The 132185-nt window shown below is 31.2% G+C and overlaps 8 protein-coding genes and 4 non-coding genes across 12 annotated transcripts; 8 read left to right on the forward strand and 4 right to left on the reverse strand.

Annotated features, from left to right (window-relative positions):
* Positions 1-2808: 2808 nt before the first annotated feature.
* On the reverse strand, positions 2809-4884 carry LOC125820129 (heavy metal-associated isoprenylated plant protein 30-like). Its single transcript, XM_049499551.1, has 3 exons — positions 4833-4884; positions 3751-3826; positions 2809-3131 (listed from the first exon to the last, which is right to left on the reverse strand). The coding sequence occupies exons 1-3, from the start codon at positions 4860-4862 to the stop codon at positions 2809-2811; spliced, it is 429 nt and encodes a 142-aa protein (XP_049355508.1). The 5' UTR covers positions 4863-4884.
* A 4679-nt stretch (positions 4885-9563) lies between these two features.
* LOC125820472 (soluble inorganic pyrophosphatase PPA1) lies at positions 9564-13119 on the reverse strand. The gene is made up of 9 exons (XM_049499910.1): positions 13101-13119; positions 12025-12165; positions 11894-11922; positions 10781-10846; positions 10478-10585; positions 10300-10365; positions 10099-10219; positions 9922-10003; positions 9564-9826 (listed from the first exon to the last, which is right to left on the reverse strand). The coding sequence occupies exons 2-9, from the start codon at positions 12143-12145 to the stop codon at positions 9784-9786; spliced, it is 636 nt and encodes a 211-aa protein (XP_049355867.1). The 5' UTR covers positions 12146-12165; positions 13101-13119; the 3' UTR covers positions 9564-9783.
* Positions 13120-23682: 10563 nt separating this feature from the next.
* LOC125820443 (glucan endo-1,3-beta-glucosidase 11-like) lies at positions 23683-25441 on the forward strand. The gene is made up of 2 exons (XM_049499879.1): positions 23683-24879; positions 24994-25441. Exons 1-2 carry the CDS (start codon positions 23698-23700, stop codon positions 25078-25080), a joined length of 1269 nt encoding a protein of 422 aa, XP_049355836.1. The 5' UTR covers positions 23683-23697; the 3' UTR covers positions 25081-25441.
* Positions 25442-51386: 25945 nt separating this feature from the next.
* On the forward strand, positions 51387-55076 carry LOC125820455 (protein LEAD-SENSITIVE 1-like). Its single transcript, XM_049499893.1, has 2 exons — positions 51387-51571; positions 54298-55076. Exons 1-2 carry the CDS (start codon positions 51478-51480, stop codon positions 55044-55046), a joined length of 843 nt encoding a protein of 280 aa, XP_049355850.1. The 5' UTR covers positions 51387-51477; the 3' UTR covers positions 55047-55076.
* A 989-nt stretch (positions 55077-56065) lies between these two features.
* On the forward strand, positions 56066-62049 carry LOC125820484 (uncharacterized protein C119.09c-like). Its single transcript, XM_049499925.1, has 3 exons — positions 56066-56483; positions 57415-57563; positions 61752-62049. Exons 1-3 carry the CDS (start codon positions 56298-56300, stop codon positions 61888-61890), a joined length of 474 nt encoding a protein of 157 aa, XP_049355882.1. The 5' UTR covers positions 56066-56297; the 3' UTR covers positions 61891-62049.
* Positions 62050-64798: 2749 nt separating this feature from the next.
* LOC125820459 (bidirectional sugar transporter SWEET7) lies at positions 64799-66825 on the forward strand. The gene is made up of 5 exons (XM_049499899.1): positions 64799-64844; positions 64944-64980; positions 65533-65911; positions 66435-66554; positions 66685-66825. Exons 1-5 carry the CDS (start codon positions 64799-64801, stop codon positions 66823-66825), a joined length of 723 nt encoding a protein of 240 aa, XP_049355856.1.
* Positions 66826-76331: 9506 nt separating this feature from the next.
* Positions 76332-76527, forward strand: LOC125820501 (U2 spliceosomal RNA). Its single transcript, XR_007442517.1, has one exon. It is a non-coding gene; the product is annotated as a U2 spliceosomal RNA (small nuclear RNA).
* A 983-nt stretch (positions 76528-77510) lies between these two features.
* On the forward strand, positions 77511-77706 carry LOC125820502 (U2 spliceosomal RNA). The gene has a single exon (XR_007442518.1). It is a non-coding gene; the product is annotated as a U2 spliceosomal RNA (small nuclear RNA).
* Positions 77707-94703: 16997 nt separating this feature from the next.
* LOC125820524 (U2 spliceosomal RNA) lies at positions 94704-94899 on the forward strand. The gene has a single exon (XR_007442536.1). It is a non-coding gene; the product is annotated as a U2 spliceosomal RNA (small nuclear RNA).
* A 2156-nt stretch (positions 94900-97055) lies between these two features.
* Positions 97056-97251, forward strand: LOC125820500 (U2 spliceosomal RNA). The gene has a single exon (XR_007442516.1). It is a non-coding gene; the product is annotated as a U2 spliceosomal RNA (small nuclear RNA).
* Positions 97252-100537: 3286 nt separating this feature from the next.
* On the reverse strand, positions 100538-102859 carry LOC125820481 (2-oxoisovalerate dehydrogenase subunit alpha 2, mitochondrial-like). The gene is made up of 8 exons (XM_049499920.1): positions 102722-102859; positions 102344-102526; positions 101836-101993; positions 101592-101691; positions 101376-101487; positions 101059-101198; positions 100799-100981; positions 100538-100705 (listed from the first exon to the last, which is right to left on the reverse strand). The coding sequence occupies exons 1-8, from the start codon at positions 102854-102856 to the stop codon at positions 100538-100540; spliced, it is 1179 nt and encodes a 392-aa protein (XP_049355877.1). The 5' UTR covers positions 102857-102859.
* Positions 102860-111082: 8223 nt separating this feature from the next.
* On the reverse strand, positions 111083-121585 carry LOC125820448 (2-oxoisovalerate dehydrogenase subunit alpha 1, mitochondrial-like). The gene is made up of 8 exons (XM_049499884.1): positions 121451-121585; positions 120395-120577; positions 112776-112933; positions 112484-112583; positions 112224-112335; positions 111824-111963; positions 111338-111520; positions 111083-111250 (listed from the first exon to the last, which is right to left on the reverse strand). The coding sequence occupies exons 1-8, from the start codon at positions 121583-121585 to the stop codon at positions 111083-111085; spliced, it is 1179 nt and encodes a 392-aa protein (XP_049355841.1).
* Between the last annotated feature and the right edge of the window lie 10600 nt (positions 121586-132185).

Genomic DNA, 132185 nt, shown 5'->3' on the forward strand with positions numbered 1-132185 from the left:
TTAGAGTTATATTTATTTTATTTTTTTGCGGAGAAGGGCCTAAAATTTCCCTCAAGTATTTGAATTGGTACAAAATTACCCTCCATCCAACTATCGGTCCTAAAATGACCCTGACGTCCACCTTTCGGCTCAAAAACACTCTTATGTCTAACGGATCATACTCATTAGGTGGATGGAGGGTAATATTGTACCAAATCTCATAGTTTAAGGGCATTTTAGTCCTTTTTCCGTTAAAATAATTTGAAATTACTTAATATATAAACTCACACGATTGACTTGATTTTGAATTTCATAGTAAATTTAAAATTATAAAAAGGGTAGGGATCTACTCTCTACACTCCTCCCTCCCCGACCAATCACTTCCTATCTCTTTCATTTTTTTCTATTTGGATCTTGTCCATCATTTTTTATTTTTTTTATTTATGACAAACAAGAGAAAGAAAAGGAGGAAAATAACGGTGCATTCATATAGAAATAATTAGTTCAATAAAAGATGAGTTAATTAAGCAAATATATACTAATATTACATTTTTCTTTTATGTGTCCCCAAAATTAATATTAAAAGAATACAAATAATCATTTCTCTTATCCCCACCCTCATCCCATCATGACAATAATACTAATTAAAATAATATAAATATGTGAGTTCATTTCAAGTTTGAGTCCAGGATATCCTAATAAAGAATAAAACATTACAAAAAGGAATAAAAGAGAAAATGAACAAGACATTTGGATAATTGAGAGAAAATTCTATATTAATGAAAATAATAACTTTTTTAGATGGACAATCAGTCGGAGTAAGTGTGGATTTTAGTTGGATCCCCATTTATGAGTTGGGCTACGTTATAATAAATTGAGATCGATTTAAAATAAGCCAATAGGAAGATATCATGAAATTAATTATTTTTTCAATATTATTTTCAAGTGTATCGGGTCAAAATATGAATCATAAGTGGTTTTTATAGAAAAATAGAATATTTAAAATATCATTTTTATTATTTATTTGAGAAGGGTTTAAATTTGGACCAATCACATTAAGCAATATAATAAATAAATATTTAATAATTTTACTTTAAGGGAGCTATTAAAAATAAGGGTAAATATGAGTCAAAAGATTAACATCGAGGATATTTTTGAACCGAAAGGTGGACGTCAGGGGTATTTTAGGGCCGATAGGTGGATGGAGGGTAATTTTGTACTAATTCAAATACTTGAGGGGCATTTTAGACCCTTCTCCGATTCTTTTATTTATTTATAACAAGTAAAAAATTTGATATTTGATATTTTGAAGGCAAATTGATTTTAGAGGTTTCTTTTTTAATTCAATGGTATGCAACAAAGAAAGAAACTTTTTTGATATATGAAGTTAAAAAATTCAAGATGTCTGATTTAGGACAGAGATATTCAAATCATTTTGCTATAACTCATATTGATTTGAGGCTTATGAATTTGCTACTATGATTTGGGGATTCAATTCAAAGCTGACAAGTGTATATTTCGCTATACATATACAAAAGAAAGCAGTTATATGTAATCTGTTTCTGTTTCGGTATACATATACAAAAGATTAATTGTATAATTTGTGCTTGTATAAAGCGAGAAGGAGAGAAAGGCAAAAGAGAATTGGACAGGAGAATATTTGTATTGTATAATATAAGTGTATAGGATGAAGATATATGTATTTGCATGTGTATATACAATTTTCTCTCGTTTTATATAAACAAAAACACAATTTATACATTTATGTTTGTATAAGCGAGAGAGGCGAGCGAGATCTGGGAGAGGGAGAGGGGGGAACAAAAATATATGTATATATACAATTTTCTCTTTCTTTATACAAACACAAACGCATTTTATACATTTGCGTTTGTATAAAAAGTGAGAGAGGCGAGCGAGATTCACCAGGAGAGAGGCGAAATATCAACAGTTTGCTATGGGGTACAATTAAATCAAACTATGTTTATAGCATTTAATTTGAATTAATATAATTTACTATTATATACAATTTTCCCTATTAGTAATAAGACTCCCAACTAAAAAATAAGAAATTATTTTGGCTTGTTATGCTTTTTTAATGCTAAATTTAGTTGAAAGATTTTATGGATAGAAAAACATAAATTGAGTAATTTTATTGATACAAAATAAAGTTTAGTAATTTTACTAAATAAATTTTCAAAGGTGAATGACCTTTTGAAATATTAACTCGAATTTAAATGAACCCTTCTCTCCTTCTAAGTTCCTGACTCATTATGGAAGAGAATTAGTCTATAATAGAGGTAAGCATTCGATTTTGAAAAAGTGGGCACTGAATATTTAATTGAACTAATTTGTTTTGGTTTTTCAATTTTGATTCGGTGTTTTAAAATGATTTGTCGGTGTGAATGAAAAATAAAATAAGAACAAAATTAAAGTATAAGACAATTAATTTTTTTAAACCATGTTAAGTTATTATGTGTCTCACAATTAAATATTTATTGTGCTTAAAAGATTATATTTGTCTAATCAAAAACATGTGCCTCCAATTACTGCTCGAGGAAACAAGGATGAGACCGAACCGAAAACCAAAGAAGCAAAATCAAAAAAATCGAATTAGTTCAATTTTATTTTTTTTTTAATTCTCCATATTTGTGCCCACTCTTTGAAGTTAACAATTATATATATTATATTAGCATTTGGTTAATTAAGTCCTTTTGTACAACATACAAAAAACTTGGATTATACGGAGAAAGCCTAATGTTTCATTATTTTTATTGAAATTGACAACAATAACATCAAGATTATAATTAATTAACATACATGTTTTATACATTACATGATAGAACAAGAATATACATTATCATCATTAAACAAATTGCTAACTTTGTCATCTCCTCTTTGAGTTATAGGCAAAGTACCATACTTATCAGTAGCATTGTAACCATGTCTCCAATAATTGTAACTTTCTTTGTACTCTGTTGTTGTATCTTTGAAGTAATTATTTGATGATGTGAAATATAGTGGTGGATTTGGATATGGCCAAAATTCTGCCCTCTTTCCTGATCTTCTTACTGCTTTTAGCACCTTTTTTCGATCGACGTATCCCATTATGGTCACCTTTTCCATCTCTACATCGATCTCTACTGAATCCACCCCTGTTATTTATACGCTTATTATTATATGTTTAACAAAATTATAGATTTGTAGCGAAATGTTTGATGTATATATTGTGGCGAATTTAATTGTTGTGAACAAAATTTGTGACGGACATGTTATAATTTTGTCACAAATTTGTGAAGGCCAATGAGGCACTCACAAATTTGTTAGGGGTATGTGATAATGTGAATCATTATACTTAGTTCAATTGTAATTAAGAAAATTATAGATTTGTCATGGAATACTTATGATAGAACTTGATACGAGGGAGTTGCTTGGATAGTAAGCATTTTTCACTTTCAATTTTAAGATTGTAAGTTCGAGTCATTAAAAAAGCAAAAAAAATAAAAATGAGAGCTTGACATACTACTATAATGGAATTTTTACTATAGGGGCGGTGGAACTATAATTTCACTTATGAATTTGACAACATTCAATAACTTTAATTAAAATCTTGTGATGATAAGATTTTAAATTCAGTTATTTAAAATCTTGTAGTCTGATATATGTTATATGAAAAGTTAGAATAAAAAAGCTATCAATAAAGCCATAAAGGAAAGAAATATTTTTTTCGATAGATAAATAAATTAAAACCGATGATGCATAATCTTTGCATACCTCTAAGCTTGAGGACAGCGTCTTTGACAACTCTCTCACAACCAGGGCAACACATCCTTACTTTGAGTTCCACCGTCTGTAAAATAAATCACCATTAAATAATTCTCACAATTATTCTTTGCTTACTAAATTAATTGTACTTCATCCATCTCAAATTATTTGTCGTTATTCAACATTTAAGGTTTTAAATTATGATTTCAAATCTACTATTTATTTCAATTAATCTTAGTAAATTATTCGCCATGCACTATAACAAACAAAAGATGAGTAGTTTATTTAGCGCAATTATAAATATGAGTATTTATAATACAAATTAAATATCATTAAAGACTTTAGCAATTTTGAATATAATGACATTAACTCAATTATTGCTAAATATCTTTGGCGGCAATAAAAAATTGTATTACCACTAAACATCTCTTTTGTTATAGTAACATCAAAAATATTAAATTCAGATGATCTGATGCTATAAAACAGCATCCTAGGATAGTCATGTGATCAACATATTCATTTTAGCGTTAGCTAAGTCTAACAACATTAGTGTAAAGAATTTTTCCTAGTATAAATTCACTTAAATAATATTTATAGGTAAGCTTTCTTAAACTTTAAAATAAGATAGGTTATATGAGAAGAAATTACTAGATTCAATTAGTCACTATGAAGATTATCCTAACTAGGCTTTGCATCAAAAGGATGACAGGCTTTCCGGATCGCTATTGGTCTCCATCTATCATTTATACTTTTTAATTTTCTTTCGAAGACTTGGAAATATATTTCAGAATTTAGAAATGTATTAAATACTCGTTATACTTATTCTATCACGGGTTGTGGCCTAACTTCCCTTTGGAAGTTTCGTATGTGTTATTTCTTTTAGCTTACACACCATTTTGGGGTTCTGGGGTGTCTATCATCATGAACTCGACTTTTGGATCGTGACATAACTTGAAACTTTTTCCATTATTTAAAAGATACATCTTTACAATAAAGTTGGCTAGTAAATTCAGATGAAATCATTTCCAAGTTGAACTGATGAAAAGGTGAGAAAAGATTAAAGGAAGAAGAAAGACCAAAGAAAGTGAAACCTGCAAAGAAAGTGGTCGACCCCTAGGCATGTTGTTGTTGTTGTTGTTGTTGATGATGGCTTTGTATAGCAAAGAGATCTAACAGTGCCAAAGAGTTTCTGAATAGGCTTTCCATTTGTAAAGAGGTTGCTTGAGTATATATATATTGACAATGACATATATGACTCATTAAAAAGGGGAGGAGACTTATTGTTGAAGACTTTAGTTAAGTAAATTATATAAAGATATATTTACTTGGGTTTCGGTCTCGGTAATAGAGAAAATTATGTTAAGAGTATTATAACATGCAATCTGAATTTAATCAGGTTTCAATGTGAATATCAGACACTTGATGATAAGCTCAAAGAAAAAAGACAAATAGTTCGTACGGTATGTTTTCTTGGGATTAAGCCCTGAAATGGAGAAAATCTTATTGAAAGTGTGTTCTCTAAAATTGCCCCTGCAACGTATAATACAAATTTAATCAAGTTTTAATATAGATATCACACACCAGATGAGACACCAATAAAAAAGACGACATAGTTAAGTAAATTATATAAAAGTATGTTTTCTCACTTCATAAAAAATTATTGTTAGCGGCAATTAATTAACGACAATAGGTTAATTATTGTTGAATATGCCTTTTTGAGGTAATTACTAGTGATAATTATATTCTAACACTTTCCTAAAATCTATATTAAAGTACATATTTCTTGTTGCTTAAAAGTTATTTTTATTGTAGAATATAATGAGATAGACAGATAATCACACATTTAACATGATATTTACCATAGTCAAGCATAATATGTTGTTTAAGTCTCACCGTCACCACTCTTTAAAAAAAAACAGTTTCACACGTAATAACGTGTTGAAGAAATAATTAATTAAATTAAGAGTATACTTTTGCTACCCAAAGAATTAAGGCATCTCTCCCCTAAGTTCCAATCTCTTGATTAGCACATCAATTAAGCAAGCAAACAATGTGCACTTGTCTCAAAAATGGCAACCCTCTTCACTTTTAGTAATTTTTCAATTGATTAAAAGCATGTGGGTCTTTTTATTTAATATTCTACTTTGTTGAATGAAAAACACTTTTATGTAGGAAGGGAATGGCATCTAAAAACTTGAAGCATGGGCCATGGGGACAAGCCAAATGGCTGCTGACACTGAAAAGTAAAAAAGGAATATCAAGACATAGGAAAATGAGATAGGCTAAAGAAAGTACAAATTAAAGGTCTTTATTTCCTATATATTTTTTGATATTTGGTGTCTGATATATGCATTAGAGTCCTAACTCATTTGGATTAGCATCATGTAGGACTGATTTTTAAAAAACGATTGCTTACAAGATAATGGTATAATACGTAATAAATATGCTTTTTAATTTGGCATCAATCAGTATCTATGTTCTCTAACTTTGAATATACATAAATAAACATTTATACGCATATATAAAATTGAACAAGTAGACACATACATTCGACGTGACATTTTACTTGACAATTCATGTAAGACGTTACGTAGGATACGTATATTTACTTATTCAATTTATAAAAATTTGAAAGTGTCTTCTTGTGCACAACTAGAGTTGGAACACATAAATGTTAATTAAAGCAAGTTAAGTAACATGTTTATGTGTTATATCAAAATAATAATTATACCTAAAGTTTGAATTCAAAATTTTTAATTAAAAATAAAGGAATCGTATTCATCCTACCTGATAAGTACAAAAGTTTTTTGATGCAAAGGAAACAAAATATTCCAAATATCTCCTTTTCATTTTGATCTGATCATCATCTCGTGTAAGCTTTTTATTTATTTATTTTTAATTATATGATACGAAGCATGCACCATTATCAACCAGTAATCCATTATCAAAGGTTTTATTCCTCACCTCTCAATTTTCTCCCTTCGTTTCATCGCATGACACACACACTGTTTTGTCTTTGATTCCTTTTAAAAAGAAAAGGAGTTTCCGCAAATATCTATTATAATAAATGTAATTATGTTCTATAATTGTAGTTTGTATATTTACGAGTTATAGCTACAATTTAAGTTATTTTGTTTGTATAATTCGCGAGTATGATTGTGTAATTGAGCTATTTTTGTACAAACTCGAAATATCGAATTTATACAAACACAAACATCTAAAGTTTAAACAGTTATACAAATTATATTATACAAAAGTTATATAAAATTTCAATAATACAAACGTGCGAATTATATAAACTCGAAACTCAGCCCACGTATTTATCATTGAATGTTAGTCGCTAGTGATAATTAATTAAATCTATAGTTATGATGACTACTTAACTAGTATATGTTTGCTTAACTATGCAATTTTCCCTAAAAAAGAGTTTAAGTTTTGTGCACTGTCAGTATATAAGATTTTCTACACCATATGGTTATTTTAAAGATAAACATGATAACTTAATTAAGTAATTAATAAAATATCTTTTTGAATATAATTATAATTATGATAAAATATAATAAAATAAAATAAAGTCCTCTTTCTTCTCTAACCAAAATTAATTCATAGTTATCTTCTTAATTAATCAAGTTTATTTGCTTTTCTACATCTGATTTTATTTGGTTCTATCTCTTTATCTTCTTGTTCTATTTTTTAGTTTTTGCGTCTTCTTTTGTTGTATTACTCGTTCAATTATTTTCAGTTAAATCACGTTTTCAAGGTTTTTGTGAATTTTCTCAGGGATAATAATTATATTTGTATCTAGATTATATTGTTATCAACCCTTTTGATCTTCAGGATATTTGAGATATCTTAATATTGTAGATCAGAATAATAAATTGCAAATTGCAATTTTTTTTTAATGCTTCTTTTTTTGTTTACGGATCATGACTTTATCAAAATTAAAAAAGAAAAAACAAAGACAATTAAGAAATTAAAAAATTACTTCTGATGAAAAAAAAACAGACGTAGAAAAACAAATAAACTTGATTAATTATGAAGATAACTATGAATTAATTTTGGTTAGAGAAGAAAGATGACTTAACTTTCCTTTACTATATTTTACCGTAATTATAATTATATTCAAAAAAAAAAATATTTATTACTTAATTAAGTTACCATGTTTATCTTAAAAATAACTCGATGGTCTAGAAAATCTTATACACTGACCGTGCACAAAACTTAAACTCATAAAAAAAATGCTAAATTTTGTGATGCTAATCCTTTTAATTTTTAAATTTAATAAATAAAAATTCAATTAAAAAGCTTTGATTCGATCCCAACTAAAATCCAAACTCATATGAATAAAGTAAAATATTAAAAGAACGGAACACTTTATCAAGAAATTTTGAGTCTTACACCATAACATTGTTTCCCTTATTAATAAAGTAAAACTCTTTGAAGGGGTTGATCGGAATTGTAAAAACTCTGTTATTTTTTAGGTAGTATCTCGAAGTTTAGTGACATATGAGTTGGAAAAAAATAGTGAAGTGATAATTATGTGATTATATTTGAAAATTTTCTGCTTTTTTGGAACGTATACATGAGGATATGCATATGTAGACATATTTTTCTATTTAGTAGATTGTTTAGACATATTCAATCCTAATAAATATATTTTCAAGATGATCTCATGTGTATAATATTATCATCTCACAACTTGAATTTTGTAAAATTGTTGTCACAAATAAAGTAGGCATTTGGCCATGCGATACCATATCGTGATATGGTATCGTGAGATAGAATCAGCGTTTGGACTTGCGATTTTACGTTGATTCCATCTCATGATTCCATATCATGAGATGTGATACCGTATTCTCTAAAAACCATGATATGGAATTATATGGGAATTCCATATCATGATTGAGATATTTTAATACAAAAATTGATCCACGAGTTTATATTTTGTTAAAACAACCCACATTTATATCTACTAACCATTTATTTCATATGTAAATAAAATTTATAATCACATCATTACTTTATAAAAATTATTATTTTCACTGACATAAAATTATTATTCTCACTAACATATAGTCACTTAAACTCACACCGACATTCATCTATGTGCAATGTGATTGAACGGACTTTTGGAGCTTGGAAAAATAGATTTAGAATACTGAAACAAGGCATGAACCATTATGATATTGATACACAAGTGAAAATTGTCATAACTTGTGCAGTGTTACATAATTATTTGCGAGAATACCAAAGTACTGATGAAATATTTATGGTCTATAAGCATGAAGATATATAGTTGCGGATGATATTGACCAACAAATGACTCAAAGTAACAATGTTGGTTCGTTTTCTCGGTCACATGATCGAGAAATGCAAGTTCAACGTGAAAAAATTATCCGTATTATGTGGGAGGATTATATTAAATACTAGTACACTACAATTTATGTTCAATTTTTTTTTATTAAACTAAAGTTAGATGAAACAATTACTTGAGTGGAAAACAAATAGTTTTATAATAATTTATTATGCGATTTTATAAAAATTTTGTTTATTTGATAAGATTGAATAAATAATTGGGACTATTTTAATAGTTTTACAACTTATGAGATTTTTATGTTTATGAGAAAATATACAACACAAATTCTATATCGCATGTCCAAACAAAACTTCAATTTCTTCTCATGATTCCATATCGCATGGCCAAATGGGCCCTAAATGATACGATTATAATTTACATGTTCAACTTTCAGATTAACAAGTATATTTTTGAAGCTTTTGATTACTACTAGTATATAGTGATTGAAAATACAGAAAAGAACAAGTAGCAATAGTGAATGTCAACATAATTAAAACAGTACAAATTTAGAGCAGCAAGGGATAAACCCTTGCTAAGTCATAACATCATACAACACAAAAATTCAACAAAGAGAAAATAGCAGTACAAAAAAAAACAATATGATGGCAAATCATTAAGATAACTTGTTACAGTCTTCATTTCCCATTGTACCTATAGATACTCTGTTTATATGTGTCCCATTGTACCTACTTCCTCAAGCTGTGTAATATGTATTCAGCATACAGATCCCTGCAGAAACGTAACGACCATGCAACGGATAAGTTACTATTATATTACATGAGAATGTGTATGGACAATAAGAAGAATCAAAAGTTATATCATACATGGAGTACTGAATGGCATTGACAGCAGAACTTGGAGGCAGGAAATCGTCAACAGCAACGTCTTTGTTTTCATTCTTCTTGTCTGAAGACGAGTTAAGAAATTCCTCATATGAAACTTTCTATAGATTCATTATCTAAGGGAGTTGTTATAATTAATAGATAAATTTAGGAGGATACAGTCTTCAAAAAAGCGGCGAATTTCAGCCAGGCGGTGAGGGGGGAGCTGCTTTATATCAGTGTAGTGGCGATATTCTGGATCATCAGCACACACTGCTATGATCTTGTCATCTTTCTCTCCCTGAATCGATGAAGAAAAACGTTGTTGTTGAAAGTAACGTTTACAAAGAGGAAGTTATTGTTTGGGATAAAAATAGGAACCTGATCAATCATAGGCATCAGACCTATCGCCCTAGCTCGAAGGAAACAACCTGGAAGGACAGGTTCCTGTTGAAAAAGTTAAAAGCCGATTACTGTTACAATCAGTCCTATTTGGAATAGTCACTAATGCAAATAGAACAATCGCAGTTTCGCCTGTCTTATACATTCATTTACCTACCTGCATGAGGACTAATACATCCATTGGGTCATTATCTTCACAGAGTGTTCGGGGAATGAAGCCATAGTTTTGAGGGTAAACCACTGAAGAGTATAGGATGCGATCAACCTGGTCATACATGGAAAAGGCGTAAACTGAAGGGTGATTCGCAATGCTGCTATAAAAATAAAAATAAAAACTATTCGACCAAAGCCAAGGTTAGCAAGTAATAGTACCCTCACTCTAAGATTAAGCATAGAGCGAAATACTCATCTCCTCGGAGCATCACTTAAAATTACCTTAATTTAGATCATTGTATCATACCTTAATAAGACCGGTTTTCTTGTCCAGCTCATATTTGACTTTGCTTCCTTTTGAAATCTCAATGACCTGCATGAACGCATTGTGGCGATCACAATAACACCAACTTAGTGTTTCCACACAAACAGATAATATAGTAATAAACCCTTTCTCATTTTTGTAAATCTATTTACATGAATGACTTAATGGTCCCAATAAATCAAAATTCCCCACAATCAAGATAAATGAAGAAAAGGACTAAAGAAGCTCTCGACTGTCATTTTTATCCGGATGGCAAAGATATGGAAACATATATGCAGCTTATGTGTAGGAGATGGTAGGATAATTGCATATAATGATCTTTTAGTTCTTTATAGTTTTTCCTCTAATACCAATAGCATGTCCCGTTGGAACGGTAATAGCTAGTGTCTCAACTATAGAAGACTATTTATTTATTGTGAAAATTTTCAAGATTGGCTCTCCTGATTTGAGATATGGAAAAGATGACTTTAATAAGTAATAACTGAAGAAGCAGATCAATTGATCATCTGGCTAATGCTTTTTCGGTAGGCTCTTGCTACAGTGAGTTAAACAAGGTGCTGGACAATACTCTCAACTTGCCTTTAGAAGATTATATGGATGAAAACAGTATGTTAAACTTCATCAATTCACTACAGGAATCGACTTCAGTATAGATTATAGTGCCCCTCTTTTTGTTATTGCGCAAGGGATTTTCTGACTTCTACCTACAGAGCACTTATTTTCGTGCTTTGCTGTTTATTCCAATAATGTACTTAGTTACCATTTCAAAAAAAATTAAGTAGGAATTTGGAACATTTAATGATATATCAGAGGTACACATATATCAAGCTGAATTGGAAGGAAAATTGCACAAATTCCAGTTTTCTTCTTCTATATTGATAGTGTTCACATTATGCATAGATGATATTCGTGCTTTCACCATGTTATCAAATGAGTGATACCAAATTTTCCAGTTAAAAAGCCAGATATAGAAAATTACACTATGCAAGTCACAATTCTAGTTAATTTCCCAACTTAAAAGAAGAATTAAAGTGCCCAGGCTGGGGATTCCAATTAGCTGCATATTAGTTGAACTTAAGGATTTAGTATACTTACAACATTGAAAACACTTGGAGCTTCAGGTCCTACAAAATAAAAGAAGCAAACCGGAAATGATCAGATTCAACTGCTGCGAAATTTGTGTTTTTCAGAATGATGAAAAAATGTAGTGCGTGCCAGCTAGATACCTATCTCAAGGTCGTGCCAAGGATGAGCAGCAACAGACCTCCTGGATATAGATGATAGGATCCTCTCATTCAAACGAGGGGCACGTCTTTGTGGAGACAGATCATCGTTTTCATTGCTCATTTTTACAATTTCTGGTAAACCTGAAAGAAAGTAAATGGACAACAGATCATTACGTTCATTTCATTGAAAATGTAGTAGGAAACAGTAAGTTAACATAGGCGGATCTAGAGTAAGTTTTGTGGGTTCAAATGAACCCTTAACTTATAGTTGGAACTTCGTATGCATATGTAACTATAACAAGATCATACTCATTCAGAACCCACTCACTTTAGATTCTAAATTTTCCACTGTATATCAGATGCATTGTTGCGTGGTTCACATATAATCATGTTACGTCGAATGTATATTCTATTCGAAAAGTACATTGACCTTAAGGGAAATAGTACTATCAAGCTCTACTTGTCTCAATAACAAATCCCCAAAATATAAGATCAAAAAAGTAAATGAACTTATGTGTGATTAAGTTTCCATATTGCAAAGCAGTTGAAACTAGAAAGTTCTTATTAGCTGCACCATGCTTTTTTACCCGTGTAGATAAAATTGGGAATTAGGGGAAAACATTTTCTCATGTTCGATTGGTCAAAATTTAAAAAAAAAACAATTCCACAACCCCCAAATCTCCATCCCCACCACCTCGTAAACATTTCAACATTTTCCTTCCTACTGAACACACCGTAGATCAAAACAAATTTTCCAGAACCAGAGCAAGTAAGAAAAGGAAAAAGAAGAACTGTGCATAGATGATCAACCAAAACTGGAATAATCCAAGTGAAATCTATGACGATTTAACAGAGAAATCACTGGAACCTGCAGGTTAGCCAGCTATTAGACTATAGTATTACAAATCAGATCACCAGGTGGATTAACCAATTGACTCCATTAATCTTAGCTCAAACTATACCACATTTAATTAAAAAAAACGTATACAGACTGATAATCATGATCTTCTAACTAAATCGAAGCATAAATTAATTTGCGAGAATCAATATTTTCAACCAAATGGAGCTGAGCGTACCTTGGATTGAACGAAAGAAGACTAGAGAGAGAAAAAGAGTGAATGAAAAGGTTGGAAAAGAGTGTGTGTATATATATATATGTAAGTAAAGTGGGAATAGAGAGGTGGTGGTAGAAAACTTGTTGATGTCCGATTATTTTTCTTGAACCTTTCAACATTTCATTCAATGCCCTCTTTTTTCCCACTATCTCTCCGTTGATTTGGTCTGTGTGAGTACATTGACAATTTTTTTTATTTTAAAATTTTTTATTACTATGTTGAAATTAGATTAATTTAAATTTACATCAAATATAATCTATTCGGAGATAATACTTTCTATTAAAAAAAAAATTGTATTTTCAAGTTTATTAATGAAAGGAAAAACTAGAGTAGAATTCCTTAGTTTTGATTTGAGGTTTCTTAGTTTGAGTGAGTAGTAATTGTGTTTGATCAAGTTATTTATGAAAAATTTCAATTAGTATTAGACAAGTAGTTTATGTTTGGTCATTCAACTATCGAATTACGAACAAGAGATATATTTATGTATACTTACAATATACTCTCTATGTCCCTAATTACTTGTCCACTTTTGAATTTGCACATCTATTAAGAAAATAATGACTGACATAGTGACTTTACCATTTTACATCTATTAATTATGAAGTGGATAAATTAAAAACTTAATATTTTCAAAAAGTTTTACCTTTTTCAGTGTAATTAATTGAGGGTAATAATAGGTAAAAAATAATTATCCTTTCTTGATTTGTCAAAATGGATAAGTAAATAGGGAGAACTAAAAAAAGAAAAGTAGACAAGTAATTAAGGACAGAGGGGTATATCTTTAGTAGTATATTTATATCTTTATGGGATAAATGTATTATAACTATTCAAGAATTAGATGAATTCATTTTATCTTTTACCGAATAATATAAGATATGAGCAGCTTAAAAGAGTTTTAAAAATTATAACAAAAAAAATAAAACTAAAATATTATGACATGTCATTTCGAGAAAAAGATGTTTTTATTCGGTCCAATATATTTTGAGAAAAATTGAAATAATTAAATTATACTATATATAATCTTTTTTTCTAACATGAATGAATTCATACGCTTACAAAGTTCTAAGAAGGAGTAAAAAAATAAATAGACATAACCACTTGCTTGGTTGGGTTTTCTATAAAACTCCATGCATCCAATATTTCACATGACATTAAAAAAATTAGATATAACCACTTGCTTGGTTGGTTCTTCTAAAAAAAAAAAATCCATGCAGACAATCTTTGACATTACATTAAAAAAATAGTTGTAATTGGGCACCACCCAAATAATTAAACAACTGAATAATGACTTTATCTTATATTCACACAATATTTATCCACGTCCTAATTGTCACTTATATATATTTGTTATTGTTAGTTGTTACACCCTCCCCCTGATCCGTCCCTTGCATGTAACGGTATTTGATTGGTCATGATCAAGTTGTTTATAAAAATAAAATAATGTTTTTTTAAAAATTTATAATTAAAATGAATCATGAATATTTGTATAGATATAAGATTATGTTATTAAATATTAAAGGAATGATTGTAAATTTAAATTATTTTTAAATACTTTGATGTAATTTCAAAATATTTTTTTTTATACTTTTTCATATTTTTATCTTTTAATATATTATTTCAAATTTGGACTTCAAATTTTGAATGGTCCAATAAAGGTTATAATCGATAGATATTAGTAATTCTAATAAATCTCAAATTAAAATCAAATCAATGCTAATGCTAACAATAAAAAAATCAATTCAATATGAAGAACAACAATAATATTGAATAATTATTTTTTAATTTTACATTGGTTTAGACAATTAAAATATATAACCTAATTTTAGTTTTTCTATAATGTTTAATCATGTAATTAATAGCTATTAGACTTATTTTGGCATGATTTAGTTTTTTAAAATTATGATCATTTTCATTATAACTTATTTATTTTATGTCGTTTCATTATTATTTTTTGTTGAATATTTTAGTGTCACCACTCACTAGAGAAATATTTGAAGCACAAGTTAATAACTGAGAAAATCCAAAAATATTCAGGGACGGTAAACCAAAATTTTTTGCTGATTTAATTTGATTCGATTTATAGATTTGAAAATCCAATAACAAATAATTTAATTTGATATTTAAAATCTCGAATTAACTCGATCCATGTGTGTTAGAGACATTAGTGGGAGGTGTTATTCCTCCATTGTCAAGGTGAAGGAATAGTATAATCGGGAGCTTATTTCACCCCGACGTTTAAAGATTTTCACAAATATAATATCGATACTTATTTTCTCTGCTTCCATTACAAAAATTATTATATTCATTTTTATAAATTTATTTTTCTAAAAAAAATATTTCTCAAAAAATTTAGTCAAAAGAGAGATTAATTTAATTAGTAAATTAAAATATTATTATATGTTCTTAGTACTAAGATTATTTATTTTTTCTACATTAATTGTCATACACCAAATTGACTAATCCATGTTTTGATGGAAACTTTAGTGGAGACAAGGTGGGGAAGTGGAGAGAGACGGATATACGTATATTATGCTCTATGTTACCTAACTTCTCATGTATAAGTTGACTTGAGGTGTTTATATCACTTCTTTTCCCTTTAAATAATAATAATAATAAAAAAGAATACAAATCAAATTCTCTTAATTTGTTAAAATAGATAAAAATAATAATTAATAATCTACTATTAGAATAAGAGTCAAATAAAATAAAACTAAATATATACTAGGTAAGCATATATAGATAGACATCGTTTAAAATTGAATGCATTTACTTTTTCGAATATTTTTTATTAGATCCCACTAAGATTCATTACTTCTTTAGTCCAATATAAATAAATTCTACGTCAAGGCTTTCTCCAATACTTCTATTTTGATCTCATGTATTAGAGACTTCGTAGACTAGAGTATTTAAGTTATACATATGAATTGAAATCAACTTTTGTTGTCCCTAAAGATGGTTTAACACCTACTCCTACACATAAAACATGTCATCTTTGGCTCAGTCTCAACTAGAAAATGCATGAAATTTTACAGTTTATTGAGGTGATTATATATAATTAAAATAAATTATATATTTGATAAGATTAACTCTACTACTAGCAAAACAAAAACACAATTTGAACTCAAAGTGTTTAATTAGAGCGATTTATTAAGAGTTTAAAGTATTCAATTAAAACAAGAGTTGATTTAAATGTCGAAATGAAATATCCCGACAAATTTAAGAAATTAATTAGGGATTATGGATCAAGCCAAAATATAAAGTGATGTCTTAGGGAAACCAACATTCACTTATGGGCTCAATTGATAATGGTGAGGCCCACTATCTCTGCTTTGAAAATAGGGCCCAATGCTGACTACTTGATGGCCCAACATGGCATGTGAAATCTGTGTGAATGCATGTTGTCTTGATCCTTACTGTTACATGCTTAATACATTTTACTCCAAAGGACATAGTACATAAACGTGATATTTAAATTGGCTTTAATTGATATCTATATTTTTTAATTTTATATGTTTACAAATAAATATTTGAATTTGTATAAATCTATACAACTAGATATACATGTTATACATTTCATAATAAAAACCAATGGCCAAACACATACACAGCCCCTCAAACTTGGCCCAATTTTTCATTTTGGCACTCCAACTTAGCCTTGTTCCATTTTAACCCTTGAACTCCATTTTTTCTGTTCCATGTTAACACAAAATACTATTTTTATGATTCTTTATTTTATATATATTCTTCAAATGCAACTTTTTATTTTAAATTGACACGTGTCAATTAATTTTAGTTAAAAAAATTAAAAATTAACAAAAAAATTAAAAAAATAGACGTGTGCCTGTTAATTTTCATTAAAAAATTAAACATTCGCAAACAAATATAAAAAATTTCAAATAATAATATTATTTTTTGAGATTTCTCTGTATTTTTGCATGAAAATAAATTGACGAAAGTTCTTTGATTTTCTTTCTTAAACATTCAATTAAATTAAATAACACTACTTATTTATTTTTTCTTATCATCTAGGCTATCTAAATTTAACACAAATACTCACTTTTAATTTTTAATATAAATCAATACGAATAAAAAAACTCATCTTCAATACGAGTAAAAAAAGACTCTTGTTCATTGCTAATAACACTACTAAAAAATGTTACCAACACAATTTCGCCGGTTATTTTTCACACAAAAATACATAACACTCTTAAAAAGAAATTATTATTTTTTTAAAAAGAATTATTTTTTGTTAATTTTTAATTTTTTTAACTAAAATTAACTGACACATGTCGATTTAAAAAAAGAAGTTGCATTTGAAGAATATATATAAAATAAAGAAATCATAAAAATAGTATTTCGTGTTAAAATGGAACAGAAAAAATGGAGTTCAAGGGTTAAAATGGAACAAGGCTAAGTTGGAGTGCCAAAATGAAAAATTGAGCCAAGTTTAAGGGGCTGTGTATGTGTTTGGCCAAAACCAATTGAAGTGTATCTAACATGAATCGTCATGTATGATGTATATGCCTAATGTTCACTTTTATACAAATTTAAGTATCTACTTATGCATACTCAAAGCTAAAGAATGTAATATCAATTGAAATCAAGTTAAATTATACGCTTATCTATTATGCCCCGCAAATTTAAGCACCAATTCACTAGATCGCATGGTGGTTTATTTGGCGCATCGTTTCTATTTTCATGTTCGTGTCAACCATATTTAGAACATTAGATAAGTGTATAAATGGAGCATGGAAAAATAATTTCATATTCAAATGTGTGCAGTATAATAATAAATATGTTTTCCATCTCAATTTATATAACTTATTTTTTTTTGATCAATTTAAAAAAGAATGACATATTTCAATATTTGGTAACAATTTAACATTATAATACCTATTTTATCTTAACAAAATTATTCATAATTACTCAAATATCTATGACTTATTTTAAACTTCATGTCAACTCGAACAACATCACATAAACTGAGACGGAAAAATATATATCTAACAATTGTACTCTATCCGTCCCATACTAGTTAATCACTTTTCATTTTACATGGTGCTTAAGAAATCATAAATAAGAAGTTAGCTTTACTAATTCGGCCCTTAAAAAACTTTTTCGAAATTTTACAAACAAATGCGATAACTTTAAAAAAAAAATTATCTGCAAGGGTAATATAGAAAAAAGTTAATTAATGTGATCACTTTAGTAATGTGGACAACTAATATTGAGACAAATATTTACAATATAATGGTCAATTAATGTGGAACGGAAAAAGGAGTATCATTTTGTAGGCAATAATACTACATAGGTTATGGTGTAGTGGTGAAATTGTTGCATCCTTAAAAAAGGTCTCAAATTAAGGCAATGAATATGGAAAAAAATTCTATTGAAAATGACACCCCTAACGATTTCTATAGTGCGCGATTCGAATTTAGACGGTCAGTTAGAAGAAAAAAATCGTTATGGATTTGGCTGCTAGATACTCCCTGTCCTTAATTACTTGTCCACTTTTCTTTTTATAGTTGTCCCTAATTACTTGTCCATTTTGACAAATCAAGAAAGGACAAATTCTTTTTACCTATTATACCTTCAATTAAATGACTAATTATTTTGAAAAATGTAGAACTTTTCATCCACTTCATAATTAAAAGGGATAAAATAATAAATTCACTATGTCATTAATTATATTCTTAATAGGTGTGTCAATTTAAAAGTAGACAAGTAATTAGGGGCAAGGGAGTAATTGATGTGATAGAAATGGCCCTTAAACGGTCTAAAACAGCTCTGCAAGAAGATGGTAGACAAAAATAATAAGTGTGAACTGACAGGAATTTAATATATACACATGTTGTCCTTCAGAATATTTTGATTTTAGTATTATTTTTATTGAATTGGGAATCTCTACACTAGCGATGATAATATTATTTTTGTTTCAATGTGGAAGTATTTAACTAAATATAAAGTATTTCAAGAAAAATATAATGTTTGTAATTGAAGACAAATTATAATTATAATATTTTATTAAGATAGAATTAAAAAAATAAAGTTAATATTAAATATAAAAATATGTCATTTTTCTTTAAACTAATAAGAGAAAAGTATTGAAAACACTCATGAACTTAAAACATATTATTGGTTTCATCTCGACTGCAACATGACATAGCAAGTGTTTTCAAATTCTTGTAAAAGCGTGTGCCTCTTAATAAAAAGCTGAGAGAAGTGTTGAAAACACTCCTAAACTTAGCAAGAATCTTAGAGTGTATTTTACTCATATTGTAAGATCTAGGGTGTATTTTAAGTTCAGTTAATCAAGTAAAGATGTGTTTTTAAGGATGTCAATAATTCGGAGATAAAACTAATAATTCACGTTGAATTTAAAGATATTTTCAATAGGGATAAGGGTCTGAAAAATACCCCAACTTTGGTCGGATTTGCTGTTGCGATACTAAACTTTCATGAGGACCTATTACCTCCCTAGACTATTTAATACCGTATTTTAAACATATATATTTGCCCATGTAGACATAAAAAATAATTCAAAATTATAACTAGTAATGTGTCCACGTGGACACATATATACCTTTAAAATACACTATTAAATAGTTCAGGGGGTAAAAAATACGGTATTAAATAGTCTAGGGAGGTAATAGGTCCTTATGAAAATTTAGTATTGCAACAACAAATTTGACCAAAGTTGAGGTATTTTTCAGACCCTTATCCCTTTTCAATACTACTTCTCTTAACTAACAAAAAAAAAAAGTCACATAAATTGAGACATGAAAAATTACTAAAGCAAAAACTTGTTTTAAAATTAATCGTAGCATAAAAATTTGAGTATCTTCGCAACATTATAATACTTGAATCGACGAAGATTTTTGTCAAAACTTTTAATTAAATGGTACCAAATAATCTCCCCCCGAAAACGATTCGAAGCTCCAAAAATTTATATTAAGGTTCTTTGAAGCTCTTATTAAACTTAAATAAGTTCAAAAAAGAATATTCATAACTAGCTTATGAACAATATTATTATAAAGAATATATGATGTCATCGTATTACAATTATTATTATAGAATATTTGGCCGAATTTTCTAATGATTGATATAAATATTTCTATATTATTTTTTATATATTGTAGACTATTTCCGTTTTTATAATGCCAAAGTTACGGCTAGTCGGCTAATACTTTAAAGATGAAAATAAATTATTAAAAACAGCACCGAAAAATTTAATAAATCAAGCATTAAATCAGTAACTTAGAGATTATAATCTACAAAATAAGCTTCACTTACAAATTTCATTCATCAATATAATTATTTGGAGAACATCAACCCAACGTGAGGGATGAAATGAAACACACAAGATAATCTCTTGCAAGAATAGGAACAAAAAAAATTGGGGGGCCAAGGTGAAATTTAAGGACAATAATACCATAGATGTCCAAATTAAATAGATACTAGTTGTTTGAATTCAATTCTATAGTTGTCTTCTTTGTTTTAAAAATGTGCAGTCAAAATAAGTAGTCGGCTATTATTATTACTTTCAAAATATTCACAGTCAGATTAGAGTCTGACTAATTTGAATTCGCATTACATAGGAATGAAAGCATTTTCTATCAAGAGATTCTTTTATATCCAGAACTCGAATTCAAAACTTTTAATTAAACGAAGAAATAACACAATCCACTACATCACATTCTTTCATGACGAAAGTTCTTTTTATGTAGTCACTTATTGAAGGTCTAATTTGATGTTTGAAAAGGACCTACAAGCCAAAGTAATATACTGTGCTAAATTGGAAGTATCACAAAAGAAAGTTACGCGCACTTACGGTAAAAACGGAGACATGTGATGACACACAACAAACTTATCATATTTTCTCATAATAATAATAATGTTTGGATTGGATTACAAATTTTAAAGTTAAAGTTTGAAAATTTGAGTTGTTGAAGTTCTTATTTTTAGAATTAAAAGGTGTGATTGAACATGTATTTTATTTTAATTTATTTAAAAAAATTATAAGTAAAAGGGAAAATTCATTCGAAAACTAATCTAAGCAATTTTTGGAAACTTGAAAGTATTTTTAAAATAAAATTTTAACATTTAGTCTTATATATGTAATCAAATGCTAGCTTAATTACTTCAAATGCTCATCAAACTTTGATTGGATAGGAAGAGATACACATTCTTGGTACAATTTATAAATTTATTATGTGGTGGTTTTAATCTTTTTTTAAGCTAACATAACCCGTTGTTGCTATAACTTCTGAACATACCTTTTACACTTCGGATGAGCACTCTATAGCGATCACATCGTGTGCATTAGATCAACCCTTACCGTATAATAACCTGTAAACCACACAGAAAATGTGAATTGCACTAGATAAGTCCTCGACTTAAAAGACATTAAGGAGGGATCGAGACCAGAAGACGGCCTTCCAAATCAATGGAGTCCTTCGAAGGACATGTAATGGCTTTTTATTGGCGTTTTGTGTAGGCGCGAGATGAAAAACTATTTTAGTGAAAAGAATTAAAGGAAGAAAATGGCCAACAATGGAAGTGCAACTCATCATTTCCCCACTCCTTTTGTCCTAACATAAGAAGCAAACGAGAATCAATTCCATTGTGGGCTCCAAACATAAGATAAAATTTGAAAAGCAAATGTGAAAGATCAAAATCCAATCCACACCAAGTCTTCTACTACACCATAATCAAAGCATCTCTTTATCTTTGTTTTTTTATTTTTTAACTCTTCCAATCAAAGCATCTCAATCTTTTACCAATCTATACTCCATGTTTGTTTTGACTTTGGACAAACCTTTTTCAAAAGTATTTGTTGGTTTATTTTTACTCGTTCATTATTTTGAAAATAGTTTTTATTTGTTTATAAGATATAAATTTTATTTTTTTATTCTTAAGAGTAATTATTTATTCTCCAAATTATTTAAAAATTTAAGGCTATATATTAGTTAATATGAATATTATAATAGAATATTTATATTTATTTCTTAAAGGATCTGTAAAATTTAAAATAGACCTGCAAAAGTGAACAAAGGGAGTAATTAATAAAATGATAAAGTTTATAATATTTTAGAAAGTGGGTTGACAACTGAGTAGTATTTAACAATAAAGATATAATAGGTACAAAATAATGAATTATCTCTTAATTTTTAAGATTAAACAAGTAAACCGAATAATTATTTTAGTATAATAAATAAGTAAAAATAAACATAGCGAATACTTTCCTTGTCTCATATTAATTGATCATTTTATATTTTACATGATACTAAAGAAATCATATATAAGATGATCAATTTTACTAATTTATTGTTTAAAAATATTGATGGATATAAAGATAATTTACGAAAAATATGCTTAATAGCATAGAACATATGAATAATTATTATTGTAATAGATACAATATTGTAATTAATACTTCTTGTTTCATATTAGATAGACACACTACTTGTTAAAAATATATGTCTCATATTACTTGATCACTTATTAAATCATGATATAATTAATTATTTTTTTCCGTTTTACTCGTACAATTAATATGACCTTTGGAAGTTTATACAAATTTTGAAAATCTAAGAAATAAGAATTTCTTTTACCAATAGACTAATTAGTATGAACAAAGGGCAAAATAGTAAAGTTGACCAATTTAGGACTATCTTCGTTTATTTTTATTTGTCATTGTTTGATTTGACATAATCATTAAGAAAACAAGTACTATTGATATGTATTTTACACACTATCCTTATTAAATGATATTTAGTATTATGTCTTGAATTTTTTTTTGAAGAATAATATTTAATGTTAATGGTAAAATATGAAAAAAAAAATCGTCTTTTCTTTGATATGTCAAAAATAAAAATGTATTTTAGAAATAAATGATAAATAATAATGAATAAAGAGAAGAATAATTTCTTAATTATCCTGAAAATAGAAAGTGCATCTAATATGGGACCTAGGAGTAAATTCTTGAAAAAAGAAAATTTCTAACTTCTAAATTTATTTAGACTTCCAAAGTGTATTAATTATAGAGGTAAAATGAGAAAAAATTAATTATTCGAGCATATATTTTTAGTAAGATGACGAATGGAGGGAGTAATATATTCATCGGTTAATTTTTTTTTAAATTTCTCATCGATGTTTGATATCTATATTGGAGCTCAACTAAATTTAAATTTGCATTAGGAAGGGAGAGTAAAATGCTCCCTAACAAAGATGATTCCGTACTCAAGGACTCAAATCTCTTAATTAAGAATAAATGAATACTTACAACTCCACCGCAACCTTCATTGGTGGTTAAGTAATTACTTATTAAACCTTCAAAATCTCTTGGGCAATGGACATGCAGATAGGGTAGGTAGATGACTGCAGGATACGGAGTGATGTTAAATGTGACCACCTAAATCCATCGACTTGCATTAACGCCGTTACTTCTATAGCAAGCGCCAAACAGTCCCCCACTGATCAACTCCCACTCTTTGCTCCACTCACTTCATTTCACTACTCTATTATCCACACTTGTAAAGCTTTTTCTTCCTCATTCATGTCTACCATGGATTCCATCATTCATATCAACTACGTTTCATTAATTTTAGTGTTTTTGATCAGCACGGTAATGGCAACTTCTATCGGCATTAACTACGGTCAGATTGCCGATAATCTCCCACCTCCGGAGAAAGTAGTTCCATTAGTAAAGTCTATGGGAGCAACCAGAGTAAAGCTCTATGACGCCGATCCACATGTCCTCAAAGCATTTGCGAATTCTGGTGTTGAATTCATTGTCAGCCTCGGTAATGAGTATCTCTCCGATATGAAGGATCCTGCTAAAGCTCAGGCGTGGGTTAAAACTAACGTCCAAGCTTATTTACCGGCGACGAAAATCACTTGCATCGCCGTTGGAAATGAAGTTCTAACTTTTAACAACACTGCACTTTCCGACAATCTACTACCGGCGATGGAAAATGTTTACGCCGCTCTTGTCAGCATGAACTTAGATAAGCAAGTGAGTGTAACTACTGCACATTCAGTTGCCATTCTCGAGACTTCGTACCCGCCGTCCTCCGGCGCTTTCCGTCGAGATCTTGTTAGCTGTGTTACTCAGGTGGTGGATTTCCATTGTAAAACTGGTTCGCCGTTTTTAATCAATGCTTATCCTTATTTTGCGTACAAGGCAGATCCAAAGCAGGTGCAGCTGGATTTCGTGCTGTTTCAGCCTAATCAGGGGATTGTTGATCCAGTAACCAATCTTCATTACGATAACATGCTTTTCGCCCAAATCGATGCGGTTCACTCTGCTTTAGCTTCAATTGGCTACAAAAATGTCTGCGTCCAGATCTCAGAGACAGGTTGGCCGTCGAAAGGAGACGCCGATGAGCTCGGAGCTACGCCGGATAATGCGAGGAAATATAATTGCAATCTTATTAAACTTGTGAGTCAAAAGAAGGGAACTCCGTTGAAGCCTAACAGCAATTTGAACATATATGTCTTTGCTTTGTTTAACGAGAACTTGAAACCTGGCCCTATGTCGGAACGCAACTACGGCCTTTTCAAGCCTGACGGCACACCGTCATATCCCTTAGGATTCGCCGGAATCAACGCCGGTGTCAGCACTAATAGCAGCTCCGGTAGAAGTCCAGCAACTGGCAGCGGTTCTACAACACCGACGTCGTGGTCACCGCAGGACGGAAGTTCCTCTCCCGGATATATGTCCATTACTTCTAATTCGGTAAGCATACATTTAGGTAGTTTTAGTTTTTTTTATAATATTTCAAATTAGTCTACACCGTCGTACGACGCCGACGCCGGTGCCGGCGCTAACACTGGAGTTATTTAATTTCAGGGGGTAGTTCTATTTTGCTGGAAATCCTGGATTCTGCAACTCCACATCATAGTGGGTTCAATTTTACTGCTATTTTCTCAACTGTAAACTCTATTATTGGAATTGCTGTGAAGTTCCGCCATTGTTGAGTACTGTTGTAAAAGCTAATTTGGGCGTTTCCGCCATAGCTAGTTGCCGTTTTATTCTTTGATTATAGTCTTATTCTTTTGTTTAACGAATAATCGGCGGCTTGATTTGCTCTGCTGATGAGATTCGTCGGTACGCCGGAAAGTCCAAAAGATGACAGCTGCTCCTCGCTTTCCTCGCTGGCTTTGATGATGTACTTATTTTCTTCATGATAAGATTAGATCAAGTTGTAATTTGGTAACAATAATTTTGTATATTTATCTATTGCTACATTAATTTGTACAATTGTACTCCATGTATTATTATAGCTTCATTTCATCAATGGCATCTTTTCTTGTTTCATTAAAAATTAAACATTTATAAACAAATTTTTAATTTACTCAAATACGTCCAAAATATTTATAAGTATCTGAAATAAGTTAATTTCAAACGGACTCTGAATATCCATAACGCAATATAACTTCATTTGATGTGTGATTCTTTTGGTATTGTTTACTCAAATAAAAACAAGAAGTTGTGGTTTAATTTGTATGCTAGATTTAAAAGACATATAAATTGGGTAAATAAAAATTATGTAAGATTAAATAAGAATATCTTTTCTGGACAATTGTAACAGACAATTGATTCTCCAGTTTAAAAGCTTTAACTGTTCATTATTTTAATACTGTTGTTAATGTTGAAAACTGACTTCTAGAACTTAGTACCGTTGAACCATTTGTTTCAATTCTTTATTGACATTAATCCTCCCCATACCTTTTATATTCGTTGGAGCCTTAGTCATGAGCTATATTCATATGATGATCTTATATCTATATATAATAAATATATATATTTAAAGTCCTCTTTTTGGATTAGAGTTGAATGATAATCATTCCTCCTATATTATAGTAGTATGTTTTTCTTTTAAAAAAAATATTTATTGTATACTAACTCTTAATTTAATACCGAAAGAGTTTATTGAATTATGAGAATATACATGTATTGGATAAAATATCCTTACTGTATTTGACAAATGTTCATGATAAAGTAATTTTTGTAAGAATTCCTACAAAACATACTGTTAATAAGAAGGGAGGGTGTAATATTTAATGTTTAAATGATACCTAAAATATGAAGTTGAAAGAGCTAAAATGAAACAATAATATTAAGATAGAGTGTCGAAATAAAAAAAATATTAAATTGCAAGTTAAAGGGACTGTATATGTATTTGGCCAAAGAATATTTTTCCAATCAAATACTGTTAATAGTAGTGGCTTAAAAGATAAGCAAAGAATATAAGTCAGTTAGGATTAGTAACTAACTGTTAGTTAAGTTAGTTATGCCTTACTAGTTTGTTACAAGCTTACAAACTATTGTGTATAAATAGAGATATGTACATATTGAATACATGATGAAGAAATAATAAGAATGAAAGTATAGAGTGTTTAACTCTAGCAAGATACATCTTCTTTAAAGATTACTTCATCTTCTTCCTGATCTTTATTACTTCTTCTTACTCTCATTGTTCTTCTTCTACTTCTACTTCTTCTTCTTCTTCTCTCTAATTCTAAACTTCATAAAACTACAAATACTAAGGAATAGTAGTGGGAAGTGGAAAAGCTTGGGACCTTTGAGTCTTTAAATCCTATTCAGAGCAGCAACAGGTTTTGCTAATCGAAAAGGAGAAGGTGTGTTTACAGAGTAAAAAGGAGTGAGTTAGCTGAAGGTGACCATATTTACTCTTGGAGAACTTTGACAGCTATTGCTTCATTGCCCCTTAAGTTATTCATGTCGACTCCGGCTGGTTCACTCTAGTCTTACTAGGTTTGCAAATGACCTTGGTGTGAAAAGTGATGTTACTAAGGTGAAAGTGGAGGAACTAACTTCCTTCCGTAATCAGAAAAGCTGAAGAAGTCCATCAATACGAAACATTCTGATTCCAGAAAGGTCACTCTTAATCAAACAGATAAACCAGCTTTATAGCATCTAGGATGCATGTGTTTGAAACAATGTTAGCAGTATGCCAGACTTTTCATGTTTAACTTTTTGTTGATCTTCGATTCCCATGAAGATGAAAACCTTTTTTGGCAGAAAAACAACGTTAACATGGGTTTGGGGATCTGATGAAGTTTGGATTAGTCTTTGTTAATTGTATTTGAATATGTATATATATCTGAATTAACTTCTTCCATGATTTCCATTCTTGCTGCAACTTTGTTGGTTTAGTATGCCTCAGTCCCAAACAAGTGAGATTAGCTATATATATGGATTCTCACATTCCAATTTTCTCTGTTTAAAATCATCTCAAATCAACATTGTAAAAAATACAAATAGAAGTTATACCAAACACACCTTTTATCTTAGATGTTTATTTTGTCAAGGTATGTTAGGGAGCACTTTACCCTCCGTGATTTCTCGGCGCGAATTTAAATTTAGTCAGACTCTAATGTGGATTCCAGACACCAGATTGAAAATCAAAAAATAAATTGATGAAACATATATATAAGCTCATTGTTTGTATTTCCACGGAATAGAAGTATGCTTTAATGTGGCACCAAGAGCAGCAAAACCAATACCATCACAAGTCAATTCAAAAGAATGTAAATAAAATAATTTAAAGAGTCGTTTTGCCAAGAGAAATGTTCACTTTTTTCGAAATAAATTTTCAATAAATATAAACAGAAATATAAAATTGATAAAACAGACTTCTACTACTCTTTTCCACCAGAGATAATTATTCGTTCACATGAATCGAACCCTCAATTAATAATAGAAATGTTCAACCACTTGACTAGACTTGATAATTAAGTTATCAAATTTTATATAAAATATCAAAATTAAAATAATTCCATTTTCTACTATTATTATAACTATGAAAATATATATAGTTAGACCCACAAATATAATAAGAGTTAAAATCAGAATTTGTTAAAATTTGAGGGATTAAAATTTAAAAGTACAAATTTCCCATCAAATAAAGATAGAACAAGAATTTATTTCCTAATTTGACTGAATTTGAAAAAAATGCAAAGTCCTTCAGAAACTATTTTATTTCCATAAATAATTCTTTTCCAAAACCAAAACTAATTCAGAAACCAAACCAAATAAAAAGAGATAAAATAATTTGTATATATTCCAAATTCGAATGAATTTAGGAAAACAAAAACAATTATAAATAGAGGGGCGCTTTAATCGGTAAAAGGCACAGCCAAACAAATACAATTGTATAGAATATATAGGTATTTGTATAGAAATTGTATCATTGTTGTATAGAGTATGTATTTGTATTAGATGTGTGTAGATTAATATATATTTGTATAGGATGTGTATAGAATATTTATTTGTATAGGATGTGTATAGAAATTATATAATTATTGTATATAATATGTATGTAATCGTATAGGTAGTGAATAGAAATTGTATAATTGTTGTATAGAATATGTATTTGTATAGGAATATAGGGTGTATAAAGAATATGTATAGAATATGTGCATGTATAGGATGTGTATAATACATTCATGGTTGTATAAAACTATATTTAAACAATCTTCAATTATCCATCTTGCTGTCATAAAGGAGGTGTAGAATGTCCTATTGATATCAAGAATTCAATCGGAGAGGCCATCTACTACATAAGCAGAAATTTATGTTGGTGGGAGCAACATTGTCCATTTCCACAACAAAATATTGGAACGGTTTTCTTGGTGTATGAGTGATGTTACTAAGATGAAAGTGGAGGAACTAACTTCCTTCTGTAATCAGAAATTGTATTGTTGTTGTATAGAATATGTACTTGTATAGGATACATATATTATATGTATTTGTATAGGATATATATATGTATAGAAATTGTACAATTATTGTACAGAATGTGTATAAAATATTGTATCATTGTTGTATACAATTATACTTATGTATAAGTAATTTATTGTTGTTGTATAAAAGTTGTATATTTACCGTATACATATGGTATAAAAAGTGATTACTATAAATTATATGAAAAGTCTACTCATAGAAGTATATTTAATGTGTATATATTGTATTAAGAATGTTTATATATACGGCTGGTTCTGTTTTATCCCTTGGAATGTATAGTCTTACTAGGTATGCAACTGACCTTGGTGCGGTGAGTGATGTTACTAAGGTGAAAGTGAAGGAGCTAACTTCTTTCCGTAATCAGAAAAGGTTGAAGAAATCCATCCATAAGAAACATATTTCTGATACCGGAAGGTCACTCTCAATCAAATCAAACAGATACACCAGCTCTATGTGACTGAAACAAAATTAGCAGCATTCTCGTGTTTTGTTGGTTTAGTATGTCTCAATCCGGAACAAGTGAGATTAATTAGTCATATAATTTCATCTCAAACCAACATTATAAGTGATACAAATAGAAGTTATACCAAACACACCATTTATCGTAGATGTTTATTTCGTCAAAGGTGGATATGAAGTTACCTAGGTTAGGGAGGGGTGGGATTTCTCGGAGCGAATTTAAATTTTGTCGGAATCTAAGCCGGAAAACCAAATTTTTTTTGATACAACGTATATATAAGCTCATTGTTTGTAATTACATGGAATAGAAGTATGCTTTAATGTGGCACCAAGAGCAGCAAAGCCAATACCATCATAAGTCATTTCAAAAGAATGTAAATAGAACAATTTAAAGAAGTCGTTTTGCCATGAGAAATTTTATTCACTTTTTTTTTGGAATAAATTTTCAACAAATATAAATAGAAATAAAATTTATAAAACACTCCTACAAAACAGATTTCTACTACTCTTTTCCACCCAGAGGAGTAGTATTCTTACTTATCCTCCGACATGACTTGAACTCTCAACTAATGATAGAAGTGTTCAACCACTTGACTAGACTTGATAATTAAGTTATCAAATTTTATATAGAATATCAAAATAAAAATAATTTCATTTTCTACCATTATTATAATTATGAAAATATATGTAGTTAGACCCACAAATATAATAAGAATTAAAATCAGAATCTGTTAAAATTTGAGGGCTTAAAAGCACAAATTTCCCATCAAATAAAGATTTAACAAGAATCTATTTCTTAATTTGACTCAATTTGAAAAATAGTGCAAAGTCATTCAGAAATTATTTTATTTCCATAAATAATATTTCTTTTGCAAAACCAAATCTAATTCGGAAACCAAACAAAATAGAAAGAGAAAATAATTTGTATATAATTCCAAATTCGAATGAATTTAGGAAAACCAAAACAGTTATAAATAGTGGGGCTGTTTACATAGGTAAAAGGCACAGCCAAACAAATACAATTGTATAGAAATTGTACAATTATTGTATACAAATATATAGGTATTTGTATAGGTAGTGTATAGAAATTGTAACATTGTTGTATAGAATATGTATTTGTATTAGATGTGTATAGAATGTATATTTGTATAGGATGTGTATAGAATACTTATTTGTATAGGATGTGTATAGAAATTCTATAATTATTGTATATAATATGTATGTATTTGTATAGGTAGTGTATAGAGTTTGTATAATTGTTGTATAGAATATGTATTTGTATAGGAATATAGGATGAGTATAGAATATGTATTTGTAAAGGAATATAAGATGAATATAGATTATGTATTTGTATAGGATATGTATTTGTATAGGATGTGTATATAATACATTTATGGTTGTATAAAACTGTATTTAAACAATCTTCAATTATCCACCATTTTGTTGTCACGAAGGAGGTGTAGAATGTCCTATTGATGTCAAGAATTCGATCGAAGAGGCCATCTACTACATGAGCAGGAATTTATGTTGGTGGGAGTAAAGTTATCTATTTCACACAACAAAATATTGGAGAGGTCTTCTTGATGAATGACATTGGTATCGTGATGACTATGAGTGATATTACAAAGGTGAAAGTGGAGGAACTAAATTCCTTCCGTAATCAGAAATTGTATTATTGTTGTATAGAATATGTATTGTATAGGATGTGTATATAATATGTAATTGTATAGGATATGTATAGAAAGTTTACAATTATTGTATAGAATGTGTATAAAACTTGTATCATTGTTGTATACAATTATATTTATCAAGGGTGTATATGTATAAAGAATATATTATTGTTGTATAAAAATTGTAAATGTGCTGTATACATATTGTATGAAAAGTGATTATAAAATTATATGAAAACCTACTCTTAAATGTATATTTAATGTGTAGTGTATATATTGTATTAAGAATATTTATATAATTGTTAATGTATATATTTTATAGTATCCCAAAGTTTTTTCTTTATCAAAGGAAGTCAAGATCAAAGATGGCACCAAAGAAGAAAATGTCCAAAACTTGAAATAGTCTTCACAATTGTCAAGCAAGATTCAGTAATAATATCACACATTTGACAAAACCTATACGATATGTTCTCAAACAAATTTATTAGCAGATGACAATTTATGTATTTTTCGCGTGTTGATAGTTAGGGAGTCTTATTATAGTATATGATTTTGTACTTATGGAACCATTTTGTTATGACATGATGTAGGCTCTTTTTTCATCAAAGTATATATGTAGTTACTTTATGATACATGTTGGTTAAACATTTTGTCTTGCAATTGCTTTAGGCATAACACATAAACACCTTACTTTAAGGGAAAATTATGCGTATAAGCTAACATATACTAGTTAATTATTTAACATAACTATAGTTTGTCTTAATTACAATTTGCGACCTACTTTTAGCTATAATTATGCGGCACAATTTTTTAGTTTTGTATAATTCACACGTTTGTATAATTCAGAATTTGTATAATTGTTTACACTTCTGATATTTGTAATTGTATAAATTCGTTATTTCGAGTTTATATAAAAATAATTGAATTACACAAATGTACCCGCGAATTATATAAATCCGCGAATTAAACAAACGAGAAGCTTAAAGTGTAGCTACAACCAGTAAATATGCAAACTATAGCTATGGAGCATAATTAAGTTTATTATAGGGGTTATTTGCGAAAGTTCCTCTTTTTTTAACTTAGCATCAACTAACTTTTATGTTCTTTGTTTTTTGATATGCACAAGTATAGACTTAAACTTGTATAAAGTTGAACTAGTAGACACATATTTCCTACTTGACATTGAACCTGAGATTTAAATTTGCAACCTAAAATAATTCTTGAGCCATTTTTGAGAATTTGGTAGATTGAAAAGGAGAGGGAAAAAAGATGGGATTATATAGATGTTGATCTATTACTTGTATTTGCACTTTCTGGTATCTGCTGTTATTTCTTTTCTTGTCAGAGTGTTGCTGATCATCAATACCATCATAAGTCATTTCAAAAGAATTATGCATGTAAATAGAACAATTAAAGAGTTGTTTTGCCATGAGAAATATTCACTTTTTTCAGAATAAATTTTCAACAATTATAAATAGAAATAAATTGATAAAACATTCCTACAAGACAGACTTCTACAACATGTTTCCATCAGGAGGAGTAGTATTCTTACGTATCCTCCAACATGACTCGAACCCTCAATTAATGATAGAGGTGTTCAACTACTTGACCATACTTGATAATTAAGACATCAAATTTTATATAGAATATTAAAATAAAAACAATTTCATTTTTCTACTAATATTATAATTATGAAAAAATATATAGTTAGACCCACAAATATAAGAAGAATTAAAATCAGAATTTGTTAAAATTTGAGGGATTAAAAGTACAAATTTCCCACGAAATAAGGATAGAACAAGAATTTATTTCCTAATTTGACTCAATTTGGAAAAACGTGTAAAGTCCTTCCGAAACTATTTTATTTCCGTAAATAAATCTTTTTCTAAACCAAAACTAATTGGGAAACCAAACCAAACAAAAAAGAGATAAAAACAATTTGTATATATTCCAAATTCGAATGAATTTAGGAAAACAAAAACAATTATAAATAGAGGGGGCTCTTTACCGGAAAAAGACACAAACAAATAAATACAATTGTATAGAAATTGTATAATTATTGTATAGAATATGTATTAGTTTTAGATGTGTATAGAATATATATATTTGTATAGGATGTGTATAAAATATTTATTTGTATAGAATATTTATTTGAATAGAATATGTATAGAATATGTATAGAAGACATATAATTATTGAATATAATATGTATGTATTTGTCTAGGTAGTGTATAGAAATTGTATGATTGTTATATAGAATATGTATTTGTATAGGAATATAGGATGTGTATAGATTATGTATTTGTATAGGATGTGTATAGAATAGTTATTTGTATAGTATGTGTAGACCTAACGAAAGGTTGAATTCAAACACCCAAAATCCAAGAGAATCATACCGAAATCAAGAGTTTGATCGAAGAAGCCATCTGCTACATGAGCAAGAATTTATGTTGGTGGGAGCAAAGTTGTCCATTTCACAGAGCAAAATATTGGAGAGGTCTTCTTGATGGATGATATTGGTATCACGATGAGTGATATTACTAAGGTGAAAGTGGAGGAACTAACTTCTTTTTGTAATCAGAAACTGTGTTATTGTTGTATAGAATATGTAATTGTATAGGATGTGTATATAATAGGTATTTGTATAGGATATGTATAGAAACTTTACAATTATTGTATAGAATGTGTATAAAATTTGTATCATTATTGTATACAATTATATTTATCAAGAGTGTATATGTATAAAGAATATATTATTGTTGTATAAACTTGTACATGTACTGTATACATATTGTATAAAAAGTGATTGTAAAATTATATGAAAAGTATACTCATAAAAGTATATTTAATATATATATATATATATATATATATATATAAAGAATGTATATATAATTGTTAATGTATATATTTTATAATATTCCAAAGTTTTTTCTTTACCAAAAAATGAATAGCAAGAGGAAGTCAAGAATTTGATTTGAGAGGCCATCGTTACTATTGATATATATTGAGAATGAATTGATGAATGTTATAAGACAATGATTTCCGTTGTTACTAGTTTTTGCTGCAACTTTGTTGGTTTAGTATGCAAACTTGTTTATTTCGTCAAAGGTGGGTATGAAATTGCTGGAGTGCATTATCTTTAATGTCAGATTTTTCGGCGCGAATTTAAATTTAATTTGACTCTAATGTGAATATCAAACACCGGATGAAAAAACGAAAGAAAAATTGATGAAACATATATATAAGCTCATTGTCCGTATTTCCATGGAATAGAAGTATGGCTTAATGTGGCACCAAGAGCAGCAATACCATCATAAGTCATTTCAAAAGAATGTAAATAGAACAATTTAAAGAGTTGTTTTGACATGAGAAATATTCATTTTTTTGGGAATAAATTTTCTATAAATATAAATAGATATAAATTGATAAAACATTCCTACGAAACAGACTTCTACTAAAATACTTTTTTTCACCAGCAGGAGGAGTATTCTTAGCTAGTGTTGGACTTCAAATTCTCGAATATTTTTGGCAAATCATATTTGCGTGAAGTTTTTGTTTGGCCTCAAATTTTTCCAAAAATATTTGACTATTTAAAAAAATATGATTTATATTCATAAGTTTTAAAAATTATTTAAAATACCCATAAATTTATATTATCGTTTTATAATGAATATGTTCCGTTATAAAATAACCTTATAACATAATTGATGATAATCAACAACAACAAAATAACAATATAGGCAAGACAATACATTAACCGCACACTCAAACTTGTTACTAATTCAGTTATAATTATAATTCATTGAACACAAATTCCTCTTTTTTCTCAATTTTATCACTCAAATTAGAACTCAAACTTTTTCGGATGAGGTAGTAACAAATATTAGTTGGAATTAATAAAGGGAAAAGGGCTTGATATACCCCTCAACTTTGCCATTTGGAAGCTGATATGCCCTTTGTTATAAAAATGGCTCATATATACCCTTACTGTTATACAAACGGCTCACATATGCCCCTACCGTTACAAAATGAGCTCACATATACCCTTCATTTAACGGAAGTGAAAAAATTAGTTTTAATTTATATTTTTGACTTTTAATTTTCTTAAAAATTATTTAGGGGTATATTTCTTCTAGCAAAGTTCAAGGTATATTTTAATCTTTTTCATACATAAATTGTTTTTTGACTTCTTTGATTATAATTATTTGAGTTTCTTATTCTTATTTTATTTTTTTCTTTCATTCCTTAGTGTAAAGAAAAAAACTTAAAACTATTTTTTTGTGGCTATATTATAATTTAAAACTATTTTTTTTTGTCTATATTGTAATTTAATTTTTGTATTTGAAGAAACAAATTTGGTCATCTATAATAAGTTTTACAAGAATATTAGTGAAACATAAATAAATTTGACCATCAAAATAATAAATTTAAATTAGTCATTGAAACAAAAAAAAGTCAAAAAAATATTTAGGATTAAATATACTCATATGGGATTATATTTTTTTTAAAAAAATAAAAAATTCAACGAAAATTAATTTTTTTCATTTCCGTTAGAGAAAAAGGGTATATGTGAGACATTTGTATATAAGTAGGGGTATATATGAGCCACTTTCATAACGAGGGGTATATCAGCTCTAAATGACAAAGTTGAGGGGTATATCTGACCCTTTGCCCATTAATAAATGATGAGTATTTTTTATACAATATAAAAGTTTCGGGTAATTTTTGAATTTCTTTTAAATTTCCAAATATTAAAACTTGCCCCAAATACTAGTTTTTTCTAGTATTTGAGAACTTGGGATACATACTTGAAAAATATATTTGCCAAATTATATGACCAAACACCACTTCCCAGGATTTCCCCAAAATTTTCCGATTTTTTTTTTGGCCAAACGGGTCCTTACTTTTACTTATCCTCAAAAGTGACTCGAACCCTCAATTAATGGTATAAGTGTTTCATTTGACCAAACTTGTTAATTAAGTTATCAAATTTATATGAATATCAAATAAAAATAATTCTATTTTTTACCATTATTATAATTATGAAAATGTATATAGTTAGACCCACAAATATAACAGTAAGAATTAAAATTAGAATTTATTAAAATTTGAGGGATTAAAAGTAAATTTGCCACCAAATAAGGATAGAAACAAGGATTTATTTCCTAATTTGACTCAATTTGAGAAAACGTGTAAAGTTGTTCAGAAGCTATTTTTATTCCATAAATAACTCTTCGCCTAAACAAAAACTAATCGGGAAACCAAACCAAATAAAAAAGAGATAAAATAATTTGTATATATTCCAAATTTGAATGAACTTAGGAAGACAAAAACAATTATAAATAGAGAGGCTCTTTACATTGGAAATAGACACAACCAAACAAATACAATTGTATAGAAATTGTACAATTATTGTATATAATATATATGTAGTTGTATACGCAGTGTATAGAAATTGTATAATTGTTTTATGTTATATGTATTTGTACAGGAATATAGGATGTGTGTAGATTATGTATTTGTATGGGATGTGTATAGAATATGTATTTGTATAGGATGTGTATAGATTATGTATTTGTATAGGATGTGTATAGAATATGTATTTGTATAAGATGTGCGTGTATAATACATTCATGGTTGTATAAGATTGTATTTAAACAATCTTCAGTTATTCATTTTGTTGTCATGAAGGAGGTGTAGAATGTCCATTGATATCAAAAAATTGATCGAAGAGGCCATCTACTACATGAGAAGGAAGTTATGTTGGTGGGATCAAAGTTGACCATTTCATACAACAAGATATTGGAGAGGTCTTCTTGATGAATGACATTGGTATCACGATGACTATGAGTGATGTTACTAAGGTGAAAGTGGAGGAACTACCTTCCTTTCGTAATCAGAAATTGTTTTTTTATTGTATAGAATATGTATTTGTATAGGGTGTGTATATAATATGTATTTGTATAGGATAAGTGTAGAAACTATACAATTATGGTATAGAATGTGTATAAAACTTGTATCATTGTTGTATAAAATTTTATTTATCACGAGTGTATATGTATAAAGAATGTATTTTTGCCGTACATATGAAACCATTTTGCCATGACATGATGTTGTTTTTTTAAAAAATCATAGTACATATGTAATTATACTTTATGATATATGTTAGTTGAATATTTTGTCTTATAATGCTTTAGACATAATACATAAAGGGGTCGTTTGATGTGAGGAATAGAAATAAATAGTGATGTGATAAGAAAATAGTGATGGGATAAAGTTTTTGTATCTTGTTTGGTTGCCATGTTTGGGATAACTTATCCCACAATTTAGGCCAAAGTCATCTGTAGCCACTCAAAGTTGTCCTCATTATTCATTTAGACACCTCAACTATGGGTGGCAACGGAACCGGTAACGGGACTACCTGACCGGGACGTTCCGGAACCGGAACAGGATCGGGCACCACGGGCCGGAACCGAACCGGAACCGGGACGGACCGGAACCGGTAATTCCGGAAAAAAATCCGTGTACCCGTCCCGGACCGGTAACGGACCGGACCAGAAACCGGGTCCAACCGTTATAAATTATAATTTTTTTATTAAAATTAAAAAATTAGGAACATTACACTTAAAAATTTATACTTTTAAAGTTTTAAATACAAACTTTCAAACTTTTAAAAGTATAAAAGTTTAAATTTCACAATTTAAAACTTTGAAAATTTAAATTCAAACTTTAAAACTATAAAAGTTTAAATTTCACCCTTTAAAAGTTTGAAAATTTAAATTCAAAGTTCAAACTTTAAAACTATAAAAAGTTTAAATTTCACACTTTAAAAGTTTGAAAATTTAAATTTAAATTATAAACTTTAAAACTATAAAAATTTAAATTTCACACTTTAAATTTTAAAAGTTTGAAAATTTAAATTCAAACTTTAAAACTATAAAAGTTTAAATTTCACACTTTAAAAGTTTGAAAATTTAAAACTTTAAAACTATAAAAGTTTAAATTTCACACTTTAAAAGTTAAATTTGAACTTTTGAAGACAATAATAAAAAAAAATTAAGGCGAATAGCCTATACTTTTATTAATATTAATTAAATAGTACAAGTTGAGTTACAAAATATTAGTAGAGTATTAAAAAATCTAATCTACACAGCCACCTTCTAGGAAGGGTTCTGTTTGAATTAGACCTCGAATTATTATACTCATACTAATAGACATTTAAATTTAATAGTTCATGCTACCAAGGAAATCTTTTTTTAAATCATTTAACATTTCTCTAGTAACATGCTCTGGAATTGGTTGATTAGCTAGTTCTTCCATTGCATCAATGCCGTCATCACTAAAATCTTGCAATATTTCATCAACGTCATTTTCAAATTTGGTCGGTAGAGGTGGACGACCATAACTCCTTCTCTCGCCATTAATCCAATCTCTAAATAGTACGGATATCTCCAAGCTATCTGCTGCTAATGAATATCTATGCTCTCCAATTTGAAATCTTGCTGCACTAAAAGCGCCTTCCGAAGCTACTGAAGATGCTTGAATAGCTAACACATCTCGAGCAACCGGTTGTAGTTTTGGAAATCCTTTGCCGCGATTGCTCCACCATTCTAGAAGATCAATAGTAGTAGGTTCTGTATTTTGATTAATATATGCATCAAAATCATTTCTATCATTATGAGAAAGTTCAATAATACAATCTATCATATCATCAATATCATCTTCATTATTATATCTACTCCTAGAACTTTGAGGCTCTTCGTTATGTACTACATTCCTTATATTAGAATTATACAAGTCGTACAATTTTCTAGCTTCAATTTTTATACTATCTTTAACATCTTGACAACTAGGTGTTTCATCATCTTCACTATCAATATCCAAATTAAAATATATTTTATCAACCATTCGTGATGCACCTTCATCTTTGTAATGTGGGTTTAACAAACAGGCAGTTAAATAAATTTGAGGAATAGGAATAAAATATTTTTAAAATTTTTCAATCATTTTCTTAACAGATTGTTCAAATCTTGGTTTATTTTTGAATTTATAAAATTTACTAGAAATACACAAATATTAGGTAAAATAGAGCAAATAGTTGGATAATAAAGTGCAGATATTTTTTTTGTAGTTAAATAAAAAACTTTTAAGAATTCTATAAGTTCTTTTATGTCATTCCAATCATTATCATCAAGTCTATATGTCATATTTGAATTATGAGCATTCCAAACCATTTGTAAAGGTTTCCTATATTCATAAGCAACTTCAAGCATTTCAAATAAAGAATTCCATCTAGTACACACGGATTTTGGAATTTTTTTAGGTGGAAGATTAAATTCACGACAACGATTTTCAAAATCTCTACGTCTAGACTTAACTTGACATTTAAAAATAAAATGACATGCATTTTCAACTTTTGTGCAACCATCATCATATATTGCTATACCATCTCTAACAATCAAATTATATATGTGTGCAGCACACCTAATATGAAAACCATCAATATAAATAGGGCAAAGAGACGGTTTTAGTATTTCAACAACATTACTATTATTAGAAGCATTATCTAATGTGACACTACTTATTTTATCACAAATTCCATAGTTTTGCAAAACATCTATAATTGTTTGAGCTATATAACTACTGGTTTTATGCATTTCACAACATTTATAACCTAAAATTCTTTTTTGCAAAGTCCAATTTTCATCAATCCAATGCGCAGTAATTGTGAAATAATCATTACCATTTACACTACGGCCCATATCATAAGTAATAGCTATTTTACAATTGTTATAATAAAATAAACAACGAAGATATTGAAAATGTTGAGCTTGATAATCAAAGATAGCCTTTTTAATTGTATTTCTAGTAAAACCTTTAAAATGTGGATTATACACAATTTGAATATAATGAATAAAACCGGAATTTTCAGCAAAACTAAATGGCAAACCCATAACAACAATCATTTTAGCTAATTCTTCAAGATCTTTTTCTCTACTATATGACCGTTGTATACTAGAACCAGAAACATTAGAAGGATTTAGTTGTGTTTGGACCATATTAGAGCCATCTACTCCTACATTTTCGGGAAGGGTGGTACCATTTTTTTTAGCTTCGGCTACAGCTTTAGCATGCAAAAATTCATTTTTACAACATGACATTAAATGATTACTCAAAAATGTCCCGTCCCACCCTGTTTTCCTACAGTTTTATTATTCATTCTATGTTTACATTTATTACAAATAGCTTGTGTTTTATCTTCATTCTGAGTCATAAATTGCCACACAACTGATTTTTTAGCGCGTTCTACCTTAGTCCTAGGATGCACGGGGGGAATGGGAGCAGGATAACGAAAGGGAGCGGGAGCCGGGGAAGAGGGATTGGGAGTGGGACTAGTAGCCGACGGTGGCTCAGTTTCATCATCATCATATTCATCAACATTATTATCAAAACTATCAACATAAGCATTAACATCATCATGTTCATCATCTTCAGGTAATTCCTCTTCAAAATTACCAAATCTTCTTTGTAAATGTTCATGATAAGGATCTAATCCACTATTACTATCAATATTAAAAACAGTTTCATCAACATGCATATAGTCATCCGTATTTATTCTTAATTGAGAAGTTTTTTTAGTTTTAGATTGAGAAGTACTACCGGTTTTTTTATTTTTCTTGGATTTTGAGCTAGATAAATTAGTGAACGAATTAACTATGGTTGTTTTACCCTTTTCAATAATGTTTTTTCCGAAATCCATATTCAAATATAAAAAGTGAGTAAATTATATATAATACGAAAATGATTAGCAAAGTTTTAAACAAATAAACAACTAAATAAGTAGAGACTAGAGATTAATTACTCACAAAATAAATAATTAAATGTAAACAAATAAATAACTAAATGAAAAGTGAGTTGGAACGAATGTACCAAACGTCTACTTAAAAAAGTAGACGTGTATGACCGGAAGGCGAAAATTGAAAGTTGAATTTTGAAGCTCCAATTTCCAAAGACCAAATTCGTAATTTTAACGAGAAGTCGAGAATAAGAGAATTTAGAGAGTAGAAGATATTTTTGTGAGTGAAAAGAATGAAAGATTAGGGGTATTTATAGTTTAAAAAAAGGTTGAAAATGTAGTTTTAAGAAGTTTTGGGTATTAAAAAAAGTTTGGGGGGTAGGGAGGTGTAAATGGGGGGTTATGGGGTGAAAGAGCCGTTGGTGGGGCCCAAAACCCGTTGCCCAACGGCTCTCAACGGCTATAATTTCAAAATTTCAGATTAAAAAAAAAAAAAAGTTCCGAACCGGACCGAATCGGGACGGAACCGGGACTAACCGGACCGGGACGGACCGGTAAATCCCGGTTTTCGTCCCGTTACCCCTCCCTGACCGGAACAATTCCGGATCTAACCGGTACTATCCGGAACCGAGACGGAACCGGTAATGGATCGGAACGGACCAGAACCGGTATCGGTACCTCCCGGTTCCATTGCCACCCTTAACCTCAACTACACCTAGTACCTATTGAACACCTCTACCACCCCAGATTTGAACCATCTAAGCATTTTTTTTAATCACTTTTCATAAACTGTGTGGCGCGTGTATTTAAGCTCCCCATGTGTATCCGACGTGTATAAAATGACCATTTAACAACTACCACGTGTATCCGACGTGTATTTGTAAATGTCTTAATTTGGGAAGATTCCTAAATCGTTAAAATTGACAGAACACTTCTCTCTCTCTCTTTGCGATTTTTTCCAAATTGAAGCTCTCCATCTTCGCGATTTCCTCCAGATTGAAGTTGTATTCGTCTTGTTCGTGTTACAATCTTGAAGATTTCCTTGTGTAAGTTAGGATTATTAATATTTTTACATGCTTTGTTAAATGAATTCCAAAAAGCTAGGGTTTTGTAAAAATATAGGGTTTGTGATTTTTGCTAATATTTTGTCCCTTCTTTACTATTACTCAGAAAATATGCTTTAAAACTTTGTTTTTTAGTTGTTGTATGGGTTATATGAGTATATTCTGTTATCTTAAGCTAGGGTTTGTTTGATATTTTGTAGGGCTAACAATTGACCATGGAGGAGAGCCTTATATTTACAAAGATTTACCACGGTGGAATCTTATCCGAGATATTTGTCCCTACTTATGTTGGAAACTGTGTGTTTGCACTCAGGTATATTATTAAGGACCACTTTTCCATTTTGGAACTACTGTATTATACTAAAGAATTAGGGTATGAAACTGTTGGAGGCTTTTATGTGAAGGATTTATTGAATAAAAAATGGGTCATAATTACAACTGACCAACATCTCCTACACCTAATTAAAGACTTAAAACATGAGGACACTTTTGAAGTATTTGTCTGTCATGTATTAGATGAACCCTTACTTGACACTGAGGGACCTAAAGGTTATCTAACTAATGTTGGTGGTGAAGGTGTTGATGTTGACATTGGTGAAGAGGGTGAGGTTGTTAACTTAGGTGGAGAAGGTGAGGCTGTTGACCTAAGTGGAGAAGGTGAGGCTGTTAACCTTGGTGGTGAGGGTGTTGATGTTAACATTGGTGAAGAGGGTGTGGATGATAACCTAGGTAGAGATGGTGTGGATGATAACCTAGGTGGAGAAGGTGAATCTGATTTCTTGAGTAGTGATTCAGATCTAGATATACCTTCAGAAGATGGTTCAGATATTAATGAGGAGTTGAGAGCTTTTAGACAAGAAAGAAGAAACAAAAAAACAGAGAAAAAAGGCTACTGAATTTGAAGAAATACCAGTTGGAGAGGCTGGTGGTATAAATAGATGCTTTGAGGATATTGGAAAAAATAAAACTGACAAATATGCAAGAAAATTAGGTAGAGATGATAATGATGAACAACTAGATGTGGATGATGTTAGGGGAGTAGATATACCTACTAGAAGGAGAAGCAAAAAAGTTAGAAATGGTGAAGATGCTGAAGTTTCAATATTTGAGCTTGGAATGGTCTTTGAGGGTGCAAATTAGTTCAGGAAAGCAGTGGCAGATTATGCTGTAGAGTACATGAGGCAGATAAAGTTATGACCTAATGAAAAACATAGAGTGAGGGTGAAGTGCAAAAATGCTAACTGTAAATGGTTGTTATATGCTTCCATTCACAGGGACTCAGGTGATTTCATTGTGAAGAACTATCATCCTGTTCACAAGTGTATTCCATTAAACAGGAACAAGTTGTGTAATTCAAAGTTAATTGCTAGAAAGTTTAAGGACAGAATTGTATCTCAACCATACATAAGGATTTGGGAAATTCAAGATTTGGTTAGAAAGACATTGGATCTTTATGTTGGTAAGACTCTTTGTTACAGGGCTAAACAGAGGATTATGAAGGAAAACATGGGTGATTGGAAAGTGGAATTTGCCAGATTATGTGACTATGCAGCTATGATTAAACAAACCAATCCTGGAAGCTCTTGTTGGGTAAAAATTGATAAGGAAACTGAACTAGGAAAGAACCTTTTTATGTATTTTTATGTGTGCTTTCATGCATTTAAGCAAGGATGGTTGGAGGGGTGTAGGAATATAATTGGATTTGATGGTTGTTTTCTTAAGGGAGCTTGTAAAAGTGAGCTATTAGTTGCTGTTGGAAAGAATGGGAACAATCAAATGTATCCCATTGCCTGGGCAGTTGTGGATACAGAAACAAAACATAGTTGGAGCTGGTTCATAAGGTATTTAATTGCTGATCTAAACTTGGGAACTGGTGAAGGTTTGACTGTAATGTTAGATATGCAAAAGGTATTGATTATACAATTTTTTATATTTTAGTTTTAATTTGATCTTTACTTCTTCAATTACTTATTTTGTACATATTTTTTGTTAGGGATTTATTCCTGTCTTGTCAGAGTTGTTACCAAATACTGAGAAAAGGATGTGTGCTAGACATATATGGAGTAACTGGCATGTGAACTGGAAAGGAGAAGAAAGAAGGAAACAATTTTGGAGATGCTCAAAGGCATCCTTTGAAGTCAAGTTTGGAGAAGAAGTTCATGCAATGTCCAAGCTAGGTAAGAAGGAAATAACAGAGGACTTGCTACATTATGATCCCAGAAATTGGTCTAGGGCCTTTTTCCAAACTCACTCCAAGTGTGATGTTGTAGAAAATAACATATGTAAGACTTTCAATTCTTGGATCTTAGCTGCTAGACATAAATCAATTATTACCATGTTAGAGGATATTAGACATAAAATGATGAACAAACATATAGACATGATCAAATTTGCTAAAACATGGATATCAGACATTGCCCCTATGGCAAGGGCAATACTAGAAAGAAACAATGAGTATTCAAATAATTGTAATGTTCAATGGAATGGATTGAATGGTTTTGAGATTAGTGAGGGGGAATATTCATTTGTTGTTGACTTGGAGAAGAAACATTGTGACTGTAGGTTGTGGATGTTGAGAGGTATTCCTTGCCCTCATGCTATTTGTGCTTATTATTACTTGAATCAAGATCCTGATCAACATGTAGAGCACTGATATAAGAAGGAAACATTTCTCAAGGCTTACATCCATTTTATCCAACCTATTCCCAATATGAGAATGTGGCCTGAAACTACAAATCCATCAATAGAGCCTTCAAAACCAAGAAAAATGCCAGGCAAACCTGACAAGAAGAGAATAAAGAGTAAGGATGAGCCAAAAAAATGGGGGAAACTTACAAGAAAAGGAGTAAAGATGACATGTACCATATGCAAGAAAACTGGTCATAACAAAGCTGTGTGTGCAAGAGTAAGTAATACTTCATATTCACATTTGTAAATTGCTTAAAAGTTTATATATATTATAATCATATATTTTATTTTGTGGTGACATAGTATACGAGGGGGAGCACTTCTCAACCTACAAGTCAAGGAAATTCAAGCCAACAAAGTTATTCTCAAACAGGAGTAAGATTTGATTTACATATTCATTTGCATTAATTTTCATTGTATAAGTTATTCATATCTCCTTATTTTTGTTCAATAGGTTAGAACACAATTAAGTCAACAAAGTTCTGTTTGTGCTGATACCACTGTTGTGCCAAGAACTACTCAAACAACAGTAAGATTAGATTTAATAATTCATTTACATTTTCTGATTGATCTACAAGTTATTCATATATCCTTATTTATGCTATATAGTCTACAATGGGAGGTCCATCGCATTCTACTTTCAGAACCACATATGCAACTACACAATCAAGTCAACCAAGTTCTATTTGTGCTGACACCGAATCTGTGCCAAGACATCCTCAAAATAGGGTTCAAGTTAGGACTGGAAGAGGATTGAGAAGAAAAAAAACTAATGTAAGAGGGACCCCAATTGTTACTGAAAGTGATAGTTCTTCTAGTCAACTGCCACCTTTATCAGGTCACAAAAGACCGTACAATTCTGCCTCATTTGTTGCTGCTACTGGAGGAAACAGAAGGCCTGCAACTGGTTTTGGTGTTTACTCTAATCCTACAACTGGAGCCCAAGTATTTAATGCATGTTTACTCTGTTTTGGTGTATATTCTAATAGCTATATTATGATCTTACCTTATCTTACACTTTCTTTCTTATATTACAACCTGGTACATTAAGTGAGAAGATTCTACATGGGCCAACAAAATTGAAAAGTGCTTCACCAACCAATATAGACATTGGCTTTAAACCTCGTGGCCTAAAATGGAAGGGAAAAGATGCAGTCAGCACCTCACAGTTGCAACAAATGAAAGCAAGCAGGAAAAACTAAAAGTAGTTCATTTGGAAAGTTGTTATGATTTTGGCCCATGTTAAAAGGGTCTTCAACAAGCTACTCTTTAGTTTATTTTGAACACTCGTGTGATGTATTTTTGAACCATGCCTTTGTGTTTGCAAGACTATGTATTTTTGAACCATGCAAGACAATGGTTGTTTATTACCTCTCAATGCATTTGTGTTATGTATTTTTCAACCATGACTTTGCGTTATGTATTTCCAGCCATGCATTTGTGTTATTAGCTCAGTTTTTGAACAACAATTACACAGGGCAAGTCGATTCCAGAACTAATTTCAGAACACAGGGCAAGTTAGAAAACAGAGGCAAGTTATAGGCAAGTTATAAAACAGAGGCAAGTTATAAAAGAGAAACTGATCAATTCACACTAGAAGTTACAAAAGAGACACTGATCAATTCACATTCAAACTTCCAATTTGATATAAAATATGAACTTAACAGACCAATTAAGTACAACACTAATTACGTGAAATAGCCTCCTAACTACTGCAAAACTAAACAATTAAGTACTACAATTTTGAACTACACAATATTAAAGAACCATTTTATAGTTAGCAGACAAAGAAAAACAATCACAACTCGGTTAAATTTGACATTTTCCCAATCCCTTTGGAGTTTAACTTCCTTGAGCTTCTTGTTCAATACCATCATCTTCTCTTCATTTTCATTCAATTGAAATTTCAAAGAATCCCTTTCTTCTTCAAGCTCTTTCACTTTTCTCTTTAGTCGATCAATCGGATTATGACCATCTATGAATCTATTCATTAAGGATGATTCATCAACATTTTCAAGTGACGGATCAATCCATCTAAAATAGCCACATCCACCATTTTCCTACAAACCACATAACAGTAATAAATATACAAAAATGTTGATTTTTCAAATAATACAATAATAGTAGTCTTTGTTCAAATAACTACAAACCTTTGATGCTTTGCATCCAAAAAATCGACGACCTGGGTTCAATGGAGTCCTCGAAGTTTTCAGTCGACAATAATAACCACACTTACATACATCGACTTCCTCGATATTCACTGAACTTTGTGACATTTGATAAAACACAACTGATTTAGAAGAGAGAAACGTTGGATATTTAGAGGAAGAAGAGAGAATTGGGGATTAGGGTTCTAAAATGTATTTGGGGGAAGAAGAAGATTTTAATGTTAAAATATCCAAGTTAACGTTGGATGTCTTAAATGCAGGGTAAAAAATGGGAGAAAAAACAATTCACGCGCACGATTTGCGTGAATCACAAACGATTTGCCATGTAGGCAAAAAATGCTTAGATGGTTCAAATCTGGGGTGGTAGAGGTGTTCAATAGGTACTAGGTGTAGTTGAGGAGTCTAAATGAATAATGAGGACAACTTTGAGTGGCTACAGATGACTTTGGCCCACAATTTATATCATAGTGATAGAATAAGTTATCCCATATACATGGTGGGCAATGTTATCTCAGGATAGCTAACCCCAGGATAACTTATCTTGGGATAACTTGTTCCCAATCAAACGACAATTTTTTTTTAACTTTTGACTCAATTGACTTCTATACCCTTTAACTTTGGTGTGCACAAATAAAAATTTAACTTTATGTAAAGTTTAAATAGTAGATATATGCTTCCTACTTGACATACTAAACCTGAGATTTAAAACATCGATCTTATATTCAAAAAGCTTCAATATCAATTCAAAACAATTCAATTACTAACTTTTAACTTCAAAAACACTTCAATATCAACTCAAAAAATATCCAATTCACAATCAAATTCAAAAATTTCTAATTCAAACTAGCCCTAAAATAAAAAAATTCTAATTCATTCACTAACTAACAATCAATCATACAAACTAACAATCAAATAACACAAATTCAACAAACTAAATACAATAAACTAACTAACAAATCAATATAACTCCTTGTTTGCATTTCCATGGAATACAACTACAAGTAGAGCAGCAAAGCCAATACCATCATAAGTCATTTTAAAATAATGTAAATAGAACAATTTAAAGAGTCGTTTTTCCATGAGAATTATTCACTTTTTTCGGAATAAATTTTCAACAAATATAAATAGCAATAAAGTTGATAAAGCATTCCTATAAAACAGAATTTTCTACTTTTTTTTTTTTGAGTAAGATGAGTAGTATTCTTACTTATTCTCCAACGTGACTCGAAGCCTCAACTAATGGAAGAGGTGTTCAACCACCCAGACTTGATAATTAAGTTATCAAATTTTATATAGTATATCAAAATAAAAATAATTCCATTTTCTACTATTGTTATAATTATGAAAATATATATAGTAAGACCCACAATTATAAGAAGAATTAAAATTATAATTTGTTAAAATTTGAGGAATTAAAAGTACAAATTTCCCACCAAATAAGTACTACCTCCGTCCACTTTTAATTGTCATAGTTTCCTTTTTTAGAGTCAAATTATAAAAACTTTGACTAACATTTTACGATGTATTTTTCATCATATTGATATGCGAAAAATTACAATTTATAGTACTTTTCATATAGTTTTTGAATATCTAAATTTTTTGTTTAAAATATCGAATTAATGAAAGCTAATTTATCTATGAAAATTAGTTAAATTAACTTTCGAAAATGCTACATGAAAAATACAAGTGGACAGAGAAAGTATTGAACAAGAATTTATCTTCTAATTTGACTCAATTTGGGAAAATATGCAAAGTCCTTCCAAAACTATTTTGTTTCCATAAATAACTCTTTTCCGAAACCAAAACTAATTGAGAAACCAACCAAAACAAAAAGAGATAAAATAATTTGTATATATATGTTCCCAATTCGAATGAATTTAGGAATACAAAAACAATTATAAATAGAGAGACTCTTTACATCGGAAAAAGACACAACCAAACAAATACAATTGTATAGAAATTGTACAATTATTGTATAGAATATATATGTAGTTGTATAGGTAGTGTATAGAAATTGTATAATTGTTGTATAGAATATATATGTAGTTGTATAGGCAGTGTATAGATTGTTGTATAGAATATGTATTTCGTATAGGAATATAGGATGTGTATAGATTATGTATTTGTATAGGATGTGTATAGATTATGTATTTGTATAGGACGTGTATCGAAAATGTATTTGTATAGTATGTGTATAGATTATGTATTTGTATAGGATGTGTATAGAATATGTATTTGTATAAGATGTGTATATAATACATTCATCGTTGTATGAGATTGTATTTAAAAAATCTTCAATTATCCATTTTGTTGTCACAAAGGAGGTGTAGAATGTCCTATTGATATCAAAAAAGTTGATTGAAGAGGCCATCTACTACGAGCAGGAATTTATGTTGGTGGGAGCAAAGTTATCCATTTCACAGAGCAAAATATTGGAGAGGTCTTCTTGATGAATGACATTAGTATCACGATGACTATGAGTGATGCTACAAAAGGTGAAAGTGGAGAAACGAACTTCCTTTCGTAATCAGAAACTGTATTATTGTTGTATAGAATATATATTTGTATAGGATGTGTATATAATATGTATTGGTATAGGATATGTATAGAAACTGTACAATTATTGTATAGAATGTGTATGAAATTTGTATCATTGTTGTATAAAATTATATTTATCACGAGTGTATATGTATAAACAATGTATTATTGTTGTACTTATGGGAACTATTTTGTTATGATATGATGTTGGTTCTTTTTTCATCATAGTACGTATCTAGTTACTTTATGATATATGTTAGTTGAATATTTTGTCTTATAATGTTTTAGACGTAATACATACCGTTTCTTTTAACTTTGTTGCAATTGACTTCTTTGTCCTTTAACTTTGGGTGTGTACAAATAGAGATTTAAACATGTTTAAAGTTGAACTAGTTGATCCACATTTTCTACATGACATACTAAAGCTGAGATATAAATTTGCAACCTAAAATAATTTTCAAGTCATTTTTGAGATAAAGGAAATCAAGCCTCAAAATAATGAGTCGAGCTGCCACGCGGATGAAATTTTATGAACAAATTAAGTTGTTACACGCCTTTTTGACAATTATATTCAAATAGTTGATCTGATCAACTTTGAGATGGAGGAACTAACTTTCTTCCGTAATAAAAAAAGCGTGAAGAAAATCCGTCAATAAGAACCATTTTGATCTCGGAAAGGTCACCCTCAATCAAACAAATACACCACCTAAAAATACCAATATTGCATGTGATTGAAACAAAATCGGTTGAATCTCAACTTCTTACATGATTTCCGATGTTACCATTCTTGTTGCAATTAGCGCCGGAATCAAGATTTTTCATTAAGAAATTCAAAATATAAAAAATAAATACATGAAAAGGTCAAAGGGAGTTCAACATTTACTTCTTTCTCTCTCTCTATATATAATATTAATTAATTATATATAAATAATATAATTTTCCGCGTCGAAGGGGATTTGAAACCCCTCAGCCCCTGCTAGCTTCACTCCTTCATGCAACTTTGTTGGTTTAGTATGCCTCAGTTCCATGTGAGATTAGCTATATGAATCTCAATTTATTCCACGAGTTCCATTGTTATCATTATTGCTACAAGTACCGTTGGAATCATAATTTTTATTAAGGAGTTCGAAACATAAAAAGTAAACATACTAAGAGGTCAAAGATGATTCAACGTCTAAAAAATAATTTTAAATATGTATAAATAGTATATTTTCCACTTAAGGGAATTTGAATCCCCTAGCTCGATTCTTGCCATCTCCACCTGTGGGTGCAATTTTATTGGTTAAGTATTCCTCAATCCGAGACAAGACTCAAACCCTCAACTAGTAATATAGATGTTTAATCACTCGACTAAATTTAATAAAGTTATCAAATTTATATAGAATATCAAAATAAAAGTAATTCCATTTTCTACTAGTATTATACTTGTGAAAATAGAGAAAATGCCATAAATAATCCCTAAAAAATATAGGAGTAGGTCTAAAAATGGTCCCTTAACTATATTTTTGTCGGATTTAGTTTTTCAACTATTCGAAAACTTGTCAGATTTAGTCCATGAACTATATATTTATCCATTTTAATCGCTTAAATATACATTTATCGATTTTAGTTCTTTAAGTATTTAAAAACTTATCAGGTTTGGACTCTGTCCATTTTTTTACAAATAACTCAGGTTTATATTAACGAAATTCATGTCTCGAGAAATTAAATTCTCTAGCCATTTTTTTGGTTATTCTCGCTCTCCACTACTTTTCTTCAAATTACCCTTATGCAAGAGCTTTAACCTCAGCGATTTAAAAAAATATAAGTATAATTTCATTCAACGGACGGTAAAATGAAGCATATTATTGCTACTAATGACTTGAATATGCCAAACTTTATTATAAAAAAGAAAAAAATTATTATCCGTTAAATTCAAATTTTGTACTCCAATGACTTTATTGAAAATATATATGTACATTTAGATTGGAAGTGATAAGTATTTTTCTATTTTTAATTAGAATTAAAATAGAATAGAATATTTGGATTCCAGTGTTTTCAAATTAATGGAGTTTCGAAAAGGATAGAGAAAACCAGATCGGAGCAGCTTGTAGCGGGCGGCGCAGCGGTTTCCCTCTCCCAGTCGAATAATTATCGCCATTTTCATCAAACTCTGGCGATTGCAGAGAGGGAAAGAGATGGGTCTGCTCACTCACAAAGTAGAAAGGAGCGAGATAGCATCAGGTGACCATATCTACACTTGGAGAACTGTCTTCGCTTACTCTCATCACGGTCAGTCTCAGTCTGCAACCCTTTTCACCATTTCAATTGTTCGTTGGTTTGAGTACACGATGAATGGTTTGAATAGCCAGCCCTACTGTTTAAAGTAGAACACATTTTAAATTTTAATAAGTAATTCTGTACAGTAGCATATGGGCCTTAGATTAGAGAGATGATTGGGGAAATACAAACAGCCTTCATTGTCAATTGTGAATGAATTTGGCAGATGGACACAATTGAAATCCACAAAAAAGTTGGAGTGTTATTCCTCTTTGTGGACTTCCTTTTAATTTCTCATTCTTGTGGTGGAGTTTGAGGAGGGTAGGATGTACTTAAATTTTATCCTAACTTTATGGGTAGAAAAGTTGTTATCGATAAACCCTTGGCTCAAAAGAAAAATACTCGATGCAAGGAAAAAAATGATAGCAAAATAGCAAGATACAATACAAATCAAGCAACAAATAGTAATATACATTGAAGAATAAGAAACTACGTGATTACTAAATAATGCTATTAAAAAGGAGAAGATGAGAGGAGGAGGCTTATCCCCGTACCTCTCCCACACAAAGTGTCTTTGTGACGACAATGGACTACCTATTAACCTTTTATCCTAATCATCATGTCCGCATTTAGCTAAAGCTATGACATGTCCTGTCCAATCACCTCACCCTAGTTCATCTTCAACCAACCTCTACCCCTACTAATTCTGGCAACAAACAACCTCTCATGCCTCCTTATTGGCGCATCCTCACACCTCCTATTCACATAACTGAACTATCTCAGCCTCGCTTCCTTCATCTTGTCCGCCACGGAAACCACTCTCACCTTACCCGGTATAACTTTATTCCTAATCATATCTATTCTAGTATGCCACATCCTAATCTTTACTATCTTCATCTTCTGAATGCAGACGTTCTTGACCGACCAACTCTCTGCTCCATACAACAATGTTGTTCTAACCACCATTCTGTAGAACTTACCTTTAAGCCTTGGTGACACATTCTAAAAATAATGTAACGGACATTAACAAATCTTGAGGTCCACGCCATTTTGGGGGTGCATGTGCATAAAAATTGAGAACTCACTTGTATTACAGGATGAACATTTCTTCAATTTTGTAACATTTTTATTGTATTTGCAGAAATGAATGTACATCAATCTGTGATTTTTACTCCAGCTTTTACATCACACCAACATTACTATGCTTACATAAATTGTCAAAACTTCATAAAGGGATTTAAAAAATTTATTAGTCACACCTAGGATTTGAACTTGACTTAAAGGCAATTTTTGAACCCCTTTCCCACTACACTAGATTCTTTTCTCAAGTCAAGGGTACTCAACAGTTCATATATAACCAAAGAAATGTTTTTACCCTATTTCTGTTTCGGAAAGGTGATTCAATTGATCTTTCTTCGCTCCCTTTAGCTTCGCCACTGCCTCCAATATGTTCCTTGCTAGTTGATATGGAAACAATCTTAATGTGTTAGGCTATTCATTTAAACTCATTTGCTCCCCAGTTCAACACCTATGGAACTTGTCAAAAATGAAATCATACTGCTTTCATCTAGACAAACATTTGGATCTCCTACATTGCTGAAAATAAGATTGATAAACTTGCCTTAGAGAGTATATGGTGTTCTATATTCTCAGTGGTCCTTAGCTTTTGCACTTGAGTCGTTTACAACTTTACGAGCATATTTAACTTCGTTTAAATCGTAGTGGATTAAGCATACGAAAAAGAAACAAGCGATCACACAATTCTCGAGAAGGTACATCCTTCTTCAGGAGCTGCTTCTGAAAATTCTATTATTTTACTTTTTGCTAAGATGATATTTTTGTAGTAGCACTATACCTCTATATACTTTGGACAATTTGGATAGAAAGAAAAGTAGATTACTTTTTTTTGAAACTAAGAAAGAAGAGTAGATTATTGAGGGGGAAAGGCCAGTAGTTTAGTCAATTACTATGCATATAAGATTTCTGTGATGTGGGCCCGCTTAGCTCAGAGGTTAGAGCATCACACTTGTAATGCGTTTGAATAACTATAAGCGAACCCTTCTAGATGTTTCGGCTGATATTATTACCAGTATTCGATACTGGGTCATTCATAGCCCTATTAGCGCTAGTAGAGTAGGATTGACCCGTAATACAGAACCTCTAGTCTTGTCCGAAAGCCTCAGGCGAATATACCCATGTAAAGTTCAGATATCTTCAAAATTAATTTAGGAGAGACTTTGTAAATGACGAAGAAAAACATCCTGAAGCTCATGGACTCTCTTTCAATTATAAAAGGAGCCAGCCGGATACTCTTGATATATTCAATACCTCCTCGGTACATTTGTATCAACAATAAAATTATCTACTGATGAAAAAGATAAAATTCAGCAGTAGGAAATATCTGATCCGCGTGTCATGTTAATACTCTACATCACAGTGTTAACATGCATGTCTCTTGAGTCTTACATAACGGGTCATTATGAGGAAATCACTCTAACTTCATCTTTGATGTTGATATATTACCATGATAACACTTTCTAGTAATTAGTGGATGAGGCACAGTAAACGTTTTCTCCTGTTATTTGTTTTCTTGTCAGACCGTCAGTCATCTATATGTCAATATGTATTGCAACCGAATTGAGCTATTCAACCATAGTTAGTGATATATATTCTGGTAGCTGATCAGTAGCTGGTGTCACTTGACAAAGTATTTTTGAATGTCTGAAATTCATGAACAGGAATCTACGTTGGTGGAAGCAAAGTTGTTCATTTTACGCGTGACCAAAATGTTGTTTCAGGAGACCCAATTCTCTTCTCTGCTCCCTTAAATTGTTCGTCAGCTTCGAGTACAAATGTGTCTTCAACCTGTACGAATATTCCTGACTGTGGATTTCAACAAAAGGAAAGTGGGGTGGTTCTCTCTTGCTTGGATTGTTTCTTGGGTGAGGAGGGGTTATTGTACCGCTTTGACTATGGAGCCAGCCCTTCAGTTTTTCTTACTAAACTTCGAGGTGGGACATGCACCACTGCACAATCAGATCCTCCAGAGGCAGTGATCCATAGAGCCATGTACTTGCTTCAAAGCGGTTTTGGAAGTTATGATGTCTTCAAGAATAACTGTGAAGATTTTGCCTTATACTGCAAAACAGGTCTTCTTGTTCTTGACCAAGGAGCTCTTGGAAGGAGTGGTCAAGCTGCCTCTGTTATAGGTGCTCCTTTGGCAGCTATTGCTTCGTCGCCTCTGAAGTTATTCATGACAAGTCCGGTTGGCTTAGTCATAGCAACCGCTGGAATGTATTGTTTGACCAGGTATGCAACAGACATTGGTGTAAGGACTGATGTTACTAAGGTGAAAGTGGAGGAACTGACTTCATTCCATAATTGCAAAAGCTCGAAGAAACGCAAAAATGAGAACCATTGTGATACAAGAGAGGTTACTCTCAATCAAACAGATACACCAGCTAAAAAGCTGCGAAGATGTGATTGAAGGAGTTTGAGATTAGTTTTTGTAAATAGGAGGACTAGTCTTTTTCCAGCAAAATGATATTTCCTGTTTAGTCATGTTCATTGATTTGCTAAGCTGTGAAAATGTTTATCTTGCTCTTCATTTCCGTTTGTTTAGAGTAAAAACAGCCAATATTAACTGAGGACCAATAGGCAACAAAGTTTAATTGCATTAATTTGTTGCTCTGAGATGAATGTGAAACATTCTCACAAAGAATAATTTCTAAAACAAGACTTCTAATATTAAATTCTAGTAAATACTAGTATTAAGAAAAGAATGTATTTAAGAAGAAAAGAAACAATATCTTTATTAGAAAAAATAAACATTTTTTATCCAAAAGTAATAACAGGGGTATTTTTGGATCAAAATATTGACAACATTGATAAATTTGAACCAATCTGTTGACAACAAGGGATTTTTGGTTTTACAAAACTATTAACTGGGGTATTTTTGTTAAATTTCATATAGTTTAAACTTTAAAGGCATTTTAATCCTTTGTCATTTAAAATAGGCATAATACATAAATATATCATTTAACTTGGTTTCAGGTGACATCTATCCCCTCCAACTTTGGGTGTGCACAAATAAGTAGACACTTAAACTATTCAAACGTTGAACAAGCAAATACATGCGTCATATGTGACATAATACACGTAAGATGCACATATGATGCCATGTAGGACGTGGACTACCACGTAGAATGTCACATAGGAGTGTATGTCTATTTGTCACGCCTAAAATTGGAGGACATAAATATCAGTTGAGTCTAAGTTACATAGCACATATCTTTTAAATATATGAATTGGCTCTTGAAATTAGAGTTACTAAATATAGAAAATGACGTGTTTGTTTTAAAATAGACAAAAAGTAATTGGCAATACATTGTGTGTAGGGTTAAGGTTACCTATTACTACAAGAATTATTCAATTAATTAGAGTTACTTTACTTTTTATTGTGATTAAGTGAGATTAAAAAAAGAGTTAATGACTAAAAATATGGATTAACAATCATTTGTCAAAAAGAAGCTGAGATGAATTTCCCCTCTACGGCTCAGCGGTCCCACCACCCCTACCCATAGCAGCCAGCTATCCTCCTGTTTTCGTGAGTCTCTGTTTTCGTTGATCAAATACTCAGACTAATGCGATATTAATCGCCATATCCATCTCATTCAAGGTTTTTTCTTCAAATTTGTATTGATTTTTTTTTCTAAAAAGTATTATTCGATCCATTTGGATGGCGAATTTGTATGTGAGGGCTGCTCCAACGACGGATCTGAATCGGAATACTGAGTGGTTCACGTATCCTGGAGTTTGGACTATTTACATATTCATTCTGTTGTTCTCATGGCTCGTTGTGCTGTCTGTTTTTGGGTCCTCATCAGGCATGGCCTGGACTATTGTCAATCTTGCTCATTTCCTTGTACGTATTAATTTTCTCTAATATTTTGTGTTTTTTGAAACGATTTTAGGTATTGATCTGGTTTTGGAATATGCGTTTATGATTAGTTGACTGTGTTTTGGTTTTTGAGATCTGGGATTTTGGGAGGGAATGGATCTTAGACTCTCTTTCTGTTGGAAGAGCTGTATGATAATATTGATAAACCTATCTATGGCTACTTAAAGCCCAGATATTTGTTTTCTGCTTCCAATTTGATTGAATTATAGTTCATTTTGGTAAAGTTGGTGACTTGTGACCATGAGGTCATGAGTTTGAGTAGTGGAGACAACATTTTGTGTAAATGCAGGGTAAGACTGCGTATAATAGATTCTTTGTGGTCCGGTTTTTCCATGGACTTCGTATATAGTGGGAGCTTAGTACACCATGCTGCCCTTTATAGGTCATTCTGGGACATGTATAGAGGAACTTAGTGCACTAGTCCTTTATAGGTCATTATGGTACATGCATATGGTCCTTGTGATTTCTCAAATTTCACCAGTCTTGTGGTATGAGGAATATATAGTGAGTCAGTACCTTTATTCTTGGGAATATTTTTCAAAAGAGATATTTTTTGGCTAAATTAAAACCTTCATCAGTGTATGAAATGTATCATCATCCATTATGGCATTAATACCTTTCCCTTATAGTGGTTTAAGCTTTTCTTGCTTCCCTTTTGTAGCAGTAGATTTCACTTCTGTACTCTGTTATATTCTTCTGGAAAATATTGAGATACTTAATACCTAAGAAATGTAGTAGGCACTCATTTGATTTTCCTTTTTGATGCTAAATTTTGATATTTCTATAAAATCCTGAAAACTACCAGATGACATAGCAGAGTGGGGAAGCTTGTTGTGCACCTAGCAGGCTTTTCTGTCTCATTTGTGCATAACTTCTCTTGTCTGTTTTCCTTCAGGTCACATATCACTGTTTTCACTGGAAGAAGGGAACACCATTTGCTGAAGACCAGGGTATCTACAACAGATTGACATGGTGGGAGCAAATGGATAATGGCAAGCAGCTTACTCCCAATAGGAAGTTTCTGACAGTTATTCCTGTGGTGCTGTAAGTATTCATTTCATTGTGTAAATCATTGGTTGCACCTTTCGGCTGTGATGTCAGCAATAGGTTTGTGCTTGCAATGATAAGAATCCTGTTATGGTCCCCTGTTATGGATCTAGTTATGGGACGCTGCAAGATAAAATTTGAAGTTTTCTTCTTACGACCTATGGTGTTGGTTCGTTAAGAGAGAACCTGCAATCTCTTGAGTTAAAGTACTCAAAAACTGAAATTACTTTTCTGCTTTCATTTCCTGAGACAAACAGATAGTTTAAATACAACACTTAAAAGATAACTACCCCAGAAACTAGGACATGACTTCCTAACATTACTGGAATGAAAAACTGCACTATTATAGGAAAATAACTACTACTAAAAGGAAATAACTAATGCTGTAACTATTGGATGACTAAGGAGTGATAGCATTACTCTCCTCCTTCAAATCGCGCTTGTCCTCAAGCGCTAAGTGCGGAAATTAGTATTTCCCTCCTTTTCAACAAACTCTTCCTCATCGTCTATATAGTCAATCTAGAATAATTTCTTGCATTGATGACCTCGGGTGAATGGTTCATGACAATTGAAACAAAGTCCCTTAAGTCGCTTTTCCTCCATTTCAGATCTGGTCAGTTTCTTCACAAATCTGGCATGTTGTTGAGTTGAGAAATCTGTTGTCATAGATTTGCAAGCATCTAACGATTGCGAACAAACAGGTTGTTCCATGCGTTCATAAAGTTGAGATAAACTCATTGCCGTAGCCAAATCTGGAGGATTATGCTACTCAACCTCAATTGCTATATAATCAGTAAGACCACTGATGTAAAGTTCAATTTTTTTGCGACTGAGTGAGTGTACCAGCCCGGGAAATTAACTGCTCAAACTTTTCTTGGTAATTTGTCACAGACCCGATCTGGCATAACTTAGCCAATTCTCCCAATTTCTGACTTCTAATTGGTTTCCCAAAGCAATGGTTACATTGACGTTTGAATTCATCCCAAGATGGTTGAGGCATATCTATCTCTAGTTGAAGAAACCAAAGTTGTGCATTGCCTTCTAAATGAAAAGAAGCAAGTCCAACCTTTTCTTCTTCTGGAGTTTGTTGGTGTCGAAAGAAGTGTTCACATCTGTTCAACCATCCCAAAGGGTCCTCTTGGCCATTAAATCGTGGGAAATCCAACTTTGTATGTCGAGGAATGGTGAAACTTCCTCCTACTTTGCGAGTGCATCTAAACGAGCAATTATTGCTTCCTGCCTGGCCAAATTGGCTGCACGTTCTTCGTGGAACAAGTTCACCAATTGTGTTGATGTTGAATTTAGTCTCCCATAATTCTCGTCTCTGATACCAAGTTGTTATGGTCCCCTGTTATGGATCTAGTTATGGGATGCTGCAAGATAAAATCTGAAGTTTTCTTCTTACGACGTATGGTGCTGGTTCGCTAAGAGAGAACCTGCAATCTCTTGTGTTAAAGTACTCAAAAACTGAAATTACTTTTCTGCTTTCATTTCCTAAGACAAACAGATAGTTTAAATACAACACTTAAAAGATAACTACCCCTAGAAACCAAGACATGACTTCCTAACATTATTGAAATGAAAAACTGCACTATTACAGGAAAATAACTACTACTAAAAGGAAATAACTACTGCTAAAAAGAAATAACTAATGCTGTAACTATTGGATGACTAAGGAGTGATAACAAATCCACGTGTTATCATTCATGGTATAACAATCAATGCATTATAGTTCCTCATGACAATCCCAAATTGTAATCTCTGTATAAGTAATCAAAGAACTAAGCAATTCCTTAATGTCGTGGAGTAAATAATGGGGTACTTATTTACACTCCTACTGAACTAAGCCTATATTATAGAAAATATGTGTATGGAGGTTGTAGCAGAATGGACTTGTGAGTGTCAGCCAGAATAAAAGTTTTTCTAACACAAAATTGGTAATATGGGGCTTAAGTTAGTTTGGGAATTTGAGGCACACGTCACTAGATTGAAGCCTGCTGTAAACCAAGTTTGGTATTTAAGTGGAGAAGAGTAGAAGGATAGACCATTATCCACCAAGTACTTTCTAAACTCTGTTTTTGTGTAGTTAATTAAGCCTGGATCCCTTGTAAACTTTTTGGTACCTTCTTGTACTATTTTGAAAATAAAGTACTTTGTCTTATCCATGGAAAAACCCATTATTAACCGAGTATTGAAGTAGGAAACAATGGTTTTCTCAGTCATAGGAAAAGTTAGTTAGAGTCTCTGAGTTAAAGAAGTGAACTTATTGACATTGGTTTAGCTGTATGAGAGACTGGGTTGCTTTTCTTTATTGATTTCATTCTCCAGTTCCAGAGAATTTGAGGTCTTTGGTGCCTTAATTTGATGTTGACCTATATGTAAGTCAGATGTTCTAAAAGGAATTCCCAATAATATAAGCACAAAGGAGTTATATGTAAAGCTTCGTCTATTGTGATACAGCGAGACTAATCAATAATGAGAGAGGATTGAATGCTGTGAAACAGCATAGTGTCTGATGGCTAGTTTCTGTAGCAGACCAAGCAGTGAGTTCTACTGTAAAAGGAAGGAAGTGAAAAATGAAACAACATTTGATATTCATTGACATCTGCTTTAAAGGGAAAAAAAGAAGGAACCTAGAAAATCTGCAATAATGGACTGTAAGGGAAAATATTTTGGACCATGATTGTGTTGGTTTCTATGATAACATTTTCCTGCTAAAGTTGAGATCACCTTAGACCTGTTAACACAAGCATTTTTGATCTAGGACTGGATAATATTGAACTAGAAAAGGTACTAGCAAGGGTGTCAACAAAAAGTTTGGGACTGAGGCATAGTTGTTGTTGGTTAAACTATCTGTCCAACTGGTTCTATATGAATTGCCGGACTTGTTATCAAAGGTGAAAAGCGCAAAAAAGCTCTAAGGTCCGTTGGGGCTTTAAGCGTTAAGTGCAAATAAATTGTGGACATTAATGAAAAAAGGTGCAAAGGGAGAAAAAAATGCAAATATATATGTTTAGTCCAAACCTTATTTTTATAAACATGAATGACAAATATATGAACAAAGAAATTTGAAAAAAGATTAAGATAAAGTGAATTATTAATTGTTTAGTGTCACCTCTTCAGAAGAGGCTCATTGACAAGAAAAATTATGCCGTAGAACCTTGATGACGGCACTGAAGCACACATAAAGCGAGGCAAAGTGCTCAACACGTTTTGAGCCTCGCTTTAGGGCTTAAGTGTGCCTTTGACAACACCGTTACAGGAAAAAATGATGAGAAACTAGTAATTTTGTATATCTTCGTCGTAACACTCAACAAGTGTATGCAATATAATTGTGCTGAAAGCATTCTTGCAATAGATTCCTAGTAGTTTCTCCAACAAAAAATTATCTTAATCTGAGGTAATCTTCGAGACCTAATGCTATAAACATTTTTTGGTGGAAGCCGTATTTGAAACCATAATATTGAATTAAGTAATCCGATAACCTATCAGTTAAAAGAATATATTTTGATTTGGTTGTTATGAGATCTTTTTAGCTTGATCTTTTATGACTTCAACACATTATCTATGTTAAACAAGTGGTTTGTTCGATTTATGTATATGTTAGGAAACATAGATGTTGGTTCCAATCAACCTTATTTTGTGGTGAAAGTCAAAATATAACATTTTAGCGAAGTGTTCTTGGCACATTATTGGACAAAACATGCTCTACTATGTTTATGTTCATTAATAAAAACACGCTCCTACGTTGAAATGTAGAAGTGCAATATGTTTCGGATTCAGATCTACTTATGCCTCCACGAGTGTGGATGAATGATGGTCTGGATATCTAAATAGTGCTCATAATGTGTTTGCGTATTACATATCTATGAGAAGAAAAAGAGTTTCATCATATTGCTTACTGGTTCTGCATGAAACTTTTTTCCCATCTTTACAATGAACTGGAGCTCTCATGTGATAGCTTGTTCTCTGATAAAGTTAATATAGTTCTAATGGTGTTGATAGGACATGGATTGTTTGCCATTTGTCTTGTCTCTGCCAACAGATACACCACAGTCCCTCTTTTTCTCATTTCCTGGAGAAAAAAGATACTTTAATTTAATTGATTCGTGCTTGTTTAAGACGATTTCACCTTTTGCCTTTACAAATATGTTCTAAACTTGTAATACTTGCTTCTTTGAATAGGTACTTGATAGCTTCCCATACAACTGACTATCAACACCCAATGCTGTTCTTCAACACATTCGCAGTTTTCATACTGGTGGTTGCCAAATTTCCCAACATGCACAAGGTTCGAATTTTTGGGATCAATGCAGATCAATGAACTTCTACATTCAATTTGAAAAATTTAGTTCAACTTTACTCTCAGCTGTATTATTTGATTGGTTTAACAATTTTGAGTAAACAGGGAACTCCTGTACAAATGCAACTTCTTCAAAGGGTGAAATTATATATAGTAAAAAATTAAGAGTTGAGAACAATATTCTGCAGCTTTGCCTCCATATTCTATTGAACTACTATATCTTTTCTATTTTAGATTAGTAACTCTTTTCTTACCTAAATTTTTTAAAACCAAAAGCAAAAGTTGCAGTTGGAAGTTCAAAGAACCTCAAAGTAGTTGTTAATGAATTAATGAGAAAAGTTTATATAGAATTTGTTGAAAATGTGAAGGGAAGTTCTAATAGGGTTAAAAATACTCTTAAAACAATGTGAAATTGAATAAAAATATACTTTGTTAATAATTTGATCTAAAAATGTCTTTGATGTCAATGATTTTGGTCCAACAATACCCTTACTACAAATACTTTGATCCAGAAATGTTTCTATTGTTACTTAATGGATCAAAAATATTGTTTTCCTAATTAATGTATTTAAATCCGTAATTATAAAAATTACTATGAACTCAAGGATGTAGATTATAATTTCTTTTTGCATCCATCTCTATTTAAAACATGCACAAATTAGGTATGGAGTTAGAAGGTTATATAAAAATTCATCGAATTCAATAATTTTTTCTTTTATATTTAGCTTTTTAAATTGAACATATATAAATTTTATGTTTAGAATTCAATCGTGAACACTTAAAATTTCCCTAATTTGGCAAGAATTTTGCCAAAATGATATTTTACCTATGTTATTTTACCTTTTTAAATATTTTTACCCTTTTAACTTTAATACCTTTTAATTAAAAAATAGAAAAAAATCAGTTTATTTTAAAATAAAAAAAATATCATAACTTTTTTAAATTTCTGGTCAAATTTTGGCTAAATTTTCTAGCCATTTAGTATTACCCAATTTAAAATAAAATTAAAATCTTTCGACTCTCTCACAAAACTACGTGCTTGAAATGGCTAGAAAATTTGGCCAGAAATTTAAAAAATTTACGATATTTTTTTTATTTTAAAATAAACTGTTTTTTTTTAAAATTAAAAGGTATTAAAATTAAAAAGATAAAAATATTTAAAAAGGTAAAATAATATAAATAAAATATCATTCTGATCAAACTTTGACCAAATTTTCTGGCCAAAACAATTTTTGGTATTAAAATCTTTTGACTCTGTCTCTCACAAAACTACGTGCTTGAAATGGATAAGGATCAATTTGGCACAGAAAAATAAAAACAGTAAATATGCGTTTGTCTTATTTATTTATTATCCAAAAAAGAAAGGGTCATGCAAAATTTATTTCTTCTCTTTTCTCAAAGTTCATGTACAGCCAGGGTTTAATTTGAAGTCGTCGAGTCCGGTTCCCACTGCTAGGGTTTGGGGGTGGGGGGGAGGTTAGGGTACTACAATAATAAATGACAATTTAAAAGATAAAATAAAATTACTTTTAATTTTAAAAGTTAAAATATGTCACATCAATTGAGACGAAGAAAGTAAATAATAATACAACACTTTAAATTTGATATGATAGATTTTTGTATAATTTCTTTTTACAAATTAGATTCCGTATGGAGAGAGTGGTACGAGTAACGGGATAAGAGGAATTTTCAATTTTCTCTTGTCTATGTAATTTATTTGTTTGGTCTTATCGAAGAGTGTAATTACTTTTCCTCAAATTACATTTAATTATATATTGATCAAGTAATTATTTGATCAAATAAATATGTTAAATTGTGTAATTATATTCAATTACGCCTAATATAAATTATAAAATAACTTTTCCAATCGTTAACGAAAATTTTAACTCCATTATCATTTATGAAGATACTTCTGCTCTCTCCATTTAACATTTTTATTTTAGAATTTATCATGAATTTCCAACTTTATTTTAATTTTATCACAACCATATTTTAAATTTAATCTCATTTTTTTTATTTTATACAAAGGGTGTTCTCGGTGGAAAAGAACTCTTTTATATCTCTCATTTTTTTTTAGAGATGCTAGGTAGAGATTTTCTCTATTAAATCTTTTATTTACCACAAAGATTTCCCCTATTTTTTTTATTTATTTAGGTGGAGTTTTTCTCTCAATAGTTTTTGTGTTTTTTATTAATTTTTTCTAATGTATGGATCACTTAGTCAAATTATATTAAACATTATCCCTCCGTTCCCTTTTATCTGACAGTTTTTAAATTTCGAGATTCAAACAAGTTTATCTTTGACCATAAATTTTTTATTAATCTTTTAAACATTTTGAATTATCAACTATTGTAATTTATAGTATTTTTTACGTTGTTTACAAATATAAAAATTTCATTTTAAAATGCACTTCTCATTAGTCAAACCGTTTAAGTTTGATTGAAAATTTATACACAAAATTATCAAATTTTTAAATAAAATATATATATTTGTAAACTACGTAAAAAGTAATCCAAATCACAATAATTGACCATTTAAAAGATGTATGAAAAATTTACGGTCAAAGATAGATTCGTTTAAATCTCAAAATTCAAAGAATGCCACATAAATTGAGATAAAAAAACATAATTCTTTTATTATAATTGTCTTTCTTCATATGATTTATCACTTCAAATTTATAATTATTAGCTCCCGCATGACATCTAGATTATTTCGATCCTTACATCTTCTTCACCGACCCAACAACATTACATGTCATGCAAGGGACATATACTTGTTGCATGCTGCTTATAATTAAGTTTGTTTGTCTATTTTTTTTTGGAAAAAGCCAAAACCAACCTTTAATTTTCCTTTATAAATTTATCCATATTTCTTTTTCTTTTCTTTTCACAATTCATGACTTAATTTCTTTAGTTTATAATTCTCAACCATGGTTTTCAATAAAGAAATTGCTCGTTTTGCTGTTGGTGTTATTGGTTAGTTTATTATTATTTGGTGTAATTTAATTTATTCCTCCTTGATTTTTCTTTTTAAGATCATAATAGTTAACTTGAGTTTAATTTGCTAATTTTCAGGGAACATCATTTCACTCATCTTGTTTCTCTCACCTTTGTAAGCTTCAATATGCTTTTTTTTTTCATATAAAAAAGTTTTAAAAATACAATATCTTTTATGTATCATATATTTTTTGATGAATTAGATTTACGTGAATTCACTAGCTATATCATTGCATCTTCATATCATGAGAGTAGACACTAGGGGCAAAGCTAGTAAAGGCCTAAACGGTTCATCCGAACCTCCTTCTGCGAAAAATTATACTGTTTATATATGATTAAAATTTTTGTTTATCTATATGTAATAAATGTTAGACCCCTAAGACTTTTTTGTATATTTACTTCTTCATATTTTGAATTTCTCAATGAAAATCTGAGTCAAATGCAATGGAACCTCCCTATCTAAAAATTTACTATGACCTTTTTTTTAATACAAAATAATTATTTCATTTATCTGAGATTATGTGACACATATTATTTGAGGAGTCAAACATTTTGAATTAGTGTTGTATATTTATTTTAACTATGATGATGGATAACTTTTTACGCAGTTTTCAAATATCTAAATTTATTTTTGAAAATTATTTGAAGAGTTTTAATTTTTGAGCAGGCCAACATTTTATCGAATATGGAAGAAGAAATCAGTAGAGCAATTTTCACCATTTCCATATCTTGCTACATTTGTAAATTGTGGTCTTTGGGTACTCTATGGAATACCACTTGTACATCCACATAGTATCCTAGTTGTGACAATAAATGGGACAGGACTTGGCATTGAAGTGGTGTACCTTATGCTGTTCTTGTTGTACTCTGAAAAGAAAAAAAGGATGAAAATATTTCTCATTATTATTGGTGAGATTATTTTCTTGGGTTCACTTGCTATACTTGTTCTAACCCTTGTTCAAACACACAAAAAAAGATCTACTATTGTGGGATGCATTTGTATGGTGGGCAACATTTTGATGTATGCTTCTCCTTTGGCTGTCATGGTAAATATGCCTCCTTTTATTATTCTCTCCATTTCAATTTATATAATATAGACAACTTCGTGTTTCTAATGAAATATTCTTTGAAAATTTGCACCATTTTTTGTAGAGTTTGGATTTGTTTCGATCGATCTATCTAACATATTATTGTTCTTTTGCTTTGGTTATCTTACTATTTTTGTTGTCAATATTTCTATTTTCTTAGTATTTTTATCGTAGCTTTTTTCACGTTGTATTTTTTTAAAATGTTTTTCTTGAGTCAAGGGTGTATCAGAAACTATCTCTTTACCTCACACGATAGTGATAAAATCTGAGTGCATGATATCATGGGCAAAGAAGATTAGCTTAAGAGGATTCAAAATTTTGAGTATGAATTCTAGAAAAGGCAACTAATACTGAATTCTAGATGAACTTTTTAGACATATTGAGTAAAAATCTTAAAATGCATACAAGTTTTTAACCAAAATTACTGAATTTTATCGAATTTGTATTAGAAATCTAACTTAAGTCATGTTAATTATTGCAGAAATTGGTGATTAGAAGCAAAAGTGTGGAGTTCATGCCCTTCTTCCTTTCCCTTTTCTCTTTTTTGAATGGTGTTAGTTGGACTGCTTATGCCCTCATTCGTCTCGATGCCTTTATTCTTGTGAGTATTTCATTTGTTTCAATTTATGTGATATATTTTTTTTAAAAAAAATTGTGTGTTAATTTAATTAATTTTTAAAGCTTAATTGAATTAGAATAATTTTTAAAATCTTTTTTTTTTTTTTGTTTAGGTACCAAATTCTATAGGAACTGCACTTGGACTAGCCCAACTACTGCTTTATGGGATGTATTATAAGTCCACTAAGAGGCAGAATGCAGAAAGACAGGCCCAAGTAGAAATGGGCCCAAAAGAAGTGGGTTTGGTTGGATGAAAACAAGTAATTTTCTGTTTTTGATTGTCCCAAAATATTTTCATTTTCTTGAACTTGCTTTCTTGTATTCTATTCAATGTTCGATATTCATTTTATGATCTTGACTCTACGGATTTGTGTAAGTGCACATATAATCTATTAATTTTGGGATCCCTATTTAAGGCATAACTTAGTATAAATTTTTGTAATTTTAGTCACTATTGAATGAAATTCAAATATATACCACGTTCGTTGTCAAAATTCGCTTTCCGAATTTATAAATTTTACCTTAAGTTAGACATATTGCTTGTACAAACAAATACTAGATATTTTTTGTCTAAACTTCAAATAAGAGCAATTGAAGTTTCATTTATCAAAATTTAACTTCAGAGTTCAGATATACACAATTGAAATTTATATTCACAATGTTTGAAATTCATATATAAAACTAAGTGTAATTTATTTGAAGTATCAACTATTTGTTGTTGTCTTGTCAACATTTCTCTGTTTTTTTTTAAATAATACCTACTTAATTATTTAATTCATTTAAATTTGAAATTGATCAAAACTCACCTTTACATGCTTTATAAATTTCCACACACCTTTTTGAGTACTAGCATGTTGTGTGTATATAAAGATTTAATCTAATTTATATATTGTTCATCATATTTTTAAAGATGAATCAAGACCATATTTGTAAGCATGGTGAGACAGACCAATTAAAAAAGATATATGTAGACTTATAAGTGGCAAATTCAGTCAAAATTCATTAATTCGCTTAATTCGTTCAAGTTTAAATGAGTTGGACATAAGATACGTTATAAATAAGTTATGATTGGGAACAACACATCTAATCCATTCACCGGCTCACCTTCATACAATGATATAGAGACAATCACGAGGATACTACTAAAAACATTTTCCTAAAGGATTTTCTTGTTCACAATAGAGAGTATAACTAAATTTAGAGAAGATATCGGGTAGATGTGAGTGAGAATTTACATAGATACAATAGAAAACCAACGCGAAAGACTCAAAATCAGCCACAAATTCACTGCAAACCACCAATCTACCTTCTTCCAGCTACCAAGTGCTCCGATCAAAGAAAAATAGTGGGCTAATGAGGTTTACAATCGAACTCTGATCAACAATGCTATCCAAAAATCACTAAGATTAGAGAGGTTGGTTTCTTCTTCCTGTCTATATTTTATTTCATATTGTGTAGTGATTTGTTGGCCAATTTGATGCTCTTAATTATTATGAGTGTCGAATGAGTGGTTGAGTTGAAATTGGAGATATTAAAATGAATAGAAATAGAAATATGGTTGGGTCATGAATTGTCCAAGTTTACTTTGGGCTAAAATAGATTGGGCTCTGGGCTTGGGTTATGACCCGCTTAATTTTAATAATTTTAACATATTGTTATTTAACTTTTATAACCAAAATTTGAATTTTAACTCAAGAAAATTAAGAAAGAAGAAGTTACAAATGGATAAATAAATCTTAGAATTTATAAAATAGATAGTAGTAATTCGTAGGGATGACAAATGAGTGGTTTGGATTGGATTTGGATGAATTGAATATGGATTGAGTTAAAATTGATTGAATCACAATTCACCCATATAAAATATGGGTAAATATGAATTTGGTCAAATATGGTTTGGGTAAAATGGTTGTAGCCCACTTTAATCTCTTAAAGCAATTTTTTTTTAAAATCAAAGCTAAGTTGTTAATACCTCAACGCCTACCATCCCACCCTACCCCCTGTCACTCCACCCATGTACCCCGACCACCACCTCCCCCCCCCCCCCCCCCCCAAAAAAAAAGTTTTAAAAGACTTGTTTTTTGAATTTTTTTTGACAAAAAAAAATAAAATTGGCAACCCCTATCCCACCCAGTCACCCCCCAAAAAAAATTAAAATAATTTTTTTTTTGCCAACCCTACCCCCACCCATGTACCCCGCACCTCCCCCCACCCCCAAAAAAAAATAAAAAAAACTTGTTTTTGAAAAAAAAATTTGGCAACCCCTACCCCGCCACCCCCACCCCCGGGCGCCCACCCAACCTACTCCTAATTTTTTTGATTTTCCAAAAAAAAAAAAAAAAATACCCCTGCCCCCCGCCCTCCCCAACCTTCCACCCAACATACCCCTAATTTTTTTTATTTTTCAAAAATAATAAAAATTCCACCTCTGCCCCCCCCCCCCCCCCCCCTTTCTCAGCCCCACCCATCCTCCAATTTTTTTTGAAAATTTAAAATTAATATTAGAATTTTGAGTAAAATTGGAAAGTGAGTGATCTATTATGTCGATAGGATATCTATATTTTACCTATTTTGACCATATTTGTAGGAGCTTTTAAAATAACTTGAAGCTCATATTTACCCAATTAAAATATGAGTGATCCAAGTCATTAAATATGGGTAAAATGGACTCATTTCATTAATATGGGCTGAAATTGCCACCCCTAGACTAATTCATATCTTCAATTAGGAACATACATTACATCAATACAAATAAAGAGTCTTAGAACAAGTTGAGTTAGAGATTAAATTGGGCTCAATTGAAGATAAAGGGTCAAAATTGTCCTTACACTATGTGAAATGAACAAAAATGTTTTTTGTTTATAGTTTGACTCAAAAATGTACCTCCCGTCAATAATTTGGTTCAAAAATATCATTGCAGTCAATACTTTAATCCAAAAATATCCTACAGTTACTAAATGAGTCAATAATGCCTTTTTTTTTTGAATAAATATATTATTTCTTTTCTTTTTAAACACATATTTTTTCTAATAAATATGTTAAAAGAAAAAATAATAGTACATTTATTTGTAAAATGAGCATTTTTGACCCATTAAATAACAATAAGGGCATTTTTGAATGAAAGTATTGACGACAAAAACATTTTTGGACCAAAACATAAACGGATGGCATTTTTGTTCATTTCACATAGTTTAAAGATATTTTTGATCCTTTTTCCTTCTTTTAAAATGAGTTAATGCTTGAATGATTTGAGATTGAACCTAATTCATACTCTCCTGAGCTCAACCCATAAAATTCTAGACAGATTAAGCGGATTACCTATATTTGAACTCATTTTGGCACGCCTGCTCTTAAACCACAAATACATTGATCTCTTAGTGTTGACTTGCTTATATCTAATAAATTATTCTGTGTGGATTACTTGCTTTTAAGTTTAAAGTGAATTAATTCATTTAGGTTTAATTAGGATTAGTTCACTAATTGGGGTTGGATTCTCTGGTGAAATGAAAAAAAAGTTTTAGCTTAAGTTTTCATTTTTAATTGTTAGATTAATGAAATAAGTTCTCTAACGTTAAGCTCTAAGCGAGAGCATGCATAATTTATCGTCTTAAATAAGATCAGAATTTTGCGTCTTAGATAAAAATAATTAATAAAACAATAAGGTTGCATTTATGCATCTAGATCCAAATTCTCTTTAAAAATGTTAATATTTGATTCAACAAACGAGTATCAATATTTAGGTGTGATACATAAGGATAGGTCGAGTTTATGCATCTTGATAAGTGTATATCGAAGTTGAGGTCGCAACTTTGTTTCTTAGGTAAAACCAATAAAATTCAACAATTGAAGTGAATCATAGTCAAATGATTTATCCAATATTTATTTAAGTCAAGTATAATTTTGACAAAAGTGATCGTGTCAGAACCAAGAGACTCATGGGACGTCCTCATACCATCTCTGATCAACAATATTTCTTACCCAATCTTTTGTTTTCGTAGACCAATAAAAAGAATCATTTCCTTCTAATTAGGAGTTCAAAAAGGTGACGTGGAACACCATAACTCAAGCGGAGTCACTACAATTCAAAAATGAAATGACACTTCCTATTGCTCTATGAAAATAAAAGACAAAGTAAGAAATTTTGTTGACTTGGAGAAGGTTAGAGGCACCCTTGAGTCCTTTAATTCTAGCACAATCGTTTTTGTCAATTTATACTTGACTAAATCAATCTTGGATAAATTATTTGTCTATGGGTCACTTCTATTGTTGAATTTTATTAGTGCTAACTAAGATGCAAAGTTGCAACCTCAGATTCAATATAAGCTTATCAAGATGCATATATGTGACATCTCCTTGTGTATCACACCTAAAGATTGAGTCTTACTCTTTCGTTGAATAAAAAAAATAAAATTCTTAAGAGGATAATATGGGTCAACACGCATAAACCCGACCTTGTTATTTTATTAAATATCTTTATCTAAGATGCAAAATTGCTAACCTCAATTAAAACGAAAAACTATGCGTGCTCTCGCTTAGAGTTTAAACTTAAAGCATTTTTCACTAATATAAAACAATTTAAAATGAAAAGTTAAGCCCAAACTCTTTTTTGATCATGTCAACAATGAATCCAAAACTAATTTGTTAGAATAAGTCATCAAATATTTTAGTGAGCTAATCTTAATTAAACCCAAATAAATTAGTCCACTCTAAACTTAAAAGCAAGTAATAGAACACATGATAAATTATTAGATAAAAAGAAGAAGCATGCCAACACCAAACACATCAATAAATTTATGAATTAAGAGCATCAAATTGGCCAAGACATCACCACCAAAGAACAATATATAACAAAATTAAGAGAATTAAGGAAGAAGAAACAAACCTCTCTAATCTTAGTGATTTTTGGACAACGTTATTGATCGGAGTCCGACTGTAAATTTTTCTTCGATCGGAATACTCCGGAAGAAATTCAACTAGTGATTCTGTGAGTATATGTAATGAATTGTGTGAAAGTGGTTAGTTAGTGATTATGTGAGTGAATTGTTGGTGTAATTGTGTGTGTACGACAAGTGGAAGATGGGTGAGTGAGTATAAGGGTCATGTGCTTTCTTACTTAGTGAGCAAGAAAAATAAGTAAGGATGAGTTTGTTAGAAGTATCTAGGGGTAGGTGGAAAATTAAGATTGGTTCTAAAAAAAAATTAGATTTAAAAATAGGTATTTAAAGTTAAAATATGAATTGAAACTCGAAAGGGTCAAAGATCATGTATCTATATTGTACACTTGAAAAAGCTAACTTAGCTGTGTACTTATTTACTATGTCAATAAAAGAGATAAGATCAGGATCATACCCCTTTTTGACATGAAGATTTCAGCTTGGTTCATATATCCTTGACAAGTATGAGCAGATGAAGCATAATCGTTCTAAAGCAGGTCGATTCCAACCTCTAAAAACATTTTAAATTGGAAACATTTTTGAGGATTAAAATGTCAATGGTGGTATTAATCTCCTTAAAGGATTCAACATGTTGATATTTAGATCTAAGAAAAGGAATCTAATTAATGCTAACCACAATACTTGAATGATGTTTGAAAATTGAAAATGATATTGTGGTAATGAGGATGAAGAGGTTTGGTGAACAACCTAGATTCATTCGATTTTTCAGAATGGAACACATGCATGAAGAAGAACACCTTGTAAGCTGTTGGAAGTTCACAGTTCCGATGCATCATTTCTCTATGAGATGGTGACTTTGGAAACTTTCCTCCGATAATTGTTTTCTCTCTCGATTCCACCTAGAAACCCATTATATCCACTGGTATACACCTTTGCAGATAAGGAAGCGAAGCTTAGGAAGAAATGAAGAACAAAATCATATTAGAACAAAGGAAAACTATACTTACTTATGTGAGCTGAGAAGAAAAGGAAGCTTCTTCATCATCATAAATAAGTATTGATTACCCACAATAAGAGGAAAAAGAAGCTCAGGTTATCAGAAATTCCAAGCAGCGATATAGAGGGAGATGACCAGGAGCTCAAAATGGAAAACCCTACTTCTTAGGGTTGATATATAAAAGGAGGCGGATCCTTTGGACTGGGCCTGTTTTTTGTTTTCTATTTTCGTTATTTTCTTTTCCTTTTGGGTTCACTTGGCCCATTTTGTACAGAGTTGAGCTATAAATAATAGAGAAAATTATGTAATTACACGACTTAAGATAATATAATTTCTAAAGTCCCTATCATTTGAATCAATTACAAAAAGCAAGTAATTGAACACATGATAAATTATTAGATAAAAAGAAGAAGCATGCCAACACTAAACACATCAATATATTTATGAATTAAGAGCATCAAATTGTCCAAGACATCACCACCAAAGAACAATATATAACAAAATTAAGAGAATTAAGGAAGAAGAAACAAACCTCTCTAATCTTAGTGATTTTTGGACAACGATGTTGATTGGAGTCCGACTGTAAATTTTTCTTCGAACGAAGTACTCTGGATTAAATTCAACTAGTGATTATGTGCGTATATGTAATGAATTGTGTGTAGGTGGTGTGCTAGTGTGAGTAAGGAAGAAGAGAAAAAATGTTAGTTGTTATGTGCAAATGAGAGTGATTCTATGGGTGAATTGTTGGTGTAATTGTGTGTATACGGCAAGTGAAAGATGGGTGAGTGAGTATAAGAGTCATGTGCTTTCTTACTTAGTGAGCAAGAAAAATAAGTAATGATGAGTTTGTTAGAAGTATCTAGGGGTAGGTGGCAAATTAGGATTGGTTCTAAAAAAAAAATAGATTTAAAAATAGGTATTTAAAGTTTAAAATATGGATTGAAACTCAAAAGGGTCAAAGATCATGTATCTATATTGTACACTTGTAAAAGCTAACTTAGTTGTGTACTTATTTACTATGTCAATAAAAGAGATAAGATCAGGATCATACCCCTTTTTGACATGAAGATTTCAACTTGGTTCATACATCCTTGACAAGTATGAGCAGATGAAGCATAATCGTTCTAAAGCAAGTCGATTCCAACCTCTAGAAACATTTAAAATTGGAAACCTTTTTGATGATTAAAATGTCAATGGTGGTATTAATCTCCTTAAAGGATTCAACATGTTGATATTTAGATCTAAGAAAAGCAATCTAATTAATGCTAACCACAATACTTAAATGATGTTTGGAAATTGAAGATGAAAATGTGGTAATGAGGATGAAGAGGTTTGGTGAATAACCTAGATTCATTCGATTTTTCAGAATGGAACACATGAATGAACAAGAACACCTTGTAAGCTGTTGGAAGTTCACAGTTCCGATGCATCATTTCTCTATGAGATGGTGACTTTGGAAACTTTCCTCCGATAATTGTTTTCTCTCTCGATTCCACCTAGAAACCCATTATATCCACTGGTATACACCTTTGCAGATAAGGAAGCGAAGCTTAGGAAGAAATGAAGAACAAAATCATATTAGAACAAAGGAAAACTATACTTACTTATGTGAGCTGAGAAGAAAAGGAAGCTTCTTCATCATCATAAATAAGTATTGATTACCCACAATAAGAGGAAAAAGAAGCTCAGGTTATCAGAAATTCCAAGCAGCGATATAGAGGGAGATGACCAGGAGCTCAAAATGGAAAACCCTACTTCTTAGGGTTGATATATAAAAGGAGGCGGATCCTTTGGACTGGGCCTGTTTTTTGTTTTCTATTTTCGTTATTTTCTTTTCCTTTTGGGTTCACTTGGCCCATTTTGTACAGAGTTGAGATATAAATAATAGAGAAAATTTTGTAATTACATGACTTAAGATAACATAATATCTAAAGTCCCTATCATTTGAATTAATTACAAAAATTCCATTTTTCCTTCTCTCTTAACATCCGGATACATCACTCCACTTCTATCAGATATATTACAACTTCGTTTGTTTACAATGTATCTGATACAAATGTCATTGTTGATGCATAACCCAAATCATTCAAACCTAAATCAATATGAATTTGGTTTATAGTTATGTATCAGATACATAGCTCATATATCATTTGCTATGTATCGGGCGAAGGAGCAATATATCCGCAAGTTTTGAAAATTTTGAAATTATTGTAATTTGAGAAAGTTTTATAATATGATGTAATTAGCGCTCAAATTGATGGGGTTTCTGTACTTCATACTAAATAAAATGGAGGTTTTAGCTCCACAAGTTGTCTCTCTCTCTCTATATATAAATAGTAAAAAAAAAGGATAAGTAGACAACAAATTTAGACCCAATAGACAACAAACTTAAACACAATATTATATAGGGGAACTTTCATATATAGTCACTCAAAAATAACTTAATTGTGCTCTATAGCTATGGTTTGCTGATTACGATTCGTAGCTACATGTTAGAGGGAGGAGAGAGGCTCGTGCAAGAGAGGGCAGAGAGTGGAGAGAGGCGAGCGAGAGAGGGTAGAGAGTGGAGAGAGGCGAGCGAGAGAGGGCAGAGAGTGGAGAGACGCGAGCGAGATTGGAAGAGGGAGGAGAATGGCGAACTGTATATGTATATCTGTCAGATAATTGTAGATATATAACTGGTATACATATGTATTTGTATAATTGGCGAGGGAGATTGGGAGAGGGAGGAGATTGATGAGCAAAATATTTCTTTAATAAAAAGAATGCACAAATCCTTAACAAATCTCAGAAAAAGACAATAAAGTAAAATCCTAACAAAGTAAAATTCTTAAAAAATTAAAAACATTCTTTACCATAAAAATTCACAAATTCCTAACAAATCTATGTAAAAGACATCAAAGTAAAATCCTAAAAAAACATATTTTTGAAAATCCAAAATCAAAAAGAAAAAAGAAACTCCTTCAATAACCACACTACAATCAACTGTACCACATAAATCGGGCATAAAAGTTATTCTTTAAAACTTTTCATTCAAACAAAAATAAAACTAGACAAGAATACGCCTAAAACAACGGTCATAAATGGAGAAGAAATGTACAAAGCTTTCTACTCGATTTGTAATAGTCGATTTGTAATAGTTCAGAAGTATATTTGTCATTTTTTCGTCTTAGAAATTTCAGCAAAAAGATTTTGAAATTTTTTTTAATCTCAAAATAAGTATTATACTAGAAATTAAAGACAAAAATTGTATGTTTTTCCAATTATACTCTTATGTAAAGATAATTTTTTGTTTAATCTCAATCATCTAGATATATATAATAAATAGAAATAACTTAGTAAACTATTTTCTACTTATTTTTTTTCTTAACGAGCACGAAATAAGTTTAAATGACACTTATTTTGAGACGAGTAACAAAAAGTGAAATAAATTATCTTTAAACATGTTTTTGAAGGGGAATTCAATCTGAGGCAAAGAACGCTAGGAGTAAGTGAAAGATTCGGCGACAAGTTTTTCCTTTCGTCTTTCTATTTTTCGTTATTTGTTATGAATTTTATTACTTATTATGTTTTCACATACTTTATGCGTAGCTAATTTTCTATATAAGATTTTGATGAAACCTTTTGTTGGATGAGTTGTTATGACGTTTTTATATAATTGACCCCTTACTAGTATAACTTATAGTGCTGATTTGAGCATCGATAACCTATAAGCTAGATCATTACTATTTTTTTTCCACCTATTGTTTTTCTCACACTAATATAAAATTGTAGGTATCATTAAGAGTTCATCAGTCCCATATCGATGGAATACAAGAGGCAGAGAATTGAGAGGGCGGATAAAACACGAAGTCCGTGAGCTAAGTAAAGCATACCTTTCTCGGCCTTTTGGCTAAGATCAAGTGTAGTATCTGTTCTTATCAGTTTAATATCTGATATGTGGGTCATTGATTCACACGATATTAACTTAATTTTTTAAGGGGGAAGGTCCATTAAAGTAGCTTGCTACTTGGGTCTTCGTGCGTCGCCTAGGTGTTGCACTATAGCCTTGGCCTGGCGCAGCCCACCAAATCTAGTTTAAATGTTTGAGCTTGGCTTAACAAATTTTAAGTTAGAAAATGGAACTTGTAATTGTGATGACATGATAATCTTAGGTATCTAATTTCCCTATACCAATGTTATTTATTCTTTACTCCAAAACAAGTGTTGCTTTTGCAAAATAAAATAATAATCTCAAGCAAATGTCAGTAGGAATTCAAGACAAGAAATAGTAACTGTTTTTAACTATACCCTTGAAAAACTAATTCTTCCAATTTTGAAAAAAACATCTAATTACTCCCTTTGTCTCTTTTTACGTGTCTGAAAAAGGTAGAACCTCTTTATTGAGTAAATTGATTTTGAAATTCTATCAATTAATAAGGGTAAACTCACCATGTCAATTATATGAATAGCTTAGTAAATTATGCCTTCTATTTATTATTTTTCTTAATGAAGATGAAATGAGATAAAACGACACTTATTTTGAGACAGAAGGGAGTAGTACATTTTCCGTTTGAGGGAGTTTACTACATGTAGGAACAAAGTATTAACAATAGAGAAAATCAACAAATTGCTTGAGATTTTGGGTCGGATGAATCCTCTTACCCCACCTAGCACCCCCTTGATCAATAGACGTGCTAAAGCCCGATAAATAACAATTAAGGTGAAGCAAAGTAAAGAACGTAACGACAAATCTCTTCTTGTCAAGTACATACATAGAGATGTCCTAAGACTCTAGCTATACTAGTGTTGTGTTGATCCTTTAAAATCATGAAGTGTTCCCGTACATGCTTGAGATTACCTATGATTACAAGCGTTGATAATAAATCATGTTGAAGGTTACATTGTATAATAATCTATTTTGTAGGTAGCTTTTGTATACTATATAGTGTACTTAATTGTTCATACAAGTGCATGGCACTTCAGGCTCATTTGTCCCGTATCGATATAAAACGAAAAGTAGAGAGTTGAGAGGGAGGATAAAGCACCAAGTCCATAGGTTAAGAAAAGCATACCTTTCTCGGCCTTTTGGCTAAGATCAAGTGTAGTATCTGTTCTTATCAGTTTAATATCTGATATGTGGGTCATCGACTCACACGATATTAACTTAATTTTTTAAGGGGGAAAGTCCATTAAAGTAGCTTGCTACTTGGACTTTCATGCGTCGCTTGGGCGTTGCACTAAAGCCTATGCCTGGCACACCCCACCAATTCAAGTTCAAATGTTTTCCTTTCGACCATAGCCTTAACACCATGAAGTTACATTTAATTACATTTTAGATGTTAGGTATGAAAGAAAATGAAATATATAGGAGATTACATGATGTTGCACATTATAGCCTATTACCTAATCCGGTTTGACCCGCAAATTTGGATTGAGTCTTGACTCGATTGTTGCCTTAACCCATTATAACCTGCTAAAATTTAATTCAACCCACAACCCTAGAGATTGGTGAGACATTGATCTTATAATAGGGGCTCTCAAATTTAGTCCAACCCACAGCCTCGGAGATTGGTGAGATGTTGATGCCTATTTATAGGGGATTTGGGGAGTAGTAGGGACATAACTACTATGTGGGTTAGGACAGTTGACTGCATCAGCAAAGCAGTTAGAGAGGTGTTAGGGGTCTCGAGAGGTAATCCAAAAGGCGCAAGAAAATTGGTGGTGGGAAGGAGAGGACCAAGAAAAGTAAAACCAAAAAGGTTGCTTATACGACATCAATAGAAAACTTAGACGAGGAGGAGGAAGAGGAGGAATATGCACACCGGGGTGAGAAAGAAAATTCATGATGTGGACCAAGTGATATGCATCAAAGACGAAAACGGCATAGTGTTGGTAGAAGAGGACACAATAGACAGAGATAACATATATTTATTTTGAATCTTCTGGTCTTAAAATAAAGATGCATGAAATATGCTAAAATGTTCTTTAATCTTGTAGTCATAAACATATTACACGTTGAAAGCTCAAAGTAAAAAGACAAATGCTTTGAGCAGACAACTTCGTCAGATGATTTCGGTTACAACTTTTTGAATTGCAAAGGACTTTAATCATTTCTCTTCGTAACATACCAACGATAATTTTATTAAATTCGTTAAGCTTGTTAGAATATTGTGTTTAAAATTAGATTTAATGAAATGTTGAAGTTTTTATTTATTCAAATCGAATTATAAATCGAAGTAGAAAATTACAAGAACTCTAGTCTTCCAGAATGAGAATAGAATAAAATTATCAAGATTTTAGTCTCTTGAAAAGAAAAGAAAAACCATAGTACGAAAATTTAATTTCAAGCACATAATTTATGTGCTTAAGAAATTGAATTCATCAATATTGTTCAAGATTTGAATTAATTCTTCCTAAATAAAATAGAATGATCAACAAGGATTGTGATGGAGTGATACTCCTTCATCCTCGTTTTTATCCCCAAGACTTCCCGACGCAAAGAACGGAATGAGCTATTATTTAACAACAACAATTCAAATGAAACGTGTGTATTGATTGTCGAGTGCCATTTTTCAGTTTGGTTGTTTTGTTTCATTCAATGAACACACTGTTAAACTTGGGCTATTATTAAAATAGCCATTGGGGTCCAAAGTTCAACTATTGGTGGCCCAAGTTGAAGTCTAAGAGGAAATTTGGGGTCCAAAGTTCAGCCTCGAAGAAGTTTAAAGTGGTGCAGAAAAAAAGGTTCAAAATAAGCCTAAAATGAGGTTAATTTCAAGTGTAAATTTCATATATGACATATATTATAGTACTATTTTCAGGCTATAGCAGTAGATATAGACTTTCAAGCTATAGCATTAAAAATTTCAGGTTATAACAAATTCACAAATAAAAGAAATGTTTTTATTAATTCGAAAAAAGTTTTTTAAAAAATAAAAACGAAAATTTACAAAAAAAAAAACGGAATTATAGATAATAAAGTAAAAAATTGAAAGTGTGGCCTGTAATTTAATTTGAATTTATTGTAGATAATTAATGATTAGCATGAAATAAGGGATTCAAACAAATTAACAATATTTTTTATCCATAATTCACTCAAAATCAGTTAAGATAAATTAAAGAATCAGATCATATCATTTTTTTGTAGATAATTAATAAATAGCACGAATTAAGGGATTTAAACTAATTAAGATTATTTAGTATCCTTAATTCACTCAAATCAGTTAAAATCAAATAAAAATTCAGATTTTATCTTCTTCTTTTTTCAACGTTTCTCTCTCTTCAATTTGCAACAAAAAAAATTCAACGTTTCTCTCTTCAATTTTTAACAAAAAAAAATCCCACATTCGAGTAATTGAAGTTTTTTTCATCTTTGAAAATTCTTGATTTTGTTGTGATGGACAACTACGTATCAGTTTTAATCATACATGGTGAAAGATTGGATCCTTCGGGTTAGTATTTATTATTGTTTGTTTTAGAATGAGAGCGAAATGAAACAAAAATGATCAAACTGTCAATTAATTGAAGGTGGAGTCATGTTTTGTTAACTGTTGATATCATATTATGTTTACTGTTGTGAAATGTAAAAAATTTAGTGTTTTTTTTGTTTATTTGTTTATTTTGTATACAATTATTGTTTTGTGAAATTATAAATGTAATGTGATTTTATGAATAAATTTGATAGAATAAATTAAATGAAATTTGTATGAAAGTGTGCTAATTATTCTGTAAAAATAATTTAATTATAATGTTGACGAATTTATGAAAATTTATTTTATTTGATAATGAATTTGATAGTATAAGTCGAATGAATTATGTATGAAAAGTGTGTTAAGAAATATGTAAAAAAAAATTGGAATTCTTGACGAAGTGTATTACAAGTGTTTTAAATTGGTATTAAATGTGAAATTGTTGAGTTTATATTAGTTTTGTTATTTCTGTATAAAGTTGGGTGACAGTAATTAATTATTTGAGACGAGAAATGTATATAGTTTGAATGAATAATCGTTTTGTATGAAATGTGTATTAAATGAGTATGAAAATGTATAAATTTGGTATGAATGATGATTGTTGTATGAAATGTGTATTAAGTGAATATTAAATGTGAAATATTATGTTTTGTATGAAATTTGTTTTGTAATGTACTGTCTGAATGATACTTGTATGAAAAAATAATGACGAGTGTGTATAATTTTATTGTTATTATAATGATTTTTATGGATGAAATTTGTATTGTCTTTGAAATGAAAAGTTAATATTATTTAACATATTTCTAATTGATTTGTATAATGTTAGACTAATTGTTTTTTTTTTTTTTAATGAAACAGAGAATTATGTTGATTTTCAAGTGAAATGAATATATGAAAGAGGGTTGCTAATGTGAAATTCAAAAGGTCCAAAGTTACTTGCAGTAGATGTTGTCAAGTTGGCCTCAACTTGAAGCATGTTCAAATTATCCTGTGCAAAACAAATGATTGTTGATTTGTTTAGACTATATATAATTTTTATTTTATTTTGTCGTTTAGATTAATGTTTTGTTTTGATATGAAACATAATTATTTGAAGTGTATTATAAACTTAGTGTTTAATATACCGTTCATTCTTTATACATTGTTTATTCATTAATCATACAGATTGTATATTGTTAAAAATAAAATTTATTCTAGCTTAATGCATAAGATAGTGTAAATATTAGTGATAATTATAAAAGGTAATTATGGTATCCTGAGTATTTAATTTAATGTAAGTTTACATGAATATTAATTTGGTTTTCAACTGGTGTCCTACTATAAATAAATTTAAAACAAATTGCAGTTAGTGTTTCATTCCCACACTAACTTCAGTTAGTGTCATACACATATTAATCAAAATTTCATACACGTATTATCCAAACAACATGCATAAAATTTAAAAATTCATATAATCACACAATTTATACCATTTGTATATCAATATTATATCACAATTCATACAATATCCAACAATAAAATATTAAACTCATAGGCATACACGTATTAATCAGATTTCATACATGTTTCATCCAAAAACATGTTTAGAATATAAAGTAAGCATAATGTGATTTTTTTAAGAAAAAATCAGTAGTTTGACAAATCATACAATTTTCATACCAATTTAATAATTTATACCATAAACACAATTAATAGACAATCACACCAATGTTAAAACACATTCATACCATTTGTATACCATTATTATATCACAATTCATAAAATTTTCAAAATCAAAACATTTAAGCGTAGTCATACACATATCAATTAGATTTCATACAGATTTCATCCAATAAATGTACAGTTTGGAAACACACTAATATTTTCAAAATAGTATCTTGAAATTATAATAGGCCATCAGTAATTCATATGTAAACGGTATCTGCCTGAAAGAAAACATATGATATTATATATCATCAAATACTTAAACACAAAAAAATTGTCCAAAAGTAAAAAAAAAATAACTTTTTGTTGTTCTTCTTGTTGATGATTTTGAAGATGCTCCAACTTCTACATTTTTTTTTCTTTTTTTCTTTTTGATTTCAGTAACAAAATCAAAATCGGAATCAGAAGGGGTTTCAACAATTTTCCCCTTCATCTTCTTCCCCTTTTGCATATTTATAAAATAATACATAATGACGATTGAAACAAATGGTTAGGCAATATAATAACAAGTTGTTAGGCAACATAATAATTACTACTATTATGATTCAATTAAAGTGTAACCAGTTGACTATCAACATTCCCAAGGACAATTTAATATAAATTCTATACATAAGCTACAACGCAGTCCTACAGAATAAAATAGGGAAAAATAAATAATAATAAAAAAATATATAACAAGAGGTTAGGTTTAAGCACGATTTATTAAAAACTCTCACATTAAATAAGGAAGTGTAATCAATGTAAAATCCCTATAATTGTGTAAGAGATAATTATGAGGTATTCTTTATTTAAATAATTTAATAATAATATAAAATTACAAAAAATTACTTATTTAATAAAGTAAAATTTAATTAATTTATAAATAATTAGTGATATGTTATAACCCGTAATTAAACTGTTATAAGTAATAATTTTTTAAAAGTAGATTTAAAACCTGTAATATTGACTCTTAAATGTGTATATGGGGTGATTTTTCCTAATTTCAACCATTTGAGTGGAGCAGAAATCAGCAGCCCAATCAAACCTAAATAGGGCACAAAAATCACGACCAAAAGAGCCCATAAAATTTTTAATTTAGCCACAATTATTAGGATTTTAGTTTTACCTTAGCCACTAAGCTAGGGTTTTATTATTAGGAAACTTATATAAATATACCATCTTAAAAAAATATTTACCATTTATAGCAATAACAATTTTTTTACACTTGATCACTTTTAATACATTTATAATACAGTTTAAATACATATTACAAAGAACAATTTGTTATTCACCTATAATACAAGTTTTATTGATGGATAATACATTTATCACACATTTTAATACATTTATAGTACAATGTGTCAATTTCTTATCAAACAAGCATAATATATTTTAATAAAATAGTTATAATACATATATATTGCATACATAATTCACTTTTAATACATATTGCAGATTTAACATAGTAATGCTATAAATGGTAATAAATAAAAAATATAGCTAAAATCAGTAATTATTTATTAAAAGGTACCCAACCAAGTTATTTTTTCATTATTTATTAAGTTCTAGATTGTTCTTTTAGGATTTTATTGGGACTAATAACCACCTTATTTATTCTATAAATAGGAGTGTTTTTCATTCATGAAAAAGACATTAGTTGATATTAATAATATTTGAGAGAGTTCTTTTGAACTTTTTTAGAAATTTATCTTTATACCTTTACTAGTTTCATAGTTTGGTAGGATGAAAACAAGTCATTTTCTGTTTTTGGTTTTCCCAAAATATTTTTATTTTCTTGAACTTGCTCCTACTCAATGTTCGATATTCATTTTATGATCTTGACTCTACGGATTTGTGTAAGTACACAAATAATCTATTAATTTTGGGATCCCTATTTAAGGCATATTTGAGTATAATTTTTTTGTAAGTTTAGTCACTATTCAATAAAATTTAAATATTGTCAAAATTCGCTTTCCGAATTTATAAATTTTGCCTAAAGTTTGACATAATGCTTGTACAAACAAATACTAGATATTTTTATCTAAACTTCAAATAAGCGCAATTGAAGTTTAGTTTGTCAAAATTTAACTACAAACATACACGATTGAAATTTATACTCTTAATGTTTGAACTTCAAATATGTATGTCCAAACTAGGAGTAATTTATTTGAAGTCTTAACTATTTGTTGTTGTCTTGTCAACATTTCCACGTTTTTTCCCCAGTAATATCTACTTAATTATTTTAATTAATTTAAATTCGAAATTGATCTAAACACACCTTTACACGTTTTATAAATTTCCATGCACATTTTGAGTACTAGCATGTTGTGTCTATAAAGATTTAATTTAATCAGATTTAATCTAATTTATATATTGTCCTTCATAGTTTTAAAGATGAATCAAGGCCATTGTAACTTGTAAGCATGGTGAGATGGACAAACTAAGAAAGACATATGTAGACTTATAAGTGGAAAATTAAGTCCAAATTCATTAATTCGCTCAAGTTTAAATGAGTTGGCATTATAAATAAGTTAGGATTGGGAACAATCCTTTTGAGTATTGTCAACATCCTGCCTATGGCAAGACCCACGAGGAGCTGGGTGCCCCGGGTCGGAGTCATGATCGAACATGACGCTTGCTTGGTGGACTTAGTTAAGAAATAACATTGTGCATTTGCTATCAGCTATAGCTTTTGACATAATGGTATGCGCTTGATCCTAACAAGTGGTATCAGAGCCAAGGTCGTAGGTCGATTCCCAAGAGCAACATTTTGCATGAGGCAGGTATTGGGAGGGGGGTTGTTGAGTAATGTTAGCATCATGCCTATGGCAAGGCCCACGAGGGGTTGGGTGGCCGGGTCGGAGTCATGATCGAACTTGACGCCTTGCTTGGTAGACTTAATTAAGAAATAAAGTTATGCATTTGCTATCAGCTATAACTTTTGGCATAATAGTAAGCGCTTGATCCTAACAAGTGGTATCAGAGCCAAGGTCGTGGGTTCGATTCCCGAGAGCAACATTCAACATGAGGCAGGTGTTGGGAGGGGGATTGTTGAGTAATGTCAACGTCTTGCCTATGGCAAGGCCCACGAAGGGCTGGGTGGCCCGGGTCGGAGTCATGGTCGAATATGACGCTTGCTTGGTGGACTTAGTTAAGAAATAAAGTTGCGCCTTTGCTATCAGCTATAGCTTTTGGTATAATGATAAGCGTTTGATCCTAACAAAACCATCTAATCCATTCACCAACTCATCTTCATACATTTTTATATAGAGACAATCTCAGAGATATTACTAAAAACATTTTCCTTAGGGGTCTTCTTGTTCACAATAGAGAGTATAATTAAATTTAGAGAAGATGGGTAGATATGAGTGAGAATTTACACAAATACGATAGAAAACCAACATGGAAGATTCAAAACCAGCATCAAATTCACTTCAAACTACCAATCGACCTTCTTCCAGAGACCAAGTGTTCCGATCGAAGAAAAGTAGTGGGGTTAATGAGGTTTATAATCAAACTCTGATCAACAACGCTATCCAAAAATCACTAAGATTAGAGAGGTTGGTTTCTTCTTCCTTGTCTTAATTTTGTTTCATATTGCTATTGGTAGTGATTTGTTGGCAAATTTGATGCTCTTAACTATTTGGAGTGATAAATAAGTGGATTGGGTCAGAATTGGAGATATTAAAATGGATTGAAATACAAATCAAGTTGGGTCATGACTCATCTAAGTTTACTTTGGACTAAAATAAGATGGGATCAAATGGGCTTGAGTCATGACTCGCTAAGAATTTTTTTTACCTAAATATACAATTTATTTTACCATATTCTCTAAAATTTCCTACCATTTGAAAAAATTACAAAAATCTCTACTCTCTCCTATTATATGATACATCACTTTAAGCAATGTATCGTTCGGATACATCACTTTATGCGATGTATTGGGCCGTTGAGTGATGTATTCGAAATTGAGACGCGATGTATTTGGACATTGAGGGATGTATCTGAAACTGGGATATGATGTATCATAACGTTTTGGGATGTATCCGAATTTCACCAAATTTAAGAGATTTTTGTAATTTGAAAAAGAGAAGAGATATGATGTAATTATCTCTTAACACTATGATATTTGTGTAAAATTCTCATAATTTTAACATAGTATTATTAATTTTTTTAAACCAAAATTTAAATTTCAACTCAAAAAAATAAAACAAAAGTTACAAATTAATAAATAAATCTTAGAATATATAAAATAGATGGTAATTCCTATCTTCAATATAAGAATATACATTACATTAATGCAAATAAATAGTCTTAAAACGAGTTGAAGTTAGAGATTAAATTGGGCTCACTTGAAGATTCTTTTAAAATGGATTAAGGCTTGAATGAGTTGAGATTGAACTCAATTCAAATTATCTTGAGCCCAACCCATAAAATTCTAGACAGATCGAAGGAATTACTTATATTTGAGCTCATTTTGACAGGCCTACTCTTAATCCATAAATAGATTGATCTGTTTGGTGTTGGCATGCTTATATCTTATAATTTATTATGTGTGGATTACTTACTTTCAAATTTAAAGTGAATTAATTCATTTGGGTTTAATTAGGATTAGTTCACGATTGGAGTTTGATTCACTGGTGACATGAAAAAAAGAAATTTAGATTAAGTTTTCATTTTTAATTGTTAGATTAATGAAATAAATGCTCTAACTTTAAGCTATAAGCGAGAGAATAAATAATCTATCATCTTAATTAAGCTTGTAATTTTGCGGGTTAGATAAAAACAATTAATGAATGCAACCTTACCATTTTATTAATTGCTTTTATCTAAGACGCAAAATAACATCTTACTTAAAATGATAAACTGTACATGCTCCCGCTTAGATTTTATACTTAGAGCATTTTTTTCACAAATATAAAACAATTAAAAAACTGTCAACAACGAATCAAAACCTAATTTGTTAGAATAAGTCATCAAATATTATAGTGAACTAATCTTAATTATACCTAAAAAAATTAGTCCACTCTAAACTTAAAAGCAAGTAATAGAACACATGATAAATTATTATTTTTTTGGTTCAAAACAGAGTAATATATATGTTACGTAATATGCATCGTTACATTGTTACCAGAGGAAGGGGAATACTATTACTAGTACTGTTACATGAGTTAATTACAAAGGGCATACTATTACTAGTACTATTACATGAGTTGCTTGCAAAAGATTTCTTAGATAGTCTAACAAATGGAGTTCCCTCTTTGTCTGCTTCTAGTTTGTTGGATACAAACACCGGAGGAACTTCCATGCACAAAAAAGAGTTGATTTGATCCATTTTAGCGCCTTCCTTTGCTAGAACATCTGCCACTTGGTTTGTTTCTCTAAAGATATGGTGTATTAGGGGGTTCCCCAGGCGGTGAAGTAGATCCTTGCAATCAGAAAGAATATTTTCGTAAGTGGGGTGTGCTCCTCGAATGAGGGTTTTAATTTCCTTGCAATCGACGTTAACTTCCAATGGTACTAATCCTCTTTCTAGTGCTATTCGAAGTCCCTGCAGAAGTGCTATCAATCCAGTGGTCCATGTATTTGTTCCCTCATAGATTTTCCATTTGGTAACCACTTGTCGAACCAGAATGATGTTGTCTTGCCATTTCCTAACACTATCTCCATGCCTTTATTGCATATATCCCATCCTATCATTAGATTTTTCCATGTTATGCTATGAGAGGGCCTGTCATGGCTTTCAATATGGAGTGTGCCTTTTTTATTATATTTTTTGATAAGTATTTGGGCCCATAGAGTTTCATGGCTCTTGAAAGCTCTCCAGGCAAACTTAGTTATGAGAGCTAAGTTCCTTGTTTTTGCTCTTTGCATTCCCAGCCCCCCTTTAGCTTTTATTGATGTGATGATATCCCATTTTACCATATGGAGTTTCTTTTTTTCACTTGTTGTACCCCAGATAAAGTTTCGCTGGAGTTGGTCTATTTTTTTAATGATGTTACTTGGCAGTTTAGTGGTTTGCATTATGTGGGTTGGTATATTGCTTAGGCAAGCTTTTGCTAGGGTCGTTCTTTCTGTCATGTTGAGAAATTTTGTTTTCCATCCTGCCAGTTTTGATTGCATGTTATCTATTATAAATTGGTAGTTATGACTTGTGATTCTCTTATGTGTGATTGGGAACCCCAAGTATTTCCCAAATATATTTCCATTCTTGATTTTTAATGTTTTGGTGATCCATTTGTTTAGATTTACTGGAGTGTTCTTTGAAAAAATAAGTTTTGATTTTTTTGTATTTATCGTCTGGCCTGAGGAATCACAGAAGGTGTCCATAACGCGTTTGATGGTTTCGCAGGTTCCTTTGTTAGCTTTGCTCATCGGGACCAGGTCGTCGGCAAAAAAGAGGTGTGATATTTTTGGTCCTTTGGCGAAAATTTTTATAGGAGTCCAATGTTTCAGCTTGACCTCCTGCTCGATTTTTCTCGATAGGACTTCCAAGCATAGAGTGGACAGGTAAGGTGACATAGGGTCTCCCTGTCTTATTCCTCTAGATGGTTCGAAATATTCAGTTTTTGAGCCATTTAGGAGAATAGATACTTCACTTGTGGAGATACATGACATTATTAGGTTTATTGTATTTATTGGGAATTTAAAGTAGAATAAGGTTTCCCTAATAAACGCCCACTCCATTTTGTCAAAAGCTTTTTCGAGATTTACTTTGAGAATGAGGTTTGCTTTTTCCCCCTTCATTTTTCTGAAGTGTGTTATTATTTCTTGGATGATTATTGCATTATCCGAAGCTTGACTATTCTTTAAGAAGCTAGCTTGATAGGGGCCAATTAACTTATCCATTACTAGTCTGAGGCGTTGGGTTATTATCTTTGTTATAATTTTATAAGTAGTATTATATAAGCTGATTGGTCTAAAGTCTCTTAGGTTATTTGCATTTTTGTTTTTTGGGATTAGGAAGACATGAGTTTTATTTATGTCTACCAGTATCTTCCCTTGAGTGAAAGCTTTTTGGCATAGAGCGGTGACAAAATTCCCTACAACTTCCTAGTTTTTTGGTAAAAAAAAGGGTGTAATCCATCTGGACTTGGAGCTTTAAAAGGTTGGAAGGAATCTACAGTCTTCTTTACTTCCTCCTTGGTAGGGATTACGTCTAGATAGGTGAGGTCAACGTGGTTATCTGAGGCTTCAAGTTCTGGATTTGTCAATTTTGAGGATAGTTTATTGGAGCTGAATAGTTCTTTGAAGAAATCTTGAGTTATAATTTCTATTTGCCCTTGGTTATAGATCCAAATGCCTTCTGTAGTTTGTAGACCTAAGATTTTGTTCCTACGTCTTCTATTTAGTGTTGTGGTATGGAAAAATCTAGTGTTTGCATCCCCTTCATTCAACCAGTTTATTCTAGATTTAAGTTTCCAAAATTCTTCCCTACACGGAGGATGTAGTTGTATTCTTGGATGAGTTCGTTTTCTAAATTTCTTAAAAAAGAGTTGTAAGCATACTTTGGGGAATTTTGGATTCCTTCAATTCTTTTAATAAGTTTTTTTTTTTTTGTGGAATATATTCCCAAAGGTGACTTGATTCCATTCTGAGACATTTTTTTGGAAAATAGGAATCGCATCTAAGATGTTACTTTGACTTGTCCAAGAATCAGTGATGATTTTTATGAGATCAGGATGTGATGTCCACATAGTTTCGAATTTAAATATTTTTTTTTGATTGTGATTTGAAGATGGGACCAAGGATAAGAGGAGGGGGCAATGGTCAGAATGGGTCCGGGGTAGGTGTTGTACCTGGGAATTAGGATATTTATAAAGCCAGTTGTCGTTTGCAAAGAAACGATCCAGCCTTTCAAATATGAGTTGTCATTTGTTTTTAAATCGTTTATTTAACCACGTGTATCAGCTTCCTTTAAAGCCCATGTCAATTAGTTCACAGTGATTTATAGCTTCCCACAGGTCTTTTGTACGATTATTATGTACTGGTCTACCCCCACACTTGTCTGCTACACTTAGAAGTTCGTTAAAGTCCCCTCATAAAAGCCAGCTACCATAGAAGTTATCCTTTATTGTCTTTAGATTTTGCCATAGTATTCTCCTTGAATTTCTAAACGTACTTGCATAAATAACACTAAAAAGCCAAGAGTCGTTTGTCAAATGTACCTTCACCATTGCATGAATTTCCTGACCTGACGTAGATATTTTTACTAGCTCAAAAATAGCGTCGTCCCAAAGAATTGCCAGCCCTCCCGAGCTTCCAATTGATGGAACTTGTATCATATTTGTATAAGGAAAATTATCTAGTAGTGGTTGGTGGTCTTGCATTTTTTTTTCTACCAGTGCCACTAAGGGTGGCTTATGCCAGTCTATTAGTGATCTAAAGTTCCTCCTAAAGTCATCTCTGTTACTCCCTCTACAATCCCAAATTATTATATTCATGGCTCTGTTGGTTTGGTTCGTTGCATTCTCTGTTATCTCCATCTCCATTCTTAAAGGGTTCGATGTTTCTAGGTATGGGTTCAATATAACTACAAAGTTCCCTACTCTTGGGTTTCTCGGAGCACGAATGTCTATGGAGCTTTTTAATAGATGCGGTGGACAAATGAGTATGTGTTTTTTTTTTGAATCTCTCTTTGAATATTATAATTTTTATTTCTTTTAAGACTCCTATTTCTGTTTGTGTTTCCCTCATTAGTGCTACCGCTTCCTCTACTTCTCAGACGTTTACATTTTCTCCTCTAGTCACTGCTAATGGGGATAAATGGGGGATGATGTGATGAGGTAATACCTGAGAATTGGAGGTCCCAATGTCTGGAACTACTTGGGGAGAGTTCTCTTTCACATTGTCCTGACCCCTGTGGTAACGCTGAGCTATCTCCGGAAAGTTCCATGGATTCACTAGTGATTCTGGTATCTATGGAATCTGGTGTAGGGAGAAGAATGGTGGAAAGATTAAGGGTTCCACATTTAGTGGGTTGAACAGAGGCATTTCCCATGATGGATAGTGGTAGAAGGGGATCTGGGGAATGGGAAGCTTAGTGGTGGTTGGAGTACGGTTGACAACCATAGGTGGTTGTTGTATGTTTTCATGGCAATTCTCATGCCCTCCGAGACTACTTGGGCTAAAAAGGTCGGGTTTTGTACTAGAACTATTACTTGCCTCCCATCTACCACTGCATTGAAGGAAAGAGCTTATCCCTGGAAGCTCATTTCCAGCCATGAGTGTGGAGTATGGTTTGGGAGTGGGGCTTGAGTTGCATAGAAAGTTTGTTCCCCTAGTGTTATGGAGAAAGTTGGAAGTGTTACAGTAGGAATTTGTTGGTTTATGATTGGGGAGTTTGCTTAAGTGTTCCTGGAGTTTTGGGAGTGTGGTGATCTCCTCAGAATAGTCCTTCTCCTTTGAGAGGATAGTGGAATTCTTGGCATTTTCTAGGGAGTCCGTTATATCGATATAGATAGAGCTAATAGGGATAGTGATATTATTTGTAGTGAGTTTTCTACTTTGGGTAAGGGGGCTAGTACTAGGAATATATAATAGGGAGTTATTGTTGTATATTAGTGTAATGTCTGTACTTTCCAAATTGGTGTTATGTGGGCTTTCTTTTGGAAAAGTCGAGGTAGATAGGTTTTCGTTTAATGGTGCCAACAAGGCACTATTAGAGGATAAGTGATCCTCATTAGATGTCATAGTCCCTAAAAGGCCTATTTTGGAATATGTGGGTATTAAATTTATGGATGATGTGTCTATTGTCTCCACTTCCAAGGGGTATGGAGGTGTATCTTGTATATCTTTTGTAGGGGTCAAGTTAGGGGTCATATTAGGGGTACTGTTAATAGTGGCCGCCTTTTCAACTTCCTCTGATATTGATTTGGTGATGTGGTGAGTGACGTCACTCAAGGTGACGGCGGCGCTCGAGGTGACGTCAACATTAATTTGGTTTGACATATTTCGGCTAGTGATTTGAGTGCTCTGTATTAGTTGATCTGGGGCTCTTTAAAATGCTAATATTGTTTGATTTAGTTTTTTTTTTTGTTATTAGATAAAAAGAAGAAACATGCCAACACCAAACACATCAATAGATTTATGAATTAAGAGCATCAAATTGGCCAAGACATCACCACCAAAGAACAATATATAACAAAATTAAGAGAATTAAGGAAAAAGAAACAAACCTCTCTAATCTTAGTGATTTTTGGACAACGTTGTTGATCGGAGTCTAACTTTGGAAGAAATTCAACTAGTGATTCTGTGAGTATATGTAATGAATTGTGTGAAGGTGGTGTGCTAGTGTGAGAAAAAAAGAAAGAGAAAAAATGTGAGTTGTTATGAGGAGGTGAGAGTGATTTTGTTACAAGAATCTCGGGGTAGGTGGCAAATTAGGATTGGTTCTTAAAAAAATAAAACAAATATACCAATAAAAATAAAGATTAGATTTAAAAATAGGTATTTAATGTTAAAATATGGATTGAAACTCGAAAGGGTCAAAAAATCTATATTTCACACTTGTAAAATCTAACTTAGTTGTGTGCTTATTTACTATGTCAATAAAAGAGATAAGATCGGGATCATACCCCTTTTTGACATGAAGATTTCAGCTTGGTTCATACATCCTTAACAAGTATGAGCAGATGAAGCATAATCGTTCTGAAGCAGCTCAATTCCAACCTCAAAAAATATTTAAAATTGAAAACCTTTTTGAGGAATAAAATGTCAATGGTGGTATTAATCTTCTTAGAGGATTCAGCACGTTGATATGTAGATCTAAGAAAAGGAATCAAATTAATGCTAACCACAATACTTGAATGATGTTTGGATATTGAAGATAAAACTGTGGTAATGAGGATGAAGAGGTTTGGTGAACAACCTAGATTCATTCGATTTTTTAGAATGGAACACATGGATGAAGAAGAACACCTTGTAAGTTGTTGGAAGCTCATAGTTCCGATGCATCATTTCTCTATGTGATAACGACCTCGGAAACTTTCCTTCGACAATTGTTTTCTCTCTCGATTCCACCTAGAAACCCACTATATCCACCGGTATCACCTCTGCAGATAAGGAAGCGAAGATTAGAAAGAAATGAACAACAAAATCATAACAGAACAAAGGAAAACTATACTTGCTTCTGTGAGCTGAGAAGAAAAGAAAGCTTCATCATAATAAGTATTGATTACCCACAACAAGAGGAAAAGGAAGCTCAGGTTACCACAAGCTCCAAGCGGCGACATAGAGGGAGATGATCTGAAGCTCAAAATGGAAAACCCTACTTCTTAGGGCTGATATATAAAAGGAGGCGGATCCTTTGGACCGGGCTTGTTTTTTGTTTTCTATTTTCATTATTTTCTTTTCCTTTTGGGTTCACTTGGCCCATTTTGTACAGAGTTGAGATATAAATAATAGAGAAAATTACGTAATCACATGACTTAAGATAATATAATTTCTAAAGTCCCTATCATTTGAATTAATTACAAAATTCCCTTTTTTTCCTTCTCTCTTAACATCCAGATACATCACTCCATCTCTATCAGATATATTACAACTTCGTTTGTTTATAATGTATCTAATACAAATGTTATTGTTGATGCATTCATTCAAACCTAAATCAATATGAATTTGATTTATAGTTATGTATCATATACATAACTCATGTAGAATTTGCTATGTATCAGACGAAGGAGCAATATATCCACAAGTTTTGAAAATTTTGAAATTATTGTAATTTGAGAAACTTTTATAATATGATGTAATTAGCGCTCAAATTGATGGGGTTTCTGTACTTCATCAATAGTAAACAAAACAAAAAAAGATAAGTAGACAAGAAATTAGACCCAATAGACAACAAACTTAAACCCAATATTATATAGGGGAATTTTCACATATAGCCACTCAAAAATAATTTAATTGTGCTCTATAGCTATAGTTTGTTGATTACAATTCGTAGCTACATGTTAGAGGGAGGAGAGAGGTGAGCGAGATTGAGAGAGGGAGGAGAGAGACGAGTGAGAGAGGCGAATTGTATATGTATATCTGTCAGATAATTGTATATATAATTGGTATACATATGTATTTGTATATTTAGTGAGGGAGATTGAGAGAGGGAGGAGAGAGGCGAGCAAAATATTTCTTTAATAAAAAGAATGCACAAACCCTTAACATATCTCAGAAAAAGGCAATAAAGTAAAATCCTAGCAAAGTGAAATTCTAAAATAAAAAAAAATTCTTTACCATAAAAATGCACAAATTCCTAACAAATCTATGCAAAAGACATCAAAGTAAAATCCTAATTAAAAAACATATTTTGAAAATCCAAAATCGAAAAGAAAAAAGAATTCCTTCAATAACCACACTACAATCAACACTTCAACAGTATCACCTAAATCAAATCGGGCATAAAAGTTATTCTTTAAAACTTTTCATTAAAACAAAAATAAAACTAGACAAGAATACACCTAAAACAAGGGCCGTTAATGGAGAAGAAACATACGTACAAAGCTCTCTATTAACGCATAAAAAAGAAGATTGTAATAGTTTGGGTTAACGTAAAAATTAAAATAAATTTGGACACCATGTGTTGTTCCGTTTGGCTTAGGGATATATGGTCCAATAGTACGACAATAAGGTTATATACAATCTTAAGTACAACGGATAGTGTATGTATATATATATATATATCATTTGTAATAGTTTCGAAATATATTTATCCTTTTCTCATCTTAGAAATTTCAGCAAAAAAAAATTAGCAAAATATTTTAATCTCAAAATAAGAGTGATACAAGAAATTAAAGACAAAAATTGTATATTTTACCAATTATACTCTTCTATTTATTATTTTTCTTAATGTGCACAAAATAAGTTTAAACGACACTTATATATAACTAGTACAAGTGTATAACTATATATATATATATATACTATTAGTGTTGATTTGAGCATCGATAACCGAGCTAAATCATGTTTAAGGTGTTTATAACTCAATTACCACTGTCTTTCTCACACTAATATAAAATTGTAGGTAGCATTTCATCAGTCCCATATCGATGGAATACAAAAGGCATAAAATTGAGAGGAAGTATAAAACACGAAGTCTGTGAGGTAAGTAAAGCATACCTTTCTCGGCCTTTTGGCTAAGATCAAGTGTAGTATCTGTTCTTATCAGTTTAATATCTGATATGTGAGTCATTGACTCACACGATATTAACTCAATTTTTTAAGGGGGAAGGTTCATTAGAGTAGCTTGCTACTCGGGCCTTCGTGCGTCGCCTAGGTGTTGCACTATTGCCTTGGCCTGGCGCACCCCACCAAATCTAGTTTAAATGTTTGAGCTTCGGCCTTAACAAATTGTAAATTAGAAAATGGAATTTGTAAATGTGAAACCAATGTTATTTGTTTCTTTACTTCAAAAATAAGTGTTGCTTCAGCAACAAAAAAAATTGAAAATAAATGCCATTAGGAATTCAATATAAAAAATAGTAATTATTTTTAATTATATCCTTGGAGCTTCTTAATAATGTTCAATTTTGAAGAAACATCTATTAATATGGATAGTAAATTATGCCTTCTATTTATTATTACATCTATTAATATGGATAGTAAATTATGCCTTCTATTTATTATTTTTCTTAATGAACGTGAAATGAGATAAAAAGACACTTATTTTGAGACAAAAGAGAATAGTACATTTTCCGTTTAAGGGAGTTTACTACATATAGGAACAAAGTTACAAAATGCTTGAGATTTTGGGTGTGGCGCGAAGGAAAATGAAGCACCACACTAAGGACCCGTTTGGTAGGCGGTATTAATTAGAATAGTCTACAGATTAAATTTTAATCCATCTAATACATTGTTTAATTACTTTATTTAATTTAATTCATGGATTACTTATACACAATATGTGGTCTTATTTTATCCTTAAAAAATGGAGGGATAACTAATCCAAGGTTTAACAATTCTTGGATAAGACCCCTAAATTACTAAACTATCCCCCTATTTCTTTTCCTAAATATCTTTTGTAATTTGATTTTCTTTTTATTTATATTGGAATGGTGATAAAGTTCTTTTTAATTCTCCAAATTCATTTAGTGTAATTTCATGATTTCACTAATATTTTTTTATTCAATGTAGGTCGTCGATTAACCACTTGACCTGTTTTTTTTTTAATAAGCTTTAGGTGTTGAACAATTTAAATAACCCTAAATCTATGTTAAGTTTAAGATATATTTGACCAACAAAAAAATAGGTATACACTGTGTCATCAAGGATATCCTTAGTGGTACGTCACACCTCAAAATTAGTAACAATTTATTTTAACTTAAAAAATAAAAAACAAAAAATAATAAAATAAAAAATATATATAAATATATAAAACTTAACTAGGTAAATGGAATAGAAAATCCTACAAAAAAAATAAATTGTTCGGCGGTCATCTATCTTGACTCAATTACATGAAATAAACAATCTCATAATAACACAAGGGTATAATAGGAAACAATTTTTTTGTAGAGTTTTAAATCAAACACAAGATTAAGTGGGAAGCAATGAACCAAACAGTTGATAAAATATAATCCCAACATTTCTAATCCCTGCATTGTTAATCCCTACATTACTAATCCCTGCATTACTAATCCATGTATTACTAATCTCTACATTATCAATATTTGTACCAAACGACCCCTAAGTATTTTCCACCTAAGATAAGTTCGGATGTATCCTCTTAACCCTACCTAGCACCGCCTTGATCAATAGACCCGCTAAAGCCCGATAAATAACAATTAAGGTGAAGCAAGGTCAATAACGCAACGGCAAATCTCTTCTTGTCAAGTACATACATAGAGATGTCCAAGACTCTAGCTATGTACTAGTGTTGTGTTGATCCTTTTTAAAATCATGAAGTGTTCCCATAAATTACCGTGGTAGGGAGGAAGAAAAGGCTTGCTTCAAGTCATATCTATGGTGAATTACACCTAATAATAACTTCAAAGATATTTGAATAATAAACTATATGCTTGAGATTACCTATCACATGTTCTCGTAATACGTGCAAACATACGCTCACGCGTGGAGGCCCTTTAATCAGGGACGGAGGAAGAAGCTGAAAAAGTAGCAGCGAGAATTGAGCTCACACCTATTGTGTATGAAACTCATCGGTACCACTAGATTATAAGCGTTGATAGATTGGTTGGAGGCCAAAAGTGATTTTGAACGTTGGTCACCTAGATAAATCATGTTGAAGGTTACATTGTATAATAAACTATTTTGTAGGTAGCTTTTGTATACTATATAGTGTACTTAATTGTTCATAAGTAAGCTAATATATATATTTTTTTCCAAAATGTCTTTCTCACTGTAATAATATAAGTTGGTGGCATTTCAGATTCATTTGTCCCGTATCGATATAAAACGAATAGTAGAGGGTTGAGAGGGAAGATAAAGCACTAAACCCATAGGTTAAGAAAAGCATACCTTTCTCGGCCTTTTGGCTAAGATCAAGTGTAGTATCTGTTCTTATCAGTTTAATATCTGATATGTGGGTCATTGACTCACACGATATTAACTCAATTTTTTAAGGGGGAAAGTCTATTAAAGTAGCTTGCTACTTGGACTTTCATGTGTCGCCTGGGAGTTGCACTAAAGCCTAGGCCTGGCACACCCTACCAATTCAAGTTCAAATGTTTTCCTTTCGACCATAGCCTAACCATTTAGTTAACATTTATTGTCTTTGAGACTTTGTTGTATAAATGAAAGTTAAGTAAGAATTATGCTCTTGCACTTGAAAATGGGTCCGTTTGTCCGTCGGAACCAACTGACTCCATTGCTAAGGTCTTAATGGACGTCCATACAAAATTTCAGCCAAAAACACAAAGCCTAGGCTTGGCACACCCCACCTATTCAAGTTCAAATGTTTTCCTTTCGACCATAGCCTTAACACCATGAAATGCCATTTAGTTACATTTATTGTCTTTGAGACTTTGTATAAATGAAAGTTAAGTAAGAATAGAGAAACATTTTGGATGTTTGGTATAAAGGAAAATGAAATATATAGCAGATTACATGATGTGGCCCATTACCTAACCTGTTATATAACCTATTACCTAATTCGTTTTGACCTAAGCAAATTTGGATTTAGTTGTGTTGTGATCTGATTATTGTCTTAACCCATTATAACCTGCCTAAATTTAACTCAACCCGCCTAGTTACCACCCCTAACATATATATTGATATCCTAGATTGAGAAGTTGGTGCCTATATATAGGGGCTTTGGGGGGGGGGGGGGGTAGTAGGGACGCAGGATAGTTGACTGCATCAGTAAAGCAGTTAGAGAGGTGTTAGGGGTCAAGGGGTAATCCAAAACGCAGGATAGTTAAACTAAAGATACATAGAATATGCTTAAATGTTCTTTAATCTTGTGGTCATAAACATATCATTGTCGAAAGCTCAAAGTTAAAAGACAAATGCTCTGAGCAGACAACTTTGTCGGATGATTTCGGTTACAACTTTTTGAATTGCGAAGGACTTTAATCATTTCTCTTCGTAACATACCAACGATTGTATTTGTCTACTCTCAATTTCTTCTATCAGTTATATCTGCTAAAATAATTTTATTGAATTCCTTAAGCTTGTTAGAATATTATGTTTAAAATTAGATTTAATGAAATGTTGAAGTTTTTATATCTTCAAATCTAATTATAAATCAGAGTAGAAAATTACACGAATTCTAGTTTTTTCCAAAAATGAGAAGAGAATAAAATCGTGAAGATTTTAGTCTCCTGAAAAGAAAAGAAAAACATAATATAAAAATTTAATTTCAAGCACATAATTTATGTGCTTAAGAAATTGATTTCCTCAAAATTATTCAAGATTTTGAATTAATGCTTCCTAAAATAAAACTAAATGACCAACAAGAATTGTTGTGGAGTGGTATGTACTTCTTCATTCTTACTTTATCCCCAATATGAAACTTTTTGGCGCGACAAGTAGCAACAACAATTCAAATGAAACGTGTGTATTGATAGTCGGGTGCCATTTTTTTAACTTGGTTGTTTTGTTTCATTCAATGAACACACTTGTCACGCTGTTAAACTTGGGCTATTATTTAAATAGGTGTCCTAAAAACCACTATTTGGGGTCCAAAGTTCAACTATTGGTGGCCCGAGTTGAAGTCTAAGAGGAGGAATATTGGGGTCCAAAGTTTAGTTTCGAAGAAGTCTAAAGTGATGCAAAAAAGGTCAAAATCAATCTAAAAGGAGGCTAATTTCAGCCCTTAAGTAGAATTGAAATCAACAGCCCAAGCAAGCTCAAAAAACCACGATCAAGAGAGCCCACAAAGTCTAATTCAACCATAATTATTATGGTTTTAGTTTTACCTTAACCACCAAGTTAGGATTTTATTTATTAAGTTCTAGATTGTTCATTTAGGATTTTATTAAGACTAACAGCCACCTTATTTATTCTATAAATAGTAGTGTTTTTTTATTCATTCAAAAGACATTACATTGATATTTATATATTTGAGAGAGTTCTTTTGAACTTTTGGGAGAATTTATCTTTATTGTTTAAAGTATAAAGTAATTTCTTCTTGAAATATCTTTGATTTCTTTTTGGTTTCTTTAGAAGGTGATTAGTTTATACATAATTATTGTCTTTAGTTACTCATAAAGTGGTCAAGATTCAAAACTAGTAAAGGTTTAAAGATGAATTCTCAAAGAACATGTCACAAAGGTTCAAAAGAACTCTCTAAAATATTATTAATATCAATGTAATGTCTTTTGAATGAATGAAAAATCACTCCTATTTATAGAATAAATAAGGTGGTTGTTAGCCCCAATAAAACTCTAAAAGAACAATTTAGAACATAATAAAATAAAATCATAGCTTGATGGCTAAGGTAAAACTAAAACACTAATAATTGTGGCTGAATTAAGGACTTTGTGGCCTCTCTTGGTCGTGGCTTTTGAGCCCCATTTAGGTTTGATTGGGTTGTGGATTTCAACTCCACTTAAGGGCTGAAATTGACCTTCTTTTGGGTCGATTTTGAGCCTTTTGCACACTTTGAACTTCTTCAAGGCCGAACTTTGGACCCAATATTCCTTCTCTTGGACTTCAACTTGGGCCACCAAATAGTTGTAGCACTTGGACAGTTCATCTCCCTTGGGCTTGAGCTCTTCTTCCTCAACAAGACACATTTGGATCAGCGATTGAAACCCATTGAACTTATCATTGAATTCCTTGGTTTGAGATATTGTTACGAGCCTCCTTGGAGTTTCTAAAGCTTCATCATTTTCCTTCAATGGATTAGAGCTTCCTTGGATGCTATCATCACCGCTCAAGGCAAAACCAATTCAAAAAAGACATAATGAAAGTACAATAGACAATAAATAGTAACAAATTATTACTATAACAAAAATAATACTACAAACAAAATACATGAATAATAGATAGTCATAGAAATCGAAGGACTAGAAACTACAAAACAGTCTACGACTACTAATAAGGGCAACAATTCTTTGTGTTTTGGCACGGTTAAAAAAATGAGTTTTTTCGTTTAGGTATAGTTTCACCAGATAGCTGGAGTTATAAACCAAGTAAAAAGAAAACAATTTATGCTTTCTGCTGCAATTTCCATTTTGCTCATTCATACAGTATTTTCATTTTATCTTAAATTTTTTCTGTTCTACATTTTATGTACTATGGCTTCATTGAATTAAGAGTTGAAGACATAAAAACTAATTTAAGGTATGAACATACAACATACATTTGCATAGAAAATAAACAGAGTTCAAACTTAATTCAACTTGGATAATTCATGCAATAACAGACTATTTTCTGTAAAAGATACAAACGCGCACACTCACACAATTGCATTGCATATTCATATTACATAGAGGACAATACTGGAATTCAAAGGTACCAATTTCAAATCGAAAAATCTTGAAAATGTAGCCTATAGAGGTATATTAGTAGGATACTCATTTGGTCGTTTGTTTATCGCGTCTCTAATATACCTCTCTTGTTCTTGAAGATGTAATGGGATTTGATCATAAACATCAGTAAACAAATCTGCCAAAGGAGGTTTCTCTGTTTCCTCAGCTTTTTCAAGTGCTTGCAACACCTACATTGAATTTTTTTTAAAAATCAACAAATACTAGAATAGAATAAAAAACAAATCAAATCGATTACATTTTAGGATTTTTGAATCTTGAACCTGCTCTTTGGTATTTCCTCGGAATTCAAGTTCCTCTTCATCACTCGACCAACCATTTTTCTGTATCCATTTCCTGAATCTGGCTACTGAGCATCGTCTTCTCCAGTACTCGCTTTCCTCCCTGGATCGATACTGAGTTGCATCATGAGACGATGCATGGTCGCTTACTCGATAAGCTATGGCCTAATAAGTGTTACAAATGGAAGTTTTATAAGCATGAAACATTACACAGGAATAATAGGAATTGCTGAATTTCACACCTCTACAATTATTGGCCTTTGTTCCTTTATTGCCATTTTGCGAGCTGCACGAATAGCACTATAAACTGCAAGGGCATCAGTGCCATCCACACGAATACTTCGAACTCCATAAGCTTGCCCTTTAATCGCGATTCCATCACCTACCATTGGAAAATATTTAGGAGCAATGTAACTTAAGTTATACCGTGTTTGATATGATGTAAGTCATTTTAGAAAATATTTATCGAAAATGACTTTTGAAAGCATTTTTGGGGGAATATTTTTCACCATACCAATTCACACCCTTATAACAGATGGAATTGAGTTTAGGGGAATACTTCGGAATTGTTCGTTGACAGGGGTGCTAACGGCCCATCCATTATTGCGGCATAGAAATATAACAGGAGCTTCAAGAACTGCCTCAAAATTCAAAGCAGCATGGAAATCTCCCTGAAAATAATTCAACATAAAATCTCATTAAATGCGATATAAAGAGGCGAAAACATCAGATTATATGGAGGACAGGAGGGAGTAGTACTTAATTCAAAAATCACCTCACTAGTAGTACCATCTCCAAAATAAGTGACTACACAAGCCTCCTTTTTATCCATTTTCAGCGCATAAGCCACGCCTACAGCCTGTGGAAGCTGTGTACTGGGGAAATGAACAATATAAGTAAGGAGTACTTAATGTGTGTGCGCGAGAATTGAGCTTGTTAGAACCATAATTTATTGGCATTTGCCTGCCTTTGTGTGGGTGTCATCTGAATCAATCTTGTGCTTGGAAAAAGGTTCTTACGCGAGAGTTGAAGAGACGGTGAAATAATTGAGCTTGTTTGAACCATAATGTATTGGCATTTGCCTTCCTTTTCCATTATCATCCTTATTTCCAAGCAATTGACTGGTAAATTCTTTCAGGGTGAAGCCACGCCATAACAGAACACCGGGCTCCTTGTACTACAATCATAATAAAAATGTTTACATTTTCATCTAGCATTTGAAGAAGCAGGTGTGAGGCAGAACATTTTACCTAACACGTGACGAAATATAGGGAGTTCAAGATTATTAAATAATCGAATTTATGAGTAATTAGGACAAAAAAAAAATAGTTCAGACGTATATTAAACAAAGCATGTGATTTCTCAGGTGATCACTCAACTACGAAATTCATCTTTTTTTCAACAAAAGAAAGTGACTTTATGAGATAATAACTACTCCTAACTGAGTGACTATTTGAGAAATCAACACGGCATTTTATTAGTATATTAGGAGTTTGTGATAGAACAATGAAATGTGAGAAATAAGACCTGAGGTAAGACAATATCATCTGTGGTGAGGGCAGCAGCAGAAGCTATGTTAATGACTTCTTCTCCAACAGTGGCCATATACAAGGATAACCTCCCCTGTTTTTGTGCTTCATCAAAAATGTTGTCCATTATTTGAAGGGTCACCATATTTCTATACATCTTCACTGCCAAATCTTTCTTCACCTAACAAAACACCAAACCACACGTCATGCAGGCGCGTGGTTGAATCTTGTGGTTATAACATGTCATGAAGAAGGTCGGATTTAAAATAACTATCACTAATACATGTATTAGATTTCTTCCTACCAAACGACTCGTTATTGGTTTAGTATAAACACAATGTAGGAGTAATTTTTTTCCTGAATTGAAATTAATTACCTGTTCAAATACACTGCCTGGAATTGGAGAGCCATTATTGTCAAGAACTCTATAACAAGCTAACCTTGTTTCTGATGACTCTGAAATGAATTTCATTTGAGAAACAAATGGAATCTTTCCTCCTGGGAAATCCATGGCCTGTTAAAAAGCTAATATTATCCAAAAATTTCATAAAATATGATGAGAACCATTAAATTATAAAACATAAAACCTTCCTAGATTATCATATTTTATATACAATGCCCAAAGAAAGATTGAAAAGGCGGAATCTGTTAGATGGTTGCAGTAATGTTAATTTTTTTATAAATCAAATTGCTACTAAAAGATCATTTATGAGTTATAATAAAAGGGCTATAATAAATTTTAGATAAATTTTACTAGTGTTTTGTTCATGTTCGGATATACAGGACTATTAAAATTAAAAATTCTCTAAGAGATTTTTAAATAATTTTAGGAATTAAAATTACACCTATGAAATTTTACAACTCAAAGTAAACAATATTACCACCAAATTAAAAGGAAATTAACATTTATGTACGTTAAATAGATGATAAATTAGGTGCAATTTTGGTATTTTTATTGTGTTTACTTTTGACGATATAAAATTATTTTTACACAGTGGATTATACTGTCATAACTAATTACCTGGAAAATAAAGCAGCCAACCTAAGTTAAATTACGTTGTTAATATAAACAAAATGTACACGATCAGTGTGTATATATATTATAAGTTAAATCCTTTGTTATTTGATAGTAGGAGTAAAATACAAAATTTAGTAAATAAATTTCTGAACCTAGATGATGGCCGATACACTCGAAAAATAAAAAAATGGATGCGGAGGACAATTTTTAGCTTAGATAGGAGATCACAACAACAATAACATATTCAGTATAATCTCATAAGCAGAGTTTGGAAGGATGGTGTGTAGTACGCAATCTTATCCCTATCTTGGGAAGATAGAGATGTTGTTTCCAATAGACTTTCTACTCCGATTAAGTATTTCAAAGTATAAATATGAAAAGGGAATACAAAAATAAAGAAATCATTATTATGTAAATAATGAAGAAAAGAAATGTCGTAACAATAAATAATATTATAACCAAAACAAATAAAATAGCATGTAATAATAAAAATTGAAGAACACTAATTTATCAACATGGAATATAATTGGTAGGGATGGCAATGGGGCGGGGCGAATGCTGGGCGGGGTGGGTTTAATGCTATGTGGGGAGGGGCGGGCTTAAGGTTGTGTGGGGCGGGTTGAAGTGGTTTTTTTTTTAAATTAATGCGGGGCGGGGTGGGTTGCGGGTATATGTGATTTTATGTGGGTTCAAATTTAATTTTAACTTTTTACACGTTATAAGAGTGCATGATAGAACATTATTTATTAAGATAATTTATATAAATTTACTAAAATATTCGAGATAGTATATGAAAATGGTTCAATAAAAAATAATACAATTTCTTACATGTTTTCCAATTGACCCCTAAAAAATAATTTTTTAAGTCACTATCCTATTAAATTAATACAACTTAATGAAAAAAAGAATTTATTGTTATGAATTTTATTTTTAGTATCAAACTTAACTAGAAAAAGAAAATATTAAAAAAATTATGCGGGGCGGGTTCATGCGGGGTGGATTTATGCTGGGAGAGATGGGTTGGGTTGAAAATGAAAAAAGTTGTTATGCGGAGCGGGGCGGGACGTATTAAAAAATTTGCAGACTAAGCTCAAGCCGCCCCACCCCATTGCCATCCCTAATAATTGGAGCTAGTATATATAACTAAAAAAGAAGTTGATAATTTAAAACGTTACTTGGTTCTCATCATGTTTAATATCAACATGATAATCCTCCTCCTCATAATAGCATTGTGGCTCTAGTTGCTTGGACTCAAAATAGGAAAATGGCTTTGAACCTCTAGGGTGAAGAAGAGATAAGGGACAAGCCCTTTGAATAAAATGGTTAAAGATTCTTCTTGATCTTGAAATCCAAATGGCCATTGGTGGTGTTTCTTAATTATATATGGAGAAATTAATGAAACCATAAAAAAGAGCTTGAAGATGGTGTTATATATATAGAACAATACTATACAATATACATGCAACTACTCCAATAATGGAGTTTCCTTCTTTGGAAATAATAATTAAGAGGCTTTGGTTATGAGTTTGAAAGTCACTGGGGCTAAATAGGCGGGAACCCATTAGCAAGGGGCGTATCTAAAGGGGGTTTCGTGAGTTCATGTGAATTTATCCCCTCTCTAGATCATATACAATAGTATTATATCTTTTGAAAATTACTTAAATATAAATGTGTGAATTCACGTTCGAAGTATCATATGATATGATGATAATTGAGTGTACCTCTCCAGGTGAAGTTAGAAATTTAAATCTTATATTCATGTTGTTTTGGGAGTAACACCTCTCCAAGTGGTTATCGGTAACACTTTTGGGGTTTCAATTATTTATTTTTTTATTTTGTTTTAATCCTTCAAAATTTTCAAATGTGTTACATTAGAAATTTCATTTAGCATTGTAAATTTTTTATATAATTAAATTAAATGTGTATATTATAATTTAAAACTACTACTAGTATATATTTTGGACCTATAATTTTTAAAATTTAACGGTCTAGTGTTAAGAACTTAGATGTCAAATCGATCAAATTTATATCTTAAATGCATATTTTCGTAGTAGTGCACTCATTCTCTCAAAATTCTGATACGTCTATGCCCATTACCAGTTCCTTAAAATTGACATCAATTTTCACTTAGACACCTCAAGTAGACCTTGTTCATTTTAAACACATGTAGTAGGCCTTCTTGTGTCATTTCAATATTTTTATTATATTCTCATATTCAGCATAAGCGCGTAATGACAAACGCCTCCTACATAAAAAATAAAAAAAATAGACAAATTTGTCAAAAAAAAACTTCACTTTTACTTATTTTTTCCCCTAGAGATCTCTAACCCTAGGGCTTCATCCCCTTTCTTCATCTTCTTCATGTGACTTCGTCTTCCCAAACTCCCATCAAGAACGGGAGAAAAATATTCATATTTTGTGCCTTGAATTTTTTTTTTTTTCTTTTCAATAATTTCTTTCCTTTTTTTATTTTTATTTCCGCTATTCCTTCTTCTCCACTATCTATATAATAAAACGGAGCGAGACGGGGCAAATTTTCAAAATATACTAAATGAAGTAGGACGGAACAAAGCGGGGCAAAATCTTAGTAGGTCAAGACTTGTCCTACCTAGCCCCACCCTAGCCACCCATTGGACATTTCTATACAAAACTAGATAACTGAAGGCCCGTATACGGGCCCAATATAATTACTTACAAATTTAATATCAATTCTTCATAGAGAAATTTTAAGTGTTTACTATTATTTTTTTATTATTTTTAAAGAATAAATTTGTTGACAAAAATATTAAATCGAATTTGATCAATATTTTTTTCCCCAATCAAACTCTTTGCATAAATAAAATAATGTAATAATGTAGATTAATTCAAAAACAAATTTCAGGTATTGTCGGTATTAATTATGGGAATATTTGTTATTTTGGTAATACTCATGATTTAAAATTTAATTTTCTTTTTACTATTGCATACTGATATAAATTTATATATTTTAAAAATAATTTATTTTTATATTAAATTGTTATATGTTATTTTCTTAAATGCCTATATTTTTTATTTACTGTTCACAAGTAAAAATTAGAATTAAGAAGCGCATCTCATTATTACATGAAGTTCAACGTGTAATTTATCTGAAATAATAACAAAAAAATGATTAGTAATTAGTATGACACACTATTTTCTTTATATTCCTTTCTCGTGTAGAATGATATAGAGTTAATAGGTTTTTTCTAGAATTCATATCAAATTTATATTTTCTTCATCTTAATTAATTTGTCTTACTTTTTAAAAAAATCTTTTATATATTTAAAAATTATTTAAAATATGTATAAATCACAATAATTAGAAATTTACAATATTTAGATGACATATAAAAAAATTAGGTTGACTCTCAAAATTCTAACAGTGACACGTAAACGAAGACACACAAAATAACATATATTATTTGAAATGATGTAAAAATACTATAAATCACAATAATTAGCAATTTAAGATATTTTAAAAACATATAATAAATTTGGTTGACTTTCAAAATTCTATTAATGTCTCATAAATTAGGACAGAGAAAGTAACATGAATTATTTGAAACTGACATAAAAAAAAATACTATAAATCACAATAATGAACAACTTAAATATCTAAGAGACATTATAAAGTTAGATGATAAAAATCTAATGTGATGTGACACCTCTCTTTGGCTAGGATTACCATTTATATTTTTTGTCAATTTCTTCTTTAAAAAAAATAATCAGAAAAATAGGTAAACTTAACTTTTCTCTTTCCTCATTATTACTACACTATTTATATCTTCCTAAGATTTCTCTTTCTCATTCTTTATTTTCCGTTTTTTTCCAAAATAATTATGCTTTTAAATTTTTCTGAAAATAACTACACTTACATTTTCTCTTTCGTCACTCATTTATATTATCCTACTATCTTTTATCTTTTCAAGATTCCTTCTTTTCTTTCTTTATTTAATTTAAAATATTTATAAATATTATTGTAATTAAAATATTACAAATGTAAATGTTATTTATATATATAAAATCTATAAAATTAGATATAAGCAAAGTTATTTTTATCTCTCTTTTTTCTCCTTTTTTGATTTTTATTTTTTATTTTTACAATTAATTAATATAAGAAATTCATCTTTATAACTCACACCTCTACATATTTATAAATGATATAGTCTTAATTATATTAATAAAATACTCATAACTATCTAATCTTTCATATTCATAACTTTCATTATTTAATTTTGCATATCTTAAAAGATGGGAGAAAAAATATTTACTTATTTAATTTTTTATAATTAAAAAACTATTTATTCAATTCAATCAATTTTTCACCTCCCTCCATAATTGTCTTCTTTATTAGAGATTTTAATATATATTCATGTCTTCATTCTCTTTCAATTTTTATAATTCTTAATTAATTTTATTAATGTGAGGTAATAATATATTAAAAATGGGTATTTTATTTCAATTTCTTTTATGATGTATATTTTTTAGATTAAATTTGTTCTAGAACATGATTAATGATTGATATTGTATAACTTTGAAAATTGTTTTAAAGTTTGTGGCTCAAAAATATAGGTAAAATTTGATTTTATAACAAGAAATTAAAATGAAAACAAGAACTCTCCTATTACAACTAAATGGTATACTCACGACTTTTTAATTACAGTGATTCAAGATTTTATGGCAATTTTATTGTCTACCCCACTTAAGTTCTTCTAAGAAAATATTAATTTGAACATGCGATTTCACATATTTTTTACCTTTTTATTATAATAATTCAAGATTTCATGACAATTTGTCTACTTTTCTTAAATTCATCTAAAAAGTTTTAATTTGAGTGTGTGAATGCACATATTTTAACTTTTCAAAACCATCTAAATTTATGTTGGTCTCGTAGTTTCCTATATTTAATGCATATTATGATAAATGTTATAATAATATGAAGCTTAGGTTAATTTCTTTAGATTTTGTAAGAAGTTTTGTAATGCCTTTTAAATTTATCCAGGTCATATTAGATGTTGGCTTATGTTGACGATATATTGCTCTGTACTTTCTACTATGTGTTACATGAAATTATAATTTAAATTATTTATTTAACATTTCGGAGAAATACCAAAAAAATAAAAATGATTTGGAGTTTACTTGTGCAAAGGAACTGTGACTCTTTTTAGTTTTGAGATCTACTTTTGAAAATTTCTTATATTATTCTAGGGTAAATAAAGTAGTGTATGGAAAGAAAGTTGATTTTTAAAATTAAGGCACTATCCATTAATCTTTTCCTTTTAGCCCATTATTGTGTTATATTCAATTAGTTTCAATTAATTGTATACAAAAGAAAAATTACACTGAACAATCAATTAACTAATAAAATTTCAATGAAAATATTTGTATTTGTAAGTCAAAAATTCGATTAGTGCCACATAAATAGGATAGATGAAGTAACATACATTATTTGAAACTGAGGTAAATAATAATGTAAATTATAATAATTAACAACTTAAAAATTTAAAAGATATATAATACAATAATTAACAACTTTTAATATTTGAAACAATTAAAAATTGACCGACTCTCTAAATTCTATTTGTATCACATATGACATAAATAATATTGTGAATCATAATAATTAACAACTTAATAATTTAAAATATATATAATACAAAAATTAATAACTTTTAATATTTAAAACAATTAAAAATTGACCGACTCTCCAAATTCAAATATATATATTGAAATTGACATAAATCATAATAATTAACAACTTAAAAATTTAAAAGATATATAATATTATGTTTTTGCTAATACGGAATGTTGTGTCTAGTGTGTATATTTATATATATAATAGCCTTTTATATGAAATTAATTGTTTTTCGTAAATATGATGAATATAAATTATTTATGAATTTAAGAAGGAATAACAAAATACAACAATTGAGTAGATTGAATGTTACACTACTTTAAGAAAAAGAAAAAAAAGTACTCTATATGATTTTTTAATGTTATAAGCTTATTAGTATATTAAAAAAAGTATGAAAATTACTGTGATAACTTAAAAGACAATAATGGGCCCTACATTTATAGAAGTCCGAGTGTTTTGTTTTACTCTTCCAATGTGTGGATAGCCACGTGGCCTTAAGAATAAGCTAGAATTTGGATGGTTTTTCTGGAATTTCAGTACTTCCTATGCACGAAGTACAATTGCTATTAAGCTGTACATTTTGCTTATTTACGGATTTGCCCTTGGTCGTCCTGGTCATCTTCACCTTTCTATATAATAGAAATATAGATGGAGCCCACAAAATATTACAAAAAATAAAATATATTTCTTAATTTAATGAACAAATGAGATCTAAAAAAAGGAAGTATATGCAAATGTTATTATTACCTTTGAGAGTAGAGAAGTTGTCACCGAATAAAAACTGTTTTTCAAAATATATATATATATATATATGCAACAAATTATTCTTCTTGCATAAAATAGAAAATAAAATAATACTGAAAAGATGGGTCGATGATCCATGCTAAAAAATATTGAAATGGTTTGATTATAGCATTTTTCCTATTCATCTTGCATAAAATAGAAAATAAGAAGAAGTTAAAAAGAAATGTTAAAAATTCATTGAACTAAGTGGATTGTCTATTTAGTTTATTCATTAACTAATACTTACGTTCATGTATATGTATTCTCTAGATGATATAAATCTCTTTGGGATAACAATGTATCTATTAATTTGATATTCAACATGGTGACATTTAGAGTGATTTCTCAACCTATAAATATAAATATCATTCACCATTATAAGATACACCTGAATAGAAGAAAAATATGTCATTCATCTACATATCTTATCTTCTTTTCTTTATAATAGTTATATTGTTCAATAAGCTTAATTTTACGATAAAATCAATTTCCGTTCTCTTTTATTTTTTATTTTTCAAACGAAAAAATCGAATCATATCTCTAGCTAGACTGTGTAACACGCATTAATAATATCATATAGATTTACCTAACAAAAGTTGAAATACAAACTAGGCATAATATATTTAAAATTAAGTTGAAAAGGAAAAAGGATCAAAATTATTCTTTATCTTTTAATATTATCTATCTAGCCAAATTTATCTATACTGTTGATACTATACGATCAAATTTATCTCTACCTTTAGCAAACTTTTAAAAATTTATCTTTTTTATATATTCAATAGAATATGCAACAAATTATAGTATCATGGTATATTGTAGGATACTTCAAATAGCAATGTAGCACATGAGACTTTTAGGCAGAAAACTTATTTAGATTAATGGCTATGTCATCATGAATTTCAAAAAGTGAATGATATTAGGACCATACTCCTAACCCTTCAAACATTAATATTTGGACAAAATAAACATAATGAAACAAGCTCATGTCAAAGTGGCACACTGTTTTAGAGAGGCCAACACGGTTGCAGATCAACCAATAAAACAAAGTTGAGGGATATTTTAGACCCTTTTCACTAAAAACTATGTTAAGGTACGTACATACAACATACATTTACAAAGAAGATAAACAGATTCAAACTTAATTCAACTTGGATAATTCGTGCAAATTCAGACTAAAGATACAAACGCGCACACCCACAACTGCATCGTATATTCATATTACATAGTGGACATTACTGGAATACAACGATACCAATTTCAAATCGATTTTTTTTCAATTGTAGCCTATATAGGTATATTAGTAGGATACTCATTTGGTCGTTTGTTTATCACGTCTCTAATATACCTCTCTTGTTCTTGAAGATGTAATGGGATTTGATCATAAACATCAGTAAACAAATCTGCCAAAGGAGGTTTCTCTGTTTCCTCAGCTTTTTCAAGTGCTTGCAACACCTACATTAAATTTTTTTAAAAATCAACAAATACTAGAATAGAACAAAAAGCAAATCAAATACATTTTAGGATTTTTGAATCTTGAACCTGCTCTTTTGTATTTCCCCGGAATTCTAGTTCCTCTTCATCACTCCACCAACCATTTTTCTGTATCCATTTTCTGAATCTGGCTACTGAGCATCGTCTTCTCCAGTACTCGATCTCCTCCCTGGATCGGTACTTGGTTGAATCATCAGATGATGAATGGTCGCTTACTCGATAAGCCATGGCCTAATTATAAGTGTTACAAAATGGAAGTTTTATAAGCATGAAACCTTATACGGAAATAATAGGAAGGGAATAGGGCCTGATATATTTCTCAACTTTGCGATTTAGAGTTGATATAGCCTTTCTTATAAAAGTGACACACATATACCGCTACTATTACACAAATGGCCCAGAGCCACTTTTGTAACGGTAGGGGTACGTATATGTGAGCCACTTTGTAACAGTAAAAGTATATGTGAGCCACTTTTGTAACGAGGGTATGTATATCAGGCATGTTTCCCTAATAGGAATAGCTGAATTTCACACCTCTACTATTATTGGCCTTTGTTCCTTTATTGCCATTTCGCGAGCTGCACGAATAGCACTATAAACTGCAAGGGCATCATTGCCATCCACTCGAATACTTCTAACGCCATAAGCTTGCCCTTTGATCGCGACCCCATCACCTACCATTGGAAAAATATTTAGGAGAAATGTAGCTTATGTTGTCTGAGATACGAACCATGTTTGATATGATGTAGTTAAGAGCCCGTTTGGATTGGCTGGTTTGACCAACTTTTAAGTCAATCCAAACATGCTCTAAGTCTTTTTCAGAGAAATAGATTTTGAATAACCAAACACGAGAAAATAACTTATTACATAGAAAACATTTTTCGTTGAATATCTTTCACCCTTAAAACAGATTGAATTGAGTCAAGGGGAATACTTCGTAATTGCTCTGCAACAGGGGTGCTAATGGCCCATCCATTGTTGCGGCATAGAAATATAATAGGAGCTTCAAGAACTGCCGCAAAATTCAAAGCAGCATGGAAATCTCCCTGAAAATAACTCAAACACAAACTCATTAAATAAAACTACTTTATCTTCTAAGCGAAAATGCCATAAATTATACTCCCTCCAATCTAGGAATAAATAGTTTCAGGGATAGCGCGAAGGGACTAGGGAGTAGTACTTATTCAAAATCACCTCACTAGTGGTACCATCACCAAAATAAGTGACAACACAAGCCTCTTTTTTATCCATTTTCAGCGCATAAGCCGCGCCTACAGCCTGTGGAAGCTGTGTGCTGGTGAAATGAACAATATAAGTAGTTTAATTAGACGATACAACAACAACAACAACATACTCGGTGTAATCCTACACATGGATCTGGAGAGGATGGTGTGTATGCAGTCTTACCCCTCGACTCAACTGAAACATATATATATATATAATTTGAATCAATCTTGTGCTAGGAAAAAGGTTAGAAGAGTCTTACGCGATAGGTGAAGAGACGGTGAAATAATTGAGCTTGTTAGAACCATAATGTATTGGCATTTGCCTGCCTTTTCCACTGTCACCCTTATTTCCAAGCAATTGACTGGTAAATTCTTGCAGGGTGAAGCCGCGCCATAACAGAACACCGGGTTCCCTGTACTGCAATCATAATAAAATTGTGTTTACATTTTCATCTAATGTTTTAAAAGGTAGGTGTGAGGTAGAGCGTTTTACATAACACGTAATAGGGGAGTCGAATTTATGTATAATGTAAAGATATGACATTTGGGCCTAACTCAACTCAAAAGCTAGCTCATGAGGGAAGGTTTGTTCAAGTCCATATAAGGAGACCAAATTCCAATACATCTTGACACTCCCCCGCACATCCAACTAGCTCATGAGGGGAAGTTTGTCCAAGTCTATGTAAGGAGACCAAATTCCAATACATCCTAACACTCCCCGCACGCCCATACCTCAATTGGAGCGTGAACACTTCTAAATAGGGGCCCATCATTGTTAGCAATCTGTGTTAAAAACCAATATTACTGATTCAACAAACTTTGCAGAAATACGAAGTTACCAAAGTTTATCCGAACCAGTGAAGAAACAGATGAACAGAAATTAATTCAACAACAAAACTAAAATCTGTAAAACATACCAGAATCTAGAAAAACAAAACGGAAAATATCAAGCCCACTGAATACACAGTGTCCCATTAAGGAAATTATTCCCCTCTAGTAGCCGAGGTTTGATTTGGAATATATCCTCCCAGGATAGAATGATCTCAATCACCAGTGTATTGATACCCAAAACGCTGGTGTCAGCGAACCACTCAACAACAGTAAAGTACACGAAGAAATTTGTGCAGAAGAAAAAGAAGAAGAAATCAGAAATTTTCGTAAGGAAAAAGTCTGAAGAATCAATGGTATTTATAGCCAAGAGAAATTGATTCTGAAAGGTTGCAACCTTTTAGAATCCACACGACCATTAATGAAAGTTTGCAGCTAAAGCCAAAGCCGAAGCCGAGCCGAGTGAGCGACAACAACGACGGCGCGAGGGGGGTCCCTCTTTCCAACCCTTCTAACAATTAATAGAAGTGCTTCTCTATTTAAACTCTTCTATTTTTCTTTCCACTACCGATGAAGGACAAATGTCTTTTTACTAAAGCATAAGAGGACTTTTCAAGTTCCCAACTTTTCAAGTTCCTCTCTTTTCATCTTCCCTCCATTTCCCATTAACTCTTGCTATATACCCAACAATCCCCCACATGAATGTGGAATGGTTATAATATAAGGAATGCACGAACGAGTGTGTACTTTACAAGCAAGAATCAATTGCATCTGAATAAGTAAGTTTTCCCTTGGACTTTCCGTAGTGAACATATGTCGGATATAGTCGGTCACTCGGTAGATGAGATATCTTTGAACCGTCGAGTTTTGGTGTATACCTAGACAACCATATGTCACACAATTAACCCTTTACCGTTTATGGTTCTTACTGTTGTGTTCGTTTCAGCCATGAACACCTCCTGGTTTCATGAGTGTATAAAGAATAGGCTTTTGACATAAAATTCTCTTTGAAGTGGCTTACACTTCACACTCACATAGGTGATTTCTAATCGTGTCATCTCGTAAATACACTATTTGGTCAAATCTGCCAAACTTAGCAAATCATTAAAAACTTTAAGCTTTATTAACTCATTAACAAGCCTTAAAGTCTTAACCTTGTTCCTGAACATTGTCTTCATCATGAGAATGGATTGAGTTGATTGACAACAAGGTTGTCTTAACCCTTAGGCCACTAAAGCCATCGCTTGGGGCCCCATATATTTTGGGGCCCCCATTTTAAAAAACAATTACTTATATATGTTATTTAAAAAATAATTATTATATGTACTATGAGTGTTATGATTTCTACTAAGGAAATTGCATATGAGATGAAAATCTGAATTTCGTTAGAAACAATTTGATGAAAATGTGGATAGCGAAATCACAAAGTCCCTTGAAGAACCTTTTAGAATTGATTGTTTTATATATGTAGAGTAGATCAAACCATTTTTTCACTTCAAAATAGATTTGAACCAATTGAAACATATGGACATATTTTTGATTTCTTATTTAGTGGTAAAATATTGAGATCACTAGATGATGAGAATTTTAAAAAAAAATTGTCTTAACCTTGAACTTTCTTTATCATGTGATAGTTATTATGATATTGATGGTTTAGATTCATTTTTTCAATTAAAAGTGTTAAGGGAAATAAACAAGTAGAAGATAATGATCTAATTAAAATTCTCAAACAAATAAAAAGACTTGATTATTTTCCAAATACTCATATTGCTTATAGAATAATGTTAACAGTTCCTGTAACTATTGCCTCAGCCGAAAGAAGTTTTTGCGAAATTAAAATTGATTAAATCTTCTTTAAGATCAACAATGTCTAAAGAGAAATTTAATGAATCAGCTATATCATCATTTGAAAAGAAATTATTAAAACAAATTGATTATAATACCGTATTTAATGACTTCACATCTAAAATAGCTAGAAAAGTAGATATTAAATAAAAGTATATATGATGAAAAAAAATTAGGGCCCCTCTCTTAAGTTTCACTTTAGTCCCCAATGTTGTTGAGTCGGCCCTGATTGACAATGTCGAACCGTCAGTCACAACTTTATTTTTCTCCTTGAATCTAGCTCTTGGGATCTCCAGTCTGCTAGATAGAGTTACTGCCATGCTGACTTGTCCTAAGCCGTAAACCCATTATCTCTTGACTTCACATAGTCAATTGTGATAATTTCACTATAGAGCAGTTGTCTTACGGTGTTATGTCTCTGTCATATATGACGAGACTTCCCGTTGTACATGACGCTCCTTGCCCTACCTATTGTTGCTTGACTATCACAATGTATGCAAATAGGTCCCACAGGTTTGGGCCAGAATGGAATATCCTCTAAGAAATTCCAAAGCCATTCAACTTCTTCACCAGCCTTATCTAAAGCAATAAATTTAGATTTAATTGTGGAGCGAGCGATACATGTCTGTTTGGACGATTTCCAAGAGACTGCTCCTCCACCAAGTGTAAACACATAACCACTTGTGGATTTTACTTCATTTGACCCGGTGATCCAATTTGCATCACTATATCCTTCAATCACAACAGGATATTTATTATAATGCAAAGCATAGTGTTGTGTATGTTTCAGATACCCCAACACACATTTCATTGCCATCCAGTGAGTTTGATTCTAATTACTAGTGAACCGACTCAGTTTGCTAATAGCACATGCTATATTTGATCGCGTACAATTCATAATATATATCAAACTCCCCAACACTCTGGCTGGCATATCTCACTTGAGAGTCACTTTCACCTACATTCTTTGGAAATGTAAAGCTTAAATCAATTGGAGTTTTGACAACATTGAAATTCAAGTACTTGAACTTAGCCAATACTCTTTCAATATAATGAGATTGAGATAATGCTAGTCCCTAAGGAGTTTTGAGAATCCTGATCTCTAAGATCAAATCAGCAACTCCTAAGTCCTTCATATCGAACTTGCTGAATAGCATGCGCTTAGTAGCATTTATATCGTCAATATCTTTACTCATTCTTAACATGTCATCAACATACAGACAAACAATGACTTCATGATTCAGAACTTTTTTAATGTAAACACATTTATCACATTCGTTAATCTTAAATCCATTTGCCAACATTATTTGGTCAAATTTAGCATGCCATTGTTTGGGTGCTTTCTTGAGCCCATAAAGCAATTTCACAAGTCTACACACTTTCTCTTCTTTACCAGGAACCACAAACCCTTCAGGTTGTTCCATGTAAATTTCTTCCTCCAACTCTCCATTTAAGAAGGTTGTCTTTACATCAATTTGGTGGATTTTAAGATCATGCACTACCGCTAGTGCTATTAACATCCTAATTGATGTTATCCTTGTTACTGGAGAGTATGTATCAAAGTAGTCCAGACCTTCCTTTTGTCTGTATCCTTTGACTATAAGTCTAGCCTTATATTTGTCAATAGTCCCATTGGCTTTCATTTTCCTTTTAAAGATCCATTTTGATCCTAAATGTTTATTTCCTGGAGGAAGTTCAATCAATTCCCAAGTATGATTTCTTAAAATTGATTCGATCTTACTATTGACTGCTTCTTTTTAATAGATTGACTCAGATAAAGACATAGTTGTTTTAAATGTTGGAGGCTCATTTTCAAGTAAGAATGCCACAAAATCTGGTCCGAAAGAAGTAGATTTCCATTGGCGATTACTACGCCTAGGATCCTCATTAGGTAGTGTATTTTCCGTTGATTCTTCCTGTGGTCGTTTAGGTCTTTCACTTGTCGACTCACATTCAGTTTTATACGGATAAATGTGTTCAAAGAACTCAATGTTATCTGAATCAATTATCCTATTAACATGAATCTCAGGATTTTCAGATTTGTGAACCAAAAACCGGCAGACCTTATTGTTTACAGTTACATCCAATAAATACACAATCCACTGTTTTGGGTCTAATTTTCACCCTCTTCGATAAAGGAACCTCTACCTTGGCTAGACACCTCCACATTTTGAAATATTTCAAGTTAAGTTTCCTTCCTTTCCACAACTCATATGGAATTGATTGTGTTTTGCTACGGGGTACCCTATTGAGTATCTTATTAGCCGTAAAGATGGCTTCCCCACAAAGGTTTCGGGTGAACCAGAACTGATTATCAAGGCATTCATCATTTCTTTTAATGTTCTGTTCTTCCGTTCTGCCAAACCATTTGACTGTGGTGTATAGGGTGCAGTAGTTTGATGAATAATACCATATTCCAAACATATCTCTGCAAAAGGAGATTCGTATTCTCTACCCCTATCACTCCAAATCATTTTTATCTTTAGATTCAATTGATTCTCCACTTCATTTTTGTATTGCTTAAATGCATCAATTGCTTCATCCTTACTATTAAACAAATATACATAACAAAATCAAGTGCAATCGTCAATAAAAGTTATAAAATACTTTTTCCCACCACGAGATGGTGTCGACTTCATATCGCATATATCTGTGTGAATTAAGTCTAAAGGTTTTGAATTTCTTTCAACAGACTGATAAGAATATTTAACAAACTTACTTTCTACACAAATTTCGCATTTGAAATTAGGCAATACTTGTAAAGTAATCAATTTTCACAAGACTTTGTAATTTACATGTCCCAAACGGGCATGCCATAAATCATTTGACTCTAATAAGTAAACAGAAGCAAAATTCTTATTAATACTGTCAACAACCATTACATTCAATTTGAAGAGGCCCTTAGTGAGGTAGCCTCACTAGCCCTTTCCTAAGAACATCTTATTCTTACTTATTACATCTTTGTCACTAACAAGGACACACTTAAATCCATTCTTAACGAGTAGTGTAGCAGAAATTAAATTGTTCCTAATAGTAGGAACGTGCAGAACGTTGTTCAGAGTCAACACCTTGCCGAATGTCATCTTCAACATAACTTTCCCAGTTCCTGCAATCCTTGCTGTTGTTGTGTTCCCCATGAACAAATCTTCATCGTACTCAGCAGGAGTGTACGTTGCAAAGGCTTAATTCGCAGAGCAAATATGTTGAGTGGCACCTGAGTCGGGAAACCACTCCTTGGAATTTCCAACTAAGTTGCACTCCGAGATCATTACACATAGGTCATCTGCATCTTTCATCTCTTCCACGATGTTTACTTGACTTTTGCCTTTGTCTTTGTCCTTTCTTTGGGCACGACAATCAGAAGACTTGTGACCAGCCTTACCACAGTTGTAACAGTTGCCCTTGAATTTCTTCTTGGCCTATTCTGATTTATGTCCGTTGGACTTCTTTCTCTTCTTGCTTTTAGTAGGAGCTTTTTCAACAATATTAACTTTAATTATTGTCAAACTCTTACGAGACTTCTTTTCGGCGGTCTTGTTATCTTCTTCAATCTTGAGCTGAATCACAAGATCTTCAAGCTTTATTTCCGTACGTTTGTGTTTTAGATAATTCTTGAAATCGTTCCACGAAGGAGGTAACTTGTCAATCATTGCAGCCACTTGAAATCTTCATTTACTACCATATCCTCAACAATCAGATCATGGAAAATAAGTTGAAGTTCCTGCACTTGTGATCCAACAGTTTTACTATCTGACATTTTATAGTCTAAAAACTTTGCGACCACAAACTTTTTCAAGCATGCATCTTCTGTTTTATATTTCTTCTCAAGTGCATCCCACAATTCTTTCGAAGTTGTCATTGCACTATAGACATTATATAAGTCATCTTCTAAAGCACTCAAAGTGTAGCCCTTACATAGAAAGTTTGCCTGCTTCCATGCTTCAATAATCATGAATTTTTTTCTGTCTAGTATTTCAATAGCAGGCACTGGAGTTACTTCATTGGTAAATTTCTGCAGACCAAGAGTGATAAGCCAGAAAAATACCCGTTGCTGCCATCCTTTGAAATTCACACTAGAGAATTTTCTCGATTTCTCTGTTGATGGTACAACAGTTCAGGTTGGTGCATCAACAGCCACCGTCACATTATCATTTGCCATTTCAGAATAAAAATCTATAAAAAATAGAAATTGATACATATGACTCAGTAAGCAATAACTTAAATTGCAAACTTAATATGAGTGTAAAACCACGAAGGTTTTTGTCTCCACCATAAACACAGATTAAAATAAAATAAATGATTTCCTTAAGATTGTTAGCAATCTGTGCTAAAAACCAATATTACTGATTCAACAAACTTTGTAGAAACACGAAGTTACCAAAGTTTATCCGAACCAGTGACGAAAAAGATGACCATAAATTAATTCAACAAGAAAACTAAAATCTGTAAAACATACCAAAATTTGGAAAAAACAGAACGGAAAAGATCAAGTCCACTGAATGCACAGTGTCCCCTTAAGGAAATATTCCCCTCTAGTATCTGAGGCTTGATTTGGAATATATCCTCCCAGGATAGAATGATCTCAATCACCAGTGTATTGATACCCAAAACGCTGGTGTCAGCGAACCACTCAACAACAATAAAGTACACAAAGAATGTTTCGGTTAATTAACTAATTGATTGAAATGTTTTGGCCATTTAATTTAATTTAATTAATTAAATAAATAATTAACTAAATAATTAAAACAAACTTTGTCCAAAAAATAATCTCTCGATCATTTTCCAATGCCGAAGTCGAGCGACGACGACGGCGCGAGGGGGGTCCCTCTTTCCAACCCTTTTAACAATTAATAGAAGTGTTTCTCTATTTAAACTCTTCTTTTTTCTTTCCACCACCGATGAGGGACAAATGCGTATTTTACTAAAGCATAAGAGACTTTTCAAGTTCCTCTCTTTTCATCTTCCTTCCATTTCCCATTAACTCTTGCTATATACCCAACAATCATCGGTGAACAACAAATTGAAATGGGTCTGGCTCGAATACCATGTAAAGATATGACACTTGAGCCTAACTCAACCCCAAAAGCTAGATCACATACTCACATTTCTGCTTGATTTTAGTTTTATTCAACTAAAAAAGGTGATTTTATGAGATAATAACCATTAGTTGAGGACCGTCAGAAAAATAAGACAGTAAAAAATTTACCTGAGGCAAGACAATGTCATCTGTGGTGAGAGCAGCAGCAGAAGCTATGTTAATGACTTCTTCTCCAACACTGGTCATATAAAAGGATAACCTCCCTTGTTTTTTCGCTTCATCAAAAATGTTGTCCATTATTTGAAGGGTCACCATTGTACTATACATCTTCACTGCCAAATCTCTCCTCACCTAACAAAGCACCAAACCACATGTCATGCAGGGCACGCGCACGGTTGAATCTTGTGGTTATAAATAGGTCATGCAGGAAGTCGGAATTAAAGATATTACGTATATAGTAAGACATACAAATGATTAATACCCTGCAGTTTGTTATGTATTAGTTATACATAGATTGAAAATCCTACCAAATAAAGAATTAAATAGGGATAAGGCATAAGTACCCCTAGTCTATGACTGAAATCTCAGAGACACGCCTTAACTAAACTAAGATCTTATTACCCCTGATCTCATTTTTAAATAATTTTGTACACCTTTTTGGCCTACATGACCTCCAAACATCTATCACGCGCCTCAACAAAGTGGAGTCACGGAGTGTGCCACGTAAGTCAAAAAGTGTATAAAATTACAAAAAAAGAATGAGATCAAGGGGTAATATAAGGCCTTAGTTTTATTAAAGTGTGCTTCTGGAATTTCAATCATAGTGTAGGGGGATACTTATGTCTTATCCCAATTAAATAATACTCCATCCGTTTCACAAAGAATGGTCTAGTTTGACTTGGCACGGAGTTTAAGAAAATAAAGAAGACTTTTGAATCTTGTGGTCCTAAATTAAAGTTATGTCAAATGTACAAAATTGTCCTTTAATCTTGTGGCCTTAAACATGCCACATGAAAAGCTGAGATTAAAATGTTACCAAAAATAGAAAGAGATCATTCTTTTTGAAACAAACTAAAAAGGAAAGGAGTTCATTCTTTTTTAAACGAAGGGAGTACTACGACTAATGCATGTTTAGATTTTCTAATACATCCTACCAAACGACCCGTTATTGATTTAGTACAGATACAATGTAGGAGAAGTTTTTCCTGAATTAAAATTAATTACCTGTTCAAATACACTGCCTGGAATTGGAGAGCCATTATTGTCAAGGACTCTATAACAAGCTAACCTTATTTCTGATGACTCTGGAATGAATTTCATTTGAGAAACAAATGGAATTTTTCCTCCTGGGAAATCCATGGCCTGTTAAAAAGATAGTATTATCTAAAAAATTCATCAAAATGATGAAAATCATTAAATATTAAATATAAAACAAAGAAATGCCGATCGTGCTTGACTTGGACTGAGATGGTCAGGCTAGCTCATGTGACCTCAACGTCAATAAGGAATGCAATCAACATGGATTGTGGTAGGATGATTGGGATCTCTCCACATTAACTAGAAGTCTCGGGACATTACTAGAAACAAAGATTTTTCCCACCACAAATCAGTAGAAAAATTTATGTTGTAGAATATGATTTTCCCACTCATCTCTCAGTACCGAATCAGCTCACTAGAAAAATCCATGATGGGAAACAAATTGTCACTGAAATAGTGACAAATTTCCTAATTTTCCATAGGAAAACATTATTTGTTTCCCACCATGCTACAACAAATAATATGATAACCATAGCAAAAAAGACAGTATGTTATGATAACATCGAATAACATTAACTAATCAACATGAAATAAAAATGGAGATATAATTAGACAAAATTGTGTAGTTAATAAATAGCAAAAATTTCATGCTAATCCCATTTCGCTACAGATTAGCAAGGGGTTATAAGATAACTAGCAAAAGATTTTTAGCTACAAATTAGCTAGGAATTACTAACAAATTTGATAGCTAATTTCATGTTATCACCATAGTAGTGATAGTATATTATATAACTAAAAAAGAAGTTGATAAATTAAAACATTACTTGGTTCTCATCATGTTTAATATCAACATGACAATGAAACTCCTCCTCATGATAGCATTGTGGCTCTTGTTGCTTGGACTCAAAATAGGAAAATGGCCTTGAACCTCTTGGGTGAAGAAGAGACAAAGGACAAGCCCTTTGAACAAAATGGTTAAAGATTCTTCTTGATCTTGAAATCCAAATGGCCATTGGTGGTATTTCTTAATTTTGATGAAACTAATGGGGGAAAAAAGAGCTTTGAAGATGGTGTTTTTATTTATATAGAGAAGAATACTAGACATGCAATTTATAGAGGCTAAAGATAAAATATTTCTACTCTAATTTAGTTAAATAAAGAACAGGAAAATGATCAAATATATTCCTATATACTATTCGAAATAGTTTAAATAGAAAAAGTTAAAAATTCTTTTAAATTATATAAAATTGAATAAAAATATTTTTTATTAATAAATTAATCTAAATATATTCTTGTCATTAATGTTTTGGTTCAAAAATACTTTCATTATTACTTTTGGGTTAAAATGCCTTTTGTCCTAATAAATATTTTGTCAAGCCAATATTTTCCTAATAAAATATTTTTTTTAAATAACTTTTTTCTTCTTATTTTCTTTTATAATCTCTTTAACTAATATAAAAGTGGAAAGTAATTTTTTTTTCTTTATCTTTTTTTATCAATTAAAATATCATCTCATCTACTATCCGAAATAGTTTAAACAAAAAAAGGTCACACGTGTTCTTAAATTATGTCAAATTGAATAAAAATATTATTCGTTAATAATTTGGTCCAAATGGTTAAAACAAATTCTTGAAATCCAAATGGCCATTGGTGGTATTTCTTAATTTTGAAAAAACAAATGGAAAAAAAAGTGCTTTGAAGATGGTGTTTTTTTATTTATTATTTATAAAGAAGACAAGAATACTAGACATGCAACTACTCCAATTAATAATGGAGTTCCCTTCTTTGGGAAATAATAATGAAGAGGCTTTGGCCTTTGGTGATGAGTGAGATTTGTAGGGGCCGCTAAATATAGAATATTTCTACTCTGATTTGGTTATATAATAAAAGAACAGGAAAATGATCAAATATATTCCTATAAATTTCATTGAGTTAGCTCTACTTGATCGAATCAGCCAGCCTCTTTTGTTCCGTCCGCGATCCCTGTAGTATTCAAATTCCATTGAAATTGGTGTGCTTGAATGCAAGGTATAGCCCGTATGCAGTGGCGGAGCCACATACAATTGAAAGGCGTCGACCAACACCCCTTCGTCGGAAAATTATATTGCATAGCTAGATAAAAATATATTTTTTATGTATATATATTACATATTTGACACTCCTCGACTTCTATACAATTTAACTTCTTTATATTTTGACACTCCTTAGTTGAAATTTTGGCTCCGCCATTACCCGTAGGTAGCTCTCGAGGCAATGACTTAAAACTAATCTCCCCCGCAAGCAAGAAGCGATTTTCGTTCGATCGACGAAATTAATCGTACTTTCACTGCTGTAGACTGACGTTCATAAAGCACACAACACAACAAAATGATGAAATGAAGAATGTTGGTTTTAGGAGCATTTTAATATTTTAAAATTATGTTGAAGTGCTGTCTCCAATTCCATGGCTTCATACCTGTCAGAAATTAGACCATTATACCTTAATTACTCAGCATGGTCCATTACTCTTTTAGCCGTTGAATTTGTCTTAATTGTCACACTTCATTGCTGATTAAGTTTGATGTGAACATTGGCCATTTTTGTTGTCTGTTGTGGCTTTCTGGCAGAACGTGTGTAGTGGTCAACTATGACCATTACTTCTTCACTCTTTATTCCCAATTATTCTTTGTAACCTATATAACTCCCTAAGACCATTATCTTCACTATTTACTATCCCATTATCTTCCTATTCATTACAAGGAAGACTTCTTCTAGTATAATTAGTGGTGGTCTTCATTTGGCTTGTAACACACAATACAGAAGAAAAATATATAGTGCATAAAGTTTGTCGAAAAGAAAGTTTTTATTAGTTGAAGGGAGGTATTTCTTTTGTGGAGCTTTGGACTCAACTCTTGTCCAGAGTTGTTGAATTATATTTTGTGTTAAGGTTGTTGTATCCTGGAGGGGACAAGTCAAGACGGACTATTGCTGGATCGGTGAAAACATTTGTTGTAGTGGACTTGAATCTCCTTAAAGAGAGCGAGATATCTGCGCCTCAGTTTAAAGAGATTTATTTCTTCATTTTTATTTTCAATTGTAATCTTGTATTTTGTTATCTTGTAAGTTTTCACTAACAATTTTAAGGAGATTCACAATGACTACAATTGAAAAAATCGCGGATGTCAAGATGACAGACCTTAACAAGCCATTTCAGTTCGATGGTAACCATTTCAAAAGATGAAAGGGTAAAGTACTTTTCTACTTAAGTCTTCTCAATGTTTCTTATGTGTTAACTGAGAAGAATCCTAATAAAGTTGATGACACCTCCATGGATGATGATGAACTTATTTCTGATCATGAGAAAGTGAAAAAGTCCGATGGTGAAGAGGCAAAGGGCCAAGATGCACTTTTACAAAAAAAAAAAAAAGCAACATCACAACGAAGGTAAATTTAATTACTTCAAATAATGCTACTCTTGAAACTCACAAAATTACTTCTTTGAAGCATAAGAAGAAAAAATTTAAGAAAAGTAATAGTAGACCTCCCAAGAAAAATAATGTGAAAATAACCAAGCACAAAATCAACAAGTTCAAGATAAGGGACTGTGCTTTGTTTGTGGCAAGAGTGGGCATCTTGCTCGATTTTGCAGATTCCGGAAATGTGGTCCTAACCCTCAGGAAAACGTTACCGAAGAACCTTTTGTGGCGGTGATTACCGACATAAACATGACTGAAAATGTTGATGGATGGTGGGCTGATTCTGGTGCAACCCGTCATGTCTGTTATGGCAAAGATTGGTTTAAAAAATATACTCATTTTGAGGAGCCCAAAACCATCATGCTTGGTGGTTCTCACAAAACTCAAGTGCTTGGAACGGGAGATGTCGAATTGTGCTTTACCTCTGGAAGGGTGTTAGCTTTGAAAGATGTACTCTATCCTCCTTCCATGAGAAAAAAATTGATGTCTAATTTTCTTCTTAATAAATCAGGCTTTAAACAGATTATTGAATCTGATCAATATGTAATTGTGAAGAAGGATATTTTTGTGGGAAAGGGGTATGCTTGTGATGGGATGTTCAAATTGAATGTAGAAGTGAATAAAGCTTCTACGTCTGTTTATATGCTTTCTTCTACTAATTTTTGGCATGCTCATTTGTGTCATATTAATGATCGTTATGTTGGAATCATGAGTAGTTTAGGATTAATCCCAATGATTAAAAATAAATTTGAAAAGTGTGAGGCTTGTAGTAAAGCCAAAATCACTAAAAGGCCTCATTTCCAAGTTGAAAGAAAAATTGATTTGTTAGAATTAGTTCATACTGATATTTGTGAACTTGGTGGAATTTTTACTCGTGGAGGTAATAGATATTTTATCACTTTCATTGATGATTTTTCTAAGTTTACATATGTTTACTTGATGAAAAATAAAAGTGATGCTTTTGAAAATGTTAAAACTTATCTCCATGAGGTTGAAAATCAGTTTGGAAGAAAAATAAAAAGAATTAGAAGTGGTAAAGGCCGTGAATATGAGTCAAATGAGTTTATTTCTTTTGTTAGACATTGGGAATAATTCATGAAACTACTCCTCCTTATTCTCCTTCATCTAATGGAGTAGCGGAAATGAAAAATAGAACTTTGGTTGAATTGTCTAATGTCATGCTTATTGAGTCACATGCACCTTTAAATTTATGGGGTGAAACTATTTTAACTGCTTGTTATGTGTTGAATCGTGTGCCTCATAAAAAGTCAAAATTGACACCTTTTGAATTGTGAAAAGGTTACAAGCCAAGTTTGGGATATTTAAGAGTTTGGGGTTATCTAGCCTTTGTGAGGCTAATGGATTCCAAGATTACAAAATTGGGTAAGAAAGTTACTACTTGTGCTTTTCTTGGTTATGCTTCAAATAGTACAGCCTATAGATTTTTTTAATCTTGAAGATAATATTGTGATAGAATCGGGTGATGCTATTTTTCATGAAAATAAATTCCCTTTTGATTCTAAAATAGTGGAGGTCAAGGATTGAACAAAATATTTTGTCACTACCTAGTTCTTCTACTTCTACTTTAAAAAAATAAAGAAACTGATGATTTTGAGTTAAGAAGAAGTAAAAGAACTAAAGTAGAAAAGATTTTGGTCCTGATTTTTATGTGTTTAATGTTGGAGATGACCCTCTCACTTTGAAAGAAGCATTATATTCACATGATTCTATATTTTGGAAAGAGGTTGTAAATGATGAAATGGAATCATTAATTTCTAATAAAATTTGGAAGTTAGTTGATTTACCGCCGGGTTGTAAAACTATTGGTTGCAAATGGGTCTTAAGAAAAAAGTTGAAACTGGATGGATATATTGATAAATACAAGGCTAGGCTAGTTGCAAAAGGTTTTAAACAACTAGAAGGACTATAATTTTTTTATACTTTTTCACCGGTAACAAGAATTACATCCGTAAGACTTTTAATTGCTATGGCTGCAATTTTTGATTTGCAAATTCATCAAATGGATGTAAAAACTGTTTTTTAAAATGGAGACCTAAATGAGGAAATTTATATGGATCAACCCGAGTCTTTTGTTGAAGCAGACCAAGAAAGCAAAGTATGTAAACTTACTAAATCCCTATATGGCTTGAAACAGACACCTAAGCAATGGCATGAAAAGTTTGATTCCTACATGATTGAAAATGGTTTTAAAACAAATGAGTGTGATAAGTGCATATAACATAAGTCTTGGGATAATTCACATGTGATTATTATTTGCCTATATGTTGATGATTTGTTGATCTTTGGCTCTAACATGAATGTTATTGATGAAGCTAAAAATATTCTTAGAAGCCATTTTGATATGAAAGATCTTGGTGAGGCAAATGTTATTCTTGGAATAAAAATAAAAAGAACATGTGATGAAATTTTCCTTGACCAGTCACATTATGTTGAGAAAATTTTGAAAAAATATAACTTTCTTGATTGCAAGCATGTTGCAACTCCTTTTGATTCAAGTGTTCACTTATTTCCTGTTGAAAATGAAAATGATGTAATAAATCAAAAGAAATATGCTAGCATAATCGGAAGTTTGAGGTATGTGACTGATTGCACTAGGCCTGATATTGCATATGCAGTAGGAGTACTTGGCAGGTTTACAAGCAAGTCAGGTAATGAACATTGGCATGCTATAACAAGAGCTATGAGATATTTAATTGGAACAAAAAATTATGGTTTGTTCTATAAAAAATATCTTGTTATACTTGAAGGCTTTTGTGATGCAGATTGGAACACTTTATCAGGTGATTCATGTTCTACCACTGGTTATGTCTTTACTTTAGGTGGTGGTGTTGTTTGTTGGAGATCAAAAAAGTAAACTATTATTGCTAACTTTACCATGGAGGCTGAACTAATTGCTTTAGCTTCAGCTAGTGAGGAAGCGAACTGGTTAAGAGATTTGTTATTTCAAATACCTTATTTTGAAAAATCAATTTCTCTTGATTTAATTCATTGTGATAGCACCGCTGCAATTGATAGAGTTCAAAACCGTTACTACAACTGTAAATCCAGACCTATAAGAAGGAAACACAGTAATGTAAGATCATATTTGACAAATGGTACCATTAATGTTGATTATGTCAAATCTTGTGATAATCTTGCAGATCCTCTTACTAAGGCCTTATTGAGAGAAAAGGTCTGGAGCACATCGAGTGGGATGGGATTGAAGCCTACAAATCCTTGAGTCATATATGAGGAAACCCAACCTGGGGACTAGAGATTCTATAACCAGGTTCAAAGGGAAAAACTAATCATATGATGACTTGTTGTGAAAAATGCACTATTTTTTTATTCCCTCCCTATTATGTGAGTGCATTGTTTCTTGTAGTAAATTGTGGAGGTTGAGTTTTCAAAAAACTCTTAATGAAAAATTTGTATCCCGTATGGGTGGAGTGTTAAACTTACAGGAGTACTCTCGACAGATATCACCTATGTGAGTGTGGAAGTAGGTCGCTTCCTATGAGAATTGGCTTATTCTCAAATGCACTCATAAAATCGGGATAGCACATGGCCATAACGTGCTGGCTTTTAAAGCTCATGTTAACACCTTGATTATTATGTGTGAGCAGTGATATTTTACTTCCCTCATAGTTCAAGTCTGAGACCACTACGACTCTGGAATAAAAGTTATTGTTTCACTAAGTGGAGGTTCAATGCAGAGCACCACACCTTCATTATGCATAATAATCTTCCTTCAACCGATAAACTCTCTTGGTTAATATTAAAATGAGTGGGGGATTGTTGGTTTTAGGAGCATTTTAATATTTTAAAATTATGTTGAAGTGCTGTCGCCAATTCCATGGCTTCATACCTGTCAGAAATTAGACCATTATACCTTAATTACTCAGCACGGTCCATTACTCTTTTAGCCGTTGAATTTGTCTTAATTGTCACACTTCATTGCTGATTAAGTTTGATGTGAACGTTGGCCATTTTTGTTGTCCGTTGTGGCTTTCTGGCAGAACGTCTGTAGTGGTCAACTATGACCATTACTTCTTCACTCTTTATTCCCAATTATTCTTTGTAACCTACGTAAATTCTAAGGCCATTATCTTCACTATTTACTATCTTGTTATCTTCCTATTCATTACTAGGAAGACTTCTTCTAGTATAAATAATAGTGGTCTTCATTTGACTTGTAACACACAATACACAAGAAAAAAATAGAGTGCATAAAGTTTATCATAAAGAGAGTTCTTATTAGTTGAAGGGAGGTGTTTCTTTGGTGGAGCTTTGGACTCAACTCTTGTCCAGAGTTGTTGAGTTACATTTTGTGTTAACGTTGTTGTATCCTGGAGGGGACAAGTCAAGAAGGACTACTGCTGGACCAGTGAAAACATTTGTTGTAATGGGCTTGAATCTCCTTAAAGAGAGCGAGATATCCGCGCCTCAGCCTGAAGAGATTTATTTCTTCATTTTTATTTTCAATTGTAATTTTGTATTTTTATTATCTTGTAAGTTTTCACTAACAAAGAAGAATGAACGGGAGGCATCAAAGGAAGGACTGACAAACTTTTTACTTGTGTTTGGTTAACTACTTTACTAACTTAAATAGAAAAAAGTCAAAAATTCTTTTAAATTATGTGAAATTGAATAAAAATACTTTTCGTTAATAATTTAATTCAAAGATATTCATGTCACTAATGCTTTAGTCCAAAAATATGTTTATTGTTACTTTGGATCAAAATATACTTTTCCTGATAATTTTTTTTAAACGAACCGTTTTATTCTTTTAAAATCCCTTTAACAACCAAAATAAAAGTGGAAAGTAAATTTTTGTATCTTTCTTTTATCAATTAAAATAGAATCATTCCATATAGGCATATACTATCCGAAATAGTTTAAAACGGAAAAGGTTACTCATGTTATTAGATTACGTGAAAATTAATAAATTTGATAAAATATTATGGTTTCGTTAATTACAAAATAAGTGGTAAATAGAGGAAAATGTCAAAAAAAAGAAGAGGTAAAAGATAAATATGAATCTTGGCTTTAGAAGCATGCCACATTAACAGCCCCATGTTTCTCTTTATATATATATATATATATATATATATATATATATTATCTCCTTATATAGAAGGGAGAGTTGTGAAGGACCAACATGGCTGCAAAAGTTGTACCCTTGGCTGCAAGAGTTGTGAAGGACCAACATGGCTGCAAAAGTTGTACCGTTGGCTGCAAAAGTTGTACCGTTGGCTGCAAAAGTTGTACCGTGCAATTTCAACAAATAGACAAGTAAGGGCATTTTCGTAATTTCAAGGCATAAATTGGTACTTCTTTCATAAGCCACTTGTTATTGCTTAGTGCAGTTTTTTTTCCAATAGTTAACTCATTCCCACTTTCTCCATTTCATTCTAGGTTATTCTTTCTGAAGCTCTTGAAATTGTAGAGAAAATACTATCAAACGTTCTTAATTTCTTTGATTTTTTCTTTATTTTGTCTATTTATTTACAGGAAATTAATAAATTTTGCGCTTTGCCATTGTTGAAATTTCCAAACACGCAGAAAGAGCAAATACAGTTCAGGTAACAATCTCTTTTCCAAGTTCAAATTTGAGTCGTATCATGTATGTGTGATTATTGCTCTGTTTCAGCTTCTCCTTGGGTTCTATCATTACCCTTATTTAGAAGAGACAGTTAGAGAGGACTAACATAGAATAAAAAAGTTGTACCAAAAGCAAGTTAAATTGTACTATTTTATTTTTTTCATACAGTACATGTACTTATAGATATATTATACAGAAGGGAAAACTGTCGAACACTTTTTCAACTATTACCAAATAGGGGTATTTTTGTCATTCTGCTTTCCCGTCTGAAAGTGATAAGCCAGGCAGGGAAATTATAATCACTTCAACTTTTCAAAGGCTGCATTGTGTACGTGTCTTTCTCTCTATGCATTCATCAAACACCTACTCTTCTTCAATTGACCTATAATTTTTAAGGCTTTAGGGTCATCCCCATTTTCCCCCCTGTGCTATACTTTTTGTTTCTGCTTTTGCTTGTGTTTTGCTTCCTTTTTTTTTTTATTTTTTTTTATTTTTATATATACTAGATACAGGATCCGTGTTAGCACGGACTTAATATATGTTACTTTTTCTGTCGATTTTTATTGTCATGTTATATTTTTCAAAAATCAATTTGATTCATTTTTAAAGTTAAATTAGAATACATTAATTCGATATTTAAAAAAAATAGATACTCAAGAACTATATGAAAAGTACTATAAATTCTATTTTTTTGCATATCAATATGATAAAAAATACATCATAAAATATTAGTCAAAGTTATTATCGTTTGACTCTAAAAAATTAAACTATGACAATTAAAAGTCAACGGAGAGAATATTTTTTTGTTTCAATTTATATGACATAAATAAAATTTGGAAAGTCAGTTGAATTTAATATGATACTTAGATATTTTAAGTCAATAACTATTGTAATTTATATTACTTATTTTACGTAAGTTTTAAATAATACTACTATGTTACTCTCTCTATTCCATTTATGTAAGTTATAATACTACTATGCTACTCTCTTTATTCCATTTATGTAGCACGTATAGAATTTTGATAGTCAACTAAATTTTTACATGCCTTTTAACTTTTTAAATTATTAATTATCGTTGTATCCTAATTAACCGAATGTTTCCAAAAAAACAAATTAATTTCCAGGAACATGTTATTAATGCAATATTTAATTAGCAATTATAATTATCAATATAACTACAGTAAGTGTAAATTTTGGCCCCACAAGTCAAAAGAGATAGTCTCAAATAGGAAGCAATCACACGTGTATGGAGTACAATGCAAGTGGGCCCACATATTCAGTAAAATTGTCTAGAAGCATTCAAAAGATAGACTGTAAATAATTGAAAATAATATGATTTTTTGTCCAAAAAAGAAACGCTACATCCATGTAAAGTTGAAGTACAAAAAAAGTTAAAAGGAAAAAAATTTGTGAAATACCAAAATAACCCTTGGTCGGTAAGTTGGCAAGACACTCGAGAGGTGCTTGTCAAGCCGCTTGTATTACTCCTATATATTTTACTCCTATATAGAAGTGGAGTTAATAGGACTAACAAAGCAATACAATTTGTACAATAAGCTAAGAAATATGTACTTTACTCTTTACTACTATTTAAGAAATGGGAGTTTGTGAGGACCAACATTGCACTAAAAAGTTGGACTAA

The sequence above is a fragment of the Solanum verrucosum genome, unplaced genomic scaffold, assembly GCF_900185275.1.
Source record: "Solanum verrucosum unplaced genomic scaffold, falcon-dt-bn FXZP01000229.1, whole genome shotgun sequence".
NCBI lineage: Eukaryota > Viridiplantae > Streptophyta > Magnoliopsida > Solanales > Solanaceae > Solanum > Solanum verrucosum.

What these genes read in the sequence shown, in the direction of transcription:
- LOC125820443 (XM_049499879.1), top strand. Translation starts at nt 23,698, where the DNA reads ATGTCTACCATGGATTCCATCATTCATATCAACTACGTTTCATTAATT. An exon ending in TGTCCATTACTTCTAATTCG is followed by an intron (nt 24,880 to 24,993) that starts GTAAGCATACAT and finishes ATTTAATTTCAG; the next exon opens with GGGGTAGTTCTATTTTGCTG.
- LOC125820129 (XM_049499551.1), bottom strand. Translation starts at nt 4,862, where the DNA reads ATGCCTAGGGGTCGACCACTTTCTTTGCAG. An exon ending in GTCGACCACTTTCTTTGCAG is followed by an intron (nt 3,827 to 4,832) that starts GTTTCACTTTCT and finishes TTTATTTTACAG; the next exon opens with ACGGTGGAACTCAAAGTAAG. An exon ending in CGCTGTCCTCAAGCTTAGAG is followed by an intron (nt 3,132 to 3,750) that starts GTATGCAAAGAT and finishes TATAAATAACAG; the next exon opens with GGGTGGATTCAGTAGAGATC.
- LOC125820481 (XM_049499920.1), bottom strand. Translation starts at nt 102,856, where the DNA reads ATGGATTTCCCAGGAGGAAAGATTCCATTTGTTTCTCAAATGAAATTC. An exon ending in GAGATGGTACTACTAGTGAG is followed by an intron (nt 101,488 to 101,591) that starts GTGATTTTTGAA and finishes AATTATTTTCAG; the next exon opens with GGAGATTTCCATGCTGCTTT. An exon ending in TGTCAACGAACAATTCCGAA is followed by an intron (nt 101,199 to 101,375) that starts GTATTCCCCTAA and finishes TTCCAATGGTAG; the next exon opens with GTGATGGAATCGCGATTAAA.
- LOC125820455 (XM_049499893.1), top strand. Translation starts at nt 51,478, where the DNA reads ATGGGTCTGCTCACTCACAAAGTAGAAAGGAGCGAGATAGCATCAGGT. An exon ending in CTTCGCTTACTCTCATCACG is followed by an intron (nt 51,572 to 54,297) that starts GTCAGTCTCAGT and finishes ATTCATGAACAG; the next exon opens with GAATCTACGTTGGTGGAAGC.
- LOC125820472 (XM_049499910.1), bottom strand. Translation starts at nt 12,145, where the DNA reads ATGAGCAATGAAAACGATGATCTGTCTCCACAAAGACGTGCCCCTCGT. An exon ending in AGAAAACCGGTCTTATTAAG is followed by an intron (nt 10,586 to 10,780) that starts GTATGATACAAT and finishes ATGTATGACCAG; the next exon opens with GTTGATCGCATCCTATACTC. An exon ending in AATGCCATTCAGTACTCCAT is followed by an intron (nt 9,827 to 9,921) that starts GTATGATATAAC and finishes ACGTTTCTGCAG; the next exon opens with GGATCTGTATGCTGAATACA.
- LOC125820448 (XM_049499884.1), bottom strand. Translation starts at nt 121,585, where the DNA reads ATGGATTTCCCAGGAGGAAAAATTCCATTTGTTTCTCAAATGAAATTC. An exon ending in ACCGTCTCTTCACCTATCGC is followed by an intron (nt 112,584 to 112,775) that starts GTAAGACTCTTC and finishes TCATTTCACCAG; the next exon opens with CACACAGCTTCCACAGGCTG. An exon ending in TGTTGCAGAGCAATTACGAA is followed by an intron (nt 111,964 to 112,223) that starts GTATTCCCCTTG and finishes TTCCAATGGTAG; the next exon opens with GTGATGGGGTCGCGATCAAA.
- LOC125820459 (XM_049499899.1), top strand. Translation starts at nt 64,799, where the DNA reads ATGGTTTTCAATAAAGAAATTGCTCGTTTTGCTGTTGGTGTTATTG. An exon ending in TTTTGCTGTTGGTGTTATTG is followed by an intron (nt 64,845 to 64,943) that starts GTTAGTTTATTA and finishes GCTAATTTTCAG; the next exon opens with GGAACATCATTTCACTCATC. An exon ending in GTCTCGATGCCTTTATTCTT is followed by an intron (nt 66,555 to 66,684) that starts GTGAGTATTTCA and finishes TTTTTTGTTTAG; the next exon opens with GTACCAAATTCTATAGGAAC.
- LOC125820484 (XM_049499925.1), top strand. Translation starts at nt 56,298, where the DNA reads ATGGCGAATTTGTATGTGAGGGCTGCTCCAACGACGGATCTGAATCGG. An exon ending in TCAATCTTGCTCATTTCCTT is followed by an intron (nt 56,484 to 57,414) that starts GTACGTATTAAT and finishes GTTTTCCTTCAG; the next exon opens with GTCACATATCACTGTTTTCA. An exon ending in ACAGTTATTCCTGTGGTGCT is followed by an intron (nt 57,564 to 61,751) that starts GTAAGTATTCAT and finishes TTCTTTGAATAG; the next exon opens with GTACTTGATAGCTTCCCATA.